Source organism: Lygodium microphyllum, chromosome 28 (genome assembly GCF_053477565.2).
Source record: "Lygodium microphyllum isolate KBCC chromosome 28, Lygodium_microphyllum_v1.1.10, whole genome shotgun sequence".
Classification (NCBI taxonomy): domain Eukaryota; kingdom Viridiplantae; phylum Streptophyta; class Polypodiopsida; order Schizaeales; family Lygodiaceae; genus Lygodium; species Lygodium microphyllum.
Genome location: NC_141162.1, coordinates 29,102,366 through 29,246,544, shown reverse-complemented (window position 1 = coordinate 29,246,544; position 144,179 = coordinate 29,102,366). Strand labels below are relative to the sequence as shown.

At 42.5% G+C, this 144,179-nt stretch overlaps 2 protein-coding genes across 5 annotated transcripts; one reads left to right on the top strand and one right to left on the bottom strand.

Moving 5' to 3' along the window:
• Positions 1–19,985: 19,985 nt before the first annotated feature.
• Positions 19,986–40,710, bottom strand: LOC148011288 (Tetratricopeptide repeat (TPR)-like superfamily protein). 3 transcript variants are annotated; one of them, XM_087670815.1, is made up of 4 exons: positions 40,356–40,710; positions 21,844–21,929; positions 20,386–20,737; positions 19,986–20,295 (listed from the first exon to the last, which is right to left on the bottom strand). In XM_087670815.1, exons 1-4 carry the CDS (start codon positions 40,614–40,616, stop codon positions 20,182–20,184), a joined length of 813 nt encoding a protein of 270 aa, XP_087526941.1. In that variant the 5' UTR covers positions 40,617–40,710; the 3' UTR covers positions 19,986–20,181. The 3 variants fall into 3 exon arrangements, with proteins under 3 accessions (XP_087526941.1, XP_087526943.1, XP_087526942.1); XM_087670817.1 differs by lacking the exon at positions 40,356–40,710 and adding an exon at positions 22,017–22,049; XM_087670816.1 differs by lacking the exon at positions 21,844–21,929 and having other exon boundaries at positions 40,351–40,705.
• Positions 40,711–72,597: 31,887 nt separating this feature from the next.
• Positions 72,598–143,974, top strand: LOC148011287 (cyclin-C1-1-like). Of its 2 annotated transcripts, XR_015689365.1 has the most exons (11): positions 72,598–72,789; positions 99,109–99,215; positions 115,020–115,059; positions 115,178–115,222; positions 131,010–131,128; positions 131,306–131,426; positions 131,616–131,660; positions 131,762–131,909; positions 142,854–143,006; positions 143,260–143,439; positions 143,519–143,974. XR_015689365.1 is itself a non-coding variant. In XM_087670663.1 (10 exons), exons 1-9 carry the CDS (start codon positions 72,758–72,760, stop codon positions 142,956–142,958), a joined length of 762 nt encoding a protein of 253 aa, XP_087526789.1. In that variant the 5' UTR covers positions 72,598–72,757; the 3' UTR covers positions 142,959–143,006; positions 143,260–143,971. The 2 variants fall into 2 exon arrangements, 1 of the variants encoding a protein (XP_087526789.1); XM_087670663.1 differs by having other exon boundaries at positions 143,260–143,971.
• Positions 143,975–144,179: the final 205 nt, after the last annotated feature.

Below are 144,179 nucleotides of genomic sequence, written 5' to 3'. Positions count from 1 at the left end.
GATTTGGGCCGATAGACTTGGTCAGTCTTCATAGGCATAATCAGTTGTGAGTCTATGGGCTTGATGTCTCGAGGCTTATGCAGCTTTAGACCTTGACACGTGGTATGGATGGGTATGGTTAAGCATGAGGGTGGCATTTGATCAGTTCCTTTGGCTGTTTTAGCCTTAGGGATCCCTATCTAGGCATTACCCTCATAATAGCCTTGCGCTTGCAATAGGGTCTTAGAAACCCATCGCAGCTTGATCGTACGTCACTATCTATAGCTTTGTCTTTGCCTCCAAGGTTTTCAGGTTGCGTTCTTAGCCTTGCAAAGGCATGGCTGATTGCTCCTCGATGGCAGGCTCTAATGCTGCTTGGGTACCCATCTGAACTAGGATTCATGGGCATTGGCTTTGGCATTAGCGGATTGCTGGCATAGAGGTGTGGCGGGTTGTAACAAGTCACAACCCCCCTCCTTAGACTTGGATGTAGATGTTTCCACCAGTGGCGTTGCGAATCTCATAGGAGTCGCGGAGCCCTTGCTAAAAGTTATTACTATGCGAACATTACCAATGGCTAGGTGAATACACTGCGACTCATAATCAACATTGCAATGAGCTTTCTTTTTAAAGGTTCGACCTAGCAGTGACTCTGTGCCGACATCTTTAGTGTTTGGTAATGCATAAAAGATCATTGGTATGCTCTCAGACTCGATAGAAACTGCAGCCCTGCACTTCCCTAGGAGTGAGTATGATTGGCCCCCATATGGGCTTAGTTTGGCGATAGTGGACTATAATTGTGGTTTATCAATGTGGGTCCAATGATCGTGGGTTAAGACATTGAAGTCTGCTCCCTCATCGATCAAGGCATTGAAAGTGCATATCTGCTTGGCAGTGACTATGATGCAGAGGTAGGCGAGTTCTATGGCTTCCTCATTTTCATCATGAATCTCCGTGATTGTGGCTACTCGTACCTTGACAAAGGATTCTAACATTGGTGGTTCATACAGGGGATGCGTGGGAGGGTAGTACTTCTTGATTCGACTGCCATTGAAGAAGCCTATGCCCTCACCTTCCAGAGTCTCAAGTTCAACATTACCAATTCGGCTGATGGCACGAACCTTGAAAGGCCCTAGACCTTTAAACTTCATTTTCTGTTTATGCCCCTTAATGGAGTACAAGAGCACATGCTTGTCAAACTAGCTTTTGCATTGTGCTTTCTCACATATGAGCGCATGGGTAGCTAGAAGTTGAGTTTCTAAGACGCATTTGAGTTCAACTAGACATTCCGTCCATGCCTCCTTTCCTTCCCATCATTCATGAAGTGCAATCCTCATGCTAGGAATGAAGAACTGTACAGGTAGAATTTCTTTAGTTCCATAGGTCAACCTAAAAGGCGTCTGGCCTACAGTCATTTTATAGGCTTTGCGGTAAGCCCACAAGGCTACCATCAACTTGTTATCCCAGTCACTGCACGAAGTAGAGACTACATTGGTCAGGATGTTTACTAGAATTTTATTTGTGGATTTGGCCTGGTCATTTTTCTGAGGATAATATGGCAAGGATTTCCGATGGATAATTAGAAAGGTGGATAGAAGATGCGCAATCACTTCATTAATGAAGTGTGTGCCCTGGTCGCTAACCAGTTCGATGGGGTAGCCGAATCGTGAGATTATCTTCTCCCATAGGAACTTGGCAGTCGTTCTAGCATCATTCTTTCTCATAGCTCTTGCTTCTACCCATTTCCTTAGATAGTCAGTGGCTACAATGATGTACTTGGATTTTGCGAGAATTGTGCCGTAGGACTAATGGGTCCTATGAAGTTAATTTCCCATTTTTTGAAGGGTTTTCGTGCAATTATTGGGGTTGGCTCCATCTAATCCTTGCGAATCGGGACCTTTGTCCGCTTTGACACTTTGCGGGCTATCATATCTCTATTAAAGTATCCTCCAGCAATTCCAATGTGCGCCTCTGAGAGCGCATCGTGCATCTCATGCTCGCATACGCATCTATGCAACAATCCGTCTTGCCCTAGCCTATATAGCTGGCATACTATCAACTGATAGGATTGGATCTTGAGGATAAGTTTCCTAAGTCCAGCTTTCTCCATCCGTCATTCAGGTAGTCCATGCTCAAGCACATGGATTGTGTCGTCTGCCCAACATGGCGTCAAGTCGGCTCGAAATAAATCTCTCTTTGCTAGATAGGCTAAACAAGTGCGCGTCTGGCAACTCATCGGCGATGCATTGTCCAGCGGCCTCTCTTGGGAGGATGCATGACATGTGGTTGGCCATGTAGTGCTGGTTTCCTTTTCGTACAACCATGGAGAAGTCGAATTCTAAAAGCAGAAGAAGCCATCGAGCTATGTGTCCTATAGCACAAGGTTTGTTTACTAAATACTGCAAGGCTTGATGGTCCACAAAGAAAGTGAAAGGTGTGGCTAATAAATAATGCCAAATTTTCTTCACAAAAAATACCATAGCCAGACCTCTTTCTATCATTGAGTAGTTCATCTCGGTCTCAATGAGTTGTCTGCTAGCAAAGCTCACTGGATAGTCAAGATTGTGTTTGCCAGGTTGGCACAACACTTCCCCCACAGTGAATTTTGAAGCATCAATATGCACGTGGAAGGTAATGGTCCAATCTAGGGCTCATAGAATCGGTGCTGTGGTCAAAGCCTTTTTCAATTCCTCATATGCGCATTGGCAATGTTCAGTCTATTCGAATATAATCAACATTTTATACAAAGGTCTAGCAATCAATGCATAATTCAGCACAAACTGCCAATAATACCCCGTATGACCTAAGAAGCATTGAACTCCCTTATAGTTGGTTGGGAGTGGAAGATCAACAATGACCCTAACTTTCAAAAATTCCGTGGCAATGTCGTTCTTTGACACCACATGCCCTAGGATGCATCCGCGCTTTACCCAAAACTGGCACTTTAAGGGATTCAGAGAGAGATATAGGTGACACCATTCAAAGACTGCTCGGAGTTTGTCTAAGTGTTCTCTCTAGGTCAAGTGAACACGCAAGTCATCTACAAATACTTTTAACTCTTTCCTAAGCATGTCTGTAAATATAGTGCACATAAGGCGTTGAAAGGTGGCTAGAGCGTTAGTCTACCCGAAGGGCAAGCATGACTTTGTAGGCAAAGGCATCCCACTCAAGTGGCAAATGTAGTCTTATGCCTATCGTCAAGATGCACACGCACCTAATTGTATCCAAAGAAGCCGTCTCAAAAATTGTAGGTCTCTTTGCCCGCCACTCTCTCCAGCATGTCCTTGGTGTACGACGGCAATGGGTAGTTGTCCCTCTTAGTGGTGGCATTCACCTGGGTACGGTCGTTGCTTGATCGTGCATTGCATCTGGCATCGTTGGTATGTTATGAGTCACTACACTCGGATCGACCCCCTTAAGCTCTTCCAAGAACCAAGTGAATACATCTATATACTCTCGCAAGAGAACAACGAGACTTGTCTCCTCTTCCTCCGTCAAGTTATCGGCAATAAAGAAAGGTCGAGGTGTCTCTCCTTCCTGGTCTAGGTTCACCTCCTTGACTTTGGAAGGTCCTTCGATGGGTTCACTTGCTTGCTCTTGACGTTTGGCACCCAGCAAGATCACTACCTTGTCACCCTTCTTGAACTTTGTAAATCTCTTAGGGAGGTCTTGTGGTTTTCATTGTTCTTTGCTCGTGTGTCCTAAGGCTATTTTCCCCTTTATTTCTTTAACCGTCTACGCCTCAGGTGGACGGGTAGGTCCCCCTTGGTACGTCTAGTCTAAGAAGGCCTAGGTATTTCTGGGTCACTCTCTAAACTCACTTCCAACTCAAAATCGAACTCCCTGTCTTCACCAAAAAAGATAGTCTCTCCCGATGGTCACAACTCTCAGAGGGAGACTCTGTTCTAAGCACTAGCATGGCACCTAGTTGGGTTAAGCTTACTTGTTCAAAGTCTATGGCTCCTATATGTTCCAACCAAGCGCGGTCACAATCCATGTGCACGACCCCTTACTCTATCCTGAAGGTGTTCTTTCTCTGTGGCTTGGAGTTTGCTCGTACCTATTCTATCTCTCGTCCTTTAGTATCATATTCTAGGGTATCTATCTCACCCTCACTCTCATCAAAAGGAGCGGTAGTCTTCGTATTCGTCATCGCAAGCATCTTCATCTAACTGCTCGTCGTCTCCTAGGTCTTGGTATGTCTCATATCTTTGATCGAGGACTAGGGCCCAATTGTACATGAGGTTTAGGTCATGCACCCTGATCCATTGCCACCTTGGTTCATCTAAGAGATCTTGGAGTGGCTTGAAATTTGATGTTGGATTTCCAACTAGCTTGCTGGTCAAATACTCTAAAATCTCTTGGAGTTCCCTCTTGTTGCTTGGCACCTGGAAAGTGACAGGGTTGGGCCTTTTGTGAGCACTGCTTGTTTCAATACACTAACTCCCACCCCTATGTCTACAATTCCTTTTCTCATTGTGTCCCCTAGGGCTAAAACTGGTAAGATTGCATGCATCTCGGTGCCTTCCCAAAAAGTATTAATGTGCAAGGATTTAGGCATGGAGTGCAACATCAAACTTGGTATCTGCATCTCTGCATCATGTTCTTGTAGGTCTACAGCAGCTTGCTCTCGTGATCCTTCAACCCACTGCTTCAAGTCTTGCCATAGGGTTGGATGCTGCCTAAGCAGATCTCCCTGGCTTAGCGTCACAAGGGTGGTCACTAGAGTAGTAAGGAGGTCATTGGCTGCTCATTTTTCTCCTATTCCGGATTGTCCTGGCCAATGGCCATGAGTGATTTGCTGGCCCGTAGCATTAAGGCTTTGCCTAAGCGGTACTGCTTGTGGCAGAGTCGCATCTCTCAATTTTGGTCGAGGGGGTGAGACTGGCGTGCTTATGTTGGAGAGATTCTCGATCTCATCCTCTAAGATAGGTTCAGCATCTTTCAGGTATTCTTGGGCCTCCTTTACCCACTCCTTTACCTTCTTTGTGGCCCCCTACTTGGCTCTTCGGGTTGGGGTACTCCCTGACCTTAGCACTTCCCTTTTTAGCCATCTTTGGGAGGGCTAATGTCTCTGCCTTAGTGTCAGTGACTTTCTTCCTAGTAGGTAGCGTTGTTGCACTCTCAATTTTGAGTGTGATTTTAGCTTCAGGTCTCTTCTTCCTTCGCCTACAACTCTTCTTTCCTATTGAGGCTGCGTCAAGATTGCTTGCTAGAACCTGGCAGTGATATGCCAACCTGCTTCATTTGTACATGGGTCATGACATGCAATGGGATAGGTGTAGCCTCCCCGTCAAGATTCTTGACACTGAATAGCCCCAATGGGACGAATGGTACGTGAGCCAAACTTGAGGATGGTTTTCGCTTTGGACAGTCAACGAAGAGATGAGTGATTCTGCACTCAAGGCACCTTAGGTTAGCCTTGTCTCTATTTTGTTGCTCCCTTTCAGGACAGCGTGATGAGACATATCATGGGTGACCGCAAGTCTTGGGTCTACCCTCCTAGACCTCTACCTCGTCCTCTACCTAAGCCATCACCTGTAGTGGTCAATAGTCCATACTAACTGCATTGGCCTCATCGTCGTGCGAGACGTAAGGATATACATAAGTCTCTTCCTCATTTGGCTCTTCCACATAGTGGACTGGAGCGTCACTCAGTGAATGGGTCACATAGGGACCAGGCGGTCTAGGTATTCCAATAGGATTTATGTCCATTCTAGTGACAGCCAGCTTAACATCATTTGGTGCGGGAAGGGCCAATGGGGCTCCCCTTCCGAAGAATTGTTGCGGCCTATTTGCTAGGTAAGGTTGACCATATAGTTGTCCATACGGAAGTCTTCTAGGCAATCTACAATGCACAACGTTGTGACCAAACCTACCGCAATTAGCACAATGTCGTGACCTGGGGTCTTGACACTCGGCTAGTAAATGGTTTCTGCCACAATACACACATTGGACGTGTGGGTGGGTCACATAGTCACGAATGTCCTCTTTTTCTTTCTGCTTGACATTCATAAGTCATACTAGCAGGTTGTCAGAGTATTCAGGCTCAAAAAATCTCTTAATGAAGAGGTTTTTGAGGCCATTGAAGTTTACTCACTCTGAGATTGGTGTACCAAGTTCGACCCTTGTCACCTAAGCAAAGCCCGAATGCTTGAGAGTGTTAAGTCAAGTCGGTGAGACTGTTGGCCTCGCAAACCTACTCGAACTGCTCTATGAAGCTGTATGGATTGTCGTGGGGCTAGTACTTATCGAGCTGCTTAGCAACAACTGTTATCCTAGGCTGGCTCTTGGAGCACCAAGCGTGCTAGTAGTGACGTCGCTAATGCTGCAACACTACTCTACTCTGTTGTGTTGTCTAGAAATCACTTCATGAGAAGCTCACTTAGTGTCAAGTCTCCTTCTAGCACTCTCTTATGGTCAGTTCGATTCCTGTTGCCTGCTAGGTTCAGCACTCATTGTACCTCTCGCATCTCTGTGTTCTGCCTCGAGCTCCTAGTATGCTAGTCTCGGTTGTATTCCACTATGCCTTCGAGTGCTTTGTGGGCTAGCTTACTTTCCTCCTCTAGGTCAGCTAAGATGGCTTATGTCGTTCTACCACGGTGCTCATATCGAGGGTGAGAATCATGGCTGTTCACCAATTGTTGGATCACTTCTAGGAAAACTCTCAAGTAGAGTTCCTCATTCTGCCCCTGTGGTCTGTTGAGCTTTCTTCTGACATGGTTGCATTCTCGTGCTCCACCAAGCTGTCGATAAGGTTGAGCAGGTTGGGTAGATCCACCTATCTATCGTTGTTCACTTGGTCCTACGTCGGGCTCCGATTGCCCGTCTATGTCTTGGGATCTTCTCCTATTGGTGGGTTCCTTCAAGTTCTTTTATCTGAGTGAGTTCCTTAATCATTGCATACAATCCTCTATTTACCTCCACTTAGCGTGTGTGTGTGTGTGTGTGTGTTCTTTTCCGTGTACTTGTGCTCAATCAGGCTTTCAGCTATTCTTAGGCATACTTCAAGTGCTGAAAATCAAAGTGAGTGCAAAGAACAAGTGTCTAAGCGGCTTACGCACTCTCGTTTTTTCTTAGGCCTTGTAGGCTTGTTTGATCAATTTCTGGCCATCTTGATAGGTTTTAGGGTTTCTTACTGCGTCATCTTACCCGTTTTAGGTTCGTTTTGGGGTCTATGACTCCACCGATTGTCGTTAAGGCGCTGACTCTCTCAACAACCTACTCAAGCTACTAAGCAGTTGCATCTTGCGAATTCACCTATTCATTGCGCTAGAATCGAGTTTTGGCGTCGAGATGGCTCACAAAGGTTTGTGCGGTTGAAATTTGGCTAGGTCTGGTGCAATTTTCCAAAGAATGTGCAAAAATCTGACTCAGCCCAACTCATCCAAATTGCAGGGGGGCCGAGTGGTGGATTTGGATGGTTCGAACGGGAACAGTGGCCGAATTTGCGACTCAGACGACCGAATGGACATGGCTGAGGGCTGAATCAGGTTAGTGGGCTGAGTCGATTGTTCAAACATGGGTCGAGTCAAAAAGGGCCGAGTGGAAATGGCCAAGTTGATTTGGTCAGAATCAAGTTGGTTGAGTTGTTTGTTCAGACGTGCCAAATTGGCCAAGTGCAAGAGGGCCGAGGGTCGATTATGGGACTCGGCCCAAAACCAAGCCACTTGGGCGCGGGCCAAGGGCCGATTATGGGACTCAGCCCAAAACCAAGCCACTCAGACATGGGCCGAGTTGCGCTCTTGACGATGGACGTGCCAAGGATGATTTCGTCAAATCCAATGATCCAAGAAACCACAAGGCACACAAACTTCCAGATCACAACAAGGATATAGGAGGAAGGGTTTGATATACTTGACGTATGCGAAGAACTCCCCGATGGCAAGATCGAATCGAATCACCAATTGAAGCTCTCTCTCTCTCTCTCTCTCTCTCTCTCTCTCTCTCTCTCTCTCTCTCTCTCTCTCTCTCTCTCTCTCTCTCTCTCTCTCTCTCTCTCTCTCTCTCTCTCTCTCTCTCTCTCTCTCTCTCTCTCTCTCTCTCTCTCTCTCTCTCTCTCTCTCTCTCTCTCTCTCTCTCTCTCTCTCTCTCTCTCTCTCTCTCTCTCTCTCTCAATGCTAGGTTGAAAAATGAGCTCTTCTATGGTCTCCTAGCCCTTAAACCCCTTCTTGAGCAAGGTCTTGCTATCCCCAATCACTCACTTGCTGACATTAATCATTTCACCTGCTCTTTTTCCCCATTTACCACAATTTGTGTTCTGTTTTACAATAGTAAACCCTACACTTTTCCAATCCGATTTCTTAATCCTGACCTACGCTAAATGCAACAAGAATCGAAAGCAAATAATGGAAATGATTTCCCCTTCTTTTCCAATCATCAAACAACCAAAATACTTACTTGTATCAAAGATTTAAAAAAACACAACCTTCCTATCTATCTGAAGCTCCATTTTGGGGATAAATCCCTTACTTCGATGCTCGATATGAGGCCCGCAAGTGCTCAAGCTTGAATCCATTGGTCCCGGAAATGGAACCAAAATGTAGAGGGAGCTCACACTTAACCACAAGACCCACGGACCGCTTATTGTTTCAAGCGTTTCAAGCAAGCTCTAATGGCTATCTCTCACCTAGTCGACACACCTTCAAACCTACGAGTGTAGTGAGCTTACCTCAATGCCGAAATGAGTTGCCTCCTCCCTCGCACACACCGGTAGCTCCACGATCCTAGATGCTAGCTCAAGCATCCTCAAGCCTCCTCCATCGAGCTCCATCCACCATAGTTGTTGCGCGCATGAGAAAAGAAAAGAGAAGAGAAGAAGAGAGGAGGACATGGTGAAGAGCTTCACCCTCTTGATCCCTCACTCCCACACACTCACTCCCTCACACTCCCTCTCTCAAGAGCACACACACAAGCAAGGTGAAGAGAAGGAGAAGAAGAGAGGACTCTTGTTAGCCACACACCAAAGAATGAGTTTCCATTCACTTTTTGAACTATTTATACAAGCCCTAAAATCCCATGGACACCTATCCTTTTATACACAACCGGTCGTTGTGGCAAGGTCCTTTTGCCTATTTCCTTCTTCTTGTCTCATGCCTTAAGCCTACACCCGTCTATTCCTTTACAAATGGCACAAGAGGGAGCCTGGTGCTCTTTTACAAGAGTTTTTAGAGTTTTTTGAGGCACCTTCCATTTAAAATTGCACTTTTTGCCTCAGCTTAGCTTTAGGGGCTGCCTCTGCGCCTTTGCTCTTTTTCTGTCCTTTTTCCGCTCTTTGCTTCATATTTTCACCATCTCGCATTGAGGTTAACAATGATGCATCCATCTTGGTAATAACTATGCATGTAGCATTGTTGATATTGGGGATAAATATTTGTCACCATCTAATGGATCTTATTTCTTTTGCACAATGTATAGCATGTTCCAAACGACTAAAACTTTGATTAGTATAGGATAGCTTGATGACTATAGTTACAAGGTGATATTTGGGGATCGTGTTTGGAAATTTTCCAAGAGGTCTCTTATTGTTTTTTCGAAGGACCTAAATCAGGTACTTTGTATCCTTTGTATTTTTTTGGGATTAAAGGCCATGTTATAGCTATCACTAAATAGCCATGACTTTCTTTGTGGCATCATTCTTTGGGCACATGTTAGCTAGTGGAATGAAAACAATAATAAAAAGTTAGAACCATTGGAATCGGTGCATTGATTTATGTGGACCTATACTTAATGCATCATACTTTGTCATTTTTGTCCAAGATACCACTAGGACAGTTTGGGCCTATGTTCTTCATAAGAAGAGTGAAATACTTGATGCTTCTCAAATTTTCTATACATATGTTGAGAATCTATCAAGTAGAAACCTAAAGTGCTTGAGGACTAATGATGGTTGTGAATACACCTCTCATGCATTCAATAGCCATTTTGATAGCTATGGTATAAATAGAGAGCTGACAACTCCAGAGGATCCTACTCAAAATGGTGTAGTTAAGAATATGAATAGGACCATGCAAGAATAGAAATGGCTAGGGCCTCTTCTCTCAATAGACATAGAAGATTAAGGCAATCTCTTCTCATAGATTATGGAAGCTCAAGAGATGAAATAAAGAAGCTAGAAGAGTAGGGAGATAAGACATAATTCAAGTTGCAAAATCCTTAGAATGTTTCCTTTGATTTTTTCCCATTTAGGCTTTTTTACATAAGAGCAAAGCCGTTTATTCTTGGGCACCATGATTGGACACTTTCTTGCATAGAACATTAGGGTAATTGGCCCATCAAGTGCATCTAGATTTAATCCAATGTGCCGCACATACATGGTGCCTTGACATGCATGCAAATTGAATTTGCAACTTACATTGGAATCAATCTATCATTCTCTCACTCTAGAATAAAATTATAAGGAATGGTTGTTTGTCATGGATATTAAAAATTGAACCCCCCAAGTTATTATTGAGCATCTCACACTTTTGACTTGTTTTTCCTTTGATGTGGTTAATATTTTAGTGTGCCCTGACTTTTTCTTTTTGGTATAGCTTTTCTATGTTCAATGCTTTGGCACTAGCATATTGAATGGGTTAGAGGGAAAAGGGATCATGCAAGTGACTCAGTGAGATAGGTTAGTCAATTTGAGATATTGTTGAAGCAATTATAGCTCCTCTTGTAGAAGGTGGTTATTAGTGAGGTATAAGTTCAAATTTCTCTACTTGAAGAGGATAGGGTATGACTAGTGGATGGCTCTTATATTCCTTCTTGAGTTATTGAGGAAGTAAACTAGAACTTGCCCCCTCTTAACCTTCTTTGTGTGTTGAAGTAATCAAGATTGCCTCCTCATGTTTGTCTTCTCGTTATCAACTTTGGATTTGTGCAACTTTACTTGCTCTTGATCTACACACTTGATAAAATCATAAGAGTAAGCATGAAATCAAAAAAGAAAGATAGTTTGAAGTCCTCATCTAATTCCTCTTTGTGTTTCTTGTTTTATGCAACAGTTTTTTAGTTTTTTTTGTAATTATTTTTGTATAATAAAGCATGGGTTATATATATATATATATATAGTTATAGGAACATGACTTAAGGACAAAGCCATTGGTAGTTGAAATCCTTCCACTCAAATGAATCTCTAAGCTCATACCATGTTTTTAAGAATAGGGATGGGGCATTTTTTGCCTTCTAATCTAGCTCCTAGATCTTTTCCTTACCAATCAAATTGATGCATTGTCTAAATGAGGTGAAAAGTCTTGCAACTTTAGCCGCTCCTAGGGTGTCTTTATGTCTATATATTATTGTTTATTGCTACCTAAATATATGCTTATACTCCTCTGAACTATTGGGCATAGCCTTAACTGCATTAGCATTCTCTTCGTCTAGGTCGCCAACATCGAATAGAGCATTTTGTTGTGTTAGAAATTCAAACAAGCTATCTAGGGATTGGAAGCATTTGATTATATCTAAGCCCGACTTGTCTAACACTATCTCTACTAGTTCAAGTGCAAATCTTTATCTATAGCTTGGTTTCAAACTAGCAAGAGGTTGAGGTTTTGACCAACTTTACATGATGAGTGTTGTCATCAAATACCTCATCAATGGATGCACTCATTTTTTACTGAGATTTTTCCATCATGTTCCCTTACTTCAAAATATATGTGCCTTCTTAGCCCTTTCTAGCTCAATAAGCCTTTGCTTTTCACCTACAAGGTTTAATCTTTCTCGTCACTCTTGTCCTAAGTTGCTTATAGGTGTCTTATTTACTTCTTAAGAGCAATTAATGGAGCCTTGAGTGTTGCTTTGCATGTTTGATTTCGTTGCACTCTTGAATCGTGCCACCTGGACATTTAGCGTCATACCCTCTCTATCAAATCCTCATTATCAATTAATGTTAGCTATATTTGATTTATCAAGCACTATCTCACCTCTCATTGTCTTGTCCTTTTATAAACACGAAGAAGCTCATTCTCATAATCTCTTTGTGATATTTTTTTCTTATTATAGATAAAACAAAGTGGCAAGGAAGTTGTTACTATAATAAAGTCATAGTTTTTGAGTTCTTACATGATCCAATAATGTGAACAATGCCTATTTTCATGCACCTTGAAATTGGATAATAGTTTTGAGTTTAGTAAAACAATGTTTTTCCTCAAGATGAACTATTATAAGTAAAATCGAGTGCACCCTTCTTTCTATTCAACCTATGGATATTCCCTTTGATGGTGTTGCATTTTTATCTACTCTATTACTATATTTGTATCAAACCCCAACCAAAACCAAGGCCATAGATGGAAAAGGCAAAAAATATGCCCAACCTTAGTGGCATTCTTACAACCATAGAATTAAGAGGTGGTTTATACAAAGGAACAATACAAAAGGTGATCATGTACAATTAAAAGCCATATTTTAGTGTTTGCCCACACTTAATGGCCAAACAATGAGTACTTTAATATTCTTATATTGTAGGAGTAGCAAATTTGAACAATACTTGTCATGGCCAATTAGTCATAACATGATGCCTAAAAGAGTTCACAATCCATATTTCTCACACTTACTAGTTTGTGGTAGATTCATGAAGTATAAGACTTACATGATTTGACGTAGATTCTCCTATAGTAATGTGCATTTTATTGGCTACACTCTATTAAAGTATATTTAAGAAAGAGATCTGAAATTTATGACATATACTGGAGCATGGTTATAATCTAATGCTCATGAAAAGCATAGGGAATAACATATGCAACATGGAAACGGTGAGGACAATGATGTTACACAAAAGATTGGAGAAACATATTGATGAACTATAAGCTCCCTCTACTACAGGTCTAACGAAAAGCCAAGATAGATAAAATTGAGATAGCATGAATATAGTCTTGAAAGTTCATCAACTCACATGTTTGCTCTAGGAGAAAGTAGATCTTATGAATTCTCTATTGGTTAACCATCTATAACAATGGCTTGGATTGACCCTTATAATGAGACTTCTAAAATTTCCTACAACTTTAATTCAAGGCTATTTAAGGAAAATTTTGCAAAATTTTGGACATGCCATTCCATGTAAGTACACAATGCCTAACTTGCTTTGGATGAAAATAGAACCCATTACTTTAAGTATATGATGAAATCTACAAAAACATACCACTCATTTTGATGAGATACTTAACTTTAAGCAATAGGATAATCTAACTTAAAATTTTGTTGGGATGTTTGTTAAGTGCCACATGCAAATTAGTGCCCTTTCATGAAGTGTTAGAAATAATGGCAAGAGGGCAAAGCAAATAGAAAGCAAAAACGGAAACAAAAACAAATCTTCTCAAAAAGAATCGTATGTTTGCTACATAAAAATGTCATATTTTTACTACATCAACTAAATGCTCAAGTAGTAATACAATATCCCAAGTGTGATTGAATATTATAACCTAGTAAGCAATAAATTATCCATGTATAAACTAACAAGGATCCACCTTTGTGTCATTAGATAGTGTGTTCTCAATAGAACTATTGCACAAATCAAAAATAAACAAGTTTGTATTCATCTCCTCATACCAATATCAATGTGCCTAATTAAGGCCATAAAGCACCTTATTAAATTTACATACCTATCACTCATAACCCTTAAAATATAAAAACTAGGAGGTTGGAAAAATATACTTCATCATGTAAGTTTCCATTAATGAGTCCCAATTTCAATTTGACATACATTCCAACTATAATGTGAAGCTACTACAACAAGACACTGAATAGAGGTCTTATGTGAGGTAGCTACAAATATCTCATCATGATAAGTTTCATTTTTATGCTAAGGATAAACATTTGCAAACATACGAATTTGCCCTGTGATCAATGCAACCATTTTCTTTCTTCTTCAACTTGTAGACAACCAATGGCCTCTTTGTCTTTGGGCAACTTTATGAAATCCCATGCGCTATTCTCATGCTCATTTTCCATCCCATGCATTCTGTAAACACTCTCTTTTGTTTCTTTATCACTAGCAAGCAATTCCTCTCCATCAAAAATAGTAAGAAACAAGAACATAGTCATTTAAAATTGAAGCTAAGAATAGTTTAAAATTGAAGCTAAGAAGTTTAGCATATGTCTTGGACAAAGATGCAACCAATTGGTTATGCTTAATAGTCTTGCAAATCCATTGGAGTAACCATTTTGACTCATCAATACTTGATCTATTTTCAAATCAAAAACAATAGTTTCCATGAATAAGTCCAATGCCAAACAAAGGGAAGGAGAGTTCCCAACATATCTTGAGTAGATACATTTAGTTGCCTCTTACATGAGAGAGGGTTTAATTGTGATCTTAGCGAAGATTAAATTGCTACTAATGGTCACTTTCTTTGTGTGAAGATTATATAGTCTATGTCATGAAGAGAATAATACTCAAAATGAATAGAAATGTGAGCAATGTATAGCAAACAATGAAGAATGCCCTGCCATGAAATATGTATATCTTCAAACCAATGACTTATTTGGTTGAGGATCAAATGTGTGATAATCCTTTGATTGGAAAGAGTAGATGTCTTACAAAATTCAATTACTGAGTGATATTGTTTTTAATAGTTTGTCAGGAATCTTTTATTCATTAAGCTCTTCACATGAAACCATGACCGTTTCGTCGATGTCGGAATTGTATCTTATTTGAGAAAATTGTGTGAGCCCATGTTCCAAGTAGCACTACTCAAATTGTCGTGAATAATGGTCACTCCATTACTTATTTGTTTGGGTAATTTGTAGATGGGATATTTGTGGATAGTGAGTGGATAGTATTACTCCAACTAAAAGAATAACATGGTAGTTAGCTTATCTTTCTACATGTTGTAGGCAACATTACTCTTTTGCTAGTTAATTAATTCATTGTACTTTATTGTTACATTTGTTGTATAACTTGATGTCTCAGTTGTTTGAGTGTGAATGATAACTTTGTTACATTTGTTGTACTTTATTATTACATTTGTTGTATGACTTGATGTCTCAGTTGTTTGAGTGTGAATGATGACTTTGAACTAAGTGCAGGGATCAAATATCAAAGCATATTCATTACAAAATTTATTGTTACTTTATGGAAAATGTTATTCAAATTATTCTTTATTATCAACATGCATTTCTCCCTTACACTCTTACATGCCATCGCATTATATATTAAGGTTTAATATTCATTTTGGGCCTATACTAAGGCTATTATTGTTCAAAATTAATTTATGAAAAATATAAGGTAAAGATAATTATTTTTTGTATAAGAAAAGGATACTAACATAATAAATAGAAATATAGGGAAGAGAGGTCACTTATGCCTACTATAGGGCTGATTGTACTCAATCTTATGTCATGTGCTCTCCCTTTTTGCTACGTTTTTAAGTCTTCACAAGAAATTGATACTTAAAAGTGAATTGGTAAATTTCAAAAAAAAAAATTGGAAAGTTCTAAAGACAAGGTTTTGAAATTTTGAAACTTTTGGTAATGCTACCAATTATACAACCTAAAAACTTGTAAAATCTAAGAAAATAGTTACTAAGGTGAAAGTTTACATATGGATTACTAAAAATGTTTTCTATGACCATTGTTTGTGATATTTCATTTCATTGTTTCTTATACAAGTCCTTAAGTTGTTTACAATAGTGGTTTCTAAAGCATAATCCCAATCTCGATTCCTAGTCATGCTAGAAGAGTTTGCACTGTTTAATGGTTTTTATGATGAAGAGAATATCTTATACCAAGGCAAGTTGTGAAGCTATGATGTTAGTTTATAAAACTATTTGCTTTCGTGCCCCACAAAAAAAAATCTTGGGTTTGTTATCCAACTTTATTTGTTGATTTTTAGGCATGAAAACAAAAATCAAAACATCCAAAAAGATATAAATCATAATATATTTCAATCAAAGGCTTTCTACCATGCCAAGTGTTATAATGTGTCACTCCTTCCAAAGCCTTAATCAGACACTAATTTAATATGTGTAATAGTGTTCAACCAAAAACTATTCACTTTGTGCTTAGCACACGTAATAGCTTCCAATGAAAATACTATGAGGGAAAGTCTACATCTTTGACATGCATCATCCCATGTCCACAAGTCTTATTTTTCCTCTAAGCCACTCCATTTTTCAACAAAGTCTAGGGCACTATATATCAATGCTTTATAGCTTTTACAGCCATCAATACGTAGCTCTTTTTAGATATGTGCCCACTCTCCCCCCCCCCCCCCCCCCCCCCTCTCTTTTGCCAAAAAGGTTTTGTACATAATGTACCAAGTTTCGATCTACAACTAAAAAATACTTAGATGCCTAATCCAACTTCAAACTTAGGGAAAACCATGCAAATCTAATGTATGGATGTTAGTGAATTTTGTAAAATATAAACATCCACCAATTGAAGGTGTCCTCAAAAGACCACAAATATCACTATCTACAAGCTATAATGTCTTAAGTTTCCCCAAGTGAACCATCCTTAGGGAATATAACATACAGATTTTACAAGGAATAAAGCCCTTACATATATATTTTACAAGAGCTTACAAATGTGGTAAATCAAGCATCATTTCTCACCTATAAATGTGTGCAATAAGAATTTGTAATCCAAATGTCCAGAATAGGTATGCCACAACTTAGCAACATTTGTGAAACCAGAAATGGTAACTAATGTAACATACACAACCTTCTCAAAAATATTCATCTTATAAAATCCTCAAAGCCATAATAATGTCACCATCATTATGATCATGAACTGCCTATCTACCATTGCAAAAACGTATTCCAAACATATAACTATAAAACCAACTTTGTTAATATTAAAAGATAATGATAATCATATGGTAGTTTTTGATTCTTCTATTTGGTATTTTGGAAGTGGCTCTAGCAAGTGTATTACTCCTTATAAGGATTTGAAAGTTCCTTGGAAATGCATTCACATGAAGGACTTGTTCAATTTGCCAGTACCACCTCACATGCTATTCAAGGTGTTGGCAAAGTGTAGCTTAGAGCAACAAATGGTAGTACACTTACTCTTTCATTATTCCTTATGTACTTGGTATAAACATTGCATAGAAGGGTCAAAATTGCATAGTCTTCCTAAACTCAATGTGCAAATTCCTTTTTCTCAAAACCAGAATCCCATACACCAAAAACTTCCAAACCTTGCTCTTTTTCATCCCTCCCTCTTCAATCTACAACTTCTACTGGTCCTTTTGATAGTGTAACCTTCATATGTATAATGTTGATAGAGTTCATTTTTTTATCACCTTGCTCACCATTACCAGTAACTCTATCTAGAATCTCTTTTTATGACTTGCAGCAAATGTGTAGTCATTTGTGCATTTGATACAAAAATTATATTTGGATTGTTCTTATTACAATGTATTGAAGACAACTCATTAGATGTAATGGAGTTCAAACTACCATTTATGATGAGTGATGTGTAAATGCAAAACCTTGATAAGTGTCTAGTAAGGTATTCATAACATTGGTTCCTATAGTACCATCTAGAATGATTTCAGCAATTGTAGTAAGCTACTCCTTTGATATCCCTAATTTCTATGAGAATGCATCCATAAATTCACCCTCATTCATATGCTCACTACTCAATCATTTGTGCAAGTAGGTAGCTCATATCTCCTTACACACTTCATAAAGATTAGCAAGTGCATAACTAGCCTCTTTACGTGAGTGAGCATGAGGTGTGATCACTCTTTGTGTATAATCAATATGCACAAACATGTGTATCCTCTGTATCCCATCTAGATTGATATTAGGTGGGTTGCACATCTAGCATGCTACTATTAGGACATGTCTTATCCTCCAATGTGCCTTCAAGACTTAGGCCACTTCTCAATATCTATAATAACATTATATTCCTTTAGCAAAAAAGGCAATGCTAGATCGTACAAAACCAAAGTTGAGCTTGATCATCAAGCTTTTCATTAACTAATAAGATAATGAATATAATTGCTCCCACACATTTTGATATCTCAGATGCACACTAAAATTTCTCAAGATACGACTACAAGGGAATTCATATTGTATCTCTTGGATTTACATTGCAAAATAGAACATGGTGTAAATTCAAGGAGATTGTACCAAGAGCAATGAGAGTGATTCTTACAAAGGAAGTTGTAAACATGACTTAGTCTAGGAATCAATTTCTAAAATGTAGCAAATGACCCAAAGAAGACAAGTACCCATCATTCTTACAATTGTGGAAAAAGCCCAAAATATGAATGAAAAACATGAAATGTGCCTTTAAAATGGGCATAAAAAACTTTGCATATTCATGCCTATACATTTGGCATCACCTATCCTCGACGAAGACCCGGTCCATAGCAAATAATGCAAAAATCTAATGTTTGCACTTGTGTGGAAGAGGTTTGTTGAATAGAATAGAGGTGTTGATACTCATTTTAAAAACATTGACAAGAGGGCAAAACAAGAGTACAAGAAGGCATGACTATGTAGAAGTGCATAATTGGCAATTCAATTTGTTTGACCATTCCTACACTTTACATATACTTGAGCTATGTTATTGGTTTTGCAAGCATCACATTTTGGATATTTATACATAGTTACATATATTTAGATATCATGAATAGCTCTCCATAGTCTTAGTATATAACTTTTCTCTCATTTCAAGTTGTGCTTATGAGTCAACAATTTACCATTGTCATATTTAAGTACAAAGGTGAACTATAAGGTTTGTACAATGTAAGGTGCCTTGGTTACAAAATCTAAAACATATAGAGATGAGTGTATCATAGAGGTGCTTGCCATTCACTATTATGATAACATGAGCATTTCTTTACTAGCACAAAGTACATTGATGCACTTCTTCACAAAGGTTGAGTTCAAAAATCTATACACAATGCAAGGATTAAGAGACTTCTAAAGTGAGTCTCAAAGAAGTATCAACGCTAGTTCAATTTCATATTTGGACATAATTGTATGTTTTCAAGAATAGAAATATTCATACTTCTTCAACTATGACCTATCTACCACATTTCTCCTCCAATGTTGTTCTACATAGTGGTCTATTACCACATTCCTCCTCCAATGTTCTACATAAACTATACAATGAAAACAAGTAATAACCTAAACACACGTGCTTGACCGTAGAAAGGTATCAAGATAACAATATGACAGATATCAACACACTCATCACCAACCCCTCAAACTCTCCACTATGTTTGATATCTACTAGTCTACATTAGAAAACCATAATCACCCTAGTCATCATAATGGTTAAAGACACTAATGCTAATCGTAATCATTGTGGTCATTATAATTGACCAAAAGATGCTTATGATAGTCGAACTCATTTGTGATCATAATTAATTAAGATTCTGAGCTTAGATGAAGCCTATGTAAAGCTTTGGCCATCTCCAACAGTACTAATTTTTGCTACTAATGTTACGTTATTTGACACATGAGGATACATACACTGAATGCCAATTTACCCATCAACCCAAGGCTCTTCATGAAGTCATAAGGTCTAAGAACTTATAAAAGCAACATGCAATATGGAATCTGGCTTGTATCAATCATTTTGAAAAAATTAGGTCCTATCATATCCTTAACTATACAAGCTTCTTCTAAGGTTCCCAGAGAATGCATAACAACAAATAAAACTTCTCAACTCAACCATTGAGCTATTTTCCACTCCTTAAGAATTCTGAAAGTGAGTTTACAGTAAAGTTTGATTGCACATTGCATTTACAGAATGTCCAAATTACTTTGATATTTTAGGACCTACTATTATCTAGATGGCATCATAACGTTAAATATCTAGCTCAACAAGTTTGATGGATGCTGATGACCTGCAAAGTGATTGCTTAGCACAGACAGCACATGAAGTGCGGTTGGGTTGAGATTATGTTAGTAACGTACCATGTATCAGGATTTACTTTTATCCTTGAAATTTGAGGCATAGTTATAGCATCCACTTGGATGCGCTACAGAGACTCCTTATATTCTATTTAGAAGAGGAGAAAATGAGAGGAAAAGATGTCTCTTAACAGCTAAGGATCTTGCTGAATATTGAAGAGTTGGCTGTGATTTCACATCACCACCAGGCCCATCTAAATTAGTCTTGAACCAACAAATACATGACCAGCTTATATCACCCTATCATTTACAACATAATTACATAAGAGTATAGATGGAGAAGGCACTTTTTCACCAGCTCCACAGCAACGAGGGTCTACCCCATATCAGGAAACTGGATGACTTAGCAAGCCATGTGACTCTTATTTTCATTGCTTTGTAACTCATGCAACTCGTTTTCGAGCTTGTAAGGGAAAACCTGGCGCCCAAATGGAACTATTAAGTTGTAATGGAACACCTGTTCAGTCAGATCAAACTCATCTGAGAGAGGAGACATCAAAGTTACACTCAAAGGAGAGGAAGACATGAGAACAAAAAAAAAACCAACCTTTTTGTTTATGTCTCTGAGTTCCTGTTCCAAAATCCGGAAATCAGCTTTCCAAAGAGCTTCACTACGTGCAGGGTCCCGGAGAAATGTGCTGGTTTTCCTAGTCCATGAATACCTGAGAGCCCTTCGCCACCTCTCCATGTGAAATCTTATCTCCTTGTTGAGCTCAACCCACTCGGGTGCAAATCCGTTTTGTGCAAGTATTCGATACAAGAGGTCCTCAGCAGGGTCCACATGTGGATTACCTTGCATCTGCAATGGTTTTCCTCTCCCAGGCAGCTTTTCAAAATCCCCCTCCAGCATAGCATGGATTATGCGTTGTTCTGCAACATTTGTAGCGTCCGATTCTGACCTGGATGCAGAGTCCAAAAACACATCAACCAGCAGTATTTCTGTATGATACCATTTCAGGCGTCTTTAACTCACAATATGTGCCTAATTATCAACTTTCCATCTCCAAATTGATAAAACCCACCATTTTCGAACTGTTGCAAAATAGGCTTACCATCTGATCCTTTGGTGTAAAATATTACTAACATACAGGCAACACTACTGTCACGTGTAGACTGGAATTTAACGAGCGCACACTAGAAAAGCCAGAGTTATAAATACATGAAAAATCACTGAGTCCATGACTAACGGCATAAATATATGGAACTGGCTGACTTGATCCACAACTAACTGCTGGTCAGCAGACCAGTGGCCTGTATGAAAAGTACTCAGGATTTTAGAACTAATCTACACTGGAAACAAATACAAACTGAGACTGCAGATCCTCCTGAAGTGCAATACTCCTAAACAACTAACGTTGGAACCATTGCAAGGTTGCAAAAATGTATGCTGCTGTGTTTGGAGATGACTATAGATTGCAGCTTCTGAAGAGCACAGGTGGTCTATGATACTCCCACAAGCATGCTCCCCCCACTTAAGCAGAAAACAGGGTGGTGGAGATGGCTCCCTCAGTGGAGAAGGATCTAATTCAGCACTACAGTATGAGAATGATGCCTAGCGAATGGAGAACATTTGCACGGTCTATATTTCTGGCTGCAATCAGGTGGCTATCATCCTCACTGACTCCATCTGCATTTAAGACCTAAATATTGGCAGCACAGAATACCTCAACTGATACAGTTCCCCATGCAAGTCATGCAAGTAAAGCAATCAGTTTAGGTATTAGACTGTCCATCTTGGACAGCTTAGGGAATTAGCATGTGAATTCTGTTGAGCTAAAAGTGCATTAGCTTCTCTAAAACAGCCCCAAAACATGCTTAATTAATGAATTAAGCCTCTTTATTAAAAGGAAAAACACAAGTGTCCCATAAGCACAGAACCTATTTGGGAGGACCCAAACTTTCTATAAATAGGCCCTCTCACTACTATCCACACCCCGTTCATGGAGGATATCTCAACTAGAGCTATCCGCCATTGCTGTCCATCATGAGGCACTTGCTCTCCAACCTTCTGCTGTTGTTCAGGACTGTTTTCCAGCCGTCCAGCTTGTCCAGCCAAGCGATTGCAGTCTGCACCTTCCTCAGCTGCATTTGCTGCATTGTACAACGAGTCAAATCTGCATTTTACTAGATGCCTAACCGAGTCATTTGCACTACTAAGAAATGCATGGGCAAATGCACCTTGTTTTCCCTTTCCATGCAGCAAATGCACCTTGCTTGCTACAAATGCACCTTGTTTGCTGCAAAGGGAAATCAAAAAGATACAAAAGTCATTTGACAAGCTTATCCCAAAGCCTCAAGGCCACTTTCATGAGGCTTGTCAAGGAAATTTGTGATAGACATGGCCTAAGAGTTAGGTGGTAGAGTTCTGCTCTAGCATGTCTTCAAAACTCTGCTGAAGACTACTTGATTGATTTCCTACACAATAGCTATGTTTCATGTACATAGAATCACAATGATGGATAAGGACATGCACATTGCCAAGTTGATGAGGTACACACTCGAGAGAAGGAATTGTTAGCAATCATCAATGCACTTAAAATTTGGCATCATTATTTGTATGGCACTCAATTCATTGTTTGAATTAACCTCCATTCATTAAAAATACCTCTACAATCAGCCCAATCACCCTAGAGGCAAGGCAAGATGTGCAAAGCTTATGTAGAAATTATGCCCTTAGATGAATCCCAAAAGTCAATGCCTTGTCTTTACCAAAATTTCAACTTATTTCTATTCCCTCTCTCAAGGGCATTGCTAAAACAATCCTCACTTTGGTAGGATATGGCAATCAGTCCAAGATGGACCTAGTACCTCCAGAAGCTTTGGCAATTTGGATGTCCAAAAGTTGGCTACTAAGAGAAAGATGGTGGAAAAGTATTACATTTGTAACGGAATACCATTTTAAAATGGCAAAGTGTGTGCGCACGATGATATGAATATTCACAAAAAGATTTCATACAAGTGTCATGACACACCAAGCACAGGACACCATGCCATATACTAGACTTTGGCCTCGATCACTCACTACTTTTATTGGCCGCACATGGAGACTTTGCTGAGTCTTACATACATGAATGCCTGCAATGTCAGCTTAATAAGTTGAATGGCACAAGCAAGCGGGGCTGTTACACCTTTTACACATTCCCAATAAGAAATGGAGTAGTATTTCTATGAATTTACAGTACGATTATCCTATACAAATTGAGGCCATGATGCGATCTATATCATGGTCAACTGATTTACAAAAGTGGCTTGATTCATTGCGACAAAGATAACTGTTAAAAGCCACGAGTTGGCCGGTCTCATTGTGGAGCATTTATATAGACTTTATGGTTTACGCAATAAAATAGATAGTAACCGAGATCCTAAGCTCACTGACCATTTCTGGCAAACATTCTTCTAGAAACTGGCAATAGAAATACCCATGTCATCCTTGGAGCATCCTGAGACCAATGGGCAATCTGAGGATAAATAAATCCATGGAGAATATACTACTATGTATGTCTCCAATAGACAATCTATTTGGAAGTGTTATCTTTCTCATACTAAGTTTGCTTATAGCAGTGCTAAGCATTCGACTACTAGGCATAGCTTGTTTATACTCATGTGCAATTATGAGTTGAAACCACCGATTGTCATCAAGCTCAAGGGGAAAAAATGTTGACCATTGTGAGAAAAAACATTAAAATAAACCAGATCATGCTACATTTTATGCTAATCAAAATCATTCTCCTTGAGAGCTCTAGGAGAGCATGTATGTTTACCTTCAAGTCCCAATGGACTCTAATTCAATAACTACCAGCAAGTGCTATAAGTTATCTTCAAGGTATTGAGGTCCTTTCAAGATTACCAAGCAATAACATGTCCTACAAGCTTGATTTAGCTCTAGAAATTTGAGTTTAACCGATGTTCCACATGAGTTGAATGACTAGGGCAAGATGAACTGATTGTCTCAATTGACGAAGTCCAGCGGCTCAAAGAACTACTTGTTATGTTCCACTCAAATCCGAATTGGTTCTTGACCATGGACTAAACGATCTTATCGGACTGCTTATCTTGAGTATCTGATTAACTAGAAAACTGCAACATGGGTGTCAGTATATTCATTGTAAGAGTCGTTTTCCTCACTTTGTTCTTAAGAATATTGTTGAGGACAACAGTCATTCACTAGGGTGGAGTGTTACATCCTTGGACATCTAGATGGGCACTAATAGCATTGGTCATAGTGGTCATAAAGTGACTTCACGTAAATGTAGTAAGGACATTTCAGGGTTAGGCTAGCACATCATTGTGTGCTCACCACCCTTGGACTCTTGGCTTGTAAGCCAATGTGTCCATACGCAAGGATGGTGTGGATTGCTGGTATCAGACACCAGCCTTTGGGATGCACTCATGATCCAATGTGCTGCAGCTTGCTACCTCCTAGGCTCAAGGATGAGCCCGTTTGGCTCTGTGGCTGCAGATGAATCTGATGTCCATTACCAATACGTTCATGTATATAGCTCTTATTGTGTCTCATATGCATGTTGGATCCTAGACATCTTGATGGGCGCTATTAGCATTGGTCACAATGAACATGAAGTGACACAATGCAAATGCACTAAGAGCACTTCAAGGTTTGCATAGCCGAGTCTTATTTATAGGACTCAAGTCCCTATTATGCACATCATTGTGTGACCACTACTCATTGACTCTTGGCCTATAAGCCAACACATCCATACCAGAAGGGTTGAGTTTGTGATATGGGACACTAGCTCCTGGAACATCATTGTGACCCAATGTGCTACAAGCGCCCGCACTCAAGGTGAGCCTATTTGGCTCTATGGTTGGAAGATAAGTCAAGTTAGATCCTAGGTGGATATTTCAATAGCAAAAAGTTAGCACATAGGCAACGTATTGTTGCATCCCATTGTGAACCTTTGACTTATTGGGGTCTAGTTCATGGTCACCAAGCACCACAAAAAGTCATTGTCAATCAATACTATCTTGCCGGTCTCCAAATCCTTGAGCTTGATTCTTATTTGCTACCATGCTTACATTTGTGGAAATAGAGTTTGGTCCAACATGACCACTCCTTCCTATGAAGAATTTCTGGCTCCAATTATGAGCGCACAAGTAGAAGCTGAATGCAATGTGAGAGAGAGAGAGAGAGAGAGAGAGAGAGAGAGAGTGTGTGTGTGTGTGTGTGTGTGTGTGTGTGTGTGCAAAGAAAAGAAGAATCACAACATGAATAGAATGTTGAAAAGCAAGCAGCATGAGAGAAAAATACTGAGAACAAAGAGTGAGGAAGTTGATAACAAATAGAATGAACAAATGGCAAATGAAGAATCCAACACCTAAATAGAGAAAACTATCAAATCCGATCAATCTGATTTAATGTGAGTTAAACATGCCCAAAAATGGCTGACTATATGCTAAGAATGCTTAGAGGGCTCCCAAAAACCATCAAACATGCTAGAAAAATGTGGGTGACATGGGTCTCGATGGTAAGAAAGAACTGAAATTGTTGGCCATTCCATGCACTACTCATTTGTATTGAGTATGCTCTAGTGTCATGTTTCTCTTTCTTCCCACACTTGCTCACACACCTAGGCCAACAGTGGTATCAAAGTCAACTTTGCCATAGTCATTGCTCTTTCACTTTCATTGTCCTTGCTTCTGCCGCCATCTGAGCGTCTGTCACTAAATTGATTGCTTATTACGCATTCTCTATCTAGTAAATTTATGTCAATAAACTAATGAATCACTTTTCTCTAAGTGTTGATGATGATCTAGCATGGCCATGAGACTATTTAGAGACCAGTATTCCTAGTGCATCACTTAATGGAGTGATCAGAGCACTGTGACGGGGATATCTAGTACAAGCAGTACAAGTTATGAAGGGGAAAGGAAGTGTCTGCCAAGTGTAAGAGTGTACATAAGAATCAAGGAGTTACACATAAATGAAGATGGATTGAGTTCTAAGAAGAGGAAGTGCATGAACATTGTGTATATGTATTTATGTGTGCATCCCGGGACGCATGGGAACGTTTACTTGTGTGTAATGAGCATCGCATTCATTTAGGGTCATCCTCTCCCTTATAAGTCAAGGTTTAAGGTATTTTCTCTTTTAATGAATTAAGAAGAGAAGTAATTCTTTCACTAAGAAAAAACGAGAGAGGTAATTCTCTCACTAAGAAAGACAAAAGATGTGATCCTCTAGAAGTGAGGAGAGAAGGATTTTTTCTTTCTAAGGTCTAAGATGACACAAGCTTTTGTGGAAAGTCAATCTTAAGATTGAGGCCCAAGGCAATCTAATGAACTCTCCTTATCTATGGCTCAAGGTGGTTGTATGGACCATAAGTTAAGAGTAGAGTTTAAAAAGCTGCTTTTCTTAAAATAGACATGGTGAATCCATTTTTAAAATATCTCATGATAGAAAGCCAATCTCTAAAAATGGCCTGCATAGATTATCGAAAACGGCAAGATCTACGACTAATCCGAACAACGCACAGAGAGATATTTCGAAATTGGTGCTGCAGAGTAGGTCCTGAAACAGCCACATCTTCTATGAAGATCAACCTTTCCAATCTTGGCACTCAAGTCTCTCTCCAAGAAAAGAAGCTCTTGAAGCCTATAAAAGAGAAGGCTATCCTTGGGTTGGGTGTGGGAGAGGTGAAAGGAAGCATCACTTTGCATGCGTCTAAGAAGAGAAGAGAAGGTGCAAGTGCTGCGGAAGCTCTGCTGAAATCAAGTTCCAAGAGGAGAAGAGAAGGTACAAGTGTTGTGGAAGATTTGCTGAAATCAAGCTCCAAGAGAAGATCCCTACACATATTGTGTAGGAGAGAAGGTGCAAGTGCTACAGAAGCTCTACTGAAATCAAGCTCCAAGAGGAGAGCCCTACACATATTGTGTGTAGGAGAGAATGAGAGACTCAAGAATGATCAAAAGGTGCCAACTTCCAAGTTGTGCAACTATTAGCCGGTTGTATACCGTGCAAGGAACCATGATCTTATTCCCAAGATCTACAAGTTAAAAACTGGTTTATGTGTAACGGAGGAGCTTGCTCCTTGTCAATAATATAACTCCACAAGGGAGGGACTGGCCCATCTTCCAGTCCCTAGTGTGTTGTCAATCTCTCTCTCTCTCTCTCTCTCTCTCTCTCTCTCTCTCTCTCTCTTTTCTCTCATCCGTTCTCTCTGTGCCAACATAATATTCACCATATAAGTATATAAGAAAGTCGAGCGTGTATCTCGGGTCTTATAATAGTGGTATCAGATTATGTCTCTTTGCTTTTCTCAAAGTAAAGGTGATCCTTGCAAGAAGGAGGTAAAGATGACAATTGATGAAGTGCCTACAAGTGAGCAATTACAGGCTAAATTGACAGAGTATCGTAGCTTGTTGGAAATTCCCGAAGTACGTCAATTGATTGACAGCTTAAGGACAAGGGAAAAGGTTACTTATGAAGGACCGAATCCTCCAAAAGATGGTGATACTGGAGGAAACACCACTGCATCAATTGATGGTGAAGGTGCAAAGCATCCAATTGCTGAGAAGCTTCCTAGAAGGAAGAAGAACTCTCGGGTCAAGTTGCGAGCCACCAATGCCTTAGGCATGTGTTCTCTACGATGCACTATTTGTGTTGGGGTAAGGTCCTCATCCAAATAAATCTTCTCACCCTTGAGGGCTCTCCTCTTGGAGAGGAAGGCCTTTTTTTTTCTCTGTCTCCAAAGCGAAGAATTAGAGCCTTGGACGTCCTCTTTCCCCACTCTCCAAGCACTGACAATAGGTACGTCTAAAGCCCCAATTTTGTCAACAAGTGTCTTAGCATCTTCCTCTCGACTGCTCTTCTCCTCCCATCCTACTACCCGTACATGTAAAACCCTAGCCTCTTCTTCCAAGGTAGCATTCATTACTTCAGTTTTGTTCACTGATGTTCCCTTATTCTTTCTTGCTACCTCAATCTTGTTAGAGATAGAGTCATCCCCTGGACAGGCTGTGTTAGGGTTTCTGCATAGTACAACAATATACAGCATACGGTAGAGGACACGTCAGCAACAGGATGCCACGTTAGCACAGTACAGACGCCACATCAGCAGCTGCAGTCGAACTGTTTGCAGTCGGACTGTTTTTTATTGTTTTTTACTGCAGTTGGCTGTATTTAATGCAGCCGACCTGGTGCTGGTATTTTCTATTTTCTGGCTATAAATAGCCAGTTGGTGGCACACTTAGTCATTCATTCATTTTCAGATTCTAGTCTTGAGATTTGTTGGCTGAGACAGACTGTGCTCGGGCTGAGACAGACTGTGCTCGAGGCCATCAAGTCGGAGACACACGCAGATATTTCCTCTACCCCCGTGTATATTTCTGCACTCTTATACAGCATATTACACTGCAGATTTTCTGTGTTTACACTCATTTTCTCTCTCTCTTCTCTCTGTGTTCACTCTCTCTCAGTCTATGTCCTACGCTTCGGCATTGCTGCACTCTGACATGGTATCAAAGCCGTGAAGATGGACTGACTGAGAGCTGAAGCTATCTTAAGAGGAGATTTCAACGCGACACAAGGCTGCGTTTCCAGGATTCGAGGGCGAGCGGGAGGGCTACGTATCGGATCAAGGCTGAAGCAAGCGTGGGCGTGCGGGAAAGGAGTCCAATCGGTGAATTTACTGCAGGTTATTGCTGTTTGAAGGGGAGGAAGGCTGTGTTTGAGGCCTTCCGTTGCAGATTTTACCTTTTCATCGCCTCCAACGGGTGAAGAAGGTTTGGGCAGTGGAGGAACCAGCCCTAGAATGCTGTGTTTTAACAGCCAGAAGGGGGCTGATTTTGCGTTTGTGCAGGTATTGCAGGTTAACATGTCTACAGAGACTGATTTGGAGTTCCAGGCCATCATGGACAGGAAGGTGCCTATCCTACCGGCTCTTCCATCGGATCAAAAGCTTGATGGTGACAATTACCGCATCTGGCGGGTGATGATGTTGGCCATTTTGGAGTCTTATGATTTGGCGGAACTGGTGAGAGAGGAGATTAACAGGCCCTCGGTGAGGGATGATTCCAAACTCTCTTCCAATGCCCGTGCGGAGTTGACCAAGGCCCAGTCTCATTAGGACAAACTGATCCAAGATTCGATCTTTTCTGTTTCTGTCTTACACTACAGCCGTGATAGCTCACATCGAGCACTTGATGGTGGCTCAAAAGATATGGCTGGAGCTTGATCAGATATACAATCAGATGACCCTGATGAAGAGGGTTTCTTTGGAGGTGCAAATGCGGACCTTGTCCGTGAATAAGTCTTCTTCACTTCGGGAACACATCAACAAGCTTTGGCAGCTTCAGATGCAGGTTCAAAATGCAGGAAAGCCTATTTCCTCCAAAGACATAGCGATCACTTTACTGTCCCAATTGCCACCACGATTCGATACCTTTTATTCCACTCTTATTGCATCAGGACAGGAGTCGACTCTTCGGTGGGAAAAGTTGGTTCCTATGGTCTTGGACTAGGAGGAACAGTTAAAGGGACAAAATGCTTCCAAATCGGAGGCTTTGGTTGATCAAGCCTCTCAAAAGAAGATAAAGAACCAAAAGAAAAAGGAGGACAACAAATCCAAGAAGGACAAGGAGAAGGAATCGACTTGCCATATTTGTGGAAAGACCGGTCATTGGAAGGATTGTCCCGACAAAGGCAAGAAGGACACCAAGAAGAAGGACACGAAGGATTCTGGAGCGGTGGCTGCACCCTCATCAACTGCTTTTCTACACTTAGCAGTCATTGAGGACTCTACACCAAAGACTTCTAATGCTGCAATGGCAGCTCCCCAAGCTCGTGAGTGGATCATGGACAATGGTGCCTCCCGGCACATGACTCCTTCTCCCGTTGGTATTGCCCATTTGCGACCTTCGCGTGGGCAGATTCTCATTGGAGACGGCTCTTCTGCGTCTATTGCTGCACGGGGTGAGACGCAGCCTATTCCAGATGGACGTGGTGGTACCCACACTTCTGAGGTGTTGCATGTGCCAGGTTTGGGGTATCATTTCCTTTCAGTCCATAAGATTTGTGCTCTTGGCCTCTTAGTGGAGTTTGACAGTGATACTATTCGAGCCCTTGATCGTGGATCGAGGAAGGTTCTCTCTGCAGGGTATGAGGAGAATGACGTCTACAAATTGAAGTCTTCTTCAGCTCTTACTTCTCTTCTTCTTACTTCTCAGACACAGTCCGAGCTATGGCATACTCGGTTTGGCCACCTGAACTACGAGTACCTTCGGAAGGCGTCGCGAGGGTCGTTTGTCCGAGGATTGCTGGACATAGTGGTGAGTCATCAGCCATGTGTCTCCTACATTCGTGGAAAACTGCATCAGGATGCGATTCCCAACAAAGCTTCCAGATGGTCTACTTTACCCATGGAGCTTGTATCTACGGATCTTTGTGGCCCGAAGAGGACCGAGTCCCTGAAGGGGAGCTTGTACTTCATGTTGATCGTAGATGACTATAGCAGGATGACTTGGGCCTATTTCTTGACTTTGAAGTCAGAGGCTTTCTCTCATTTCAAGGATTGGCTTCTCTTTGAAGAGAACTGTTCTGGCCGGCGACTGAAGACCTTGCGTTCAGACAAGGGAGGTGAATTTATGTCTAATGAGTTTGCTCGTTTTTGTGCTGATAGGAGCATTCACCAGGAGTTTGCTAATACCAACACTCCCCAAGAGAGTGGCATTTTGGAGCGGAAGAACCAAAGTGTGATCGAGATGGTGCGCACCATGATGGAGCACCGACAGACACCACAGTTTCTGTGGGCCGAGGCAATGGCTACCGCAGTTTACATCCTCAATCGATCTCCCACTTCGATCGTTGACAGGATGACACCTTTGAGGCTTACTTTGGGACTAAGCCTGATGTGGCTACCGCAGTTTACATCCTCAATCGATCTCCCACTTCGATCGTTGACAGGATAACACCTTTGAGGCTTACTTTGGGACTAAGCCTGATGTCTCTTATTTCAAGGTCTTTGGGTGTGACGCTTACGTGCACATCCTGAAGACACAGCGTGACAAGTTCGAGGCGGCTTCCTGACGACAAGTTTTTGTTGGCTATAGCTCCTAGTCCCAAGGTTATCATCTGTTTGATCTCGTCAAGCGGGATGTCTATACAAGCCACGAGGTTATCATCTGTTTGATCTCGTCAAGCGGGATTGGCTTCTCTTTGAAGAGAACTGTTCTGGCCGGCGACTGAAGACCTTGCGTTTAGACAAGGGAGGTGAATTTATGTCTAATGAGTTTGCTCGTTTTTGTGCTGATAGGAGCATTCACCAGGAGTTTGCTAATACCAACACTCCCCAAGAGAGTGGCATTTTGGAGCGGAAGAACCAAAGTGTGATCGAGATGGCGCGCACCATGATGGAGCACCGACAGACACCACAGTTTCTGTGGGCCGAGGCAATGGCTACCGCAGTTTACATCCTCAATCGATCTCCCACTTCGATCGTTGACAGGATGACACCTTTGAGGCTTACTTTGGGACTAAGCCTGATGTGGCTACCGCAGTTTACATCCTCAATCGATCTCCCACTTCGATCGTTGACAGGATGACACCTTTGAGGCTTACTTTGGGACTAAGCCTGATGTCTCTTATTTCAGGGTCTTTGGGTGTGACGCTTACGTGCACATCCTGAAGACACAGCGTGACAAGTTCGAGGCAGCTTCCTGACGACAAGTTTTTGTTGGCTATAGCTCCTAGTCCCAAGGTTATCATCTGTTTGATCTCGTCAAGCGGGATGTCTATACAAGCCACGATGTGCGGTTCGTGGAAGTTCCGGCCACAAAAGGGGGTGAGAAGCATCCCGTTCTTGGAGATCCAGAGTTGGGCTCCCGAGACAGTTCCTTTGGAGCCAAAGTCTTTTGATGGAGATTCTTCTTCTGATTCCGAGTCTTCACTTCCACCGGCCACCCCTGAGGAGATTCTGCTGGTGGATATTCTTGAGTCTTCAATAGATGGAGAGCACCGGAGAGAGGTTCGTCCTCCTCCTCGTTGGGCCTGTGACACACTCCGAGATTCAAGGATCGAGGAGGTCCCTGAGGAGTGGGAACCGCAAGATGGATCGCAACGGTCACAGAGGAACCAGGCACATTCTTCGAAGCTTGTTTGCTCCAACTATTGTTTGCTAACCCGTGTTATGCAGGATCGAGAGCCCACTTTAGTGAAGTAGGCTTTGCAGTCTGATCATTGGCGAAAGGCCATGCAAGCCGAGTTGGAGGCTATTGAGAGGAATGGAACTTAGTCTCTTGTGCCTCGTCCCTCTCACAAGAAGGTGATCGGTGTCAAGTAAGTCTTTAAGACCAAGTACCTTAGCTATGGTTCTTTGGACAAGCACAAGGCTCGCCTTGTTGCTAAAGGTTTTGCTCAGCGTCCAGGCATTGATTTCCATGATACTTTTGTTAGCCTGCTCTTTATCATTCTCAGTCTGTCATCTCCTGGTTGTGAGCTCCTGTCAGAGTCTGACAGGAGACAGAGGAGCTCTGTCAGTTCGTTTAGCCTCAATGCCCTCATTGGAGTTAATGATCGTGGAGCCATGTGAGGGAGAAGGTAAAATATGTAGCTCTCATGGAGTCACAAGTGGGCAATAGTCTCTGTCTCTTGGTGGAACAGAGAGCGAAGCCAAAGGAGTTGAACAGCCATCATCTCTCAATGGAGCAGACTATTGAAAAAGCTATCCAATAGGCTTTGTCTCTATGGAGTGAACTGTAGAGCCATGGGCCATGGAATCCATTAGACTTGAAAATAGGTGGGAGAAACCTCGGTAGCACGTTGCAGTGGTCTCTAGGAGGGCTTATTTGCCTTGCAAGGTCTTAGAACCTCCTTTTGCTTACAAGGGCTTACACTAGAGAAGTGGCGTTTAATGGTACTTAATGCCAATCTAATGGTCAGAGATGGCACAGAGACACTCGGGAATGGAAGTTGCCTAGCCAATTTAATTATTGGCCAGTCGGATAATTTTTCAAGGCACCGAAATAATTATTAGATTAATTTTCAGTATTTAAAGACTGAAAATTAATATTTAATTACGGATGATTTTGGAAAACCATTTGGAAAGGCTACCACTTGTCAAAAATGCCCATACAAGACTAAAAAACGTCTTTAGAGACTGGAGAGAGGCATTTTTAGTGTATTCAGCCTACAAGAAAGAGGGAGGAGATGCTGCTAGTCTGATTGCAACCATTGGAGATCTTCTGAGACAGCCAAGGGCAGGAGAAGGCCGATCAACAAGAAGTGACAGCATCTACAGGCTGTTGAGATAGGGCAGTATTAATAAATGACTGATTTTCTTCAGTTTTTTGCATCTACAAGCTGTTGAGACAGGGCAGCAATAGTAAATGACAGATTTTCTTCAGTTCTTCGAGAAGAAAGTCTGAATTTTCTTTCTCCTCGGCATTCTCTCTCATCTCCCAGCCTTTCTATAGCCTTGCTCCAAAGATTGCAGCATTGAGATCACCAAAGGCTGAGAAATTTCAGATTTCTCTGCTATAAACTCTAATTTGCAAGCAGAAATTAGGGTTTAGCAGGAGCCTCAAGAAGCGTGCCAGAAATTGAAAGTTCCAAGACTTGGATTCAACAAGGCTGAAGCTGTTTTTAGCGTATTCAATTGGAGGGACCAACAAATAATTGAATTTGGGACATTTTCCATCTCCATGAAAGCGGGTGAAGGCGGATTGATTGCCCGAATCAAGGGGCGAATCAGATTAAAGACTTGCTGGTCATTTTGAACAGCAAGGGGAGTTGGAATACCGAAAGGAATTGGAAAAATCCCATTGTACATCAACTTCTTCTTCAATTAAGTTAAATAAATACCGAAAGGGGCACCAGTTTTGGGGCCAACAGGGTGTCCAATGTCCAAGATTATATGGTAAAGTGTACTTTTCAGTTTTGTAAATTTATTAATTGCTATAAATAGTACTTAATCAGGTTATTTACCACCACATCCGAGGAGAAAGGCTGGTTCCATGGTTCCATTGCCGGGATGCCACTCAATCTCTTGATTTGGTGGGCCTGAGGAACCTAATTGCAAGCCAAAGCTTTGTGTCAACGCTGATTTTTACTCTCAGCTCAGAAATTACAGCAATATGTCTTTATACAGTGAGATGGACTCAAGCAATGATGATGCCTCTTAGTATGAACGTTCACATGGGAATGAAGGAAATGCAATGCCTGACCTTGGACAAGGCTCAGACCATGGACAGTAAGCTGAAAATGTTGTTGTTGGACAAGATGCATGGCCTTCAGGGCATAAGAAGGCTGATGACCAACAAAGTGAAGAGGAATTTAATGACCCGTTCAAGAATCGAATGAGGATAGCAGCAAATCTCTTTGCTGAATTGACAAAGAATCCTCAATATACTTGATTTTTGAATGCTCCAAAGAAGGACGGCAAAGGCAAGAAGAAGAAGGCGTCTTCTACACCTTCAGGACAGCAAGATGCACCGAAGATAATGCCAAATCCTTCATTTGAAGCTCCTAAAGATGCTAGTGAAATAAAATAGTTGATACCTACGAGGCAAGGAATGCAAATGCAAGGCCATCACGAAAGTGCCAATCCAATGGATTTTGGACAACTGGGCATGCATGCTATGATGGGGCAGCCAGGATATTTTGGTGAAAGAATAATTTTTCATGATGGGGCAGCCAGGATTTATGCACAAATCCCTATGGTATGCAGCAACCAATGCATGGTGTGCAAGGCCCAATGTATTTGGGTATGGCAGGAAATATGCAAAACCCTATGTATGGCAACATTGGCTTGATCCCTGGGGCACAAAGTAGCATGTTTGGTACTGCATCTGCACCCCCGAATGCTTATGGGGCTCAAGGAATGAATGTTGGTCATGCAAATGCTCCGTTTGGCGTTGGTTTTGATGTAAATTTAGCAAATGCACCCTTTTTGTAGCAACCAATGTATGACAACTCGACATCCAAAGGGGCAGCGAAAGACTATGATGAGGGTGCAAAAGCAGTGAAGTTTGAGTCCTTCAGCGATGTACAAGATAGGCTAAAAGCTTTGACTTTCATTTAGCAGTTTGATGCAACCTATTCACGGGGAAACTTCATGGAGTCCTCAAAGATTCGAAAGGCAACCACTTTCTTGAAAGGGAATGCATTACAGCGGTAGTCCACTCTTTTGATGCAAGGCAGAGCACCATCAACGTGGGTACAATTCAAGCAAATGTTTGCATCGAATTGGTTGACAAGTACCTTTGAGGTGGACATCATGATAGCTTGGAATAAGCTGGATGGTAAGAAATGTGCATGAGATTCGCAGCTTCTTAGGTTTATGTTCTTACTATAGGAAGTATATACACGGGTTCACTGAAATTGCATCTCCATTGCATGCCTTGCAAAAGAAGCATGTGCCATTTAGATGGACAACAATGGAAATTTCAGCATTTGAAAAGTTGAAGGAAAAGATGACTTCAGATCCTGTGCTTGTGTTGCCTGATCTAAGGAAGGCATTCATAGTTCAATGTGATGCATGTGGTAACAGCATTGAGGCTGTTCTTATGCAAGACGAGCGAGTTGCAGCTTATGAGAGCCAAATTCTCCACGGTGCAAAAAAGAATTTGCAGATCTATGAGAAAGAGCTCTTGCCTGTAATTCATGCACTATCTACGTGGAAAAATTATTTGTTGGGGGCTGATTTTACGATGTAGACAAACCATCAAACTTTGAGGTACTTTCTGACGCAAACAATGTCCTCACAGAAACATATAAGATGGGCATATGATATCAAAGTCAATGAATTCATTGTATTCCATTAAATCCTATTTTGGTTTCCATTTACAAACCCAAAAAGGCTTTATTTTATCTAGTGTCTAGGCGCCATACTAGACAATTTAGTAACGCATGTGCCTATAAATAGGGCATGGGCATTCATCACTCACACAGTTCACTCTCGTTCTTCGGATTGTCTCCCTCTTCACCAACTACTGATCACCTTCAGCTCTTCAACGCCTAGTGGATGCTTCATGTGGGAGTGGCCTATGTGCTACCTTTTGGGTCTGATTTGCTCCCGCCTTGATTCATAGATTACAGACTACTACCTTGTCAAAGGCGCTACCCAACTTGCATTTTCAGCCTAGAGACTATTCATCATCATTTCCACTGCCATGTTTGCTGGTTTCACTTCTCCCTGGATTGGTACAGCAAATCATCTTCATCTTCATCATTATTGTGTGTTTTAAGCTCCTACTACCATCTCAGCACCCAACAACAATTTCCAACTATCAGCCACTTTACGAAGGCTGCGTTTGAACCTGATTCAGCCCATCTACAGCACTTTACACCCTCTTTATCAGACCTACATCAAATACCTGCGTTTTTGTGTTTTCTTCACCCTTAAAGGGCTGCCCAATAGTCATCTTAACAACAGCCATCATCTTGGAGTGATTTGAACATATCCTTCATCTCCGACACCTCTTCATCTCCCAATGTTTGCTCTTAATATTCTGCTACCCAAAGGACTGCATACGCTCCCTCCACAAAGCAGCTCTTTTCCTTGTCAACAATACCTTTGCCCGAAGGACTATATTTCACTCCCTTCATAGTGTAGATTTCTTCCATGTGCTACCACTTGATCAATCAGGATAGTGCAATCATCTCCAAGCTCTACTCCATAGAAACAACACAATTCATTTAGCATGATCTAATGTTCATCATTGTTCATTCATCTTCTTCTTTAGTGTTTCTGAGTTTTTTTGTCTTAGTGTTTGCCATACTCTGTGTGTCTCTCCCCACAAACCCTACCGTTTCTCGACATGGTATCAATGCATACCATTCTATCTTGCAACACCTTGTGTGCCTTTGAACCCGAAAATTCTTAGCAGCAGTAAGTTATCACTATTGCAATTGGCCACACTCATGCTTCAAGTTGATTATTTTCTCTCATCATCTATTGGCTGCCATTATCTGCTGGCCAACAATAATAATGACTTATTTAGCATGTTTGGGGCCAATGACAAGCTCGAAAGTAACAACTATCCTATGTAGACTTACATGATGAGTCATTTCCTCTTGGAAAAGAACTTGACGAATATTCTTTCCAGCATTGAGGTGAGGTCCATTCTCCCACACTTACCCCACAAACTACTTCCAACTCTACGTCAAAGGTGGTACTCATAACACCAAATCATCTACTTCTACTTCAACTCCTCTTACTCAAGATAGAAGCCCATTGGGATGATGATGATGCCAAAGCACATGCACTAATTGCTTTATCAATGAAAAGAGTAGCCATTCCTCATATCAAGTCATGCAAGCTTGGAATCAGCTTGCTTCACTATACCAGCTACATAATGAGGTATGTGTTTCTTATCTCCATATGCAACTTGAAGACCTTCACATGGAAGGAGGTAATAAGATTGATGCTTAGCTCACAAGCATTGAGGATCTCACTCAATATTGATGAGGTTGTTCCTAATATAATCAACTTGTATCCTCCACTTTTAATGGTTTGCTTGAACCTTATCAAGGTTTTGCTACCACATTAAGGTTAGTGACAATGGGAAACCAAGTTCACTATATCTTCAACCAACTTGTTTCTCTCTTATTGCAAAGAGAGCAAAGTGAACTACTATACCAAGTTGACTACAAGGCAAGCCTTTTCCACACAACACAAAGGAAAGAGAAACTCCCAAGCCAAATCTAAATATATTGGTCCAAAACCAGCACCTACACGTCACATGGTGCTCATCACTTCACATCCTCCATGATGCTCAAGTTGGTTAACATTAGTGACAATCACAAACCAAGTTCACTATATATTCAACCAACTTGTTTCTCTCTTATTGCAAAGAGAGCAAAGCTATATGAATTGCTATGCCAAGATGACTTCAAGGCCCCTTCTTCCGAGTTGCTGGCTTAGATGAAAACTCCCCAAGCTGCTTCAAACACTACTTCTAGAACTTGAGATAGGACCATTGACCTCCTCGGAAGATCAACTCACGCCAATGTTTGTCAACCTCCTCTGCCGTTGTTACACCCAGTAGATATTCTCATGAACCTATTTTAACAACTGATCCATATCCACAATCACCTAATCTGCCACATACTTCCCAATAGAGGTCTCCAAAGCAAAGATGATGGTATTGCTAATCAATCATCCATAAACCATCTCAAGTGGGGTCCACTAGGTAGAGGCGTGGACCCTATCATTAATCACATGCTCAACCAATGGTAGATACCATGCAACCAAATGATCCTCACAATAGCAACAACACATAGTAATTGTGATACAATTTGAATTCTCTATCTACCCATTACTTTGTGGATGAAAAGCGGTAGAGAACACTAACCTTATGCCAAAGCCATGAGAGAAAGCCTTCCAAAACCCACTAATGAGCTTACAACCTAGATCAAAAACAATCCTCTTTGGTAAGCCATGCTCTTGAAAAATCTCTTTGATAAAGATGTTGATAAACCCTTCACCCGCAGTTTGCGTTTTTGCATTTCTGCGTTTTGCATTTAGGGTTTGCAGCCCCAAAAAGGGGCGCCATCCTAGACTGACTATGCCTATTTATAGGCCACTCTCTCATTCATTCCTCACGGCTAATTCATTCAGTCCATCACCTCTTCTCTCCAGCCTCTCCACTACCCTCACACCCCTTCAGGAGAACATTGCGGTTCGTGGTTCGTGGCTGTCTTCATCATCTTCCTTGTGCTACGGCACCCTTGTTCCCTTGTATCACATTCACTCCATGATTCAGGTCTTCATCATTCCATTCATCAGAGTTTCTTCTCTCTTCTCTTCTCTTCTCCATGTTTGCCGAGTTCACTCTGTGTTTCTCCCCGCAAAACCTACTATCTCGCTGGTACGTCATCTTTTCACAAAAGAGCCATACAATCTCTATCACATCCGCATTAGATTTGCATGCAATCAACCTCACTTGCTAGTTAAACATGTCCACAACTGTAAAGATGGCATCTTATCTATTGTACTTGAGTATTTTTGTACATTCCTTCTTGCCCAACTCCTCCTTGCTCATTCAGTAGGATGCCTTCGAGAAGGTGTCAATCTTAGAACTAATTCAATCCAAAATCCTCACCATCATAGCATGGCAACCCTTACGAACTATCTACTTCATGATGTGAAATAATTGTCACTTGCTAAGCTCAAGCCGTTGAGAATGCAAGGGCGTTCACCAAGCCCATGTGGTCATAGAGCCATGACTCTCTAAAATTCCATCGACGTTGAGGAAAGGAACCACCTTCAAAGTATCTCAAACCTTGAAATCTTTTATTTGGATAGATACATCCTCCACCCACTCCCTTAAGTGGTATATCTCAACTTTGGTCTTCCTCTTAGACTAAAAAGCCAGCTCCAAGGGTTATGCCCATACTAATGAGTACCCTGTGTAGATGATATTTCTCAACAAATCTGTCTTGGATCAAATTCTCAAATGCTCCACCACCCACCAAGCAAAGTGCCAAATGGCTTACATTCATCACTTGCACAAGCATAAGATCGTGTCACTCCAAGAAAGAAGAGTCCATATCTCACAATAGTGCTATCTTTAGTGTTGAAGCCATGATAGACAAAGGTGTGGCCACCTCCACAAACTTGACTCCCACCTTGCAAGTTTAATTGTTCAAGTCAAGCTTCTTGGGTCAATTCTTGGCAATATGCCCCGTCTACTTGCACATGAAATACTTGTTCTCCCAAGCACCTACCTTCTAGGAAGTATCTCCCCCACTACTCATGGACTTGCCCTTCTCTTTAACTGTAGTTGCAATGAATTAGTTAGATTGACTCGCCGCCTTGCAGTTGTCCTACTTCTCATAGGTAGTAGCCAACTCAATGGCCCGCTCCAAAGAATCTGGTCATTGTGCCTCCATATCAGCCAAAATAGTGGTGTGCAAGCTCTACACAAACTTGGAAACGATCTCATCTAGTAAAGGGATATATCAATTAGAAGATGGTGAAGCAAGTGAAGAAAGTATCCACATCCTTCTCTTGTTTCTAGACTGAAGCACTCCCACTGCTTCCAAAGCTGCAATTTGTAATCCATCGCAGCAAAGTGTTGGAGAATGGCCAGATGCATCTTGGCCCAAGAGCTCACTGCATGTGATTTTAGGGACAACTCCCACCATGGAGCTGGCTCCATTCTAAACCTAAAGAATCTTAAATCCCTCCGTTTGCCTACCTCATTGGCCTGAGCATCAAATCCATTGTTGATTGATGTTACTACCATGCCCGTAGTCACTCTTCATTGCCTAGGTGACATGGCTATTATGTCAGTACCCATTCAATGTGAATTGGAATTGAAGGTCTACTGAGACTCTTATTTTTCTTGTTCCTAAGACTTCTCAAGCATAGGTGCTGGATCAAACAGAAAGTGTGTTGTTAAGTTCTCTGAAGCTTTATGCCGATTACGAACCTCAACATAAAAGAAATGATAACAATGCCTACTTAGGAAACGAGAAACCGTTCAATTTTCTCTCTTTTGATTCTGTAAGCGTGTGTGTGTGTGTGTAAGAGAGAGAGAGGGAGAAAGAGCATGCCTTACAGCATTTGAGGACGCTACACGGGCCTCAGGCGGAAGCTGTTTGGCTCGGACGCGCTCGAAGGCGGCTTGGATGCGGTGGGCCAAGCGCATGAAAGTGTTTTTAGGGCGGGCGGCAGGGCGGGATGGGCCAGCGGCGATGTGCTGGTGGTGCTGAGCGGGGTCTGCATCGTGGTGGCAGAATCGAGCGAGGACGAGACGATGGCAGCAGGGCCCGCGGCCCAGGTGCTGCTGCGTCTGCTGTCGCAGCACCGCCACCGCCATTGGAGGCTGCTGCGCCGGTCTGCGTCAGTGTCTTCCCAATCAGGGAGCCCCGGTGGCCTTTCCCAGAAACTCTGAGGCTGCGATACTGCCCTTTTGACGTGGCATAAGGCTGACAAACTTCGTGTCTATGTCTTTGGAAATTAGGACAAACAATCAAGAATAAAGATTGCTTTGGAAAACAATAAGAGTAAAAATATCATTTTCACTTGTTTTAATTGATTAGCTGATAGTCAATTAGGGAATTAGGGAATTGTAATCGAATTACCCCCTCAGAGTCAACTAAAGAATTACAATTCCCTAATCGTCACCTTCGGGATTGTAACCAAATTATCAATGATAAGTAAAGGGGCTGGGCTAGGGCAAGGGGTAGGGGAAGGGGAAGGGCGGTGATGGTTGGGAACAAAATGTCCTAGGGATTTGTATTGCTTGCATTATCAAAGTTTTAAACACTAACAGTCTCGTTGCAACTATGTATGTCAAATAATCAAAATGGCGTGTAACATAGATGATTGCAACTAAGTGGTGCAAACTACAACTACTTACGACTCTTGAATACCGAGATTGCTTAGGACAGTGAACACATTGTCTATCTACAAGCTATTATATGCATAATGCAATGGTGTGCTAACTTGGACTCCAATCTCTAGAATAAGTAAGTGTACTCAATGCTCTTTTGCTAAGCTTATTCAAATCCATGACTCCTTGTATAATGCAATGGTGTGGCAAGAACATGGTATGAGCTTGCTTACTATGGTAACTAATGTAAAGGTAAAATCTCGAGACTCAAATGGACTACTTACACATGGGGCTCAACTTGAGCATGACCTACAAATTCCAAAAATGGCAAGATGATTATAATCATTACTACATTATCACTATTCAAAGTTGGGTGAGAGGGACGATGATAGGCAGAGAGAGTTGTAACTTGTAAATCAATGCTAGGACGATGCCAACATAATGTCAACCTCAGTTCAAAGATAAAGATGGTGCACTAAATTAGAACATCAAGTGCTAACTCATGAGTGAGAATTAGTATAGTCTACACAATGCACAATTCCTTTTGCAAAATGGCCATTATTCCAAGATCCATACGATTGAAAGTTAGAGTGGCATTAGTTTTTTCTTTACACCATATTATACATTGCTGAGTGCATTTCTTTTAAAAATTGATGATTATGGTCTAGTAGTTTGATGTGGATATGCAAGTTGTCAAGTGTGTAGTGTAGTTCCTTATTGTAAGGCACGTATTTTATGCATCGATCAAAGTAATAGGTTATAGCCATTTGAAACATTAAATTTAATGTTGTGAGGATACGTTTGCCATGGTGGCTAATGGAGTATTTTTCTTTACAAAAGTGAGCAATAAGTATAAACAACTCGAGATTATCATATTGAGCTTGGAGTGTTGTCTACGACTGATCAAGGCACTCCTTTTTTGTATGCCTTCTTCTATTGTTTGGTCCAATAAGACTCTAGAGTCAATAGGGTTCATGATTCTTGTATCCCAATGATACATGTATTCTCAATAGATGAATGAGAGCAAGCTAATCACCATAATAATCTTTTTTGTATCCATAGAATTTTTAAGCTTAAAAAAGAAAAAGCTTTAAGAGTAAGGATTGAAGAAGGAGTGCTACAAACTTATCAAGTCACAAAAGCCCTAAAAAACTATTTGAGTTATTTTTCTTTCTTTATGCATTTGCATTTTGCATTTTGTGTGCATGTTTTGGGGTCTTTGGTCAGCAAATAAGATATATGTGTTTTTCCAAGTTATAGGTCCTAATTGTCCAAAGAATGCTCTACATTTGAGTATTTCTAATGCATTCTATCAAAAGAGAAATAGAGAAAAAAAAATGTTGAATCATCATCAAATCCAATTACTTTTGGTGATGGTCAAAATGAGATGAGATGATAGAATTGTCATGAAGTCTTATGTCTCCTCATCCTCCTTGTGCTATAAGTATGCATAGTGAATTTTGGAACAATAATGTTGGTACTTTAGAAGTGGCAATATGTATTCATACATGAAATACAAATGCATGTAGTTCAACGGATGCTATGCATGGTGAATGGGATTATGTTATAGAAACAAATATGCACTTGGAAATTATGAGCAATGCTACATGTGAGGTTGCTTTTAATCACACTTCGAGAACAATCATGTATGTCATGCTTCCCCTTTGCAAAAGGCTAGCAATGATCATATGACATGTAAAGATGGATGCTTTTTATGCTAATATGCAAGCAAGTTTGAATATGGATATACAATTGAAAAGTGTGACTCATCCTAGTGGTGATAAATTACCACCAAGTCACATGATGTCAATATCTTCTTTGAGAATATACTAAAATATCTCCATGAGATCCAAGTGCAATATACTACCCATGGGCAAAGGACTAATGAGAAGCCTCTAAAAGAGCAAAAGGGTCTTAGAACTTATAAGGAGCATTGAAAAGTGTATCATGACTAGATCTATTCATCATACAATGCCAAGGGTCAACAAAGGTATATTGTCCTTAGTGTACACACGTCAAAATGCAAAATCCATTTGACCTATAGGTTGTAAGAATGCACAAAGAGTGGGCTTTGGAACCATCAACGATCCAAATAACATTAATGGGCTAAGCAAATGTGGTACAAAAAGTAGAAAATGACAACATTGCCACTTGAAAAGCACATGTAACTTGGTGTGACAGTGAAGAAGAATAAATGTAGCTCATGCCAAATTCTTTCTTCAAAAGATGCATGTAATTACTTTAAGAGAAAGCCTATTTCCAACTTTGAGCCTCACCCACAATGCTGAGTTGGTGGGGTAGACACATATTGATAGCTCTCCCTCACTTGTGAGCCCTCATTTCAAGTCATCCCTCTTTGCAAGGCTTCTGCCTTTGTACCTTTCAATGGTAATAAAGATTAGGCACTAAGAAGGGCCATTGCTCACTTGTGCCTTCATATCACTTTTGTGTTATATTATGCTTTCGTGTAGGTTATTTTGCTATGTTGTGACTCCTTCAAGGAGACTCTACTACTATGACTTTGAGACCCCAATGAACCGTGCTAGGAGGAGTGGGCCTAGCCTCTAAAGGCTAGTCCCTTTAGGGTCACCTTGAAACGGGGATCAAGGGATAGTTCATCACACTCAATATCAATAAAAGTTAAAAAATCAGTGTTTTATAATGTGCCAAATGCAACTGGAGTGAACTCTTATAGTGCATACACAAGCAAATAAACTTTTTCTTAAAACTTATCATAAGGTGTATTATAAAGATCACTGTTGAAATCAAGGAAATCCCATGGTCTTCGGTAATAGTCAATGAAAGCCTAGATAGTTCATTTGATCATAAGATTATTATATGAAATATATTTCTCAGTGAATAAGGTAAGAGCTGATTTTTTTGGATTTAGGATTGTAAGAATGCAAGTACACAACTTGGAGAAGAAGAAGCTTGAAAGAGCACAACTCAAAGTGTATTGAAAGGTATCAATAGAGAAGATTTACAAGATTAAGTATGCCCTAAAAGTGAATAGACATATATACATGCTAGGTAGAAAAAGACCTTCTAAAGAGGAAAAAAAGTTCCTCGATAGTTCGAAGTGTGTTCACACACATCATTATTAAAATATGGTAATAAATCCCCTAGGAGTAATATTGTAAGCAAGAGTTGGCACTCATATATACCTAAGTACCATGCCCGATGGGATTAGATCAATCCACAAAGGAGAGTAATCCTCAAGATTTGTGGAAAGCTTTGAACTTCTCATGAGGCAAAGCCTTTGTGAAAATATTTGCAAGGTTATCATGTGTTAGTACATAGGCCAAGCTAATCTCTCCTATAGAGAGTCTCTCCCTAACATAATAATAGTGCACCTCAAAGTGCTTAGTACATTTATGGAATAGTAGATTTCGTGCAATTGCCAATGCACTCTGATTATCAATGAAGATGATGGTGGCAAATGACTGTCCAACACAAAAGTTAGCCGAGGCACCTAAGCCAAACACACTTAACTATAGTTGTGAAAGTGCCATGTACTCAACTTCATAACTAGAAGTGGCGGTAGTGGGCTCAACCACAATATGCATGAGCTAGCAAGCATGAAGCAAAAACTACTTGTGGATACACGAGTATCGTAACACCTAGCCAATCAAAATCCGCAAAAACATGTAAATGTGGCAGTAATGATCTCCCCTTGGAATGAAACTTCCCAAGTTATCAAGTACCACTCAAGTAGCAAGAGATCCACTTTCATTGTTTGCCAATGCTTAGTCCTTGGGATATGCGTAAATCTCCTCATCTATGAGACTACAAATCGAATGTTGGGCCTAATAATGCATACATAAATCAAGCATCCAATAGCTTGCTAATAAAGAAAGGCATTTAAGTAGTCTCTAGCATCATGAAGGCTCAACTTCAAACATAGAGGTAGCAATAGGCTTACAATCCTCAAGAATGTATCTCTACAATAATCTCTCAACATACTTTTTTTGATACAAAGAAATATCTCCATCACATTGCTTGAATTGAATGCCTAAATAATGATGCAATAGGCCCAAATCTGACATGTAAAAAGCTCAATTCAACATGGCCTTAAAATCAACAACATGTGCCTCATTAGGCCCAATGAGCAGAATGTCATCAACATAAATCAAAATTATCAAAAGTATATAGCCCTCATGTCTAGCATATAAGATGCTCTAATTGGTGAACTATTTTGAAAACCATGTGCAATCAAGTATGTGTATATTTTCTCATATCAAGCCAGGGGTGCTTGTTTTAGATTATACAATGCCTTTTTCAACCTACACACTTCATTTTCTTGCCCTTTCTATACAAAACCATGAGACTAAAAAACGTACACTTCCTCGTATAAATCACCATTCTCATCAATTTAGTTTTAATATCCAAGTGATATACATTCCAACCATTATGAGCTACTTCAAAAAAATCCTACAAATAGTTATCATGCAGTAAGTGAGAGCAAATGTCACATCAAAATCAATGTCCTTTTGCTAAGAGTAACCCTTTGCCACAAGTCTAGCTTTGTAGAGATCAACACTTACCACTTGGCTTGTGCTTTAACTTGTAAACCCACTTGGTGCTAATTTGCAAATAGTAGCTATCCAATTTTCCGAATTTCATGCCTCTTTAAAAGACATAGGCTCATCCTCATCACATGGAATATAAATAGCCAATGTATAACACTCAAATATATAAGAGGAAGTATGAGAGCTGGAACAAGTATGGCTAGCAAATAGTGCATCCAACTTATCATTACACAATGTTTGCACCAACTATTTTGGCATAGTCCTATACAAATCACTCTCTAATCTCTCATCAAGGAGTGTATCATTCACATCCACATCAGAAATAGGCTAATTTGTGTTATCGTGAGAAGCCCACGTTGATTAAAAACTTGTCTCATTTGGCATTGCATGCGACTATATACAATTGAAAAGAGGCAACAAAGTTTCATATATATCATGTGAGCATACATCTGTCTCTTTTGTACATGAAAGTGAGGACCAAACAACAAAGACAATATCACATCTAACTAAAATATGCTTCATTTGTGAATGATATAACTTATCACCTTTGCTTTCATTACTATACCCAACAAAAATGCATTTTATAGCATTGTCATCCAACTTATTGTGCTTTTACACTATTAGTAATGCTTAAGCCAAGCAACCAAAAACATGCAAGCTAACCACATATGTCTTTTTGTCATGCCAAGACTTATATGGAGTGGTAGCATGCAAAGCCTTAGTGGGACACCTATTAATTGCATAGGTTGCAGATAAAACTACCTAAAGCCTAAAGGTACTACCATTAGCAACAATCAACACAATTTTCCTAACTCTTCCAATAGTATAAGGCAAATTATTAGTCCGTGTCACAGTATTTCCCTTAAGGGCAAGCTAAGAGAAGTCAATAGATCACACAAGTAACATGCTTCATGATACCATTGTCAAATACCATACATTTGAATCCACAAAAGACATGCAAGAATCATGTAAAGAAGGGTCCTAACTGCGTCTATATACTAAATGCCCATTCTGTATTCCTACACAACATTTACAAATTTTAACCTAAAAGGAGAGGTATTTGCAACAATTGCCATACCAGCCTCTTTATTTTTAATCTCTTTTGCAATCAATTTTGGTCTAATGACATGATCTTTTGCCTTGCAATTCCTGAAAAACATTTGACTCGCTTTTTTCTTCTCATTCCTACTAACCTTCTCTGTCTGAACACCACTTGTAGACTTTTGCTTACTAGTTAAAAAGAAAGCTTTTCCTTTACTTTTCATATTAGTCATGAAAGCTTGGGCTGTAATATAGATGCAAAACTTTGACAAGAACCAAGTAGACCATTGAGAACGATTTGCATGAGTGAAATGTTTAGCAAAATCTCATCTATAGAGCAATCAAATTTTCCTTAAGATCTTTAATCTTTGTAAAAAAATTGTACATGGGGTCACCTTCATCCATATGTTCACCCTCTAATTACTTATGTAGGTGAGCAACATGGCCCTCATTTTTTCCTAGATACAAATGTGCAAAAGTATCCCATGCATCCTTACTTATCCTAATGAATGAATCTGTGGAATTCTAGTATGTTTAATAGAAAATGTAATTAAAGCATGAGCCTTTATATGTTTGGGATCCCAATGGATCTAGTCAAGAGGGTGGTGGTAATTTAGCATTAACTAGAGCAAAACCTATAGTATCCTCAACAACACTTGTTTCTATTGCTTCTATTACACTTGTAGCTTTTGAAGTACCACCAATACATCATTCAATTCCATGTACAATGTTCCCTTTGCAACCTTCACATGATGCATCATATAATCCCATAATGGATAGTGGGTTGCATCCAACTTGTCCTCAATAGGCAAGATAAGGAATACATCATTATTGCTAGCCATAACCATTGACTATACTTGATACAAAAGTTATCTATATAGAGAAAAATATAAAAAAAACTAACCTCTACTATGTAGCATAGAAAAGGATATTGTAAGGGTTCTTACTCACAAAGTTCTCAACATTTATTCACAAAAAGGACAAAATAGCCTCTACATTACTATTAATTGTACAAATGGAGGCAAAAAATGAACCTAGATAAAAAATTTGACGATACTAAGCCCTTACAACTTTCTTCTAGCAATTATGGACCTATGAATGATTGTCAAATCTTATACCAATCTTAAGAAATCAAGCAAAGGGTGTTGATGACTTTGTCCAAGATAGAAGCTCTTTCTAATACCAATTTTTGGATTTAGGATTGCAATAACACACAAGTACACAACTTGGAGAAGAAGAAGCTTGAGATAGCACAACTTAAAGTGTATCAAGAGGTATCAATACAAAAGAATTATGACACTAGGTATGCCCCAAAAGTGACTAGAGAGATATATAAGGTTGGGGAAAGAAATCCCTAAAGAGGGAAATGAAAGGTGAGAAGGATCGAAGCTTGCTTGAAAGAGCTATGGTGGGAGAGCAAGAGTAACAAAGAGAGAGAGACCAAATGGCTAAAACTCCAACAGTCGCAATGTGTGACCGAGCCTTCCTTTATTCAAACTGTTACTAAAAGAATAAAGAATAAAGTGACGATGAGACGGGCGTCCGCCACCTGTAGTGTGCAGTGGAAGGTGGTATCAATGTAGTAATACACAGGCGGCTAGGCAAAGGTGCCTTTACACCCAACAATCTCCCACTTAAAGGCGAATCTGCCCCAATGAATGTGCCCTAGTGAGAAGTGAAAAGAAAAAGAAAAGACATTCCAATGTACACATATACAATAGGATGAGGAAAACCATCATCTCATCCAATGCCCATCGATCTCCTGAGGAAGGCAAAGCGCTTAGTAGTGAGGCTTTTTGTGAGTAGATTTGCATGATTTTTGTCAGTGGAGATCTTGACAAGGTCAATAGACTTGTCCTCCACAACCCCACATATGAAATGATACCTCACCTCAATGTGTTTCATTTTTGCATGGAAGACTGGATTCTTGGCCAGCTGAATAGCACTCATCTGAATTCGAATGCAGTGTAGGTATAGAATCAATCCCAAGGTCATGAACTAAACGGCCCAACCATATGGCCTCCTTGCAAGCCTCAGTGGTAGAGAGAGCCATAAGCTTCTGAACCCTGGACATCCAAGAGACAGCACCTCCAGCATAGGTGAATACATAGCCGGAAGTGGACTTCCTACTATCTGCATGTCCTGCATAATCAAAGTCTGTGTATCCCACAACTCCTGTATCCTGGTTGCCATAGCAAATACACATATCTACTGTGCCCTTTAGGTATCTCATGATACCCTTCATGACATCCCAATGTTTCTTACTAGGTGTAGCCATATAGCGTGCTACAACACCGACTGCAAAGGCAATATCTGGACGAGTGGCTATCATGGCATACATCAAACTATCCACACCTGATGTTTAACTTGGCCATCTTGGTCCTCTGCTCATCTATCTGCGAACAATTGGCCTATGAAATCTTCACATAAGAAGGTAATGGACAGCCAATAGGCTTCACGTCCTGCATGCGAAAACGCTCAAGGATATTATGAATGTACTCCCTCTATGAGAGGTAGAGTAGTCCCTTATGCCTGTCGCGCTTAATGTGCATACCAAGAATGTGAGAGGCCAGTCCCAAATCCTTCATCTCAAAGCTCTTCTTCAGCTAGGATTTAAGTGCATCTAGCTCATCATGAGCTTTCCCTGCTATCAACATATCATCCACATAAAGTACCAAAATAATCAATGAGCCATCATGGGCTGTCTTCGTGGTGTAAAGACACAGATCCATAGCACTCCTGTTGTAGCCTTGTGATTGCATAAAGGCATCAAACTTATGATACCACTCCCTAGGTGCCTGCTTCAAGCCATAAAGACTTTTCTTCAACTTGAACACTAGGTGCTCTGTGTAAGGTTCTGCAAAGCCCTTAGGTTGCTCCATGTAGATCTCATCATGCAAGTCTCCATATAAGAAACCCATCTTAACATCCATCTGGTACAAGTCCAAGTCAAGTTGTGCAACCAAAGCTAACACTAAGCATAGGGTGGACATCTTAACTACAGGAGAGAAGACCTCATCAAAGTCAACACCATGCTCCTGCTTAAAACCCTTTGCTACCAATCTAGCCTTGTATGCCGGCTTTGGGTGTCCATGGATACTTTTTAGCTTGTACATCCACTTGCATGGCAGAGCCTTCTTGCCAACATGTAAGGAAATCAAATCCCAAGTCATATTCTTATGTAAGGAGTCTATCTCAGACTGCGTAGCCCTCTCCCAAGAGTGACTGTCACCCTTGCGCATAGTCTCATCATAGGTGAGAGGCTCTCCTACATCTGTAACCAAGACATAATTCATCCAGGGCTCAAATCTACCAGGTGGATGTCTATCTCTAGTAGACCGTCTCATTGCAGGCTCACTACCTATCTAACACCCTGGCCATGTGTACCAACTGCTGCTACAGGCTAACCAACTGGCTATGTAGGAGCACGTGGCTCCTCTTGAAATATAACCTTGTGTATTTCTACCACCTTCTCAGGCTGCCTATGCATCTTCTCTTCATGGAAGACTACATTATGGCTGCAGTTGATTTTCTGTGCCTATGGATCCTAGAGGTGGTAACCCATCTTGCTTGCATCTCTCCATAGCCAAGGAAAATGCATTTGACACTCTTACGATACAACTTAGTCCGCTTGTCTTTGGGCACATGGTAAAATGCCTCACATCTAAAGACACGTAGATGCACATAAGACGGAGGTTCCCCAGTCCATACCTCCTTTGCAACCTCGAAATCCAAACTACATTTGACACTCTAACGATCCAACTTAGTCCACTTGTCTTTGGGCACATGGTAGAATGCCTCACATCTAAAGACACGTAGATGCACATAAGACGGAGGTTCCCCAATCCATACCTCCTCTGCAATTTGAAAATCCAAATTGGTGAAAGGTGATCTATTGATGGCATGCATAGCTGTACTGATTGCCTCAACCCAAAAGCTCAGTGGTAGGCATGCATGGCTAAGCATACTGCATACAGGCTCCAGGATGGTTCTATTCATCCGCTCAGCCAAACCATTCAGGGGTTGGGTATAGAGGGTGGTCAATTGACACTTAATACCTCTCTCGTCACATAGTTGCTCAAAGGCACATGACATATGTTCTCCCCCATTTTCAGTCCTAAGGCATTTTAGCCTATGCCCAATCTGGTTCTCAACCACTGCAAGCCATCTCTAAAACATAGCCAAGACATCTGACTTAAGTCCCAATACACTGCCTCTCAGGTGGCCACTCTGTCTATGGAATATGTCTTCAAGTTGCATAGCTTACCACAAGTCATAGTACATGATCGAGATGCTAAGTTTATGAGCAACTTTTGGCAAACAATTTTCAGCTCCATGGGTACTAAGCTCGCCCCATCCACTATCGCATACCACCCTCAAACTGATGGCCAAACTGAAAAAGTGAACAAATGACTTGAGACATATTTAAGGCACTTTTGCCACCATGATATACAACACAATTGGTTTACGTGGCTCCACTTGGCTGAGTTTTCCTATAATAACTCCACCCACTCTAGTATTGGAGTTTCCCCTTTTGAGGCCTTATACAGGTATAAGGTTTCCCTCCCCATAGTCTTATTCAATGATAAGATAAACCCTCAGAATTAGGCTAAGTTGGATCACATACAAGCCCTACTTCAAAAACGCAAAGTGAATCTTCAAAAGGCATAAACACACATGAAACTCTATGTTGATGAGAAAAAAAGGCATTTAGAATTTTAGGAAGGGGAATTGGTTCTCTTGAAAGTGCCTAAGTCTCACTACTCCAATCTCAAAGAGGGTAGCAATAACAAGCTAGCCCACCGCTTCTATGGCCCTACCAGATCCTAAAGAGAGTTGGCGACTTGGCCTACTGATTAAAGCTTCCCCCTTCTAGCAAAATCCACAACGTGTTTCATGTCAGTCACCACTGAAGCCCTTCATGGGTGCCTCAGTGGACTATGTGGAAGAACTTCCCCCCATAGATGAAGAAGGCATCATTCAGTATATCCCCGAGGCAATCATTGGGCAATGAGATAAGCACTTAAGGTCTCAATCCATCAAGGAGTACCTCATCAAATGGCAAGTCCTACCCCTAGAAGAAGCCTCTTGGTGCCCAACCACCATTGTCAATGAATTTTCTCACCTCCTAGAGGCCCAATGGGCTGAAGGCTACCTGGTTATGCCCTCGTTTGTTGACCATCCTTTGCTTGTAGACTACACACTATTTTAGAATGGATTTGTACTTACCCAAATCTTAGGCATGTGTATCCTACCTAGGGTAAAAGTACTCGTCATAAGCTCCATTTCAACATGTGGCACGCCCCATTTGGATTAGCCTACCAAAAGTTATGACAATTTTACCTCAGCAGGGCTGGTCATGGACAACATGTTGTCCCTAGTCTTTACCCACCCATTTTTCATTGTAATGTGGCTCAGATTAGTACTCTGCACCCCTCCCTAAACCCACCCATCACTCCCCTCCAATTCTCTTTTTTATTAAGGGCAAAAACCTTCAAGGTGGGAATGAATTGTAACAAGTGGGATACATAGAAACTAGGGGTTAGACACCCAGTCACAGTGATCAGGGTATATAAGGTGTAAGAGTCCCAGATTAGGGCAACCATTTATTATCAAGAACATACTCTTCACATTCATCTTCAATTTTCATGGGTTCTTCATTATTTCTCTCCTCTTTTCAATCTTTCTCTCTCCTCTTCAAGTCTTCTCTTCCCTTCTTCTTGTTCTCTTTCTCTTTCTTCAGCTCTTCTCCTCTCTCCTCTCAGCTTCATTCATTACAATGTGACACCATTCAAATGACTATTGTTGTATGACTATTGCATTGTGAACTGTACAACGGCATGCTCCTATGGCCTAGACCAAGGCATACTTGGCAATAAGGCTACGAAGGCTTCATTGGTGCCATTGGCTACATGTGAGATGGAAGCGTTTACCACTATTGTCTACATTCAAGCATGCTTAACTGTTGCAAAACAACTAATGATCGAGTTAAGACTTGGAGTTGATCCAAATAAAAAAGTGAGTTTTTAAAAGCATGTTTTGGAAGAGATAAATAGCTTTTTAAGGACATATCAACTACCTCTTGGCATACAACACCTCTAGAGCTCTAACACATCGCTCTTATAGTTTTGTGAATTGTTTCATGGTGAATACATTAAGGGTAAGTGGTAATTTTGCTCTCTTAGTTTCAAGCATTGCATCATGTCCTCACCTTGACATTCACAACATGATGAGCATGTAAATATGTATGAGGATGAAACCATGAATGATTTAGATGATTTGGATGCATGTGAACTAATGGACAAGGGAGAATTCGGTGCTTTAGTGACTCGTACAATGACACTAGATAAATACTTTGTTGCTCTCAATGAAAATGTTGCACGGATCTTAGAGATTTTAAAGCAATTGGTACGACAGCAAGCTGAAGGTGTCTCAGTTATGCCTCTTGAAGATGGGGTTTCTCTTGGAGCTACTTCGTTAACAAGGCTACCTTAAGGCACTTAGGATTCTCGCTTTCTCAATACACATGAGATCAATAATATATTAAGGAATATGAAGCCACCTATGTTTTGAGGAGAGGAATGAGATCATAACAAGGATGTAGTCAATACTTTTTTACAAAACTAGAGTAATTTGCATAAGTTACGTTGCATACTAGATTGTGTTAGAGCATTCATGCAAGCCTCACACATGAGGGCAAGGCTTACAAGTGGTGATGAGTCTCGATGCCACTACTAATCCTTTGACATGGGCCAAGTTTGAGAAAATGTTACGAAAGTAATTTCTTATTGAGAATGAAAAGAATCAAAATTGGACTGCCTAGGATAAGTGTCCAATGACTGGTGTAACATTAACATAATACATCTCCAAATGTAGAGAAATAGTTCTCAAATTTGATGGCTTGGATGATTTTCAAAAGGTTTGAGGAATCATTTGAGGCTGGGACAACAATGAGTACAAGGCCAAGGTGAAAGCTCAATATCCTAACATTAGAAGAAGTGATTAAGAATACACAATTTTTTTATGATATGTTAGATAGGAAAACATCAATATATGCATCTCTCCATCTTCATCAACATTAGTAGGGAAGAGAAAGTTTAATATTGCATTCAAAGGGGAGAACACTAAGAAGCCCAAAGGGGCTCAAGAGCCACTCTCAAGCAAAAATCTTACAAGAGCGCATAAGAAGTTATGCTTCAATTGCTTGGGCCCTTATGAAAAAAAGGATTGTCCAAAACTCAAAGGAAATGAGCCTAATAAGAACAAGAGCAAAGGAAAAGGAGGAGATATGGTGCAAATGGTCCCTTTGGAAGCTTATTCTAAATATTCGATTGTATAAGTTAGCCATCAAATTGATGAGCATGAGTGTTTCTTAACTACTGCACCATGGCAACCCACATTTGGCCCCATGGCTTGGTCCATATATATGGTATGATCAATGGACAATGAGTTTGCATTCTCATGGACGATGGACCGACTCATGAATTCATTAATTATATATTGGTTAAGAAGCTATGGTTGCCCTAAGTGCCTAGTAGTCATACTTATGTCATCTCTCTCATGAATGGGAGTGACAAGGATGTGTGGGATACAAAAGTCCATGATGTTTCATTAGAGGTACAAGGGCATGCTATGAAAATAAATTTTCAAGTTATGAATGTTAATAGGGTGGATACACTTTACCCTTGAACATAATGTAGCGCATAGTATTGATATTTTACCAAGAAGTAAACCCATTAGCCAACCATCTTATCAAAGTTAGTACTACTGAAGCTAATGAAGTGGAGAAGCAACTGATCCATTATCTCCAACAAGGATTTAATCAACCTAGCTCTTCTCCATGGGCTTCTCGAATATTGTTGGTGAAGAAAAAGGATGGGTCCATCCACATGTGAAGAGATACCATGGTCTAAATGCGATCTCAATAAAAAATAAGTATCCATTTCCTCGTATGGATAAGTTACTTGATCAACTTACAGGAGCACAATGCTTTACAAAGATTGACTAGTGGTTGGGGTACTATCAAGTGTGAATAAGCATGAAGGATGTATCTAAAACTGCCTTTTGAATGCGTTTAAGCTATTATGAGTTTTTTAATGCCCTTTGGCCTAACTAATACTCATGCCACATTCATAAAACTTATGGATAGTGTTTAACATCTATATCTCAAAAAATTTGTTGTTTTCCTTGATGATATCCTTATTTATAGTCATTTTAAAGAAGAACATTGGGAACATATTCATTTAGTCTTTGAGTTGCTCTGGAAACACAAACTTTATGCTAAGAAAAGTAAATGTGAACTTTTAAAGATAAAAGTTTACTACCTTTGGCCATATCATATTTGAAGAACGTATTAGAATGAATCTAGAAAAGGTCTAAACTATCTTATAATGGCCTCATCCTACAAATCTAGAGGACTTACAAATATTCCTTAGTTTGGCAGGATTTTGTCATAAGTTTATCAAATATTATGTTGAGGTAGTTGTTCCTATGACAAATCAATTGAAAACTCAAGATCGTACTCTCCTTGGGTGAGGAACAACAGTACAATTTTGATTAATTTCAAGTAGCGATTACTATTGCTCCAATCCTAGTTATCGTGGATTCACACAAATTGCTTATGGTAGAAATTGATGGAAGTGTCATAGCCATTGGAGCCATGCTACTTCAAGGGGATAGGCCTATGACTTTTGAAAGTAAAAAGCTAGATAATGCTCAACAAAATTATTTTGCTTATAAACGTGAGCTCTACGCAATTTTCTATGTTTTGAAAAAGTGGTGCCATTATTTGTATGGTGCTACATTTGAGGTAGTATTTGATCAAGACAATGTCAAATGGTTTACTACCTAAAAGTATGTGAAAGAAAGAAAGACTCGATGGACTAAATTTCATTAAGGGTTTGACTATTATATGCTACAATATCGAAAGGGTCTAAGAAAGACCTATACACATGTATGTAGACACTTTTATTGGTCTCTGGAATGCATAAGGATATAGAGCAATATGTTATTCAATGCCAAAAGTTTGAAGCAAACGAGGTTGAGCACCCGAAGATAGATGGGCTTTTATATCCTTCAAAGATTCCTAATGGCAACTAGGAAAGTCTCTCTATGGATTTTATTATTGGACTTTCTACTACCAATTGTGGTCATGATGCCATTTGGGTAGTAGTGGATAGAGTCACTAAGATGTGTAGATTCATTCAAAGACAATTGTTAAGACTCCTAAATTAGCACAAATATTTGTGGAGAATATTTATGGTCTTTATAGATTGCCAACCAATATCATAAGTGATTGTGATCAAAAGTTATAGCCATTTTTGGAGAGTTGTATGTATCCAACCTCATGAATCAAAATGGATCTTGGATTTCCATGAGCATCATACCACCATCATATTCAAAAACATGTTTTGTTCAAGTGGAACTTGAAAGATAGACCTAAAGAAGGTTCTACTTGGGACAACATTACTATGCTCAAGAAGAACTTTCCCACTTTTATTTTTAAGGAAAACTCTTCCAAAAGAGGGGGGGGGGGGGGGGGGGGGGGGGGGGAGTAATGTCAAGACAAGGGACTTGAGTGGACAGTGTCTGTAGGTGATTGACCATACTACTAATAGTAGGTAATGGACCATTATGTTAAGGTATTGCTAGGGTTAAGAGCTTAAGAGATAGTCTACACTAGGGCACAATGATATATGGACCAAAGTAAAAAAGGATAGGCAATCAGTGTGAATGGAATTATCTAAAAATAGTCCATGGTTTTGCCTAAAGATACTATCTTGAGTGGTGAATTAAGCTTTTTCTAACTTGTGTGTTCGTTGAAGGTAAGGCACCCACATGTGCATGACATGTTCGGCTTTATAGATTGCCAACCAATATCATAAGTGATTGTGATCAAAAGTTATAGCCATTTTTGGAGAGCTGTATGTATCCAACCTCATGAATCAAAATGGATCTTGGATTTCCATGAGCATCATACCACCATCATATTCAAAAACATGTTTTGTTCAAGTGGAACTTGAAAGATAGACCTAAAGAAGGTTCTACTTGGGACAACATTACTATGCTCAAGAAGAACTTTCCCACTTTTATTTTTAAGGAAGAAAACTCTTCCAAAAGGGAGGGAGTAAGGTCAAGACAAGGGACTTGAGTGGACACAGTCTATAAGTGATTGACCTTACTGCTAATAGTAGGTAATGGACCATTATGTTAAGGTACTGACAGGGTTAAGAGGTTAAGAGACAGTCTAGATTAGGGCACAAGGATATATGGACCAAAGGAAAAAAGGATAGGTGATTAGTGTGAATGGAATTATCTAAAAATAGTCCATGGATTTGCCTAAAGATACTATCTTGAGTGGTGAATTAAGTTTTTTCTAACTTGTGTGTTCGTTGAAGGTAAGGCACCAACATGTGCATGACATGTTCGCAAGGGGAGAGCTCATAATTTATTTTTATGGATGAAGGAGGTATCTTGCCAAGTGCACTTGATAACCATCCTAGCACTCTAGTATATTGCAATAGCGCACATGTAGCTACACCACCCTTGCACAACATCCTAGTGAACCACAAACACTTGCACTAGTGTGCCTTGCATACCTTGCATCCACATTACTTACTATAACTGAATTGATGTGTTCATCGATCGTGTGACTGGTGAGAGCTGGCCTAAGCACTTTGTAGGTCAAAACTCCTAAAATAATAGGAGTGTGGCCATCAATCCCAACATTGAGCTCATGTAGCACAACATTTTAGTTTCATTGCCGAGGCAAAGGACACAATGATTGCATAGTCGCTTGCATACTTGTGGAATTGGACATGTGGATGTGTACCAACTTTGAAATGCATGCAAATAGTTAGAAATCGTCTTTTTTGCTTGAGTAGAATGCATGTAGTTTATTTTTTGTTTGGTGAAATGAGCAAGTCATAGATAAGAATAGCTTATACTTTTTCCTTTACATTTTACACTGTCCTACTTACTACTCAAGGTTCATAGACATTGGTGAATGACATATGATGCCATCATGCATCGATGCTTCTCTCATTTCTACACACAATGCAAGGCCATCTTCCCATATGTTTCAATTACCTTATAAATGAAGTAGGTTTACTTACCCTGGTTTCTTCCCCTTTATTACTTTATCTACACTAATTTATTCCTATTCTATGAACCAACATGCTCTATGGATCTTATTTTCAAACTTATTATTTGGGCTTAAAGCTGTGTATAATCTAAATATAATTCCAATCACCCTAACTACTAGATTTACATTTGTAAATATTGTTTTGCTTGCTAGCTTTGTTGAGATAACTTTAGTGACTATTCCATCCTCTTTGACTCCATAAATGTTAATAAATTGTTGAATTATCTCTAATGCTTTGAACCTTTCTCTAAGGTGACATAATATGGATTTGCTAGTGTAAAAACAACCCTACTAGGGTTTCTTAGGTTATAACTTAACCTACTTCTCTTCCCTTTCCCCTCCTTTCATGGTTGCTCATCTCCTTTCCTACCCCACATGTCATGGCCGCCTTCTCCCCTAGTTTCTCACCTTCGCTTATTGCCTCTCTCCTAGTTTTTGATAACCTAGCTCGTTGCCTAATCCTAGTCATTTTCCTCTGCCTACAGTAGCGTGGTATGAAGGCCTAATCTACATGGTTGTTGTCACTACATGTGGCTTGTTCAACATGGTATGATTGCATTATAATTTTTGGATCCTTCTTCCTTTTCATTTGACATGCATAATGTATCTTTCTTGGGTGCTTTCTTTGCAATTGATATATTGATGAGATTGATTGTAACTAGGTCATTTTTGGACTCCGACTTGTTCTCTACAGCTTTAAGCCCTCATAGGTTGGACTTAATGTAGTTGAAACTAGTCACACTACTATTGAACATACAATCTCCTTGAGATCTTCATCAAAAAGTCCTGAGCATGGCTTTAATCTACATGTTTTGTTGAATTATGCAGGTTGTTCTTTATGGTTATTGGTTTATTTAGATTGCCACCTTGATGACATGTCATTACTGGGTACACCAGATTTCACAAACTCTAGCCTATTTTGTGCAGCTTTACACCCTCATAGGTTGGACATAATGTAGTTGGGTTTAGTCTTGCTACTACTAAAAATATGGTTTCTTGAAATCCCCATGTATGGCTTTAATCTACAATTTTTGTTAAATGATAGGGACTATTCTTTATAGTTTAATTATGATAATTGCATACACATCTTCATGCAATCTCTTTGTAGCATAACCTTTTGGTTATTCTTTAGTTTATTCATCTTGTTTAACCTTTTAATATGTGGGCCTGCAACCATTCTTTGGCTGATTAAGTTGCTATCTTTAAGATTGTAGATGTATATATCTTTCATGTAATATTTTTCTGATATATAGCATTTAATTTCAATGTAATGGCCATGATTTATTTTTTTTTGCCGGGGGGCTTATGGCCAGCCATTGATTATCTGATTAAATTGCATGACTTCAACTCTCTAACCATTATTTTCATAAACATATTGGCCCTATCAAAATGCATCTCGTATATGTACCACTCTTTGATTGGTCACTAGTTTATTAAAAGTATAAAATACATATGGCAATGAGGGGACACACTTGGCAATCCGCTTTGCCATTTCTTGCATCCCAAGCCAAGTAATGATCATGACTTTTTTCTTCTCAATGGTCTAGTATTTCTACAATGGAAATTCTTTTACACTAAAATGTAATGTTTTATCTTGCATTATTCATAACCCATGGAGTACTCTTTCATATTGTTTGAAATCAAATTTGTCTATTCATCTAGTTCATTTATATGCTCTTGGTACTTTAACTACTTACTTTTAACTAATGCGAACCTTCTTGTTCATACTTAGTATGGTTTACAATTAGTTCTCTTAAAACTTCTTAATCAAAATTTTGTCCTAAATTTTGCTTATGTACCTTTATGACTTACCCCTAAGCAATGAAGGCCTAAGTTAGCTAAAAATACCTAAGCCTAGTTCCATAATAATACCATTTGACCTTTGTACTCAAAGGTACTCTATCTATATCTTTAACCTTCTGCTTAAATCATTGACATGCTTTGTTTGTTTTTATCATAACCTAAGGTAATGTAACTACAACCAATGGATTGGTGACCCCTTGGTCAAAGTGATCGAAAATACAAAAAAAGGGGGTCTTAGTCTCTGATTGCCTTGTTGTGCTTGGGACTATATATACTTCCCCAAGTCCTTCACCTTGAGTCCACAAGGGACATAGAACTATCTTGCAAGATTGGGGGCCTACACCTCATGGAGTTTCATGAACATGAGCGAGGTAACCTTGTTCATTTTGGATGACCTGGATAGCAATTGGGCATGTTAATAACACCTATAGCATAGGATAGAATTCTTAGTCATTATTAATGTTCTCCCTATTTGATTTTGCAAGTAACAATCAATGCCCTTCCCTTATGAACTCATTCTCTTCATCTATGTTCTATGCTACTCGCTTATATGTTGGACTGCTTTGCCTATTGGCTTCGTGTAATTCAACATTCTTCTTATCATTACATTTAACTTGACTAATCATTGTTGCAACTTGCTTTTGATATAGCAATTGCTTGCTTTGTTATTTAAAAAAAACACACACACACACATGGAGACATGATTGTTAAGAGAGAAAGGAACAAGAAACTTTATTAGCCATGAATTGCATTTATACAATGCACATGAGGTGCCCAATGTACTACAAGTAGAACTGCTCATGAAAGGGGAAGGGAAAAGAATGTGGACTACCACCACAAGTTGAAGGAAATTGAAAGGGTTCACTAACTCTATTCTTGGTTATTAATGTCATGAGACTTCATGTGCATACGCCCATATAGGAGGAAAAGTGGGTGGGAGAGATCACACACACACACACACACACACACACACACACACACACACACACACACACACACGCGCGCGCGCGCGCGCGCGCATGCACACACGCACGCACATGCACACACGCACGCACATGCACACACACACGCACACGCACATGCACATGCAAAGAGAGAGAGAGAGAGAGAGAGAGAGAGAGAGAGAGAGAGAGAGAGAGAGAGAGAGAGAGAGAGAGAGAGAGAGAGAGAGAGAGAGAGAGAGAGAGAGAGAGAGAGAGAGAGAAAGAAAGTTATATTAACGTCTTCTAAAGACCAAAACTGGCCTATGAGACAAACTGTGATACAACTGATGAGGTCCAGCTATCCAAAATAAAAAGTGCTGAATGAAAAGCTAAAAACTGGAAACTGAAAATACGGTGCTGTGAGTGTGATAAGTGTCGTATATGTGTATGTGCGTATGTAGCTCTGGTACTCCAGATAATGGCTACAAAAGGGGAACAAATGTCGGTTGTGATAGGGGAACAACTGTCGGCTGTGATAAAGTGGTGCGATGTGTATATGTAACAGATGCAGGGAGATATACTATCCTGGGATGTAGTAGCAGTCGTCGAAGTCGCTAATAGCAGGTGATCCCTCCTGGATGCAGGGTGTGGTACATCAGCGGTGGAGAAAGAGCAAACTGGAGATCTGAGATCCAATGTGTCGAGTGTCGTCGGATCTCAGTCTGCTGTCGATGTAGATCAAGAATCCTCCGGATCTCCTGTCGGTGTGGCTGTGGGGTTCGAAACCCCCGGATCCTCGTGCGGTGTCGGGTACGCTGGTCCTCAGTCTGTTGTAGTGTGAGCCCGGAGGTTTGGCTGGAGGCTGATATAGTAGCTCTCACTCTGTCTGTCTGAAAGAACTGTGTAATAGTCGTCTGGGTGGGCCCCTCTCTGACTGGGACCCGCTGTGTGCTCTGCTCTCTGATGTGCCATGCCTCTCCCAAAAAACGGCCAAATGATCTGTGATCCATATCAGTCATACATCCCTGAAGTGAGCTGCTCAATGTGTATCTAGATCTCAACTTTGAGTATGCAGGGCATCTGAGAACAAAATGCTCCTCACTCTCCACCTCTGATCTGCAAAGGGGGCATATCCTCTCCTCCCATGGGATGCCACTGGCTCTGCCACTCTCAATCATAAGCTGATGTGATGATACCCTGAGCTGTCCAATAAGAACTCTCAATCGATGTGGCATATAGATCTGCATATATCTCGGAATCTCTATGAATCCCTGCTCTGATATGCTCAAGAACTGTGTATAATAATGTGCCATCTTCGATGGCAGTGGCTGTGCAGGGCTGACCCATGTCCTCTGTATATAAATATGCCATATCTCCTGTCTAATGACTCTGTTCCTCTCAGAGAGAGAGAGGGTGTAAGTGGGAGCCTGAGTATCATATAGAAGAGGTGGGAGTCTATCAATGTCCAGCCCATGTCTGTCAAACCAAGCTCTAGTCTGTGCATACCATGATGTGGTATCCCCCGCTCGAGCCATCTCCTGAGATGCCATATATGCTCTATATGCAATGCGATCTCTGTCCATATCCTGAAATCTGTGTAGGAAGCAGACTGTCTGAAATAATGCCTCAACTAGCATGGGCGGTGTGGCAAGCTCTGCTCGCACAATGTCACGTGGGACTGAGGCCTTGCTACGAATCAATCTAGATATCATGATCACTTGAGGTCTCTCCATCAATGTCCATACATAATCGGCAAGGCCTGGCCCCCATATAGCTGCTCCATACATCAGTGCTGGAGTGACTAGAGTATCAAAGAGCCACCCCTTGGTGCGGGGCTCCTGGAAATGTGCCTGATAACACTGTCGCTCCATAAGAGCCAATGCTGAGTATCCTCTAGTGAGGCGGTCACGAGCTGCCTGTGTCATCGAGAAAGTCCCTGAAGCTGCTGTAAAGGTGACTCCCAAATATACATATGATCCAATGACCTCAATACTCCCTCCTGCTGCCATGAAAATACTCTGTCTGCGTATCTGAGCTGATGTATGGAATATAAGAACCTTGGTTTAGAGAGAGAGAGAGAGAGAGAGAGAGAGAGAGAGAGAGAGAGAAGGAAACACACCCGTGCAAAAACCACACATGAACAAGGGTTAACGCTTATTCTTCCAAAAACAACAAGGAGGGGGGGGGGGTTTGAACATTTTGTTTTACCGAAAAAGAAGAGAAGGGAAGAAAAGGGGTTGTGGGTATTTCCAAAGAGGGGGAAACCCTATTGCATTAGGTCCCGCCCCCCTTCTCTTCCTTCTCCTTCACAATCGATTCCATCAACTCCCTCTCTCCAACCTTATAACCTTCTCTACCCCACTTATTGCTACTTACTACTCTTGGTGGCCCACACCTAGCCCTAGAAGTTCACACTACTGCTCTTGGTGGTTTACACTAATTGTCCACACTATTGCCCTAGTGCACATGCTATTGCCTTTAGGGACAAGTTGTTGCATAGTCCCTACAACTTCCACTTGAGCATTGCCGCCTTGCCTAGTCACTACACTTGATGGGTTAAATCTACCACCTAGCTGCTTGAGGTAGCCACCTACAGTTCAAACCCATTGCATGCTTGAGAGGATCCACCTTCAGTACCAAGCATCCAATGCCCCTCAGCCTACCACACAATCGACACACCTCTTGTCTCATGGATATGGCAATACTGTTATAGGCTTGAAGAGAAGTTAAGGCAACTACATGCTATTCAATGCTACCACCTTCGGTTGTTGTCCTTATTTCAACTATGGGAAGCCTTGTAATTGGTTTTACAGGAATAAGATGTATAACTTTTGTTAGCATATCAATGACTACCATTATGGAATTATATCCTCCTTACACTGGGGGTAATCTAACTATGAAGTCCATGCTGATATATTCCCACTTCATTTGAGGGATGTCAAATGGCTGGAGCTTTCTTGGCAACTTGATACGCTTGGCCTTAATTTGTTGACAATTTAAGCATTCAATGACATACTTGAGTACATCACCCTTGAGTCTTTCCTAGTAGAAGCTTCTTCTAACATTATTAAGAGTCTTAACATAATCAGGATGACCCAAAAATGGGGAATCATGAGCGTGATTATTGTTTGTCATTCAAAGCTACCAACCCTAATGATCGTGTTGGCAGCTCTAGTGATCACACTGGTGCTCTTGGTGCTGCATTACTACTTGACTGCGTAGGGGTTGGAGAAACACCACCTTGGGGGGACTTGAACCACCACCCTAGCCACAAGTTTATGTCCATCCATCACCTCTTCCCTGCATACCAACTCCACCCCAAACTCCTCCACCACCATAGTATCACGAATAACCACTGCCTCTCCACCACCCCTACAATGCCTTCTCAAGCCGAGCTACGATAAGAATAAGCTGAGGAGGTGGTAGAGGGGGTGCAACAAGTGTTGGATTAATCAATAAGGTGAAATTAAAGCCATGCGTATGCTAATCATGTGCCACATTGTGTTAATCATGAAAGAGCGCATGAGAGATATCATCAATGCTTAATAAGAAAAATGGTAATGTATTAAAGAGGAAGAGAGTGAAGGGGAAGGGTTGGCTGGCCAACTCACATTTGATTTGATTTGTTTTCTAACTATAATTAATGTAAAATATTCATTGGTTATTTAAGGTGCATTTAATTTGTTGGCTATTTGTGATCACCTCTTTGTACACTTGCACTAGTGTGCACTTTGTGTGCATTGGCACTAGAATATGCAGTGTGTGCACTTGTGTGTATGTGCACTTAAACCTTGCACACCCCACATCACACACCAATGTGCATTATTACAATCATGAATGTTCACAACATACTTGGGTTCTCGTTGGTTTCATCTTTTCCTTTTCTCTCTTTGGCTAGGTACCCACCTTGTTTGCAAGGCAAGGTTGATGGCTAAGAGGAGGAAGGAAAAAGGCACCTTGTAGTGCCCTGTCTACCATCCCACAATTAATGGTAGATCCTATGCTTGACTTTGCACACATATCCTTGCACATACAATGACTCTTGGACTATTACACACCCTTGTGCACTTGTGTGCACTCTAGTCCATGGGCATTTGCACTAACACCTAGTGTTCTTGTGATTACATCCTACAATATGCACAAACCCTATCCTCTTGCACATGCACCTTGTACCTTAGTGCACACCCAAAACCACCTCTTGTAGTTGCACATTAGCCACTACACAGTGTGTGACTTGATGGCCAAAAGATTTTGTTTCTATCAAAATGCACATCAATCAGCAAGGTTGTTAGATGTGGCTTTTCCTCAATAAAGGTAGTAATGATGGTAGCTTTCTAGCTAATGTTTAAATAATCGAGGCATTTGAATGAATTTACATTTAGTTCAACAAACATACATATTTACCATCAACATATATTCTTCATATGCATTCCATGACTTTCATTACTTGATTGCGAGTGGTAAATGACTTGTATGCCATAAGTAGAGGTTCAAGACTCTCCAAAGAAGGCCATGCAAAGAGTTTCCAATACCAATTTGCGATACAATTTTTGCATCATGCATGTTATCTCTTCACTCAATATAGTAGACAAGCCAATTGGATACCCCAAATGACTTACTATTTGATTGAGTGGGATGGTCTACCTTGACTCCAATCATACAAATATATATCTTCTTCTTGTAATGTTGTATAATATTATGGCAATCCTTGTATGGGGTCATTGAGTATAAAGATAAAAAATATAGTAAATTGTACAAATCTAGAGGTTAAAAATATATAATGGAAAAATACAAAACTTGCTTCGCTTAAAAGAGTAAGAAAGTACACACTTTGTTGGTGGGGCACAAGTAATTGCACCATTGTATAACATCAAGCAATGATCAAATGGAATTCCCTAAAGTTTGAATGGATGCAAACACTTTTCTAGTAGTACATATTAGTACATGAGAAACCCCAAAGTGGTTGCTCCAATACTTCATTTTACTATGTGAGAAATCCTGAAGAGAAACACACATACCATACAAACATAATCAATTGTGCACTTGCTCTAGTAGGTAATAAATCATTTGTCAAAAAAAGGTGCATGTAATTACTCTAAGAATTTAAATAGTAGCTATGTTATGCAACCTACGATCAACCTTTATTTGCGAAATGAGGCACTTGGAGTTTTGTTTGATGTGCCTCCTAGACATATAAAAATGAATCAAGCTATGCTTTGTGATCAAACGTTTTCTAACACGTCAAGATAACTTTTTAATACCCAAAATTGATTGATTCCTACTTTCCATGTGGTTACAAATGTGGTCACCGCATATGTGCATAATTTGGTAAGGGCTAGTCTTAGCTAGTTGAGTATCGAAAGACTACCAATGGTTGATGAGCTTGTAGGACCAAATCCAAGAGGTTGAACAAATTGAAAAAGCTATCATTTTTGTTGGATCATCTTGATAAAGCAAGTCATCTATTATTGCCTTTGCCCTTGCTAACTAGTCTAGTGTTTTCTATATTAGAAATTCGATCGTTTCACACATTAGAAGCAATAGGCTTCTCTTCATTAATGTTGCTTTACATTACAATTTCTAAGATGTCTCTTTTTTGCATATCTTTGCAAATTTTGTTTGCCTATGCTACAAAATAAGATATATCTACACAGTTACTTGAATAGAGCCTAGATCACTTCACAAGTCACGTAAACTCGAATTGCATATATTTCTTATAAAATTTGAGCTTATATTATGGGCACTCATAATGTACATGAACAAATTCAAAGTAAGAGAATACTAGAGGTCATGCAATTCTTTCAATTGAATAAAAATCACCTTCAACAGTTTGAGTCAAGCTTAGGAGACTTTAGATAAAGGCATAATAAAGCTACATTATCAATAGTCCTTGCAAGAGTACTTTTCATATTTGAAAATATGGATGCCCTTGGTGCCTATGGCCACAACTTTTTGCTTGTATATTCTAATTATCAATGATATAACTTGGTGGATGTCATTCCAAACATGTATGATCTTTACAAATCTTATAGTTTCCCCTTCAAGTTAGGTGTAGAAAATAACCATTCTTCCATTTTGCACATAGAGCATACCCTTCTCCATCTTGTCAACAAGTATCACCCTTTAGTGAAAGAATTTAAACTATTCAATGTATAATGGAATGCATGAAAACTTTTACTTCCTTTCACTAGAAAAAGACATTTGATAGCCCTTTGGCCATATAAGAACTTAGAAAGGATTGCTTTCATTCATAGAAAGGAGTAAAGTATATGTTGGTGCACTTTGGCATATATTATAGGAGTCAATTAAATAAGTAAAACATGGATCCATCTTGAATGCTTGTACCAGATAGAAGATTGCACCAATTTGATTTAATGAGGTGAAGTAATTCTATCGCTATCCAAGAAGGATAGGCATATTTGCCTGATTACACCAAGTTTCACAGGAGGGCACTTAGGACCATTTGGCATAGTTGAAGCCAATAGGTTTTTTTGTTGATCTTGCTCATACATAAAAATGTCTCAGTGGATGTGATGTGCACATGTGGTACACTCTAGTTCTCCATGCATTCTTATTTGGATATGTACTTGTCAATAAAAGGCTCTTAAGGTTTGTTCGCCATCTATTGAATAAGTTCTTAGGTTGTGAAGGCTTTATTCACCCTCCAATAAGGTCGGGATTCTGATAGAGATGGCTGATAGTTCATGACTGCCGTCTTCCATGCAACTAACAATGGATATGTGGCAACGTTTGTTTAGACACCGTGACAAGGAAGACATCATTAATCATTCTCTAATGTTTATAAGACTTTCTAGCATTTCAAATACACCCCAAATTTTAACATTTTATATAGCACTATAAAAGAAAAAATTTCATTTGTTATCACATATTTTTTCTTACTTCCCCTGAAGTTGGCTTTAGAGTTTGTAAAGCTCAACAACAACCACTTGAAGGTAAGTGTGCAACCACATGTAGGTGCAACGCATGACACGAAAGTGCATTTATTATCTCAAGCCCACACATCAAATCACATACATACATGTTCCTCTATCTCTTTGCTAATTGATACCTCTTTTTACACCAATTTAGTTCCCAAGTTGATGAATGAAGAGAATTTTCTGTCTCAAATCATATTCTCTTCGTCTACTTACTATCCCTTCTCAACCTCTCCTTTCTCCATGTCCCCACATGGATTCATTGCCATGTTAACATTCCCCTCACCTGCCTCCCTCCAAACTTGGCTCGTAAACCATAAAGCCCTTCTCCTCGAGCACCTCCATCTACTTCACAAACCATGGAGAATGGTCCTATCACGAACCATACAGCTTCTCAAATCTCCAAAACCCATGCCAAACCTTCAAAGAAGAAGGCCATATAGCTCAACAATGAAGTGTCTTAGTGTGCTTCATCAAAGAAGCAACATACCACAAAGAAGAAAGGTATAGTGGGCCTCATTGATGATGATGACGATGACAACAAAGGGATAGCCAAGTGGAAAGAGTTTTGGGTGGACTAGCTCATTCACGTTCAGGGTAACATGAACGAGGAATTTAGAAACTCCCAAAAAGAAGAGATAAACCTTTGGGCAAAGTAGTAGACAAATCATCATTTACTTACTATGATTTTGATAAAGACGTTGAAGCATGTCGAAAAAAGTGGGTTGTAGTATTAGGCCAATATATGATTGATATGGCTTACAATTTAGTGTATGGAAATGATAATCGTTGCACTTGCAAGTGGTATGATGTGGTGGATGAGTACTACAATAATAGGGCATTTGTTAATTGTGCCTCCCATGTGGCATCTACTACCTTTAACCATAATGTGGGTGTTGCAAGGTGGGGGAAGACAACTATTGAGGGAGACTCCCAAGCAAACCAAGGTAAAGATCACAATCTTTATCTTCATCTCATAAATACCACTCCCAAGCAAACCAAAGCAAAGATCACAATCTTTATCTTCATCCCATAAATACCACTCCCAAGTGTGATGACTCCTTGGTTGGCCAACATGGTCGAAGTAGGTTGAGCACTTCTTGATCATCTCAAGGAGACCTCACTTTGACATGAGGCTATAGAGAGTAGGCACCCAGATATCCTTGCACAATTCCAAGCTACCATGGCTAGATTTCTTGGTCAAGCTAAATGAGTTAAATAGCTTGTAATTATTGAATCTTTATTAGAGTGTGCTATCAAAAGTAATTTATGTTTTTAATGTGTGTTATCAATAATAACTCGTGCTATTGAAGTCTTCTACCAAAAATAATTTGTACTATCAAAGTGCATTTGATGAAGTAAATTTTTTACTTATTACATATTTCACAATATTGAAAAGCTAACATGAGGGAATAATTATTCTCACTAATAGAGATGCGTGTGTGCAAGTTATAATGGCAATCTCCAAAAGGATGGCTGTGTTTTGTGCATGGTTGTGCTTCTTGGCCATCAAGAGCTTCTTGCACCAAGCCACATGCACATTGATGAGACCACACTACAAATCTACTTGCATCTAATTTAGTGTATGGGTTGTTAATGAAATGTTACAAAGACAATTAACTGTATGAGGGGTCATGAGCATAGAAAAGCTTGGGAGGCTTATGCATGTCCACAACATTTCCTTGAACATCAGATGTTTAAGTGGTGTCATCATATTAGAAGATGGACTTTTAATTACTTGTGTGGCAAGCTTGCTCCACATATGGAAAAGGGAATTACTAATATGCAAGCCACTATAAGTATTAGTATACATGTTTGTCTTGGTCTTCATAGGCTGGTCCCTAGCATAGCATTGGAGGTCTTAGCAGATTTGTATGGGTGTACAAAGAGCACCACTTGTGGCATTGCCATAGACTTTTGCAAGGCCATTCTGACATCGGGCTTAAGGGATGCATATATTAAGTGGTTTTCTTAAGCTCAATTTGAGAAGTTAGCTAGGGATGGCTCACATTTTCTTATCATTGCTCCAAAGGAAAACCATAGGAATTATTTTAATCGTAAAAAGTCCCATTCAATTCTATTGCAACAATTAACACAATTGCAACAAACTATCCTATATGGAACTACGATGTAGGATGGGTTGGGTCAATCCATGACTCCTTGAACTTCACAAGAAGTGAGCTAGGTCAAAGGTGTGCTAGGGGTGAGTTGGGTAGCTATTGTTTGGTGGAAGATTGTGCTTACCCCTCATGATTATCCATGTTAATGCCCTTCAAAGGATGTAAAGAAGGCTTACCACACATGGAGTATCATTGGAATTTTATACAATCTAGCATAAGAAAGCCAGTGGAGCATTCTTTTGTTATGTTGAAGGTAAGGTTTCACACATTATTGAAGAGATGTGATATGAATCTACATCATGTGCAAGATCTCATAGCTATTTTTCTTGTGTTACATAGTATTTGCATATGCCATGGTGACTCTTTTGACATGCAATGGGTATGTGAAGCTAAGGCAAGTTGGCAACTATGTAGCTCGATGGAAGAGGATCAAAGAACAACAAATAACTCAATGGTTGAGATACAAGCACTGCATCTCATCATAGTAGAAGATGCAATTAAGCAAGTGCAAAGAGGCAATGAAGGTGGTGGTGGAGCTATACCAAATGACTTCAGTTGTTCTACGATTGATTGGTGCAACAATATTGCAAGATCAATGTATAAAGAATACTCAAAGAAGAAAGTACATCATTAGCTTTGGTGATAACATATAAAAAATGGAGACATCATCATCTTGTAACAATACTGCAATATCAATGTATAAAGAATATTCAAAGAAGAAAGCACATCATGTCTTTGGTGATAATATATTGAAAATGGAGACGTCATCATCTTCCACATAAAAGAAAATGCAATGCTTCGTGCATTTTTCCACTATGGTCTTTGATAGTTGATGCACCCTCTCTTTCTAAATTAATCTTACGATTAATCTTGTTTTTCAACTATTTGTATTATTTGGAACTTATAATGCAACTTTATTCTGCATTTCAATTGTTCACAAATTGTGCACATTCATCAAATGAAAAATCTCATTTGTTAAATCTTTTGTTGCCATAATGTGAACATAAGGATGAAAAAACATTAAAAAAGGTCTCTTTCACCTATGTTGTGTGAACTTAAGGCTAGGGTGCGGTAAGGATACTTTTGGATCATAGCTACTTGGAAATGCATTCCTCAACCATCAACTTCAAGGGTAGAGACATTGGTTTAAAAAAGGGTGGCAATTGGGTGACACTTACATGTCCATAAAGAGAGAGATCTCTTGAATCTTCTTTCCTAAAGACCTGTCCCACTTTTGTTCCTCCTCCTTATCTTTAACGAGGAACCCTTGTCTTGCTTCTTGAGGTGCACCTACACCTATCAAAGCTTTGTTTGCACAAGAATAAAACAACAACCTATCAATCCCCATCCATTTGCTTCCCTCATAATAGTAAATACTATAATAAAAGCATACTTTTTCAAACACCATATTTCAGCATGTAATCCTCATCTCCCACCAATGAGTGAAGTCTTTGTGGATTCATTTTTGAGTGAATAGGGTGGATCATCATGTTTGAGCCTATAACCCTATTTTCCACAAATCAAGGAAGTCCTCTTAGATTCATTTTGAGTGAACATGGCAGATTCAAATGTGCCTTGAGTTGATCCACTATTTAAGCCAACAAATGTCTTATTTTTCGTGTTATCATCTATGATTGCTATCATTAGCTTCTTCCTTTAACTGCCCAACTATCTTGTGTATTACGATTAACTTCTCCCTTTAGCTTTGTGATTGTCGAGTATTTTGTTCATCTTAGGTAGCATTATCCACCTACGTCTACTATTATCAACTTCTTCCTTTAGCTGCCCAACCATCTTGTGTGTTATCTCCCTTTAGCTTTGTAAATCAGGAGTATTCTCTTCATGTTGGGCAGTATCATCTCTCCTAATGCCTCCCATGAAACCAGCATGTGAGTGTAAAATTTGTCTAGTTGAGAGATATCTAATTGTTGCCAGCTTATTTTGCACCAACAATCTTATTAACAAGGGTGGATGTTAGGAACAAGGATGGATTTTGGGTTTGCCATTGCGGATGCATCCATGTGAAGCCCTCTTGTTTGTATCAATAAACAATCACAACCTGAAGGCATTGCTTGAGACTTAGGCTAGTTACACATCGCGTGGATAGCCATTTCCGAAAAAAGAGAGCGTTTGCTGATGACGTGTTGCATTATAACAGGCCGCGAAATTGACGCGGACGCTAGACACTTTTGAGCGGGGGATCTCCCTCGTCCTAGAACTCATCCATGCCCAACACACTAGGTGACAAATTCTATACATTAAAAAAGTATAGTACGCCTGACAGCAATTGAACCTCCGCCAAAGGGTGTTGGTCAAAGGCATTATTAAAAGAACGGATTGCATGCTACCCCAGCCGTCCAGGGTAGTGTGTACCCGCCCTTACAGCTCCAATGTGGGATGTTGGAGTGTACATCATTGGTATTGATTGTGCAACCCATGGGACTTTTTTGCGAAGAAGATCGTTCTCACATGGAGTTTGACTCCACTTGATATGTGTCTTGATGGAAGGTCTTTTTCATCTCAAAAGTGCTTTTAAAAACTTTGGAAAAATTCAAAAAATATGTCCATTAGTAGCCTTACACCTTATTGGACCCTTTGAGACTCGCAAGTCACCTGAAAAGCACATTTACCGATGGTAGATAAGCACAAGATGTGAGCTGTTATTCTACTTGCTCCTCTACCTGACCAGGATCGTGGGAAGCCAGCCGAAAGAAGTCCTTGAAGCTTGCCAACCACACTTCATATTCATAACAATTACGAAGAGGCAGACGATGGGTGTACATGATTGTATGGTGCACACGTGCCTACCACCGGCATAGATTGGGAGGAGGGGAGAGGAGAGGACTTGTGGTTTGTCCTGATGTGTAGCGGACAAAAGAAGCAATCCTCTCTCTCTCTCTCTCTCTCTCTCTCTCTCTCCCTCCCTCCCTCCCTCCCTCTCTCATCTGGCCGGGTCTATCGATATTACTCCCTTTGTGTCAGGATTGGATTTGTACTCCCACGCATAATAAAGAGACGTTACGATTGCCAATCCATCGGTTAGGATCAAGCAATCTCGTATTTGTTCATGAAGTTCGGGCTTTGAGTAGCAGCAGCAAGCAGGGGTTCTTCTTCCGGTTCGAGCTGCAAACATGGCTGCCAGCTTCTGGAATTCCTCTCATTGGTAACCCTCTTTATCTCGCCGCCATCCTTGCATGCAATTTGCTTATTGCTTAAAGATCAGTATCTTGAAGTCACTCGTTACCATTCTTCATATATCTTGTAGGCTTGTAATCTGATCAATCATCATGGTCTTACCGTCTTACTATCTCCGGCATTATTTTTCCTATATGTTTTAGGTCTCTAACCTGATGATCAATCATCATGGTCTTCGTATGTTATGTGTATGCTGAATAGTACTGACTTCATATGTGCATGCTTAAAAGAAAACATTGCTTAGGTTCCGGTGTTATATTATTATGCTGCGGTCTTGTAATTCGTGGAACGATCATTATGATTGGTGATTATGTTATATTATTATGCTGTGGCCTTGTAATCTGTGGAACGATCATTATGATTGGTCATTATGATTGTCCTGTGCCTACCTCTAAAGACCAATATTTCCTTGAAAGGTTTGTCAGAATGGATGGGCCTCTATTGGGTGCAGCTGATATTAGTTCTAGAGCATGTGTTGGTGGTGGTCAAACACTAAAGGTTCATCTATCATACTTGGGAAGATTGATGAAAGTTGAAGTTTGTGGATCTTCAAAAGATAAGAGTTTCAATCACATTGGACAGGGAGTACCATAACTCAATATAGCAAACCAAATCCCTCGTGTAAAAGGCAATGACAACAGCCTCATATTTGAGGCACACACGCATCTGCACATGTACCTCATATTTGAGGCACACACGCATCTGCACATGTACCTCTATCTCCACCATATGACATCCTTTACATGTTTTATCCTCTTGTATCTCTTCAGCTTATCTGCCTCTCAACTGTAAACTGGTGTGAGGAGGTCCATATCTAGGCTATAGCATATATCATCCGAGATGATACAAACACATCCATGTATTTTGGTTTTGATGCTGCCCTTCTCAAGAAGCTAGAGAAGATGCTTTGTAACAAAGGCTACCTTCACACCAAGTGGTGCTTCTAGTTAAACTCATGTCCTCTTTGGATGTGCGCTATCACTTGGAAGAGGTCCTCAACTACCATGGGGGTAGTAGTTATCTTTGCTCTCATGATTGTAGTCTCAATAGTCATAACTAGTAGGCTCTTCATTCTCTGCCTTCCTATATGCAGATCAAGTGATAAATATTAAACTTTGTTGAAGCCCCAAAAGCATCACTTTATCTTAGATTCTAGAGGGAATCTCTACATGATGCAACATTTTTAGATGGTGGAATTGAGCTCTAATATTGAAAGCCTCATTCAAACTACAAAGAAATCATAGGTTATTCGATGTCATGCTTTTTCTTCTCAAATTGACAGGCTTAATAAGTGGTTTGAGAGCAGAGCAGTAGAGAGTTGGCTGAGAGTTGGCATGTGATGTCCACCAGAGATGGATCCTGACTGATTTAACCATCAATCGGAGATGAGAGAGTGCTGAATAATGAAGGGCAGTAGGCTCATCACCAAAACACAGCAGTTGGAGGTTGAAATTTGGTAAACATAGTAGTGTACCACCAAAGAAGGTTGGAAATTGATCACCTAACATAGGTATCGCAACAATCGCCTAGTGGGAGAGATGGTAACAATGTGTTGCTTGGCACTAGATGCTGAAAACGTAGATTGATTGGGTGTTATGATGATGTAGCAAATGGATATCTCCAAATAGCAAGGCGATGGCTGGAAACAGGCCGCCTAGGGCTGGAATAGTGATGAGCTCCAATTGGTGATGGTTAAATAGTAGATGGTAGGTGGTTGATGGTTGATGGTTGAAATCTGCACAGCAGAGTGAATAACTTGCACAAAAGGATAAAGACTAAATGGGGGCAGCTGGTCTAGTTATAGATGTGGATGGACTCTCCTAAATTAAGGTTTCACTGAAACTTCTCGAACTACATATTGTTTTTATGTTTTTCATTAAATAAGCATGTTTTGGGGCTGTTTAAGAGGCTAATCAGCATGTAATGCATTTCTTAGCTTAACACTCTCTCTCAAGCCCAAAATAGTGTTAGAAAGGAAGGCCAATGCCCAAGGCGTCCCACCACAAAGTAGCTAGAGTATTGGACGAAGGGTGTACAGTGGCTACCCAGCGGTCTACCAAGACTATAGTGGTGATGGTTATCTTATATCAAGGGAGTTTAAGTAGTCACCCTAGAGAGGACATTGACAAAGGGTGTTTGTGTCAGAGTGTAGCAATGCGGAAGCGTAGGACAAAGACTGAGAGAGAGTGAACACAGAGAGAAGAGAGAGAGAGAAAAGGAGACAGTGTAAACGCAAAAAATATGCGGTGTAGTATGCTGTATAACAGTGCAGAAATACACAAGGGGGCAGAGGAAATATCTGCGTATGTCTCCGACTTGATGACCTCAATCTCCGTCAGTCCGAGCACAGTCTGTCTTAGCCAAGAGATCTCAAGATCAGAATCTGAAATCACTGAATAATGTACCAACAATGTGCTGGAGGACTGCTATATAAAGCAGAAATAAAAGGCATAAAATAAACAGGTCGGCTGCATTAAATGAAGCCGACTGCAATAAAATAATGCCTAAAAAACTGTCCGACTGCATTGAGGCTGCCACGTGGCACCCTTGCAGTCTGCTGACGTGGCTGACTGCTGACGTGGCACTGTACTCTGTCTGCTGTCCGACTACTGACGTGTCCTTTGTAATCTGTCTGCTGGACCAAACCCTAACTGTGCAGAAACCCTAACACAGCCTGCCCAGGGGATGACTCAAATGCTAACACCCCCTCTCAGATCCTGGACGAGGCATCAGACTGAGGGATCTAGAATGGTGCCGAAGAAGAGCTTGCGGAAGCGCCTTCATAAACAAATTTGCAAGATTATCCTCCGTCTTGCAATACTCCACATCCATGGTCCCATCCAGAAGCTTCTTCCAAATGAAGTGATACTGGATCTCAATGTGCTTCGTTTGGGCATGGAATACTGGATTCCGTACCAAGGCAAATCAACTCTCATTGTCGCCCTGCAGAAGAGTAGGACGAGTCTGGGGGCAGCCAAGCTCCTCCAACAATCGCCGAAGCCACACAACCTCACATGTGGTGGAAGACGCAGCCCGATACTCCATCTCAGTAGAAGAAAGGGCTACCGTGGATTGCTTGTTGCTACTCCAAGAGATAACACCTGTACCCAAGATAAAACAGTAGCCTGTAGTGGACCGTCGGTGATCCACATCGTGAGCCTAACCCGAGTCACTTCAACCTGCAAGAACCAGATTTGAAGCATCTGTACCTGTGGGATAAGAAATCCCTAAGTCAGAGGTCCCCCTCAAATACCGAAGAATCCTTAGGGCAGCATGCCAATGCACGTGTTTGGGTTCCGTCATGAACCTGGCCAAAAGACCCACAGCAAAACAAAGATCAATATGAGTGTTGAGAAGCCAAATCAAGGATCCAATCAACTGACAATAGCGTGAAGCATCCATCACGGGAGAATCTGAGTGTGAAGTGGCCTTCCAATTCGGATCCATGGGAGTAGTAATGGGCCGATAAGTCTCCGTCTCAAAAGTCACGAAGAGCTCTTGAATGTATCTTTGCTGAGAGATGAAAATCCCCCTTTGAGACTGATAAATATCGTGACCCAAGAAGAAATGAAGAAGCCTCATATCTGTAATCTCGAATGCCTAATGTAAGGTTGTCTTGGTCTCGCGGACCTTCTGTGCATGATTCCCTGTCAAAATCAAATCATCAACATACGACACATGACCAACCTTGGAAGTGTATACATAAAGTTGCGGATCGGCCTTGGAGCGCCGAGATCCCAACTTCGACTGAAGAAATGAGTCAATCTTCTCGCTCTATGCACGTGGAGCCTGCTTGAGGCCATACAAGGCCTTCTTCAACCTGTAAAATTTCCCATCGGAGGATCCAAAGCTAAGAGGCTACTCAACATAGATCTCCTCCTGCAAGTCACCTTTCAAAAAGGCCGACTTCACATCCAACTGATAAACAAGCCATCTTCTATGGCCAGCCAAGGCAAGAACAACTCGAATAGTCGCCATACGAGCAGTGGGGGCAAAAGTAAATCAATGCTTGGGCGCTGAGCAAAACCTTTAGCAACAAGGCAAGCCTTGTGCTTGTCCAAAGAACCATTGCTAAGGTACTTGGTCTTGAAGACCCACTTGACATTAATCACCTTCTTGTGAGAGGGACGAGACACAAGAGACCAAGTGCCATTCCTCTCAATAGCCTCAAACTCGGCTTCCATGGCCTTCCGCCAATGATCACACTGCAAAGCCTCCTTCACTGAAGTGGGCTCTCGATCTTGCATAACACGGGTCAACAAACAATAGCTGGAGCAGACAAGCTTCGAAGAATGTGCCTGATTCCTTCGTGACCTTTGCGGTCCATCTTGCGGTTCCCACTCCTTAGGGACCCCCTTGATCCCTGAATCTCGGAGTGTGTCACGGGTCCAACGAGGAGGAGGACAAACCTCTCCCCGTCGCTCTCCATCTGCTGAAGACTCTGGAACATCCACTGGCAGAAGCTCCTCATGGATGGCCAGTGAAAGAGAAGACTCTGAATCCGAAGAAGAATCTCGATCAAGAGGCTCTGGCTCCAAAGAAACTGTCTCAGGAGCCCAAATCTCCCTTGGATTAGCAAGGACGGGTTGCTCCTCACCCTCCTCTGTGGCCAGTACTTCCACGAACCACACATCTCGGCTCGTGTAGACATCCCGCTTAACGGGATCAAACAAACGATAACCTTGGGATTGGGAGCTATAGCCAATAAAAACCTGTCGTCGGGAAGCCACCTCGAACTTATCATGCTGCGTCTTCGGAATGTGCACATAAGTGTCACACCCAAAGATCTTGAAATAAGAGACATCAGGCTTAGTCCCGAAGTAAGCCTCAAAAGGTGTCATCCTGTCAACGGCCGAATTGGGAGATCGATTGAGGATGTGAACTGTGGTAGCCACAGCCTCGGCCCACAGAAACTGAGGTGTTTGTCGGTGCTCCATCATGGTGTGTGCCGTCTAGATTACACTTCGGTTCTTCCGTTCCAAAATGCCATTCTCTTGGGGAGTGTTGGTATTAGCAAACTCTTGGTGAATGCCCCTATCTGCACAAAAATGAGCTGACTCATTAGATATAAATTCACCTCCCTTGTCTGAATGCAAGGTCTTCAGTCGCCGGCCAGAATAGTTTTTCTCAAAGAGAAGCCAATCCTTGAAATGAGAGAAAGTCTTCGATTTCAAAGTCAAGAAATAGGCCCAAGTCATCCTGCTGTAGTTATCGATGATCAACATGAAGTACAAGCTCCCCTTTAGGGACTCGGTCCTCATCGGGCCACAAAGATCTGTAGATACAAGCTCCATGGGTGAAGTAGACCTCCTAGAAGCTTTGTTGGGAATCGCATCTCAATGTAGTTTCCCACGAATGCAGGAGACACATGGCTGATGGCTCACCACTATGTTCGGCAAGCCTTGGACAAACGACCCTCGCGGCACCTTTCGAAGGTACTCGTAGTTCAGGTGGCCAAACCGAGCATGCCATAGCTCGGACTGTGTGTGAGAAGTAAGAAGAAGAGAAGTAAGAGCTGAAGAAGACTTCAATTTGTAGACGCAATTCTTCTCATACCCTATAGAGAGAACCTTCCTCGATCCACGATCAAGGACTTGAACAGTATCACTGTCAAACTCCACCAAGAGGCCAAGAGCACAAATCTTATGAACCGAAAGTAAATGATACCCCAAACCTGGCACATGCAACACCTCAGAGTTGTGGGTACCAGCACGTCCATCTGGAATAAGCTGCATCTCACTGTACACAGCAATAAACACAGAAGAGCTTCTCCAATGAAAATCTGCCCATGCGAAGGTCGCAAATGGGCAATACTAACGGAAGAAGGAGTCATGTGCCGTGAGGCACCACTGTCCACAATCCACTCTCGAGTCTGGGGAGTTGTCATCACAGCATTAGAAGTTGTCGGTGTAGAGTCCTCAATGATTGCTAAGCCGCTCCAGAGTCCTTCGTGTCTTTCTTCTTGGTATCCTTCTTGTCTTTGTTGGGGCAATCCTTCTTCCAGTGACCGGTCTTTCCACAAATATGGCAAGTCGATTCCTTCTCCTTGTCCTTCTTGGATTTGTTGTCGTCCTCCTCCTTCTTTTGGTCCTTCCCTTTCTTTTGAGAGGCTTGACCAACCAATGCCTCCGATTTGGAAGCATTCTGTCCCTTCAATTGTTGCTCCTGGTCCAAGACCATAGGAATCAACTCTTCCCACCAAAGAGTCGACTCCCGCTCTGAAGCAATAAGAGCGGAATAAAAAGTACCGAATCGTGGCGGCAACTGGGATAGTAAAGTAATCGCCATGTCTTCGAAGGAAATAGGCTTCCCCGCATTTTGAACTTGCATCTGAAGTTGCCGAAGCTTGTTGATGCGTTCCCGAAGCGAAGAAGACTTATTCAGGGACACAGTCCGCATCTGCACCTCCAAAGAAACCCTCTTCATCAGGATCATCCGGTTGTACATCTGATCGAGCTCCAGCTATATCTCACGAGCCATCGTTAAGTGCTTGATGTGAGCTATCACGGCTGTGGTGCAAGACAGAAACAGAAAAGATTGAATCTTGGCATTCAGTTTGTCCCAATGAGACTAGGCCTTGGTTAACTCCGCACGAGCATTGGAAGAGAGTTTGGATTCATCCCTCACCGAGGGCTTGTTAATCTCCTCCATCACCAGTTCTGCCAAATCATAAGACTCTAAAATGGCCAACATCATTACCCGCTAGATGCGGTAATTGTCACCATCAAGCTTTTGATCCGTTGGAAGAGCCGGTAGGACAGGCACCTTCCTGTCCATGATCGCCTGGAACTCCAAATCAGTCTCTGTAGACATGTTAACCTGCAATACCTGCACAAATGCAGGCTTCTAGGGTTGATTCCTCTGCTGCCCAAACCTTCTTCACCCGCCGGAGGCGATGAAAAAATAAAATCTGCAATAGAAGGCCTAAAATGCAGCCTTCCTTTCCTTCGAACAGCAATAACCTGCAGGAAATTCACCGATTAGACTCCTTTCCCGCACGCCCATGCTCGCTTCAGTCTTGATCCAATGCGCAGCCCTCCCGCTTGCCCTCGAATCCTGGAAACACAACCTTGTGTCGCGCTGAAATCTCCTCTTCAGATAGGTTCAGCCCTCAGTGAGTCCATCTTCACCGCTCTGATACCATGTCAGAGTGTAGCGATGCAGAAGCATAGGACAAAGACTGAGAGAGAGTGAACACAGAGAGAAGAGAGAGAGAGAGAAAAGGAGAGTGTAAACGCAGAAAATCTGCGGTGTAGTATGCTGTATAAGAGTGCAGAAATACACAAGGGGGCAGAGGAAATATCTGTGTATGTCTCCAACTTGATGACCTCGATCTCCGTTAGCCTGAGCACAGTCTATCTTAGCCAATAGATCTCAAGATCAGAATCTGAAATCACTGAATAATGTACCAACAATGTGCTAGAGGACTGCTACATAAAACAGAAATAAAAGGGATAAAATAAATAGGTCAGCTGCATTGCATTAAATGTAGCTGACTGCAATAAAATAATGCCTAAAAAAGTGTCAGACTGCATTGCAGGCTGCCACGTGGCACCTGCGCAGTCTGATGATGTGGTTGGCTGTCGACGTGGCACTGTACTTTGTTTGCTGTCCGACTGCTGACGTGTTCTCTGTAATTTGTATGCTGGACCAAACCCTAACTGTGCAGAAACCCTAACACAACTTGTCCAGGGGATGACTCAAATGCTAACAGTTTGTCGGTTGCTCGAGGGCCTATCAAGTCTTGCAAAGGCGGATGGAACCACAATGAACTTTGTGTGTGTGCGTGGTTTTTTTTTGGGCGATTTAAAAAAAAAGGTGTTTGGAGAGAGGGTTTGTGGTAGATTAAGTAACTGTACCATATGGGGGAAGGAGAAGGGATGGTTAGATCCAAACCATCACAAAATAGACAAGCTATCCATCCACTTGGGAGTGTCAATGACAAGGGAAGGGTGATGAAGCAATGGTGGCGTGGTGTACAAATTTCCGGTGGAAACAACTTAGGATCCGTCTAGTGGTGCTTTGCACAATGAGTATGCTACATGTTATGAAATGCTCATGCAACATGTGCCACTTGGATAGTGTTCCTTGTGGAAAAATTGTTCACTTGCCCAAGAGCCCTTTATAAAGATGATCAAATCATGCAATTCAAAAGGAGGAGGTACAAAAGGGTGGGGGGGGGGGGAGGGAAAGGTTGATGTCGGCGAAGACAAGTGCCAAAACTTGTAGAATACCAAGAAGGGTAGCAATGCCCTCTCAACCTTGAATGTCGATGCTGAAGGGGAAGAGGAGTCGGATGTCGGTCTTCGTATGGTGCCAAGAACTATGATATGAGGAAACATTCCAATTGCAAGAACAAGATAGAAGTCATTGTTGTGATAGTAGGATACTGCACGATCCGTATTGAGAGGGGTAGTGTATATGCTGGTAGAAGAGCAAAACTCCTAGGATGATGAAACTATGAATGCAACGACATGCATCCCAAGTCTCCAGCCTAGGTAGGATTGGTGTAAACCTGCATGTTAGCCTACATAGAAAACAAAACCGAGCAAAGAAGATGAAAATCTACAAGCATAGAGGTTAGAAGTGAGATGCTCCAAAAACCAAAACAAAAATGGAATGAAAAGCTAATTGAATGAACAATGCAATGATATAGATGTGTATCCAAGAATGAAAAGTGGAAGACTTAAGAATGAAAATCTAAGGACAGTTCTATGGGGCTCGACTTAATAGCCTAAAGATCTAAGAGTGCAAAGATGGAGCTAATCTAAGGATGTGGCCACCATCACGTACGTCGACTAGCAAGGCTCTGCCAATGAAACGCCTAAAGAGGGGGTGAGATAGTCCTAGATGGAGGTAAATGTAAAGTGGATGTGTAGAGTGCAATGGGATCAAAACTCACAGACCAATTAGTAAACCCCTCAAGAGTAGAGAAGGGTGGCGGTTGAGGTTGTCCATGTGCCATATGTCCAACAGTAGTTGCTAGGATCGAAGAAGCAGATGAGGTAGTAGCAAGAGGCGTAGCACTATTGGACTGGCTAGCCGAAGTGGAGGCAATGACAGTGGTGTGCTATGGTTGATTTTCTAGATGAAAGACCCTGTACCTTGGTACAACACTTTTTGTCCACATGGTGCAATCTCTGGCAGTGTGTGCAAAACCTTTTTTTCTTAGGGAGTTATTGCCAAATGGGTTTTCTTTCTTTGGTTGTGTCTGAAGAAGGAGAGTTTCATCTTGCGAGTTCTTGCCACTACTGGTTTTACCTTGCGAAAAAGATGCAACTAGCCCCCTCTTTGAATAAGTATGTGTGGAGGATTTCTTGTGGACTTAGTCACGCAACCTTGTGTAACGTACGAACTAGTGCTCAAACTTGTAGGTTATTGGCAATCTAGGGAGTGAGATAATGTGCTGGATAAAATGGAAGTATTTTTTGGGCAACTTGTTTAAGAAGAACGTGACGTGATTGTTGTTTGACTTCGGGGAGCTAGTATTTTTTTGGGCAACTTGTTCAAGAAGAAAATGCTATAACTGAGAGTGGAACTCAGGAAGCAACCCTTGCATTAACTTAACGTTGGTTGTGGCATTGCGGGCTCTCCATTGACAGACGTGACTAGGGTGAGTTAATCAAGGATTCGGCATAGGCTCTAGACCAATGACAAGGACACAAAGTCTTGAAGATTCAAGCACTTGTTGCATGAAATTTGACTGCTAAAATGTCAGATCTAGAGCATGGCAGGAGCTATGGTGGATGGAAGATAAAAGCTAGATTCATGTTGACACAGACAATGAGTAGACAATTGTTACACAAGTGAATTAGGTTCCAAGATGGAAGCTTGAACTCATAAACATAATCTTGTGTATGGGACTGACAATGACAATGACACTAACTGAGAGAGGAAAGCATCATGATACTGTATTACTCATTGTGAAAGTGATAGTCAAGTACAATGCTTTATAGAAGCTCCATAGGTAGCATTTTGCACGACTGTGCTTATGGGATTCAGGACCTCTTCCTAGACTGCTAGTAATTTCCTTGCCCACTGCTCCATACAAGAGACTGTCACATGGGTGTGATTGCATATATCTCAACATTGACCAAATAGTAAAATTTGACTCGTTAAAATGAGTCTTATTTGTGAAGGCTATCTTGGCCGTTGCAATAGGAGTGGTAGTGCTAGGAGTGGACAAGGTGTGAAATGAGGGTGGGGTCATGGGTGGATAGGGTGCGGGAGGGGAGTACACTTGGGACTGGGTCCTAGAGTTTCCACCATGCATGCGAGGAGTGTACACAGTGGATCTGAAGGTTGGCATGGGCTGCTAGGCATGTGCATGATAACTACATGAGAAGCCCATGGTGGAGGAATAGAGACATGTGGAGTAGAGGATGTAAATCCCTATGCGGGAGTGACCTATGGAAAGTGTGATGATGCACCATAAGCAAGGATGGAAATCCTTGCGGCTAAGAGGTCAGAGGAGGTGTGTGAGTAGGGGTAGTGAGGGGATACTAACTAAATGCATTAGCTTTACTTAAACAGCCCCAAAACGTACTTAATTAATGACTCGAACTTGTTCTTTAAACAGAAATGCGTTTCTAGAGAGTGCTTGTGTTCCATAAGCACAATCCCACTTGGGAGGACCCAAACTTTCTATAAATAGGTATGTTGTCCTCCATTCAGTCTATCTCGTTTTTGCAGATTGCAGCCATAAGTCAACTCACACGTGGTAGCCTCTCTAGCCTTGCAGAGCCTTGGTGCCTTCTTCCAGTTGTCGCTCACTATCTGGCATCTCCTTCCAAGCTGCGTTTGGCCTCCAATTGCCATCTCCAGCCTCTCCATCATCATCTAGTACTTGCGTTTGATCTTCGTCAGCTAGATGTCAGTCTCCACACTCTCCAGCTACCTGCGTTTGGGCCTCCATCAGCCTAGTGACAATGTAGCTATTGCTCCTCCATTTAGCGACATCTTCTTGCTTGCGTTTGCACTCATTAGGAGCCGCCTGACATCACCACATCCTTCTGTCGCTGTCGCTTCTGTCCCCACTAGCCTTTGGTGTCAGCGTTTTGCAGATTCCTCTCTCTTCATAGTTCGATTGGTGGTCACAAACTTTGGATCCATTGCCAGTGGACGTCACTCTCCGACACACTGCTCTACCCTTGAGTATTTGTACACTCTTACATTCATTTGCAATTTTCATTCACTTCAGAATTGTGTTCTTCTCTCCCTTCTTCTGTTTGTGTTTGAGTTTCCGTGTTTGAGTTTTGGGTTTTGCATTTAGGGTTTGAGTTTTGCTTTCTATGTCTGTGTCTGTCTCTTTGTGTTTCTGTCATGGTCGTCTAGTGTGTTTCCTTAGTGCAAACCCTAGCAGTTTTCTTCACATGGTATCAGAGCGAGTGCTCTTGTAAGAGTATCCTACGGATATTGTGGAGAGTTAGTCTTTGTGCGAGGCACACAATATGACTCATGACCGAATCTCAATGTCCCAGACACCTTTTGCTCCAATTCCTATGATGCCCTATCAGGCATCTCCATCATTGGAGGCCTTGAGACGGCATTATGGACTCGGTGAGGAGGATGACACTCCACTTTCACCTTCACCTTCTTTTTCTACTCCTAGATTTCACTAACATGACAGAGGAGGACTTTGAGGAGTACTATTGCAACAAGTACGGTAATGTTTACACCCCTCCTACAAGCTTTGATACCACATTTGGACCGGTTGGTGAGGCTGGCCACCTCTCCGATTATGGAGGACATATGGCATTTGGAGCGTCTGGCGATCCATCTTCATCATTTCAGCCAGGTCTAGTGTCAGGTTTGTACAACACTTTTGGTTGAATGAATCAAAACCCTCGTATGTTTCTTCTTTTGAGGTGCAAGATCCAGATGGCTTTGTGTATGTGAACTTTAATAGAGGGGGCTCACGAAGCATATGGAATTTAGGTACATCTATAGCTTCTATTTCATTTGAGCATGTAACCCACACTTCTCACTTCCCTCACATCCCACCCTCTTCTACCGCCACCCTTGATCATCTCTCTTTATCCTTTTAAAATCTCGGATTACACTCCACATCCGCTTCATACACACTAGGGGTTGGATCTTCCATCTCCGCTCCTAGCATCTTCTCCTTCTCTATCCCATTCTCTACCTCTTTGCACCATGGTACTTCATTAGGGGGAATGCCACCCTTTAACACAGTGCCTCTCACCTTTCTGCAAATGAGCACACCCATAGCACCTGGGACGGCTACGATGGACACCCCCCTCACTACCCCCGGATTCGCCTCTCACATGACCACTCAGACGACGCAGGGGATTCCATCCTCAGCTTATGGTGTGTCATCCCACTTACCTTGGGTTACACCTATGTAGGGATTTTCATCTTTTGCTCCACGTGTTCCCATCCCACCTCCACCATGGACTACTCATTCGGCTACCATGCCCATGCCTAGTCAGCCCATCCCTACTTATGGATTCACCTTGCACACTATCCGTATACTTGGTGGGCACTCTGGGGCCCATTCCCAAGTGCACTCCACTCCCCCATCTTACCCCCATTACACTTTTTCACACTACCCATCTTCGAGCACTACCGCTCCTGTTGCAATGGCCAAGAATGCCTTATGGATGAGACTCATTTTAACGGGTCGAATTTCACCATTTGGCCGAATTTCATGCAATAAGTGCTTGAGTCTCAGTGTCTTTGGGACCTCGTCATTGGTCTAGAGCCTATGCCAGACCCTCTACTAGCTCACCCTGACTACATCTGTCAATGGAGAGTCCGCAATGCCACAACCAATGTTGAGTTGATGCAGGGATTGCTTTTTGAGTTCCACTCTCAGTTACAGCACTTCTTGCTCGCAGTAGAGTGTTGGAGTCACCTTCTCGACCGCTATGCGGCCCGAGATCGTACTCGGCACATAAATTTGGACTTTGAGCTCAAGAGTTCTCTATTAAGGAAGGGGATGATCTAAAAGTCAAGCTGGCTGAATATAGGCGGTTACTTGCTGAGTTTGCCACTATTAGCTCTCCAAAGTCAGACGACGATTAGGTTACGTTCTTCTTGAATAAGTTGCTCGAAAAATACTTCAATTTCATTCAGCACATCATCTCACAGCTTCGATTGACGTTTGCGATTTCGAGAGGGAGGTATGTCACAAGACTGTGACAACTATTACCTTTTTGTTGATTTCTTTATTACATATTTTATTCGGTTTTTCTTTTTGGAAGAATCCCTCTTGAAATCTAAATGCTTGAGTTGCATGGCCAGTATGTGAAACAGACAGGAATGTCTAGTGAGTTAAGACTGGACAGTTAAGGTCCAGTATAAGTCTGGAAGAGACTGATGGCACTGTAGATTGACAAGCCTGGAAGAGACTTGTGAAAGTGTATATGGACAAGTGTGTTGAAGAACTAGCCTGGAAGAGACTAGTTCAAAGTGAAGATGGACAAATCTTCAAGAGATTAGTCCATGTGGGGTCATCAGTGGAAATTCACTTTCAGTTGAGCTACATTACAAATTTGGATGTAGCCATAGTCTGCACAGATGGTCAGAAGACTAGTGGGGATGCAATGGAAGCAACTCCTAAAATTTAGGGAGTTACTATTTTTGGACCCTAGAATCTGTTCGCGTCATTATCTTCGTTTTTGTATGAGGATTAATCCTCTGGTTTGTGCCGAGGTCAAATTTTGAACCGAGAATGGAGAATTTTAGACCGAAAGGTTTAAACAGGAAAATTGTTACATGTATGCCATGTGTCACAATTTGGGCATAAATTCCCAAAAGAGAGAGAGAGGGCAGCACAAAAACGAGTTTCAATGCATGGGGGGCTCATTTTTGTGAAAGGGAGATGGATTGCTGCAGATGGAGAGCTCTTGAGGGCTGGTCTACCCTGTTTATGATGCACAGAGGGCTGAGCTTGCTTCCTACTCTCTCTCTCTCTCCCTGACAGTATGGTTATGCTGCAGAATCAAGGGCCTTTCTTCTGATTCAGGTACAGCTGTGTGGAATATGCTGTTTTTGCATGAGGCAAGAGCCTCCTTTCTTCAGGAACAGGAGCAGTTGTTTGCAGTTCCCAGTAGGGACAGGTGAGGGTGTTAACCTCACCAAGCAAGTGCCTGAAACAACACTAAACCAGAACTGAATCTGGACTGTACAGAGGGTATTTCGGAGCCCAATTGATGTCAGAATCAAGGGGCATTTGGCCCAGATGATGCAGGACAGTGCATGGAACAATATGAGCTGAAAACAGGTTTCAGAACAGGTCTGAACCAGTAATTACAGTGGGCTGAACAGTACAGGGAACAGTATGAGTTGTAAACAGGTCTCAGAACAGGTCTGAACCAGTAATTACAGCAGACTGAAATGGTCAATTCTGCACTCCAACTAGAAGTTTCAGACTTGGGTAGAGTTTCCCCTCCTGGTCAACTTGAATTGGGTCAGCAATTGTACTGTTATGTTGTCAAATTTCACCCAAAATAGTTGAAAGACAGCCCATTGTACTTTCTCTTTTTAAAAATAAAGAAATACCGCAAGGGGCGCCTAACTTAGGGGCCAACAGGGTGTCTGTGTGGCAACAGGAGCATTTTAGCTTCCTGTTTTTCTTCTTGCTTCTGTGTCTTTAAGTTCAGGTAAAGTGGATGATTGTAAATTGGGTGAAAGCATTTATGTATTTTGGTTGTACACTACCGCCCTTTCCAGTGAACAGGCCGGTTTCATTTCCTCCTGCAAATTCTACCTATGCTACACGAGATGGATCACCCTTTGATGTACTTTATGAGGATATCATGAGATATGCTAGCATTGGGGACATATTATTAGTAGGAGATTTCAATGCACGCATCGGAGATAGACAGAGTGAGCTTTATATGCATGATAATGCCATGTTCAAAGAGATCGACATAGATGAAATAGGCCTACGCAGGAGAGCCCAGGATAAAGAAGCGAGTACCTATGGAACACACCTATTGACTTTGGGAAGTGCACATAGACTAGCCATCTTTAATGGTCTGCCACAATGGCCAGGATCTGACAATTTGACATGTTGGAATCACAAAGGAGGGGCAAGTACTGTGGACTACTTGATAGGCCCACCTGCATTGATTGAAGTGCTAACATTTGGGTCATTTTCCACATTTTCAGCATGCTGTCCATGCTAAGAACCATGCCCAACATCAGTCATTGTATTTCCCCCTTCACCACGTGATTGACCAAGGAGTGATGCATCCTCTCTGCTTGATCCCGTATCACCATGTGAAGACATGCTTGCTGTAATTCATTGCTGAGAAGAATTTCAGCAATAATGCAAGAGTTCCATGTTGCAATCAAGTACCATGGGCCCACCAATTCAAAAGATTTGATGGTATCCCGGCAATGAAACCATGCAACCAGCCTTCCTTTCATGGATGGGTGGTAAATCCCTGATTACAACTTAATTACAGCAGCAAACAATAAATGCAAATATGAAAATACAATTTTACCTACTGATCTTGGACAATGCACACTTGATTGGCCCCAAAATTGGTGTCCCTTTCAGTATTTCTTTAGCTTTATTGAAGAAAAAGTTGATTTACAATGGGATTCTCGCGATCCCCTTCGCAATCCAAACTCCCCTTGTTGTCCAAAGTGACCAACAAGTCTTCAATCTGATTTGCCCCTTGATTCGAGCACTTAATTGGTCTTCACCCACTTCATAGACGATGGAAATGCCCCAAATTCAATGGTTGGCTAGTCCTCCACTTGAATTTAGCTGAAATTCACCTTCAGCCATAAAAAATCCAAGTCTTGGAGCTTCCAATTTTTGGCACGCTTCTTGAGGTTGCTGCAAAACCCTAATTTCTGCTGTAAATTAGGGTTTACAGCAGAGAAATCTGCAATTTCTCAGCCTCCAGGGGTTGAAATGTTGAGATCTTCGGAGCAAGGCTGTGAAATGGCTGGGAGATGAGAGAGAGAGCTGTAGAGAGAAAATTCATAGTTTTGTCGTGAAGAATGACTGAAAAACAGTCAAATGCAGCTACTGCCCTGCCACAACAGCTTGTAGATGCAAAGAACCGAAGAAAATCAGTCATTTATTATCGTTGCCCTGTCTCAATAGTCTGTAGACGCTGTCACCTGTTGTTGATTTGTCTTCTCTTGCCCTTAGTTGCCTCAGAAGGTCCTCCAATGGCTGTAGCAGCATCTCCTTCCTCTCTCTTGTAGGCTGATTCCACTAAAAATGCGTCTCTCCAGCCTCAAAAAGACATTTTTTAGTCTTCCATGGGCATTTTTGATAAGTGGCAACCTTTCCACATGGTTTTTCTAGCATTATCCATAATTAAATATTGATTTTCAGTCTTTAAATACTGAAAATTAATTTAATAATTATTTCGGTGCCCTGAAAAATAATCTGATTGGCTAATAATTAAATTGGCTAGACATCTTTCACTTCCGAGTATCTCTGCGCCATCTTTGACCATTAGATTGGCATTAGGTACCATTAAACACCACTTGCCTAGTGTCACCAACAACTGACGCTAATGGCCAAATGAATGACGTAGGTCAACAATTGGCACAAGGTACTACCAAGTATCTGTGCGGCATAACTTATAGCAACTTTTGCCTTTGATATCACGTGATTTCCTCGGGTCTCGGGCTCGTAAATTTACTCTAATCCCAGTTACACCTCACATGGGCAACATTTACTTAACCATGTGATTAAAAATTAATCTACATGTTAAGTGAGGTTTCAAAAATACATGTGCTCATGACAACATTCTTTACTGCAGATTCTTTGCTTTTCATTGTCTCTCTCTATTCTCTCTCTATTCACTTTTTGTCTTGGTCATTGGCTTTCGCATTGCTTCACTCTAAGATAGGTTTGTACCTAAATTTTCAAAAAAAGCTCGACAAAAGAGACTAGTGGTTCGTGGATCTCTATCACCCCGATGGATTATGGTAAGCCATGATAATTGAAGATTTGTTGAATAAATATTCTAGCCATATGTTGAGCCTTGATAGTCTTTTTGACTGGAATGAAATGAGTTTATTTGCTAAACTTGTCAATAATAGTACATATGCCATCATTGATGTTGGCTAATTTTGGCAAGGCAAAAATAAAATCCATAGCAATGCTTTCCCAAGGTTGGCTCGGAATTGGTAATGTTTGCAAAATGCTTGTAAGCTTTTGGCGAACAAACCTGTCAATAATAGTCCATATGCCATCATTGATGTTGGCTAATTTTGGCAAGGTAAAAATAAAATCCATAGCAATGCTTTTCCAAGGTTGGCTCGGAATTGGTAATGGTTGCAAAATCCTTGCAAGCTTTTGCCGAACAAACTTAATCTTTTGGCACACAACACGTTCTTGGATAAATTGTTCAATGTCTCTTTGAAGACTTGGTAAAAAGAAATACATTTCAAATGCCTTGGTTGTGGCTAAGATACCATGATGAGTCATGTAAGGAGTCGCATGACATTCTTTTATTACTTGATGCTTGAAATATTCAGTAACACATAACTTTTTCTCTATCAAAAGAAATCCATCTTTGATAACATACAAGTTTACCCTTTTACCAAGTTGTAAACTTTTTAGATGATTTTAAAATCTTCATTTGAAGTGTACAAGTTCCTCATAATAGTGAAATTGGTATGATGAGTCATGGACATTGGATGAATCTGAGATCTTTTTGATATGTCATCAGCTATCTTGTTTTGCTTTCTAGGAATATGCAGTATTTGAAAGTTAAAATAAGCTAATTAATTGGCCCATTGAATATGCTTTTCAGAAATCTTTGGTTGGTTGAGAAAATGTCTCAAACTGTCATACTCCTGTGAGAGTGCGCAACGGAAGAAGAACACGAATACAGAGGAGAGGAGAGAGAAAGCAGAGAATGAAGGAAGAAAGTCTGCACTGACTGAGATGAATGCTGAATACACTGAAATGGACAGAGCAGTCCCTGCACGCAGCCCGAAGCGTCAGTGAGGGAACCAGGACAGACTGGAAGCAGCGGCAGCACCAATGCCGGAGACGGAGACGACAGAGGCAGTGCTGTACCTGCAGAGCATAATGCAGGAATGACTGAGGGGGCTGCTATAAATAGCCCCCAGGCCAGAAAACTGGCCGACCAGCCAAAACTGGCCGACCTGGCCAGATTTGGCCGACCAGCCAGATCTGGCCGACTTTGGCCAGATCTGGCCGACTGCCCAGAAAATGGGCAGTCTGGACAAAAAACAGCCCAGTTTGGGCTGTATGACACCCAAGGCTGCTGGCTAACCAGGGCAGCCACAAAATGAACTGACAGAGCTCCTCTGTCTCCTGTCAGACTCTGACAGGAGCTAATAACCAGGAGATGACAGACTGAGAATGATAAAGAGCAGGCTAACACCCCCTCTCAACTCCTGGGAGAGTCTGAAGACCCAAGAACCGCATGTGATGAAGCAAAGAAGCCTGAGGCAAAGGCTTCGTAAAGAGATCAGCTGCATTGGCCGCCGTAGGACAATAGACCACCACCAGCTCCGAAGCCACGATCCGCTCTCGAACATAGTGATACTGAACCTCAATGTGCTTCGTGCGAGCATGAAACACCGGGTTCTTGGCCAGAGCAAGAGCACTCTGGTTATCCACGCGCAGCTCCGTAGGTCCGGTCTGGGAAGAACCAATCTCCGCGAGTAAGCGACGGAGCCAAACGGCCTCCATAGCGGTCGAACATAGGGCCCGATACTCAGCCTCTGTAGAAGAAAGTGCCACAGTAGGCTGCTTCTTGCTGCTCCAAGAGACAGCACCAGATCCAAGGGTGAAAGCATAACCTGTAGTGGATCATCTCGAATCCACATCACCTGCCCAATCAGAATCACTCCATCCAGAAAGGGTAATCCCATCTCCATACATGATCCCGAAGGATCGAGTCCCCTGTAAATAGCGAAGAACCCGCAAGGCCGCCTGCCAGTGATCTTGGGTAGGAGTCTGCATAAAAGAAGACAATAAAGCCACCACAAAAGAGATATCCGGCCGAGTGTGAAGCAGCCAGATTAGAGAGCCGACAAGGCACCTGTAACGGGTGGGATCGGTAAGAGGAACTCCAGCTGTCAAAAGCTTGGACTCAGGGTCCATGGGGCATGAGATAGGCCGACACTCAGCCATATCAAACTCCGAAAGAAGCTCGGAGATATTCCTGTGCTGCGAGATAAAAATGCCCTGTGTCATCTGATAGATCTCCAGACCTAGAAAGAAGTGAAGGATCCCTAGATCCGTCATGTCAAACTCCTGCTGAAGAATGGACCGTGTATGCTCCACCTGCTGAGTGTCGCTCCCTGTAATGATAAGATCATCCACATACAAGATAAGGAACACCGAAAGAGAATCCACAACCCGTAAGTAGAGGTTGGGATCATAAGCGGAGCGCGCAAAGCCACTCTGTAGAAAGAAGCGGTCAATCCGCTGGTACCAAGCACGAGGAGCCTGCTTTAGGCCATAAAGAGCCTTCCGCAGCCTGTAGACATGATCCTCCTTCCCCTGCACAAGAAAACCAGGAGGCTGTGAAACATAAATCTCCTCCTCAAGAACGCCATTCAGAAAAGCAGACTTGACGTCCATCTGGTAGACAGGCCAACGGTGGTGAGCAGCAAGAGCCAAAAGAACTCGGATGGTGGACATCCTGGCTGTAGGAGCAAAAGTCTCAAAGTAGTCCAACCCGGCACGTTGTGCAAAACCCTTGGCAACAAGCCTAGCCTTATGCTTGTCCAAGGAGCCATCTGCGAGATACTTGGTCTTAAAGACCCATTTCACACCAATCACCTTCCGTTTCGCGGGACGCGGAACAAGCTTCCACGTATGGTTTCGCTCGATGGAATCGAGCTCGGCCTGCATAGCCTGTCTCCAAATATCCTGTGCAAGAGCCTCCTCCACAGTGGAAGGCTCGGAATCCTGAAGAATCTGTGACATATGAGCATAGTTCACACATAGTGAACTGTCCCGCTGGGCCTGTAAACGTGCTGATCGACGTGGATCTGTAGAAGAAGTAGGAAAGTGAGTAACACCTGAATCCTGCATGAGCCGGCGATACCATAAAGGAATCCTGAGAGACTCCTGCTGCTGTGAGGGAGACCGGGGGGTCTCCGGAACCTGTAAAGCACCCAAATCGGAGAGGGACTCCCCCTCACCGAGTGAAGGTAGATCCTCCGCATCTGAAGAAGGCTGTATATCCCGTGAGGATCCCGAAGTGGCGGTAGAAGAGCTCGTAGTAGATGGAGGCACATCCACCAAAGGGGAAAGGGAAGCCGAAGGAGGAGGAATAGGGGGGGTGCTAAGGGGCATCCTGGAAGGAAGTGAAGGGAGAGAAGGTGGGGGGGGGGGGGGGTCCGTCGATGATGAAGAAACATCTGTAATGGAACCATCAATTGGATCCTCAGAGGCCGAAGCCTCATCAAAGATCACATCCCTGCTCACCTCAACCGTCCGCGTCGTCGGGTCATAGAGCCGATATCCCTTCGTGGTCGTACTATAACCAACGAAGATAAGCTTTCGCAACTTAGAGTCGAACTTCGTCTTCCTCTTCTTCTTGTCCACATGGACAAAAGCATCGCACCCAAAGATGCGAAAATGGGACACGGAAGGCTTCTTCCCAAAGAAAACCTCATACGGAGTCATGTTCTGTAATGCCGAAGTCGGAGAGCGGTTGCGAATATGCACCGCTGTAGCCACCGCCTCACCCCAAAGGAAATGAGGAAGACTCCTATGCTCCAGCATAGATCGGGCCATCTCAATCATGGTCCGATTTGCACGCTCCACTACACCATTCTCTGATGGTGTGTTCGGATGGGAATACTCCACCCGAATACCATGATCCCTGCAAAACTGAGAGAAAAGGTGAGAAGTGAACTCGCCACCGTGATCAGCTCGAACGCCACGAACCTTGGAAGTTGTTTGGGTCTCCACAAACACCTGCCACTCACAGAAACGGGAGTATGCCTCGCTCTTGTACTCCAAGAAATAAGGCCCCACATAACGACTAAAGTCGTCCACAATCAGCATCAAATACTTGGCCTTCCCAAGGGAGGCAGTGCCCATAGGTCCGCAAAGGTCGGTATGAACCAACTCAAGCGGAGAAGTAACCCGCCTAGAAGCAACCTGCGGGTGAGGCTGCCGATGCTGCTTGCCCCTCAAGTAGCTAGGGCACAAAGTGTGAAGAGGAGGGAAATCAGGAAGTCCCTCCACCATCTTCCTCCTAGAAGCCCGGCGAAGAGAATTGAGGTTCAAATGACCATACCGAGCATGCCAAAGCAGCCCAAGCTCATGGGAAGTCCGCGCAGCCAAGGCTGTGAGCGTATAGAGCCCACCCTCCTGTGTACCTGTCCAAAGAGCATCACCTGTAGAAGCATCCTCCACTGTGACTGCATCCTGTGTAAAAATGACTCGGGTACCTAACTGAGTAAGGCCATGCACAGATAATAGGTTGAAACCCAAATCAGGGACATAGAGAACTTTGGCGGAGGAAGACCGCCTGTCAGAAAACATAGGTAAAGTCCCCACGCCTCGAACAGGAACTGTAGAATTGTCACCAATGGTGACTGTACCCCCTCTGGAACGAAGATCCTGAAGCCAATCCTGACGGAAGGTCATATGTGAAGATGCTCCACTGTCGACGAGCCAAGGCTTCTCCTGTGTGGTAGAAGCTAGGGCAGTGTCCTCCTCAACAAAAACATGCACAAACGCAGATTCTGTTGTGGCTGGGGCCGCCTTCGAGTCCTTCTCCTTAGGCTTCAAATGGGGATACTTCTGCCAACACTTCTCCTCGGGATGAGTGCCCTTGCCACAATGGGGACACTTGGGCTTCTTCTCCTTCGCATCCTTCTTGTCCTCCTCCTTCTTGTCCTTGGCCTTCTCCTTCTTTTGTTTCTTCTTCTTGCCGCCACCTGCGCCGGCCGTAAATGCCTTGGTGGAGCCACTGGCTCCCACCTCTTTGAGTCGCTCGTCATGCTCCAAGACAAGCGGGGAAAGCTCCTCCCATAGGAGTGTCTCACGGGTCCTCGAAGTGATGAGGCTGGTGTAGAAGACGTCATAACGGGGTGATGGCACAGCTGAGTCAAGAGGATCATCGCCATATCCTCAGACGATATCAAACGACCAAGAGAGGCTAGCTCGCCTCGCATATCCGCCATCTTCGTGATGTGCTCCTTCATGGAAGAAGAACCATCAAGATTGAGCATCCGCAACTTCTTCTCCAGGGAAATCTTGTGGGCAAATGTCTTGTGCTGATACAAAGACGCAAGCTTCGTCCACACTTCCGCCGCGGTCTTTAACCTGTGAACATGTACAAGAACAGAATCATGGAGACTCATAAAAAGAAAGGAACGGGCTCAAGAGTTGAGCCTATCCCATAAGGCTGCACGGTCCATAGAGGTGCCATCGGACGAATCCACGGGGGGTCGGTCGATGGGCGAAGAAACAAGCTCCCAAAGGTCAAAGGTATCGAGAATACAGGCCACCTTGCATGACCATAGGGAGTAGTTGGAACCATCCAACTTATCTTCCTTCGGAAAGGAAGGGAGAATCGGCACCTGAATAGAGGGAATCAAAGAAGGCATCCGCACATCTGAAGCAGTCTTCACTGAAGAAACCTTCGCGGTAGATGGAACCCTCTGAGATGCATGGACTGAAGAAGGACGAGTGCGAGGAGGTTCTTCCCGATGTCGAACTTCACGATAATCCCGCCTCCGCTCAGAGGAATGATGAGAGAGAAGCTCATCCTCTGAGTCTTCAAAGCCTGAAAACTGGTAAGACATCTTCCAATCTGCAAAATACCAAAGAAAGTTGTGCCGCTGTCGAAATAGGACCAGCAATGTGGTCACCAACCACCAAGACGCAGGCAGAGAGTGCCTACAAACACCTGGATCTGCAAAACGCAAAGATAACTGATGTCGAGCACCAGAGAAGAGACCACCAGCACCAGGAAACAGCCCGGACAGAGGTCGCCAGCAGGAAAAGTGCCGCCTGGGGTGGAAGCGACCTGCAGAACAGCAAAACGCAGCCTGTAGGGAGGTCGCCCAGCAGCAGGAGGGACAGCCTGGTGGAAAACGCAGGGTTGCTGCGTCGCTGGATGACGTGGCAGCCTCTGCAGTCAGCGTGGGCAGCAAAACGCAGGCTGAAAAGCCTCCTGTAGCAATCGCCTGGCAGTTGTTGATCTGTTGGCAGCAGCAGTAGGGTATCTCACTCCTGAGGGTATGTCCTCCGTGCTCTCAATCAGGCGATGATACCATGTGAGAGTGCGCAACGGAAGAAGAACACGAACACAGAGGAGAGGAGAGAGAAAGCAGAGAATGAAGGAAGAAAGTCTGCACTGACTGAGATGAATGCTGAATACACTGAAATGGACAGAGCAGTCCCTGCACGCAGCCTGAAGCGTCAGTGAGGGAACCAGGACAGACTGGAAGCAGTGGCAGCACCAATGCCGGAGACGGAGACGACAGAGGCAGTGCTGTACCTGCAGAGCATAATGCAGGAATGACTGAGGGGGCTGCTATAAATAGCCCCCAGGCCAGAAAACTGGCCGACCAGCCAAAACTGGCCGACCTGGCCAGATTTGGCCGACCAGCCAGATCTGGCCGACTTTGGCCAGATCTGGCCGACTGCCCAGAAAATGGGCAGTCTGGACAAAAAACAGCCCAGTTTGGGCTGTATGACACCCAAGGCTGCTGGCTAACCAGGGCAGCCACAAAATGAATTGACAGAGCTCCTCTGTCTCCTGTCAGACTCTGACAGGAGCTAACAACCAGGAGATGACAGACTGAGAATGATAAAGAGCAGGCTAACAACTCCATCTTGATGAAAAGTTCTTTACCTAAAAGATAGTGTCTCCAATCTTTTAAAGCTTGAATGATAGCCATTCTCTCTTTTTCGTAGGTAGTAACATTATTTTCTGCATTCTACAATCTTTTGCTTGCATAAGCAACTGTATGCCGTTCCTGGTTTGAGATTGCACCAATGCAGTCTCCTAAAGTATCACATTCTTATTAGACCCTTCTCTAAGAGCTCATTCACTTCATAATCTCATCTTGTTGTGTTGGACTCACACGATAGGGTGGCCTATTTGGAGGTCTCTCTCTTCATTTGGAATAAGCTCTCATGCTGAAATTTCAGCCATATGCTTTGTACTCTCTTATGTATCTCTTATCCAAGATGTACTTCCTACTTAGTTTGATCTAATCCAATCACTAAAGAAAAAAATCAGCTCATTGCTCGGAGTTTACAAAAATTAGGGTTTCAAAACTCTAATTTGCAGAATTGTAACAAATCAGCTCTTTTGTATATGGTGCCTATGGTTTGTTTCAATAAATTCCTGTAAAGGGGAGGGGCCGGTTCGCCTCTCAACGTGGTGTTGACTCTTCTCTCTGTCTCTGACTCTCTCTCTCTCTCTCTCTCTCTCTCTCTCTCTCCTAATTTTCATGGCAATATTTGATTGAGTTGGTTAAGTTCAAAGTATTGTCATTCTCATGTTTTTCCGAACGCTTACATTGGTATCAGAGTAAGGATTTCTTCTTTGCAAGAACTTTTCTGGGTGATAAGATCTTTGGGTCCAACTTTCTTACCATGTTAAGAGGTGAAGAGGATGATTTTGATGAACAATCAAAAGGCTCCAGACACTCTGTATCTGTATGCTTCTTTGTTTATGAGAGGATACAGAGATACAAGGAGTTGGAAGTTGATCCAAAAATTCAAGCTTTGATGGAGAGAAGGGCTTAAGTGAAGGTCTTAAAACCCTCCAATATATAGGTGTGGGGGCTTGGGTGCTCAAAAGTGAAAAGTAGAGGCTACAAATGATAAGTGTTTGTTGAAAATGATAAGAGTAGGGACAAGTGTGTAGGGATACTTGTCTCTTCAAAATGACACATCTTCTCTTCTAGATGCCACATGTTACTTTTCTAGAGAAAGAAGCTTTCAAACCTTCTACTCTAAAAATCTCTCAAATGGTTAAGAATTTTTAGATAGTTGTTTAAGACAAAATGGTTCCTTGCGAAATTTTAGAGCCTTTGACGTGAAAAAAAATTCCATTTGGGCAATTTCCAAAAATAGTAACCTCCTAAATTTTAGAAGTCACCAAATTTAGCTTCTGGAGAGCTTCATTGTATAGGTCCAGTGGTTCATGGTTTGTTTATTCGATCATGAGTATTTGGTTTGTTACACCACGACGGACCGAAGTGAAATTCTCATGTAGTTTCCAATCTATCTGCTAAGTATCACAAACCCAAAATCCATAGGATTTGTGCCAATTAATAAGAGCTCCTGAAGCTCTACAGAAGACCTCCATCGCAACTAGAGAGGCCCTAAAATTCTCCTCATCCCCATCCAAGTAAACAGATGTATCTGATGCCTCAAATACCTGTATTTCTATCCCTCAAGAAGGAGCTTATAGCCTCTGGAACAAATAAGAAAAGAAGAGGTGCAAGGGGTTATCCTTGTCTCATTGGCCTCTGAATATTGAATTTGGTATCTCTGGTCCCACCAATGAGGACGTGGTTGTGAGCTGATGAATATAGAGCTGATACACCTTTGATCCATTGATCTGGGAAACCATCCTCAACATGATGCCCTCTAGAAACTCCCAATCAACTCCATCATAGGCCCTCTTGAAATGGAGAAGCAAAACAATGAGGATTTCTTCCTTGCATCGTGCAAAAGCTGTGGATTCCCAAAAGGTGAAAATATTGTCAAGGATGTTGCGCTTCTGGCAAAACCAGTCTGGGTAGGGAATGGGGTTTGGTATCAAGAGAGATTAAATATCATAACCTTGGTCTTCCCAAGGTTCACTATAATGTCTTGGCAAAAGATATGCAATGCATGTAGTTGAGTGGCTGACTCATATAAACACTGACACACCTAGCTGTATCTTAGTGGGGACCCCAAGCTCTTATAGTTATTGGATCAGTCTGTCTCGAAGAAATCCACAAAACAACAGCAGATTTGCCTCCGATGTGCTCTGCCCTCCTCAATGATAGCTCAGAGTGTGAGAATGTGGTTGAGAGTAGAATACTCTCTCTGAACCATGCTTATAAGGTAGATGTTTGTATGTGTGTACCTCTTTGCTCGGCTGATATTCTGGTATGGATCCATATCCTTTTTAGACATTGAGAGACTAATGCTGCACAGGTAGAATGGTGTGCACTTCTTCAAGAGAAGAAAGTTGTGTGTGCATGATGTGTACACAGGTTAATCAAGCTGATACAGTTTTGTTGGTCTTTTGGAGATGGATGAGGCAGTGAGCTTTTGCTCAAAATGAATATCTCTGGGCTGATTTTATCTTCTTCTTTGTTCATGCAGCAAGAAACTTCTTGACCCAGATGAGGTTGGGCTTGTATTTCCTGCTGATCAAGAAAATGGAATGACTCCTGAGGATGCAAAGATCATAAAGATACACATGTCCTCACGTGAGTTCACTCTCTTAAATGTAACGTAGTCTTGAGGTTTGCATGTCTTAATACTTTATGTTAGGTTACAGCATGAACTTTATCACTGATTAAACCTATCAACTTTCCAAAAGCTTCAGGGTGGTGTTCATATGACCTTCTAGAGGAAGTGCACAGATTCCCTCACGTACAGGTTTCTTTATTTATTCTCTTAAGAGAGTTTGTGGGTTGTACAAAGCTGCTAAAAAACTGTGAAGTAATTAATGAGTGTTAAAGTAGAGAGAACATATTTATGGCCTGTTTATCATGTGCTAATCATCCTGAGATGTCCCTTGCACATGTTTGTACCCTTTTTAGCACATGCTAATTGTTTTGAGGTGATGTTTTTAACATAGGGGTTGGCATGACAAAGTTCTAAAGATAATTAATCAAGACTTAGGCAATTTATTTATCAACGAAACTGGCATGACAAAGTGTTAATGCCAAATAGAGTGCTCAAGGCAACAAATATTAAGATCGAACCCAGTGCACAAGTGCTCAATACAAGATGTTGATTTGCACATGCAGTATAGATTTCTTGGTGGAAGATGTGCAACTGATCATTGCTTGAGTAGCAAGTAGCAAAAAGGAATGGGCTGAGAGGGCAGCCTTGTCAGACCGAGTGTGCAAGGGAAAAGGTTTCAATGACTCCATCATTTAGCATAACACAAGAAGTAGCACCCATACTGATTGTGTAGATAAACTTGCACCTTCAAAAACGATTTCTTCCACTAGGAAGCATCCATGAACACCATTCTTAGAAAGCATCGGCTGGAATCTCTCGTGTATAACCATGAGGACACCCAAAAGCCTCTCAACCGGCATAAAAAAGACAAGATCCATGACAATACAAAATACGGCCAACATCATTATGACTTTTGTGCTCACAACACACAAAACATCCCAATTGTTCTATGCAAAATATGCCATATGTCATGTTATTTACATGTGTGCAATCAACGAAATCATGGACGACGTTGCTCACACCTCGCTTGAACTTTCTCCATCAAAGCCTCCAAAATTCCATCATCTAGAAAATCTGCTAAAACCACAAAAGCATTCTTCCTTGTGTGAGTAGATTTCGTAGAGGAAGGGTTACTTCCATCTGTCGTGGTCGAATGAGGGTATTTGCAATCCCATGGAGTGATCACCTTGCCTTCCTGTGCAAACTCAAGCTATGCTTGATGAGATGGGTCACCATTTGATGCACTATATCAGGATATCTTGAGATATGCTTGCTTGATAAATGTATTATTGACAAGAGATTTTAGTGCACGATTGGGGCCGGACAGAGTGACTTTTATATATAGAAGGATGCCTTGTTCAAAGAGATCAATGTTGATAAGGTGGGTCTACATAGGATGGCTTGGGACAAAGAAGTAAGCACCTATGAGACATGCGAGATTTGGCACGTGCACACAGATTAGCCATTTTCAATGGTCTCTCATGCTGGCCAAGATTAGATACCTTGAAATGTTGGAACCAGAAGCCGGGGGCAAGCACAATGAACTGCTTGATAGGATTACCACCACTAATACTAGACATCAAGAACTTTGAGATCTCGAGAAGAGTGGTTAGGATAGTAGTAGATTATGCTATCTTGACCTTTACAATCTCTTGAGGGCATATGAGAGACACAATACCATATCTTTTTAGACGCCCGAGTTATCACTTTGTAGAGGAGACTTTGCACATATAAAATGGCTCTATATGTGGCATATTACATATGCTAGATTTGACATATTACATATGCTAAATTTGAGCAGGTCCTTAGAAAATGCACAAGAGATTTCAGAGAGACCTTACATATTTCAGCTACATATGCAATCCCATACACCTTGCTGCCATGCAAACCGTGTGCTCAAGGATTCCCCAAAATGGTTGATACGATGATGAGTGTAGGGACACTTGTACATGCCTAAAGAGAGAGATTACTTTGGGCACTTGGACACATTGCCAAGCAAGGACACTCTTCAAATGCCTTGTGCAAAAGAAGAAATGAGACTATTTGTACATTGCTCGATGCTTGGCATCATTATGGGAAAGAGAGTTGTGTGATGTACCAAGATGGATATCCATATTGCCTTTGCAGGGCTACAGGCCAACAGAGTGGTCTTTCTTTACTAGTAAGATGGTCAAAGAGGCAATCTATAGGCTACAGAATTGGAGGACATAGTATGAGGATGGTCTAGTGGCAAAGCACTTCTCACATGCATGTGACACATTGGCACCTATAGTTCAAAATAGCAATTTGTGAGGGATTCCTTGAAGCATGGTCAAACCGTACTATAGTCTTACTCTTTAAGAGTGGTGACCTTTTGGTCCCTAGCAACTATAGGACCATCATGATCAGCCTCACATTGGCTAAGATATATGGATTGATATTGAAACATGATACATGTGCTGAGATGCAAGGTAGGAGAGCATGGGGGCACGTTGCTTGAATACACCACCTGGAACCATATCCTCACACTTAGGGCGATCATTGAGGAGGGTCGAGCTCGAAACAAGAGGATCTACTATTGCTTTGTGGATTTCCCTAAGGCATTTGATAGAATTTCTCAAGCTTGTTTTATGCAGAGATTGGACTACTAGAGGGCTGCAATGGGACATTCATACATTGTCCAAGAGAGTGACAGGCCATATGGACATGGAAGGGAATGTTTGAGAGGATTGACAACACCATAGGAGTAAAACAAGAACGTTTTCTTTCATTGACACTATTTGGACTATACATAGATGAGGTATCCCCCTACATTGATAGGGGAGATGGAGCTAGAGCTAGCCTTGCTGGAGTGTTAATACTGATACTATTATTTGCTGATAATATTGAATTCATTTTAGATTCACTAGAGGGCTGCAATGTCATTTAGATGCACTATATATCTCACAGTGAATATTGAAAAAACCAAAGTCGTAGTATTCAAGATTTCAGCAGCATGGGTGACCTGTTCTATGTATTAATTCGCATTTGGGGTACATGCAGTGGAGCATGTGAGAGAATGTCTATACTTCGGAGTCACTTTTTCTGGCCCAAGATTTTCATTAAGAGAGGTTGCTAAGCCCCGACTAGCATGAGGCTATGCAGCACTATGGGCCATGGAGAGCCAATGTGCATAGTTTCAAGAATCTCGCATCAAGCTATGTTTGTTTGACACTCCATCTCACCTACCCTTCTGTATGGAGCTGAAGTTTGGGGTTGTAGTCTATGCCACAGATGATTGAGCCTGCTTGCTGACTAGACTAGCCCAGAGAGAGACCATTTTGATGGTGGCTGGAACCGCATAGAGGGACCTTCGATGATGATGTCACACATGATCAAGAGTAAGCCCTTCACCCCACACTCTCATCAGAGTAGTGAGGGCCAACACCTATGGTTGTGGAGGCACTCTTTAGGGTAGTGACTTTCTACACAGGATATGGGAGCTCCTTCACCACTGATATCTCAGACTAGCATTGAGCACCTCTAGATAGCTAGCAAATGCAGGTGAGGGAATGTTGGTACTCATTGATGACAACTTGGATGAGCTTGCATGGGTTGGAGCCGGCAGCTCTCATCCTTCAACTATAGCTTGGACTGTCCTACACTTCCCTTAGTCTATTTGAGCTGAATTTAGTCATTAGGGCTGATGTCTTGTGAGTTAAGATAGGGAGGACTTAACCAGCTGCCTCTCCCTCTGGGACCAAAGATGGAGTTTTACTGGAGCCACTTCGTACATCTCTCTCAGGATAGATTTATTGTCGGACCACAGAGTATGGGTGCACCCCTCTCCCATAGTATGCGGGTTGCTATTGGACAGCGGCACAACACTACTAGATAGGAGACCAGCTCACCTAGAGAGACCTAGGAGTCTCCCCCCTCGACACATAGCGATCTTGGACCACATCATAGCTAGGATCATGTACTGACCTTGAGAATTAGAGAGGAGCCACTATAGCTATATATCTTGTTTCTAGACTTAGAGATCTTTAGATGTTTAGATGTTAGCCTTAAAGTAGGACACATTTTTCTTTCACTTCATGAGGAGATGGCATTGGACATAGATATACTTAGGTCTTGTCTCATAGGCCACATTGGCCTTTTGTAGATGTTAAGTTTCAAGTAATTTCTTCATTTCTTGAAGCTCAAACATAAGCTCTATTTTATGTATGTGCCTTCACACATCGTATTTGATTCTCTTGTCCAGTATTTCCCATTTTTACATGGTCAATATTAAGTGAAATCTCTAGTTGTGCATACTTGAAAACTTTTTTTTTTTTTTTTTGGCAAATAAAATGTGGCTGATTATATTACTCAAAAAAATTGGTTACAACGGAGTATTCATGCTCTTCAGACAAGCTGGAGCTGGTGAGGTCACAAATACATCATGTGTAGAAGCCTCTTAAGGTGGTTTGGGGGGAATGCGGGCAAGAAGCCATGAAGGGGGGTGTATTGCCATTTGGGGCTGCCTGCCTGCATCACGAAAAACAGGTGCTGACCGCCCCAAGTGCGCATGAAATGACATCGGAGCTCTTGACTCACCCTGCAGTTGATCCCATCGGCCACGGAGGGAGTGGATGATGGAGGTCCAGAGCTTTGCTAAGGTTGCCTGTACTGAGAGTCTCTCTCCGCTGAAGGCCTCCTGACACCGTGCCTTCCAGATATACCACCTCGTAAGACTCCCTATGATTTTCCATACCTCAGAGCGGTCTGCTGTGAACTCAGTACCTGGCGGATGGGTAAAGCCTCCAAACCGACCACTACACACGACCCTACCCCGATCATGAATATCATGTCCTGTATCCCGCCCTCATATAGAAGGTGATAGCCCTGGCTGACCGCCTGCCAATAGAAGGCTCCCCATGAGATACATCCAAGGGCTCTCCTGCGGTGCAAGGCTGGTGCACCTGGAAGAACTCCCTGCACATCGTGTCTCCCTTCCGTGCCCAGAAGGTTGCTGAGTTGCGGAAAGAGAACTCCGAATGCCTGTCCTCAAGGCCAGCAATGGCTGCTCGCGTTCGCACCTCCTATGCGTGGAGGGTGGGATCCCCTGGTGCCTTCTGTAATAGTCTCTGCGTGGCTGCAAGGTCCCATCGGAGTGCTCTCTCCTCCTCCCAGCTTTGCTACCTGGCCTGTATGGCTGCCTCTTGGTAGATTCTGCTCGATTCGGCTAGGACCTCTGCAATCTCCTCTGCTATCCGGTCCCTCCTGTCCCACTCTCTGGTCCAAATCTGCTCTATCTCTCTTGTCACCTCCTCCCTCCTATAGATCGAGTCAGGGATCCGACAGGATCACGTATCTAGGGCGGATGCTGGGGAATCAAGTGTCAGGAGAACCGGGCAATGATCGGACAACGTGGTGCTAGCCAGCTGCTCAATTTGGCCTCCATGAGAGCCTCCCCACTCCCACATAAAACCGGTCCAACCGCTCCAGTAGGACTCCACCTAGCCGTCTGTATCCGCAAGAGAAGTCCAATGACCTCTCCCTCCTTTTGAAGGCAGGGTCTTTCCAGGCATCGCGTGCTCCTATTGTTAGCAGAAAGACCTCCCATGCCTCCTGCTCCTCCCTAGCCATGCCCTGGTAGTTTCTGCCTCTGCCCTGCTGTTCCTCCAAAGCCTCCAGATTGTTGAAGTCTCCTCCAATGATTCAGGACTCCACCTCTGGGAGTCCATCTGCGATCTCCACCCAGAACTTGCTACGTGCCTAACCTCCGTAGAGGCATAGACATTGAGGACTCCAATGCACGAGTCCGCAATATCCAATTTGATCCATAGAACCCTCCTTGCCACTATCGACCCGTGGTCTCGCACACAGGCGGTGAGGCTTGGGCCAGTGCTTGCATACGCCTCCGCTCCTGCCGTGGTTACCTATGGCATGCTCCCACTAGGTGTGTGAGCTACTCGGAAGTACCTTCCCTATCCGCTGGGCCTGGGTGGGGGTGAGCTTGTGCTCCTGTAGCAATAAGATGTCGATCCGTCCGGCAAGGGTAGGCTGCAACTCCTGCCGAACAATCAACTTTCTAGAACCACGTGCCCCACTGTAGTGGAGACTATTCACATTCCAAGATGCAAGGTGTAGGCTCATGGGGAAACCTATGACTGACCGAATAGACATCTGTTCGGTGTGGAGGCTACTGATGAGGAGGAAAAACTATGAGGCATGCAAGTACGCTTTGCTGCCGGTCTAGACTGCGAGCTCCAGTTCCCCACGGTGGCCCTCGGCTGGACCATAGGGGTGATAGATGCTCTAGGTGGTACTATCAATGCATCTATCAGCCATGCTGAGAGTTGTGCCAAGGGCCACTCGATCATATTCCTCGGAGCTCTCCACTGTGTGTTGGGGTAAAGGCGCCTCCGCCGTGCCGCCCCGTGTATTACTACACTGACAGTACCCGCCACTGCACACTGCAGGTGGCGGGCGCCCGTCACGTCACTTTATTCTTTATATTTATTTTTTAGTGACTAGTAAATAAAGGAAGGCCCGGTCACACATTGTGACTGTTGGAGTTCCCATTTCTTGTCTCTCTCTTTCTTGCTCTTGCTCTCCCGCCATAGCTCGTGTGCAAGCTTCGATCCTTCTCACCTTTCAACTGGTATCAGAGCTTGGCTTCCTCTTGCTCGAGCTCGACTCGGTGCTTTTCTACCTTCGCATCGACTCCCTTCACGCATTGGATCTCCATCCCGGCAGCCATATCCGATCTCCCCGAGCTCCCGTCACTCCCCGGCTTCCCGAGCACCTTTCCGGCCTATTGAGGCACCTTCAAGGCATTGATACTGAGGTATTTGATCATTCTTTCAGGGTTTTATTTCAGTCTACAGGTTGCAAACAGCAAGGGCAGCCATGGCTTCAAACCCTTGAAGCTTATTCTCCTCATATTGTGCCTTACACCTATCAAGGCTCAAAGAGGCTTGTTGTAGGCCTTTGATAGGCCCTTCTTGAGCCCCCCATTACCCCCTTTTCAGCCCATGTGGAGCAGCAGCAAGTTCAGCATCAACAGGACAGATTGCACCATTTTTTTCCAGGCTGTTAGCACTCGTCTACTTCAGCTCCACACTTGGCCATTGCTTCTTGCTCTCTACCTTGATCAAGAGGGCTATAGACTTCATGTTTGATGTAATTCAAGCTTTGGGCATTGGTCTTGATCATTCGGGGCTGATTTCTTCAGATTTGGGACTGTCATAAACTGTCATAACAGGCTGAAAACAGGGCAGCACCATTGGCATTAGCATTTGTTGCTTATACTCCATTCCGGTTGTGCTATTTGATGCCCGTACGCGGTCTACATGATGCCTAGTGCCTTGGGAATACATACACATGATTATGCCATGATTTTGGCCTGAAATATTGGCTGATTTGGGACTGTTATTTACTGTTATACAGTGCTGGAAACAGGGCAGCCACACTTGGCATTGGCATTTGATGCTTATACTCTACTCTGGTTACCTTGTTTGATGCCCGTATGCGGTCTACATGATGCCTAATGTCTTGGGAATGTATGCATTCGATTTGCCCATGATTTGGCATTGTTTTTGGGCTGGAAATTGACAGTTTTGGACTGTTTAGAGCTGCTGTACATGAGCGGGCTGAAGCTCATTTGTCACATGTATTGCTTCTCTATCGATACCGGATGTATGCTATGGGTTATGTCATGATGTATTACACTTTGGGGATTGACTTCGAACTCATGATCGTGATTCCGGAATGCTTTTGAGCATCGCATTTGCTCCGTTGCTATTGGTTTGTCATTGGCAGTTTGGTCGACTTGACTGGCATTTGGGCCGCTTATGCCTATTGTCTGTACTTGACGGATAAGCTCTATGCATTACATGCTTTGGTCTGTGGTTGATGCCTCTTAGTTCGTCCATGCTTGACAGATATTTTGGAGCTCCGATTTGGATGTTTTGAGCACTTCAGACTCACAGGGATATTGACTTTGGCTTGCTACTGGATGTATTGACTTGACAGAGATCTTGCCATTGGGATTATGTCTTGCTTAGTGGTTGCTACATCAGTTGCTTCATGTATGTCATGCTCTTGGGAAGCGTATGACGCATTGACTTGGTCACTTGTCACTGGTACTTTGTCTTGGGTTGCTTGAGCCCTTAACTCGATTGTACGCCTTTTGTGCCAGTGGGAGCATCTTGCATGCTTACTTGACCTTGAGCAGGGATTACATGCTATTGGAGCAGTCTATGTCATTGAGCAGTTATGGATGTATTGAGACTTTGGGATTATACTCCGACAATTGGATGTTGCATTGAGTATATGTCTTGGTTCACAGGATGCTTATGAGCTGAGTCTCAATTCTGGGGTGTGCCTCTTACTGGCAGATGCTATTTGACATCTCTCGGTGTTATGCTCATGTATTTTCACTGTCATTTGGCTTTGCTTTGTCCTCTTTATGCCGGCTTTGGACCTAGCATTGTTTAGTTGACATTAGATCCAGTTTTGGGACAGTTTGCTCTCATTATTGCAATTCTGAAATTTATTACAGCAAGTATTTATTGGTGGACTGAGCAGTATTTTTTATGCTGAAATATCCTGATTTGGTGTACCGCACCTAGTACTAAGTGGGCAGTATCTTTTGGCACACTTTTCTTGCCATTTGGAGCTCATTTCAGTGGATTTTGGGCATTTTCTGCAGTAAAACAGCCAGCAGTTTTACATTGTCTGTGCATTTCCAGCCTGCATTATGGCATCCTCTTCGACTGATAATGCCATATTTAACATCACAAAGTTGGATGGTACCAACTACTCTTATTGGAAGAGTCAAATTTGGCAGGTCTTGGTGTAGAAATCTCAGATTAAGCCACTTCAGTTGAGTGGGGAGCAGCCTGAAACTATGGACAATGACGACTGGCTTGAACTTGATGAGCTATGCAAGTCCACGATTGTATTGTCTCTCACTGAACATGTACATTATAATGTATTTGAGGAAGCACAGAGTGCATGGGATCTATGGAATAAGATCAAGAATCTTTATGATAAGAAAAGTCCGGCGAGTTAGATGTACTGGTTGAAGTAGCTTATGGATCTGCGCATGAAGGATAATGCGACTATGTCTGCTCACTTGAGCCAGTTCCATGCTATACTGAAGAACCTGACTTCGCAGGATATCACCTTTGGAGAGGAAGTAACTCCTCTTTTCTTGCTTGGAACTCTGAATGAGTCATGGGATGTATTCCGCACTGCCCTATGTGCCTCTAGTGCTACTCTGAAACTGAATGATGTTGAGAGTGCTCTTCTGCAGGAAGAGGTTAATCGCAAAAACTTGGATGCCTCTCATGTTTCACATGCTTTGACAGTTAGAGGCAGGAATGACAGGAATGATCGTGGTAATAACCGTGGCCGTGACTCGCAGAAGGGTCGGTCTAAATCTCGTGGAAAGTCGCGTAGTAAGTCGCGTGGGCGCAACGCTAATGTCACTTGTCATCATTGTGGGAAAAAGGGCCATATCAGACCACAGTGTCATGAGTTGCGCAATGAAAAGCGCAAGGATAAGGGCAAAGAGAAAGTGCAGGAGAAGTCCTCTGATCGCAGCATAGTACCTGCGAAGTCTAGCGTCAAGATTGAAGAAATTAATGTCATGCAGACCGAGGATTCCGATGGTAGTGATGAGTTCATACTTGCAGCTAGTTCTTCTGATGCTTCACACTTGACTAAGACACCTAGTATGTATGCACAGTGTTGGTTATTGGATTCAGGTGCGTCCTTCCATGTGACGCCTTACCGTGAGTGGTTTCACTCTTACCGTACTGTATCTGGATCAGTCAGACTTGGAGATGACAGGTCTCTTGATATTGTGGGCTGTGGAGATATTCAGTTGCAGTTTTCCACTGGCAGTTCCTTTTTGCTCAGGGATGTACGTCATGTACCTGCGCTTACACGCAGTCTTATGTCTGCAGGACAGTTGGATGATGCAGGGTTTCATGTCTGTTTTGGGGATTCTACCTGGAAGATTACCAAAGGCAGACTTGTGCTTGCTAGAGGTGCCAAGGCTGGCAGCCTCTATCCTCTTGTTGTATCTGGGTCTTCTGTAGACCATGTTTTGGCAGTGGGCTCTATCCCACATGTATCACTTTGGCATGCCCGTTTGGGGCATATGTCTTTGAAGGGAATGAAAATGTTATCTGGTTTGCAGTATCTTCCGCCTTTGGACTATGCACGTTTTGACTCGTGTGATCATTGTCTTTATGGTAAGCAGAATAGGTCTACACATAAGAAATCGGGTAGGCCATGCATGAATGAGCCCTTGGCTTTGGTACATTCAGATTTTTGTGGGCCCATGCCGTGTATGTCTATGGGTGGCGCGAAGTACTTTGTTACCTTCATTGATGATTTTTCTAGGAAAGTGTGGGCTTATCCCATAAAGCAAAAGTCCGATGTCTTGGCAGTCTTTCAGCGTTGGCTTGCTCTTGTTGAGAACCAGACTGGGTATAGGCTGAAATACCTTAGGACTGACAATGGGGGAGAATATGTCTCACGTGCTTTTGAGCAGTTTTGTGATGACAGGGGTATTAAGCGTCAGTTGACCGCCCCTTACACCCCCGCCCAGAATGGTTTGGCTGAGCGCATGAACAGGACTATTCAGGAGCGTGTCCGCTCTATGCTTAGCCATGCAGGCCTACCACAGAGCTTTTGGGCTGAGGCAGTTAGTATGGCAGTGCATGTCATAAACCGATCGCCTTCTAGTGGATTGGATTTCCAGGTTACAGAGGAAGTTTGGGCTGGTAACCCACCCTCTTATGCGCATCTCCGTGTCTTTGGATGTGAGGCATTCTGCCATGTGCCCAAGGACAAGAGGAGTAAGTTGGATCCAAAGAGCATTAAATGCATCTTTCTTGGTTATGGTGATTCAGGAGAGATGGGCTATCGTCTATGGGATCCGCAGGCGCGGAAAATAGTACGCAGCCATGATGTAGTCTTCCATGAAGACAAGATGCACAGGCAGCTTGAGAAAGTGGTTGAGATCCGCAGAGTGATCTTTCAGGAGGAGCCTAGAGCTCCTGCACAACCAGTTGGACAGCCTACAGCTGCAGCAGATGCTCATGGTCAGGGTGTTGGACAGGCAGCTGGGCAGGCAGCAGAGCCTGCAGTGAGAGCCTTTCACTTCGCGTAGGGGTGACAGTCACTCCTGGGAGAGGGCTATGCAGTCTGAGATCGACTCCTTGCATAAGAATGAGACTTGGGATTTGGTTGCCTTGCCTAAGGGCAAGAAGGCTTTGCCATGCAAGTGGGTGTACAAGTTGAAAAGTACCCCTGGACACCCCAAGCCGGCATACAAGGCTAGATTGGTAGCAAAGGGTTTTAAGCAGGAGCATGGTGTAGACTTTGATGAGGTCTTTTCTCCTGTGGCTAAGATGACCACCCTGCGCTTGGTCTTGGCTTTGGTTGCTCAGCTTGACTTAGATCTATATCAGATGGATGTCAAGACGGCTTTCTTACATGGGGACTTGCATGATGAGATCTATATGGAGTAGCCTAAGGGCTTTGCAGAACCTGGCAGGGAGCACCTAGTGTGCAAGTTGAAGAAAAGTCTTTATGGCTTGAAGCAGGAACCTAGGGAATGGTATCATAAGTTTGATGCCTTTATGCAGTCACAGGGCTACAGCAGGAGTGCTATGGATCCGTGTCTTTACACGAAGAAAGCCTGTGATGGTTCATTGCTTATTTTGGTACTCTATGTGGATGATATGCTGATAGCAGGGAAAGCTCATGATGAGCTAGATGCTCTTAAATCTCAGCTGAAGAAGAGCTTTGAGATGAAGGATTTGGGATAGGCCTCTCACATACTTGGTATGCGCATTAGACGTGACAGGTATCAGGGACTCCTCTACTTGTCACAGAGGGAGTATATTTATAAAGTCCTTGAGCGCTTCCGCATGCAGGACGTAAAGCCTATTGGCTGTCCATTGCCTTCTTATGTGAAGGTATCACAGGCCGATTGTCCGCAGACAGATGAGCAGAGGGCCGAGATGGCCCAGATCCCTTATGCTTCAGCCGTGGGCAGTTTGATGTATGCCATGATAGCCACTCGTTCAGATATTGCCTTTGCAGTTGGTGTTGTGGCACTCTATATGGCTACACCTGGTAGGAAATATTGGGATGCCGTGAAGGGTATCATGAGGTATCTGAAGGGCACAACAAATATGTGTATTTGCTATGGCAGCCAGGATACAGGGGTCATGGGGTACACAGACTCCGATTATGCAGGACATGCAGATAGTAGGAAGTCCACTTCTGGCTATGTATTTGCCTATGCTGGATGTTCAGGGTTCAGAAGTGTACGGCTTTGTCTACCACTGAGGCCGAGTATGTTGCAGCCACTGAGGCTTGCAAGGAGGCCATATGGCTAGGCCATCTAGTTGCTGACCTTGGGATTGATGCTATACCTACACTGCATTCGGATTCTATGAGTGCCATTCAGTTGGTTAAGAATCCGGTCTTCCATGCGAAGACAAAACACATTGAGGTGAGGTATCACTTCATACGTGGTGTCGTGGAGGACAAGTCTGTTGACCTTGTCAAGATCTCCACTGACGAGAATCCTGCAGATCTGCTCACGAAAAGCCTCACTACTGAGCGCTTTGCCTTCCTCAGGAGATTGATGGGTGTTGGATGAGATGTTGCCTTTCCTCATCCCTTGTACTTATGTACAGTTGTACTGTCTTTTTCTTTTCTTTCTCTCTCACTGGGGCAGATTCGCCTTTAAGTGGGAGGTTGTTGGGGTAAAGGCGCCTCCGCCGTGCCGCCCCGTGTATTACTACACTGACAGTACCCGCCATTGCACACTGCAGGTGGCGGGCGCCTGTCACGTCACTTTATTCTTTACATTTATTTTTTAGTGACTAGTAAATAAAGGAAGGCCCGGTCACACATTGTGACTGTTGGAGTTCCCATTTCTTGTCTCTCTCTTTCTTGCTCTCGCTCTCCCGCCATAGCTCGTGTGCAAGCTTCGATCCTTCTCACCTTTCACTGTGGAGGGGCTCGAAAGATGATACTCAAGTGTGGGACCTCGGCACCAGCCCACCAGTTAATGTCCATCATGCAGCCAGGCCATTGCTGTGCAAACAGTGCTAGTCCTTTTTCTCCCATCCACTGGGAGATGTGGTCCGCCACCTGACTCTTCAACTCCTCCTCTATCGGTGTAGTTATCCACTCCTTTGAGTGAGAGGACTGAAGAAAAAAGACGTAGTTTGGTCCATCTGTGGTGCTAGTAGATGGACCTTGCCCCTCCTTGACTTACGAACCACGAAGATCCCCACCTCTAGCAGTAGTGGAAACTCTCCGCGCTCCGCAACTCTCAGGTAGGACCATGGGCCACTGTAGAAGAACTCTTGTGGCAACAGCTGTGCGTGTCTCGGGAAAGTGTGATGGGCGGTAAGGGCGGATGAGCTGGTGGCTGTGTGGGAGAGGGGGGACTGCTGGTGCGAAGAGGATGTAGGCGTGTGTGGCTCCTCACCTCCTGTGGGAGGGGGGGAGGTGGGTCTGGGGGGGATCACCTGAATCGGGTGCGGATTAGGGGGGGTGCTCGGTAGGGGAGGCGGTGGGGGGGAAGAAGATTGAGGGATGGTGGGATGGACAAAGGTGCATGACGGGTGTTGGGGGGGAGGGGGGGACCTGGAGGCCCTGGCAAGGGGGGGCTTTGGGCTAGGGTCAGTTGGGGGGGGGGGGGGGGGATGGGTGTGGGGACTATGGGATTTTAGCTGGGGTAGTCCGTGGCGTGAGTGGTGGATGTGGGGGGACTGCGGTCCTGCTGGGTGGGATGGGCGGGGGGGGGGGCGGCTATGGAGTGCTTTGCCGAGGGGGCGTCGCTCGCCCCCCCACTCCCTGCTGACGAGGCTGGGTCTGAGGGCTGGCTGCGCCCCCCCTTGCTGTCTCCCTCTTTGTCGTCTCTGGACTCGTGTAAAGCCGTCGGCGTCCACCTGCGGGCCTGTCGGCAGAGCCTTCTTGGCTCCGAAATGCGTGCACACTGCTGCCTAATGCCCAAAGTCGTGGCAGCGCAGGCACTGCCCTGGTTGCCCAGTCACACTGACCTATTGCCTAAATGAGTGCTCGCCCACCTCAATCTCTAGGAGCTATGGGATATTCTTGAGCTCTTTCACTGCCACCCGTACCTTTGGGACTCCTGTTGTTGTCACTACATCCATGAAAGACACGGGAAGGACAGTGCCGAAGAGCCGACCAAAATCTTCCACCAACTGGCGATACTCTATCGCCAGGCGGAAAAGAAGGGTGACCGGGTGCCGCAGAAACCTGTTGTGGAGTGCAAATGCCTCCATAGTAAAGCCACTGTACTAAGGGATCATGTATATGATCCCCTTCGTGGACGCATATGGTGAGCTGGCAAGTAACTCGCGAGTTGCGTCTGCCAAACTAAGCCGGACCATGAAGATTCCTTGGCCCATTAGGACTGCCTCCACGATCTACGTTGTGCTGATACGCAACGTGGAGTGAAGCCAGTCGCGAAGCTGGGCCCTGGCTCGGGAATGTCCTACTACCTAACCATAAATCGTTGGTTCTTGTAGCTCCAGCTCCTTAGCTCGGATGGCTAAGAGCTGCTCCTGAGAGAGGACAATGCGCAAGGTGTTTGACTGGGGGGCACTCGCTGAGTGTACCGGCGTCTGACCAAAGGTTTCCATTGCGCGTCCCTTCTAAGAGAACTACTATCACGTCGCGGTGCTACCTGAAGGGGGGGGGGGGGGGGGGGAGTTGCTGTAGATAGAGGGAACAACTGGAGGGTGGTGGGAACAATGGCGAGGGGGGGGGGGGGTGTTGTATAACGCGGATGGATCTGAGCTTACAAACGGATGCAGCGCGCCCGAGGGGGAGGGGGGCGGGGGGACAAGGCGGCTGAAACTGTTGGGGCGGGAAAGACAGGGCCGAATCCTTTGATCGGGACAGGGTGAGATGTCAGGGCGTGACAGGACGAAATGACGGAGCAGGGCAGGGCGAAATGTCGGGGCGGACAGGGTGAAATGTCAGGGCGGAGGGGAAAGACAGCAGGGCAGGTCGAAATGTCGGGGCGGAGGCGAAATGTCGGGGCGGAGGGGCACAATTGCGAACCATCGGGGCCGGGGGGGAACCAGCGTTTTTGGGGGGGGGCGAGTTGGCGAACCGGGTGCTGACGATGGCGAGGTTGAGCTATGACGGGCGCGATGAGGCGGAACGGGGGGGGGGGGGGGGGGGGGCAGACTATCTATGCATGTGGTTTACTGTCGGCTTGAGTACCTCTATATATCCCATTTTTACTTGGTCAATAATATGTGAAATCTCCAATTGTGCATACTTGAAAACTATGAGCGTTGACCACAGAAAATGTGAAAACCCTCTCTGTGTAGGACTTTAGAGTGTCTCCATTATTGGAGACTATCTATGTATGTGGTTTACTGTTGGCTTGAGTACCTCTATGGGAAGGAATCTAAAGGCCTTGATCCTTGAAATAGCTCTTATGGGAATGATGCTCCCAACAGACTTAGTGTATAAGGATTAGTTTTGGCTCTCAGATGACTATGATGGAGTGTTCCTGACCTGTATCACACAATTGGATATTTGATATACAGAGTCGCATGACTTGATTGGGTTGCTGAGCTCCAGCTTCAGGAAGAAGTCACTAGTTTGTTTTGGTGCTGAGATCCAGCTACATTAATTCATCAGTAGGATTGAATATATCACTCCCTAATTTTATAATTGTCGTTGAGGTTGATGGCCAAACTTGTTGCATCATTTTGTTAATAAGTGTGGTGAGGATCATGCTCTGGTACTTCTCATTTTAAAGTCTCTTTTGTGGTCGTGTGCTCAACCAGATATTCAAAGCCTTGCTCAACAAGCGAAGGTGCGGCAACGGTGAGATAGCTTACACCATTTAAGTTTACATGTGTAGCAATGACTCTTCAAGCATTGTATGTGTGTCTCAGGAACTTCTACTTAAGTTCATTTACCTAATCATTCGCGGTTTTGGCAGGGTTGTCGCCACAGCCATTGCTTACTTCAGGAGGGTTTACACCAGGCATGTTGTTGGAAGTTGGTTTCTTGTAAAATAACTGGGCACTGTCTTTAGGGCAAGGTCTTTTAGAAGAATGTATAAGGGTGCTTTTAGATGTTCCATAGAACAAACTTATATCTTTCCATGCTAAGTTTGCAGATAACCAACATTCTCCAAGGTTTACAGTCCCTTTATAGATGTCTTTTGATATGAACAAATCCATTGTTTCTCTTATGTAATGCTCTTTCAGCAACAGCAGAGCATTTAGGATCTGAAATCACCATTTTATCTACCTTTGATAATTTTCATATATCCTGCTTCTGCAATTTGCAATGTACAAGGATAATAAAAAGTTGGCTCTCTGTGCTGAACATCAGAAAGAAGAATAAGTTTGGATATAGCACATGTCAAGCTACAGGTGCATATGGTTATTTTTTATGCTTAGCTTCATTTTAGGCATGAAGACCATCATGATTCACAACAGTCCCTAGTGAGCCTTGTCTTGGGATATGTAATGGGTAGATGGAAGAGCTGGCCCTTGTGAGATATGTCTTGGGATGGGTAGGGGGTAGATAGGTGAGATTGCTCATAAGATATGCCAAAGACACTGAAGTAGTTAAGGCTGCTCCAAAACCATGATTACATGGTAGGTATGTGCCTTCAATTGGGCAGCCTGGAAAAGTGCCATGTCTTACAGTAACACTTGGGCTGCTGCTATTACATTACAGGAAGATTGCTGTCGGTACTGTTTAGGGTGCAGTTGGCAACTCTCAATATGCATTCTTTAGATCAATAACTAGCAAACCCTTACAGATTTAATGAATTGCTATCCCTATGAGTATCATGGATCAATCTACTGTCGGATTACTAAAGTACTACTGGCACTATCGATGCTAAGAAATTGAAATTATGTATTGTTGGGTTACTAAGTCATTTGTGTAGGGATATCCTCCTCAGCTCATTAACTATCCATGTTAATGGGCACTACTAAAATGGCTCTCTTTATTCATGTTATCTTTAATTTTGGTTTGTTTTTTGCACCGAAACATCTCTATGGTACGGAGATTCTAATCTCTTTTACAAGGTTTTGTATTTCAGTCCAGGATTAACATGCAAATCTTACACTGGTTCTTCTTGGGCTAGAGACATGGGAAGCTCACGGCTCCTTTGTGGTTCTATCTTCCTTGGCGATTTGCTCTTATACTTGTATGGAGGCTTCCTCTCCCATGGTAGATCTTCAAGCATCTCTCAATGCCACCACGACAGGTGCTTCTCCCTAGCTCCTCCAGCTGGGGTCCCTCATCGTCACCCTTCATTGTTCTTTGCACCACAAGAAGACCAATATCTGGTTCCTTTTTCTCCTTTGGCATCAACATCCATGGTTGATAGGGGGTTCTTGCCCTTTGCTTGATATCTACATGTCTCTATATTTGTCTTAGATAGCAGCCCCCCTTCCTTATGTACTCACCCTTTGGATTGCTTCATCATCATCATCATCATCATCTTTGTAAAAGGGTGCTTGGGCAAGTGAACAAATTTCTCCACGAGGGATGCTGTCCAGGTGGTATCTTGCTGCATGTGCATTCTCGTCATGTAGCATTCATCTATGTATCTCATTTTGTAGAGCAGCTCCACCAGCAGTTCTATTACCACTTCACTTTCATATTTGTTTACCCCTTTACTTTGTCATTGAGACCTTGGATAGGTGGTTGGGATAGTCTTCTGTTTTGTGATGTTGGATTTCACCATTCCTTTATTTCCCCCCTTGGGCATGGTTGCGTTATTTTTCAAAAAAAAAGGTTCAAAGTGGTTTCATTGCCTTCGTAAGTCCTAGGCCATTGGGCAGCCAACAAGCATTCATTTTTTGTCCAACACATTGGCCTCTCTAGGGTGACCATTTGGGCTCTTGAGGTAAGATGGCCATTGCCTCTGAATTCTTGGCAGGTTTTTGGCAACGTGCAGCCTTGGCCCAATGGCCTGGCTACTTTCAGGTGGGATGCCTTTGGGTAATTATAGGCTACACTGTTCTTCTAGTTCCACTTTGGTTTCTCGTTTTGGGTGTGAGAGGGGGGTGTTAAAAGCCAAAAAAGGTGCATTATACATCAAATGTTCATTAGCACTTCATTACAGCCCCAAAACTCATTGATTACCAAGGTTTTTGTGTCCCATAAGCTAAAACTGTAATTTTGGGAGGATCCACATTTGTAAATAGGTGGCAGTCCAACCACTCTATTCATCCCATTTTTTCAAGTTCACTCATCTGTCTACTTCTGCCTTGTCTTCTACAGCTGCTGGTGATGTACATCTTGCTGCCACCAAAACATCTGGCACCTCTTTACTGCTGCATTTGCAGCTGAAGCAGACTGCGCTGCTGTCCAGCCCTTCTGGGACCTGTTTCCAGCCTACGTTTGGCGTTGGAGCAGGCCATCTTGCACCAAGTTTGTCTCCCCCAATTGTCGCTCATCTGCGTACTGCTGTATGTGATCAGATGCACACACTTTTAGGTGGTATATTGCTACATTTACCAATTCCAGCCCTCTAGACTGCTACATTTTGGTTTCCAGCTTGCTTCCCTTCCATTTTTAGCATCATCACAGCTTTGATTGGTGGTTATAGCCCTCAGTATCCATCTCTAGTGGACGTCACTCTCCGACTACTTCCTCAACCCACTCAAGAGCCATCAACTGTTTGACAACTCTCCCTTTGAGCATCTCGTATATTCTTCATTTATAGCACTCATTCATTCACCTCAGGGTTGTCTTTCTTCTTTGTTTATGTTTTTCTGTTTTGTGTTTTGCATTTTTGTTCGAGTTGTTGTGTTTTAGTCATGTTGGTACATTCTATGTTTTCACCATGCAAACCATTGCATATCTTCACACTTGGATACCCCTTGCAATATGTAGATGACATTGTGTCAATTAGTGACTCTCCATGGGGGAACTGTGGAGACACTTTTACGAATGCTAATCCTCAATGTATAAGAGACCTTGAGATGCAATTGCCAAATGATATTGTTCATAATTAAACTAACCAAGATTTTCTTTTATTGCGGGCAAAAACCCATGAAACTCCAAGGAAGTTATCCTCAAGTATGAAATTCTTGCTTAAGTTCAGTCCAAACTAATCCCTAAGGAAGAGGAAGTCTAGGAAGACTATTGGAAGGTTTTGCCACTTATGTTGATTTGTCTTGATGAAGTTACTTTGCCACTTATGCTAATTTGTCTCGATATCATTATTTTTGGAAAAAAAGATTTGTCTTGGAAATAAACTTGTTTATATATAATGCATTCGAAATAAGATGTTTGTGATCGTAAGCTAGTAGGTACTAATATTTCCTAAAATCATGAGGCTAAAATATAGATGACTGAGTACAGATTGCCAACTGAGGCAGCATTCTGGTGAACATAGAATGCCGATTGAGGCAGTGTTCTTGATGACGCTAGACCTCCCCAAGGCTAGTGTGAATAAAACCTACACTCCTACACATAAGAGAATGAGCTTTCAATGAACCTTGTTAAAACTAAGGTTATGGTGTTTAACACTAGATCACAGTGGGTCAGGAGATCAGAACTTGTTTTTACATATGGATAGTAGGAGATGGAGGTGCATATTCTTATGCATATCTAGGAGACTTATTTACAGGTCATTCATACATAGCGTGTGAGATTTACCCACAGAGAGAGATGCATGATTAGTTGTAGTCCTATTACAACTTGTCAATGGGGGAGATACTGGACATACTATGACCCTTTTAGTATTCCCTTGATGCACCTTTTCTCACTTTGAATCGCTTCAAGACTGGTAGGATCATTAGAAAAGATCATATTCAACTAGATTCTACGAGGATGTGCTTGACACTAGTGCACGATTAGTAATGAAGATGGAATTTTATTGAGAGTATCTTCTACACCATAGTTGTGTTTCAAGGTTTCGTTTCGCTAGCTACCTTGAGGTTTTGGAAAATATTATTTATAATAATTAAAACTATTATACATTAATAATATTAGAGGGAGACAAATAGATCCATATATACTATTATTAGAGGAAGAAAATATATCCATAAAATGAAAATGTTAATTTCACCTAGATCCTAGATTCAAAGTCTAAAGTCTAAAGCCAAAACATCCATTTCACCTATTGATTTAGAAATTAGCATTCATGACTCACAAATAACAAATCAAAATGTCTAAGCTACGACATACATTTAATACATAATGTAAAGTGAAAGTAGAAATTAATGTTCATAAGTGAAAATCTTGTGAGGAGGAATTCCAGCTTGAGGTGAGGGGTCCAAGATAGAGGGGAAGGTAGAGCAATGTGTAGAAGAGGTGAGGACAAAGAGGAGGAAGAGATGAGGTGGAGATATAGGAGGATGAGGTGGAGTAAGAAAAACTTATTCGTTTCGTGACCTTGTTTTGCAAAATGAAACAAAGTATGAAAAGATGGAGAAGGCGATTGGGCACACAAGGAGGGTGGATAACACGCTAATTGTAAAACAACCCCTATGTTCATTTTAGTAAATGAAAGCAGTTTTAAAAAAAATTTCATTTCGCATATATTTTTTGTTTTGTGACTTTGTTTTGCAAAACAAAATGAAAGGTTTTGCGTGTTTTGAGGTTTTGTGTTTCGCCAAGTTGAAACTCGTTTTTTGGTTACTATGTGCTACACATTGTAGATGATGGCTTTATTGGTCATCCAAGTATATGGATGCCCACACACTTCATGTGGCTATTTGATACACTGGTCACATCTATAGTATTGTATGGGGAACAGGTATAGGGGCCTCGTCTTAATCACCACAACTGATCAGGCTGCACATATGATGTATGGGGATTAATGGAGGGGCCCTTGATATCCATGATCTCTAGGGTGATCAAACATAAGGCCTCTGTCCAACATGAGATCATTCAACCTAAGATAGGGGCTACAGTGATTGTAGTAGAGGCCCTCCTTACTGGATTAGTTTCATTCATATACAACATGTGAGATTTACCCAGACATAAATACAAATATACATGACTAGATCTTAAGACTTCTCGACTCCTTGCCAAGGAGGGAGATATGTCATGTTGGTATGCACAAATTTCAGCCTTGTTTGAGCTACATGGCTTTAGCATGGATAGACTACCCCCCTTCAATACTCTCTCAATGCACCATCTCTCACTTTGAGCCTCTTAGAGATTAGCAGGAGTATTAGGATGGACCTAACTCAATTGGATTTCAAGAGGATATGGCTGGCATAGCGCATGAGCTAGGGCTGAAGATGGATTTCTATCAAGAGCATCTCCTCCATCCCATAGATGACGGCTTTATTGTTTGTTCAAGCTACATGAATACCCACCTGTTGCATGGATCAAACGTGCTATTGGCTAGTCACTCACCTCCCTACATTAGTTAGAGATTGAGAGTAGTAGCTATAGATCCCTGCCTCGAGAGGACCGTATATGTCAGATCTGTCGTCATCAGATATTAGTAGGAGTATTAGGATGGGCACAATCCGCATAGCCACAATCTGCATCTACGGGTGACCTTGATTGATGGAGCTGTCTAGATTAGCCATGCTAGACATCCTATATTCCAATTCATGCATTGAGATAACACATGCATAGGAGGAGAGAAGAATCGTGCTAGAGCAAGGCCCCATGTATCTCCATGATGATATTATTAGTCTTGTTCCGTGTATATGCATTTGCTAGGATTATTCTTTTATTGGCATTTCATTAAGATTTATTGTTTTCTTCTAGATAGTTGTACTACCATACAAATGATTGTAACTCTTGGTGTCACATGTCATTTTGACCCCTTTGTAGATATTAATAAATTGACTCTTTGTAGACATTAATAAATCATTTAATTTCATCTCATATCTCCTTTTTTTTGTTCGTAATAGGTAATTGTATTAATTATGAAAAAAGTATAAGATTGCATGATTACAAGAATTAGGATGGCTCTAGGCCATTGTGTATAAACTCGCTTTACAAAAGATTAGATAACTAATAGAGTACAAAAGTCATAGTAGTAGAGATTGCTATATGGCAAGGGACTAATTCCTCCTTGGAAAGGAGATAAGTGTGTTGAATAAGGCTAAGCTGCCAATGTAGAAGACCTTTCAACTTGGCGAGGTGAGTTTGCACCCTAGATGTGGGATAAAAAACAAAAACTTTCCAAGTTGTCCAATTGTGCCAGCAACCCCAGAAATGGAGGAACAAAAACAAAATCTTCATATGTGGTTGTGCCAGAGAAGGGTATTTGGCCCAAGAGCATGATTCTCACTCGAGATTACTCATAGGCACATTGGACTTGGGGACAGTGCCACAGATGGGAGTTGATTGTCAATATCATAGCGTGGAATATTTGGACTTGCGAGATGTAGCCACGTTATTGACCTTTAGATGTATCCATAGTGGCGACTCTATCAAGGATCTTAATAGAGATCATTTATACTCTGTGCGGTGGGAGATGGGAGAGAATGTAGGGCAGCTTTGAGAGAATGAGGTAGTGGAGAGAGACTTTTCTGCAGACATGGGATTTAGGCACTTTCTTCCGTGCTATCCCTTGTATGATTTGACATTGCAGTCTACTGGATTGGTTGTTCACAAAACCATTGTATTTGTGATGTACTTAGTTACTCTTCATAGAGTTCCTTGTACTTTGTATTTAACCTCAGGTTATTTGCCGAGGTGTTATTAATAGAAGTTTCTTTTTTTGAAAAAAGGAAGGGGTGTAGTGATGTGCCAATCACATCTTACCAAATAGCAGATAATAGGGACCAGATTTTCCATGCCAAAGGGCACAAAAGAAAACGGTGGTGAGAAGTTTCCAGAGTGATGAGGTAGAAAAAACAAGCACCATTCAAGATGCGGTGTTTTGCAAGTGCCGCGGCAAGAGGCATCACACCAACCATGACATGCCAAAGGAAGACTTTTTTACGGTGTCTTATTGAACCAACCCCCCATGATAGTCATTTTCCACCAATGTCGAGATTTATGCATGCCCTAGACAATATTGGCCTTAGCGACCAGCCAGTAGTGGTCCTTAATCATTAGATGCTATACTTGATCAGTTGAAGCCTTTTCTAGTTGGAGTTGACCTGCAAGGTCCCAATCTTGCCAAGATTGATCATGAACAAGGGCAAGGAAGGGCTCTTTAGGCATTGAAAGGTTGTCCCACAAGTCCTTGTAGCCTCGAGAGATGCAAAAAAGCCTCATGGCGGTGTGGAAAGATATCAACCCCTGGGAGTGTCAGAGTGGTATAAAAAAACTAAAGATAAGCCTAGTCGTGCCATGTGATTAAATTTAGGGCGCGCCTCTTACTTTCCATCCCACAAAATCATCTTGGACACTGCTAGCAATTCCATCTGAAAAGAGTTAGCGGCCAAACAATCCTTCACAAGGTGCCACTCAGCCTTTTGAAGAACCGATTTCCATGAGTAGATGAGCTAGGCAAGCAGGAAGGAAGGAAGGAAAAGGTGGCATCAACATTACGAACTTGCCACCACAAACCGCGAATGGTCATGTTACCATAAACCATGCCCTAGTCTTCCAAAATGAACCGAGCAACAAATACCTAGGGGTATTGATTAGTGCACATGGCACGAAAGAGACCATTGAAGAGAAACCATGTGGGTGCATGCATGCAAAATAGCTCCACCACCATACTTTTGGGAGTGCAAGCATGGCTGCAAGAGATCCATGAGATACTTGCATGTAAAGTGTCCTTTTTCCATAGCATAAAGCGAATGTGATCAATAGGTACCCTCAAGGTGGAGGTAGTCCAAGGCAAAAGTGGCAAAAAATATGTGAGCATAGGAACCATAATGGACTATGCCACTTTAAGGTGAACATGTAAAGGCTTGGTTTGGGATTTCCAATATAAAGACTTCGCCTCCAATTTCAGAGAAATCCATTGCATGCCCAAGGGGTATATTAAATGCTGCATGACATTTCCATGGGGGATCACCATCCCTTGCCATTGAAAAGACTGTGGATCCAGTTTTGTAGAGCTGATGAAGGAGGATTTGGTTGCATTAATACGAAGACGAGAGGCTTGGCCAAAAAGTTTCCATACATCCAATGCCTTGTGGAGGATCTCTTGTTCTTCTTTGAGAATCATGAATGTGTCAAACCAATCCCGTTCGCCAAAGGGAAGAGAGAGACCAGCCAGCTGTCTCACCAAGTGAGAAAGCATGGAAAGGACTGGATGGGTCGCCAGGGCAAAGAACAAGGGGCTCAAAGGGCAATGTTGTCTAACTGATGGCACAAAAGTGATTGGCTAAGTAACCCCACCATTCAACATGACCCACAAAGAGGCATCCGTGCTGACTATGTGTATTAGACGAGACATGCATGGACCGAAACCCATAACATGCATGAGCTCTGCCAAAAAAGACCAATCCAAGTAATCAAAAGTCTTTTTGAGATCCAATTGAATCAGCATGACTTTCTGCTTGGAGTGCTTTGCATAGTCAATGGCCAATTGAACATTCAATACATTGTGTAAGATATTTCAGCCCTTGATAAATACATATTGATTAGGGTGCACAAGGATAGGGAGGTGCTTGTGGAGACAATTAGCCATGACTTTAGTGCAAAATTTGTACATAGATTCTAGCAAAGAAATTGGCCGCCAATGTTTCAATATTGAGGGCGACAACACTTTAAGGAATAGCTTAATGACTCCCACCTTCCATGAGGCAAGCATAATTCTAGTCTCCCAGTTTTGTTGGCACATGGTTGCCAAAGGTTTAACCCCATTAGTCAAGCCATCCCACCTTGGACTTTTGTCCTTGGGTTGATGTAACAAAACATGCATGATCTCTCCCTTTGAGGTATCTCTGTCCAAATTATCATGCATATCTTGCTACACGATCCCTCACTAGGGCGTAGAAAGCTGAACAGGCGTGGGTGGTCTGCTCAGTAGGAGGAGACAGTATCAAGAAGATCAAGGAGATATTGTCTACACATACACACAATGGATTGTGGGTCCATAACCTTTGAGCCATGTGCATACTAGAGGTGCATCATATTTTCTCAAGCAGGAGAGGCATGCAAGCCTTGAAAATTTTATCAATTGACGCAAAGCATCTTGTAGATTCTTTCTCAAGCTTTGCAGCTTGGTTTGCTGATAAGATCTCAATTGGAATTGTTGAATGAGATTTGTTAGCCTTGTGGTCAGTTGTAGCAGGAATGGATCATTCGGGGAATCAATTACCAAGGAGTGGACCAATGCTAGCATTGGTTCAATAGCTTGCCAACGCTGCATGCAAAGAGAAGCATGACGAATATCATAATGCCTTGCAACCCTTTGCACATTATGGAGCAGTTGCTCAAAGAAATCACTGCTCCCTATGGAAAATCAAGTAGAAACCTGGCAACTAGCTGCTCCATATAACCATAAAAGAGCGGGTGCTTTAGATAACATGAATTAAAATGCAATGGGAACCTTCCCAAGAATTGTGCAAAAGGGGCGACTGGGTGGACAAGCATGTCGAATTGCAAAAGAAAATGATATAATAAAACATATTGTTGTAGCACCTAAATATCCAGAATCTCGGCAAGAAAGCATCATCATGCATAATGTACGTGCGGTGCAAGTGGGACCTTGTGGCAGAGTATTGTGCTGATTGGAAACTAAAACTTGAATCTGATGGGCAAAGCCAAGACCAGATATCCTGCTTCAAAATGACCATCTCAAAATCATGCCACGCACGGCTCTTAGGTGCATCCATTACCAAGTGCTCGGAGGTAGATTGCAAATGATGAATGCACATATTGAAATCTCCCATCAATATTCCCGGTCTCCCAAGAGACAAGCAAGCTGCCAGTTGATCCCATAGATCATGTCGAGACGAAGAGTCATTTGGTGCATAGAGGTCTACTAGCCATAGTACCTCCCCTTCAATTTCAACAACCAGAAAGCGGCCATGGATGTTGTTCTTGACAAGGACCAGCTGAAACGTCATTCATAACCATAAGCACACTTGAATAGCATTTGAGCCCCTTGCATAGAACAATTGGAATCCATGAATCCACAAATTTTCCGGCTTCACTATGATTATTATGCTCAACAACACACAACACATCCCATTAATTGTCATGCAGAATGTGCCACATATCATCTTGCTTGTTGTGTGAACAAATGTCACGTACATTCCAAGTGGCGAGCCTCATGTGTCATTACTAAAGGATTTTAGTGTCGTGGTTGACTTTGCCACAACTACACTTTTGCAACCAAAATATCAAGAGTGCCTTGTCTAGAAAGTCAGGCAATAGTGCAAATGAGTCTAAGTCCCTACACTCTACTTTGGAAGCGGAGGGATCATATTCTTGTTTTGGAGCGGCCCTTGGGTATTGATGATCCCAAGGGTGATCACTTTACCATGGGGATCAAAAGTAAGCTGTGCAAGAGGGTCCCGCAAATGGTCAATAGAGGGTTTTGGAGCAAATTTGTGACGCATATAAGTGCGTAGGGGGTCTTGTGAAGTGCTCGGCATAGCTGTTGCTGAGTGCACATCAGAGTTTTTCCCTCTTTTGGCATGAACATCAACCCAATCCTAGTCAGGGGAATCCAAAGGCTGCATAGGTAGTTTCCCTTTATCAAGAATAGGGCACATTGGGGTCTTGTTGTTTGAGGGCCATCAATCATAGGAGCATCATGGACTAGTGAAGCCAAATCCCCCTCCATAGTAGTGGTCTTTTGTGGACATTCGGCCATGCTATACCCTAGTTGTCCACATGAAAAAAAATGCCCTGCAAAGTTTTCCCACTTCAAACGTTAGCGGAACTAAGACATTCTAGGACAATTCAAGTGCAGCCAGCTGGGCCTTTTGTATGCTGTATCCCACACTATGCAGAGGCGGTTGCGATTGGCAGCCCACAAACTAGGGGGAACCAATACCGTGCCAATCGCTCCCATAGCATCCCTAAGCAAGGGCCGGTAGACTATGAGATGGCATTCAACTTCAACCCATACTAGGCATCCCTATTGTAATAGCCACTGGAAGGCCACCAACGGTCTCCAAGCCACTACATGCACTAGGCATTTGTCAAAGAACAATGGGACTTTGGCTAGAAGATCACATCCCAAGTGCTTGTCATTTTGAGAAATATCTCATAGAAGCCTCATGGGCCAACAGAAATTTCCTTTACATAGTTTCCTTGTAAAATTTAGTTTAACAGATCCAAGAGCACTAGAATCCAGCTGGTGAAAAGGAGGATAACCCCTCTTTCATAGAAGGCTGAAAAGAGGGCAGTTGGTATCCACTGTAGCATCCAAAACATCTCTTTATCCTGGGCTGGAAAGGATTCATGGTTGTGTTGAATATATTCACCCAATAGTGTATTAGCGACTTCCAAGAGATATTCCAAGTCCAAGTCCTAGGACTCCTCAACCATGTAAGTCACTTGCACGTAGGATTGAGCACCATGCTCGGATTGTGGAGGGGCTTGAGAATCAGCCATAACATCATCATCAAGGGTATGCAAGGTGTCCTTTTTCCATAGCATGAAGCGAATGTGTCTAGTAAGAGCATCAAGGTAGAGGCAGTCTAAGGCAAGAGTGGCAGAAAATAAGTGAGCCTAGGGAGCATGCTAGATTGTGCCACGTTTAGGCAGATGTAGAAAGGCTAGGCTTGCGATTTCTAGTAAAGAAACTTGGCCTCCAATTTTTGCGAGATCCGTTGCAACAATTGCTTGGGCTGAACATCAACCCCCAGGGTGTAACCCAAATGCCTTGCAACATTGCCGTGGGGAATCACCATACCTTGCCATTGCAAAGACTGTAGATCCAATTTAGTACAACTAATGAGGGAGGATTTGGCTGCATTGATATGAAGACCAAAGGCCTATCCAAAGAGATTCCATATGTCCAATGCTTATGGAGATTCTCTCCTGCTTTGAGAATCATGAAAGTGTATCTGCTAATGATTGGCCCACAAAGTGTCCACACCATAGGAAAGAGAAAGACTAGCCAATTGTCCCATGTCCATCAAATGGGATAGCATAGAGAGGATCGGATGGGTCACCAAGGCAAAGAACAGGGGGCTCAAAGGGAAGCCTTATCTGACCGAGCATGCAAGAGTGAATGGTGCCAATTTCCCTCGTAGCATCCTTAAGCAAAGGCCAATAGTTTGCAGGACAACATTCAACTTTGACCCACATTCCTGCTGGAGCAAATGTTGGAAGTCCACCAATGGTCTCAAGCTACAACATGAACTAGGCATCTATCAAAGAATAGTGGAACTTTGGCCATAAATACATCCTGAGCGCTTGTCAATTTGAGGAGTACCTTATAGAAGCCTTGTGGGCCAACAAAGATTTCGTCTACATAGTTCCCTTGCGAGATGGAATTCAAACATTGGCGGATCCAAGAGAGCACCAGAATCATGCGATTGTAGAAAAGGATGAGCCATTTTTTGTAGGAGGCTGAAAAAGAGCACAATAGAGTCTTGATATCCACAGTAGCATCCAAGACTTCCTCTTCCTAGTTGGGAAAGGATTCTTGATTGTGTTGAACATGTTCCCCCAACAATGTATTTGCAAATTCCAAAAGATGTTCCCAATCCAACTCTTGGGATTCCTCAGTGGCTGAGGTAACTTGCACATAAGAACGAGCACAATGCTTTAACTAAGGTGGGACTTGAAAATCTATCATCACATCATCAGGTGTGTGCTCGTCGCTGCATTTCATCATGGCATCGGAGACATGTTTGCTGTGTTTAAGGGGGTTCCATACAGGGAACCATTCCTGTTGTTCATTGGGTCATCTCACCTTGCCAGTAGCTACCACCCAAGCATGAAACAAAGATCAACAACATCACAAATAGATGGCGAGCGTGGATGCCAAACTAAACACACTAGAGAAAGCATTGAAAACGCTCATCAGCAATAACAAGAAGACCTTGGAAAAACAACATTAATCAAGTGCAGCGAGGCCTATTAGACAAAATCACAAAACTTTAAAGCAAAGTTGAAGAATGGAGGAATGAGAAGGCACCGGTCAAGGCGAGCATGAGGCTAGGGAGGTAGTACAAGTGCACAAGTTTCATCTTTCCCCCCCCAACCCCGCACAAAAAATCTCTCTCTCTCTCTCTCTCTCTCTCTCTCTCTCTCTCAAACAGTCCATGGATCGAGGCTAGTACATTGATTGAAGTAGTCAAAAAGAACAAGTGCCAATGAATAAAATGGAGGTGATGAATGCCACGTGGCAAGAGGAGACCAAGAGAAGAGCTAGGGTATTGCACATATCTATAAAGGATAGGACGAGAAAAGTAGCACTTCTGGCCAGCTAGAGAGTATTGCACATATCTATAAAGGATGGGGCTGAGGTCCCATAGTTGAGCATTATCTTTCGAGCCCCTCGGTAGTGGAGAGCGCTGATGGATGAGATCGAGTGGGCCCTGGAAAAGGCGGCCTGTTTCTACTAGTGTACGGAGTCTCGCCTCTCAACCTGGTTGATAGATGCCCTGGTGGTACCACCAGGTGCATCCATCACCCCCATGGTCCGCCCGAGGGCTACCGTTGGGGAATGGAGCTCACCATCCAAGCCGACAGTGAAGCGTATACGCATGCCTCATAGTTCCTCTTCTTTCTTAGCGGCTTCCACATCGAATAGATGCTTGTTTGGTCAGTTAGAGGTCTCCCTATGAGTTTACACCTCGCATCTTGGAATGTGAATAGCCTCCACTATAGTGGGGCATGTGGTTCCAAGAAGTTGATTGTTCGGTAGGAGCTGCAGTCTTTGCCCTTGCCAGACGCGGATCGACATCTTACTTCTATAGGAGCACAAGCTCACTCCTACCCAAGCCGAGCGGGTAGGGAAGGTACTCCCGGGCAGTTCACACACTTACTCAGAGCACGCCATCAGTGCCCACGGCAGGAGTGGAGGCGTATGCACCTCTATTGGCCCGAGTCTCACTACATGTGTTTGAGACCATGGGATGATAGTGGGAGGGAGGGTTCTATGGATTAGATTGGATATTGGGGACTCGTGCCTTGGAGCCCTCAATGCCTATGCCCCTACTGAGGTTAGGCATGCAGCAGGTTCTGGGTGGAGATCGCGGCAGGACTCCCAAAGGTGGACTCCTGGATTATTGGAGGAGACTTCAACAACTTGGAGACTTTAGGGGACCAGTAGGGCAGAGGCAGAAACTACCAGGGCATGGCTAGGGAGGAGCAAGAGGCATGGAAGGTCTTTTTACTGGCAGTAGGAGCACGTGATGCTTGGACAGGTCGCTGGACTTCTCTTGGGGATATAGGCGGCTAGGTGGAGTTTTGCTGGAGCGGTTGAAAAGGTTTTATGTGGGTGAGTGGGGATGCTCTCGTGGAGGCCAGGTTGAGCAGTTGGCGGGCACCACGTTGTCCGATCATTGCTTGGTTCTCCTGACACTTGATCCCCCAACATCTACCCTAGACACACGATCCTGTCGGATCCCTGACTCGATCTATAGGAGGGAGGAGGTGAAGAGATAAATTGAGCAGATTTGGACTAGGGAGTGGGGCAGGAGGGAGCGGATTGTAGAGTAGGTTGCAGAGGTCCTAGCCGAGTTGAGCACTACCTGCAAAGAGGCAACCCTATAGGCCAGGCAACAGAGCTGGGAGGAGAAGAGAGCACTCCGGCGGGACCTTGCAGCCATGTAGAGATTATTACAGGAGGCACCAAGGGATCCCACCCTCCACGCACAAGAGGTGCGCGCTGCGCGCGAGCAGCCATTGCCGGCCAAGAGAATAGGCGCTCGGAGTTCTCATTCTGCATCTCAGCAGCCTTTTGGGCGTGGAAGGGGGACACGATGTGCAAGGAGTTTTTTCAAGTGCACCAGCCCCTCACCTCAGGAGACTAGATACGCAGCCTTCAGGATCAGTATGGGAGGACACATTCTAATGATGTAGACAGTAGGTCTGGGATCACATCCCGTCCCTCGTCACAGAGGAGATGGGATGCTCCCTCCTAGCCCCCTTCACAGAGAAGGAACTAGAGGAGGCTTTCCATACACAGGACAAGCAGAAATGCCCGGGAGAGGATGGCCTTTCTAAGACTTTCTTCACTACCTACGGGGAGGTGGTGAAGGACCCCTTACTGATGGCCTTCCAGGAGATTTTCACTTCAGAATAGATACCAGGGACTCTTTTGGCATGCCTCATAGGTCTTCTCCCCAAAGGGGGAGACCGGTTGGAGCTTTCCCAGTGGAGACGGATCACCTTAATGTCAGTTCCCTATAAGGCATTGGCAAAGATGATTGGTAGGCGACTATGCCCTATGCTTCCAGACATCATCCATTACACACAGATAGGCTTTGTCTAGGATAGAAGCATCCTAGACAATGTATTCACCTTCTTTGAGGTGACAGAGTAGGCTCAGCATAGTGGGCAGGGACTGGCCATACTAATCCTGGACTTCGAGAGAGCCTATGATAGGGTGGACTGGGATTTCCTAGAGGGCACCATGGTGAGGTTGGGCTTCCCCCAGAGGGGTCTCCGCCATATCCATGCCAATTCATACTAGTTGTGTTTATGATTGTTCATCATATCGAGAGAAGTGGGTGTGTCCTCTTATGATGCGTTCCACTGAGCAATACTTACAAGAAGAAACAAGCTTCATTGAACCTTTACCAGGATCTACGCAGGTTCAATCTTGTATCGGCTTTAGTCTAATTGCACCAATCTTCTTACACAAAAAGTTTTGCCATCAACAAGGTCATCATTGAGCATTGTAGTTTCATCCTGTTTTTATCTTCTAACTGCTGCTGTTTCTATTCCATTTCAATTTTGATGGTGATGATAATTGCAAGGTTTCCTTGCTTTTGCAACATTTGCAGGAAAAGCTTTGTAGATTATGATCCTCGTCTTGTAGCACCAACATGCTTGTATTTGGCCTCAAAGGCAGAAGAAAGTACTGTTCCGGCAAAGATACTGGTTTTCTACATGAAAAAAACTCGTGAGTACTTCAAAACAGTTGAATTGCATTCTAGTTGTAGTCTTTTATAGAGCAAATTTTCTGCTTCCAGCCTTAGATAAGACCTTTTTTGGTGGTCTGTGTGTGTGCATTGTGTGTGCGCATGCTTGCAAGGATGAGCATATATGTCCTGACTTTTATCACATCTATGTCATGAAGGGATTTTTGGTGACGAGAAATACTATTTTGAAGTTCCTGATATATTGCATATGGAGATGAGGCTTCTCGAAGCACTTGACTATTATCTTATTATCTATCACCCTTATCGTCCAATGATTCAGTAAGTTCACACTTACAGATGCCTGTCCAGCATTTAGATGCAATTTGTGGGTTTTATCAGTCCTCTGCAGAAACACCTGCAGTGTAATAAAAACAATTCCAAAAGAACCGTACACCAGTTCTCAAAAGAATCTTAAAAAATATGATCTACCATGATGGTTTTGATTTTATTTTTTTCCCACTTCTGCAGATATTTGCAAGATGCAGGATTCACTGATCTAACAAAGCTAACTTGGTAAGAAGCTTCATAACTTTTAGCTGATGCAACATGTGACTCATTATTCCTTTGCAAGCTATCAGTTTTGTGGACGTTTTCATTCTTTTTATGATCTACAGGTCCTTGCTTAATGATTCATACAGGACGGATTTGATTTTGATTCATCCTCCGTTCATGATTGCATTGGCATGCATTTACATTGGATGTGTGCTCCAAGAGAAAGACACACTTGCATGGTTTGAAGATCTACGAGTCGATATGAATACGGTAGGGCCTTTTATTGCTCTTCATGTGGTTGTGTATATAAGAATGTGGTGGGTCTTGTTCATCACTTGATTGTGTGATGGAATAATCATGTTTGTTGGTGCGAGCAAAGGTGTTGTGTCTTGCATTATCTGTGCTGGGTTGGAAATACACTCTCGCATGTGATAAATTCGGCTTGTATACCTGGATAAATCTTCAAATTTTGTGTTTTTCTAAACATAATACAAACGTCTGCACACACTGTTGAATAGTAGTGCTACAGAATGTATACTTTCAATTCTGGAGAGCTAATGAGCTTATCTGGTTGACAATGTGAGATATACCTTGGCAAAGAAGGTTAAATATCATCAATATCTCTGAGTATCTTCAAGCAATTATTTGGCCAGGGGAAGCATTGGATCTTAGACTATTTGATGTCATTATAATGAGTAGCCATAGAGATTGGCTATGTTATTGTGGAAGAAAACTAAGAGTCGCATTCTTTTTGTGCAGATTACGGATATGCTTATATATTACATTTTCAGGGTGATGCTTTCTATGGTATTGTGGACAAGTATAAATTTTTTTCAGATGTTGAAAAGACCAAGTTCCGACGTTTGTAGATGCAGGCTATAAAAAGTCACTTTATAAAGACTAATAACCGTTGCCCAGCTTCTCTGAGAGGATAATGTTTCTGTCATGGCTCTATGAACAGAGCACTAGCAAGCAATCTGGTGAAGCAGTTCATGAGCAATGACAGAGCATCAGGATTCATAATCTTGCCTTCACTTCAGGCTATTGTCTCATTACATCTCTCAGTCCTGTGCAAGAGAGGGGCTTCAGATTTGGGTGATGCTACTCTTGTTGTATCTGTATGCAACATACGTTTTGTTTTTCTGGCTTTTCACCTGCTCATAGATCACAATAAATGGCTGGTAGTCTATTACATTTTGTAAGGACGTTATGCAAGCTTGACTTGGCTTGATTTATCCAGACATCATGAAGTTCTGAAGTGATGGGAGGCAATGAGGCATACTTATTGCAGAGACTTTTTTTACACCCACAATAAACCTCCTGGGCCCTGTGACAGTACAAATGAGTGTCACTGTGTCTTCTATGTTGCACCACATTCAGACCAGGCTGTTAGGCCTCTCTGCCAACTCCACGCTAGTTGATATGTGCCAATGACCATAATAATAACGCTCTTGGACCAGAAGCACTGAAAAATGAGGATGTTTGGAGCCCCTAAAAGGGATCTCGTCAAACCCCCCTCTCCCAAATCATGCTTGAGTCTCTAGAATAGTCTCCTCTGGTTGCCTAGAAGCTGCATTTCTTGAGTTGGTTGGAGTTAGCATACTACTTTCAATTGTTTGTGTTTAGCTGCTCTAATTTTCGATCTGCTGTCAAAACAACCACTCTCTCCCTGTGGTTATCACAGAAGGTAATACAACCCCTATCATGAAGAACCATTCCAAGTTTATGACATAGTCAAATCAGGTTTCACTTGGAAGGAGGATTCTAACAGTGAGCTTGGCCAACAAAAGCTTTGTTGTGGCAGACTACTACACACTGTCACCATTGGATTTATGCCTGCAGAGTTGATGTGTGGGCAAAGGCCAGTGATGCCCACATAGACTTGTACACTTGGAGTGCTTTGCCCTAGCAGGAGGATATGTCTAGGGAGGAGCTCTTATCTCTTCACATTCAGCTCGAAAGAAAACCGGAGGATATACAGAGAGGAGTGTAGAAACTTAAGGAAGCTAGGCTGTGGAATAAGGACAGGTTTGATAGCAGACACAAGTTACGATCCAGAGCAGTGGAAGAGGGTGATTGGGTATTGGTCTATGATAGTAGCCTAGAAAATCAGCATAAGACTATCTGAAAGATGGTGAAGAGATGGCTTGGGCCTTATGTGGTGAAGCATGTCTATGACAATGTTACTTATGTGCTTACAGAGCTTGATGGGATTGCCAAAGTCAATGTCACTAGCAATATGTTCTGGATTGCCGAGTGTGGTAGCTTGTACATATTTTCTTCGCCTATTTTACTTCCCATATGCTAGGAGAATAATGGAAGGAGATTGGGATCTCTCAACGCCATGGCAAGGAACATAAGCATCTCTATCTCCATGACGAGCTAAAGGTCCTCGTTAACAGTGCCTCCTTCCATAAGGTGCACTGTGCACGGAACGTTTATTACACCCAATGGAGATGTAGTGGCATATTTAGGGAGATTTGATAGAGGAGAGAAGTGGCATAACCCCAAAGATGTGGATGAGAAATTAATATCATGGGCTAGTGTGAAGGATACCTGCAAGGATGATGGCTTTTCAGTATATTTGGGAGGGCTAATTGCCTATACATTGGAGGCATCTTTTTTGGGTGGATTCTATATACTTTTGGGGGTGGCTTTTGGTCCTTTGTCGATTATCAATAAAGCAAGTGTGAACATATTACTAGAGAAGATAAAACAATTGGAAACCTTAGGAGTCAAACTTGGTAAAGTAACCTTTGTGATTGCATGCTCATACAAGGAGTATTCAGTCAAAATCCAACCTGCTTTGCTGGAGTAAAAATTGGAGCACAACAAGAGTGGTAATGGCTTATCGGCACAAGTGGACACTATTATGATAGGGGCCCAGCCCGCCGCCCACCGCCCACCAAGGGAGGTGGAAAAAAAAACATTCCATGTGGGGGGGAAAGAATAGAGAAAAGACTACAATGCTTTAGGAAAAAGCTAGCCAAGCTTGGGGAAAGGAGGTGGGATGCTTTGGGGGGCCTCCTAACTCTAGAAATATTGGTGCAAAAAGAAACACATCGCTGTCTGTTTTTTATATGTACCTTCAGATCTTGCTAGGAAGAGGAGAAAGGAAATTTGGGATATGTTGAGCTAAAACTCCATTAGCTTGACTTAAAATAGCCCCAAAACACACTTAATTAATGAAGAAACCTTCTTATTTTAAAAAGAAACACAATTCTAGAGAGTTATTATATTCCACATGCAAAACCCTAATTTGGGTGCCCCAAACTTTCTATGAATAGGCATGTAGTCCACCACTCTCCCTCAAGCTGTATCTTTGTTGCCAACACCCCGTTCGCAGAGAACATTGTGGTTAAAGCTTTCCCCAACCATTTGCTACCATCTGGCACTTGATTCTAGTCTTCACCACCTGCCTGGATCTGTTACCTACAATTTGTCTGTTGCATCTGATGTTGACATCAATAATTGGTGTTGTCGCCAGCAGTCTGAAGCTCTCCTCTTGATATTCTCTTCTCCACAACATAGGAGGGGGGAGTTTCGGAAACGGGGGAAACGGAAACATGAGAAATTGGAGTTTCGGAGTTTTGGCCAAAATTTTGAAAACAGGAAAATAACGTTTCACATTGTACACTAAAATAAATACATTATTATGTGGCTATGTACAACATGTACCCAAATTTCATACAAAACTTTGAGTCTTCATGTTATATGATTGAAATCATGATTCATTACACATGTTACGACTCAGGAGTGAAGATTCAGGAGTCAAGACTCAATGGTTGAAACTTAAGACAGCTTAGTACAATTAAGACTCAATTTTCAAAACTTAAGGCAACAATATGAATTATAATTTATGACTCAAGAATCAACTATGATCTAAAGAGAAGTGAAGACTGACATCAAGAACAGTGGAGATTGACATCAAGAACAATGGAACAAGAATCAAGATGTATAATAAGTGAAATCAAGATACAATGATACATATAACTATGTCATGTGAATAATATGTCAAAACTCTGAAGTCCAGTGAGCACTGAGCATTGTATACTAGTCTCTAGACTTCTTGACTCATCCTGACTCTGAGAATCTATGCACCATCTTCTTGTCTAACTCCGAGAACCCTGATCGAGAAGTTGATGAAGCAACCTTAGCCTTAGCCTCAAACTTTGACTCTGACTCTGCTTGTGATGCACGACCATGTGTGGCCCTCACTCCAGTGGCTCTAACTCTCCTCTGTGTACGAGTCTCATGCACTGGTGCCGATAGCTCCTCATAAAGCATGGAGTAGATATCCCGCTCCTCATGTGGTATCTCCGAGATGTCATGCATCTTCTCTATATCAATCTTGTCAACCTTCACTTTTAAAGGTGAACGACAAAAATATATATCATATGAGAGAAGATTCAACCTATTCATACATATCACAATTTACAATCCAACTTCCAAGCAATATCAAGTATCAAGGTTAAAAAGTTAATTAAAAGTCACCAATCACATATCAAAGTAGAGCAGAATTGCAGTATTTCTCCCACCAAGAGAGAGGCTGAAGTTGTATCTCAATGAAGAGAATGATTGCGGAATGCCAACAAATTATCATCTACTCTCCTCATCATATCTATATCATCCCTTGTGAGGTGCCTCGTGTACTCCATGAAGCCCTTATCTAACTCCTCGCTAGTAAACTGTTCCTTATTGCGCCAAAGGGGATGCAAGATATGTGCGATAGCATGGATTCAAAATATAAAAGTCACCAATCACATATCAAAGTAGGAGCACAATTGCCGTATTTCTCTCACCAAGAGAGAGCCTTAAGTTGTGTCTCTAGAAGCCTAGCTGTGGGTCGGCTAAAATGAAGAGAATAATTGCGGAATGCCAACAAATTATCGTCTACTCTCCTCATCATATCTATATCATCCCTTGTAAGATGCCTCGTGTACTCCATGAAACCCTTATCTAACTCCTCGCTAGTAAACCGTTCCTTGTTGCACCAAAGAGAATGCAAGATATGTGCGATAGCATGGATTGATTTATGGAACCAATCCCATCGTACATTCCACACTGCACAAATCTCATCAACCCTTCATAGTGAAAGGATGATGGATCATAGATAAAATAAGCTAAAAACTTAGAAGTTAAAATAATGATCAATCATCAAGAAGTTGTTAACACTAAATAATTACATGTGTAAAAGTTAAACAATAATTTATTTATCTTGGAGCAAAAAGCTGTTGTGAAGCAAGGCCTCGCCAATTTTATCCATATACTCATATAGAAGGCCCAAAGTACTCCCCTCCATATCAGTGATGCATAATACAGTGCAAATAGAAGTGAGACTTTTCACCAATGCCTCTGCCTCAACCCACTAACTCTCATTTAAAATATTGCGTCTAAAAGCAAGAGCCTTTGGAAAGTCTCTCTCACTTCATGTGAGTCATTCCTAGTATGCAATGGTCCGTATCAAATTTAGACGGACCCGTATCAACCTCTCCAATACAATAAACATATAAGCAAATCTAGTGACAAAGGGCTTTAATAGCTCAAGTGTGGTATTGGCTCGAAACATGCTTGTGACGGATAGCCTCTTCTTCACAAATCTTACTATGCTTGTTGATGTCTTGAAAATGTCATCCACCCAAGACATTTGCCCAATATCTTCAATAAGCAAGTCTAGGTAATGGGATGCACATGGAATCCATACTATGCTAGGAAACTCTTCCTCAAGCATATGTCCCATAGATACATAATTGCTTCCATTATCTGTCTCACCACCTACACCACATTTTGGACTCTTGCATCCATTGTATTGTGCATCCATATTTCATCCTTGTCTCCTTCATAGGCTCAAATTGAGCCTCTATTTAGTCTATGCTTTTTCATACAATTGGTTTTGTACTTTTTTGCATTTAGAGCATTTCTCCACATGGTATCAAAGCTAGGTACTCTTTGAGAAACCTTGGCCTTTGATTGGAAAGCTCGTTCATGAAAAAAAGGATCAGGAGTGGGCCTCTTAGCTTGCTACTATACCATTTGACATGAGTGGCGAACTATCGGACAACCATAGAGTCCACAGACCATATCAAATTTCTTCCGCCACTGAGTATGATCTCATCCTTATGCATAGTGCTCAACAAGAAGTTGAAGGTAAACTTGAGTTTTCTCCTTTAGATTTGGTGCATAGAACTAATGATCTTGTAGGACCTTCGGACTCTCTACTACGGACTGGCCAATCTGCAAGTGGAACTTGTCTCGGATTACACACCACTTTCACAATTCTTCGTTTCTCCAATGCCAAGTACGAATCCTATTATTGCAGATTCTATGCCAATTGATTTTGTATTTTCTATTGGATCAGGGGATTCTCGTCAAGAAGGGACTCTTCAAAACAAACTTTGATTTGAGAGTAATGAGGAAAACATGTATTCCTTTATGAACTTAAAACTAGGTAAGAAGCTAAAAGAACTTGTAAGTACTTTGTTTGTTTCTTTTCTTTTGATTTTATTTTTCATGGTCAATATGGAGTAGGTGCATCTTCATCTAATGCATTTAATGAACAAAAGGAACCAACCATGTTTCCCACAATAACATCTATCACAAATCCATTTAGGCCCATCCCTCCCTCATTTTCCGTTGCACCTTTCTTTCCACTTCCATTAAGTGCACCACATTATCCACCACACACTGCAGTGGGGGATTCTATATATTTAAACATAGCCTTTAGGACCTGTACATATCCGTTTTCTGGGTGGTGTATTTGTGAGACAGAGGCTTGACCTTCCATACACATACTTTCAAGTTATCCCTTTGGGAGTGCATCCCAAACATACTCGAGTGTGGATCGTTTGGTATCGCAATTTGCCTCTAGCATTACCTAGTGGACCATCTGATCATTATGTTGTGCCCCAACTAACATTCGGACAAGGCTCTTGTGTCCTAGTACCTCCACCTATACCTATGGTATCATACAGACCTATGTCTGTTTCAGTACCTCCGCAGCAATCGTCACTCATTGGAGATTAGCAGCCCATTTCTGCCTATCCATCATTACCCGCTCCTCCTCCTTATCTACCATCATTACTACCATCTTATCCCATCTATCCATCTTCTTAGACACCTCATGGTTCTAGCTCCTCATCCGCCAAGCACGCTTTTCATTAAAAGACTCACTTCAACGGGTCAAACTCTACTACTTGGTCAAATTTTATGAGGCATGTCTTAAGACTCTCAAAACCTATGGGGTTTAGTGCAGGGGTTGAAACCCCAACTTAATCCTATCCTTGTTCCATACAAGGTTGTCCAGTAATGGAAGACTCGTTATCGTGGAACTTATGCAAGGCTTATTACGTGAGTTTCACTTCAACATTTTGACTTCGCATCCGAGCGTTGGGCACATTTGATTGATTGTTGTGCGGCTCAAGATAGGGCCCATCACATCAATTTGGATCATGAGCTCCAAAACTTCTAAATCATTGAAAATGATGACTTGAAAGTCAAGTTGACTGAGAATCGTATCTCCTTGTCGAGTTCTCAACCATTGGGGCTTCTAAGTCCTCTGACTATCAGGCTAATCTGTTCCTCAACAAGCTGCCAAGAAAATATTTCCATTTTGTGCAGCAGGTGATTCACAGCCTCAGGTGCCCACATTTTATGAGTTTGATATTAGTTGTTGCGTTGCGCACAGTGGTCCAATCAATTTCATAGCACGTCCTCCATAGAGGGGGCTCTTGTTGCATCTTCTCATAGGGGACAACAGGTCAAGGGTAAACAAAGCTCAAATCAAAATCAAAATCAAAAGAGGGACTAGTGATTTCCAAGGAACCACTCAATCTACACTAAACTAAATGGAAAAATGTATCTAAAAAGAATAGGTATTATCAGTATTGTCAAAAGGTTGGCCATTATGACGATGAGTGTCGATCTAAGGTAAGAGGCACATAGCCAATATCCAAGAATAAGACCCTCGTACCCCAGTCGGGTAACCTCCAGCAGGGGAAGCAGCGTGGTGGCAATGCCTAGTAGGGGCAATGGCAAGGCCAAACCCACATTGCCACTAGTCAGTCATCACACTTGGTGGACTACTCAACTCCAAAGGGTTTTTTGGACTGGTCTGTAGAGGCCTACATTGTCTCCTTAGAGACATCTGATGGGAGTCTTATTTATATCTGCGAGTTGCTTCTCGATGAGGTGCTTGCAGAGGCCCACTCGTCACAGTTGAGCATGTCAACACCTATTTGGCTTGTGGACAATGGAGCTACTCATCACATGACTCCTAGAGCGGACATTTTCATTTTCTGAGTCTTTGTAGCTAGGAGTGTTCATATAGGAAACAGCTCCCGCGGTCAAGATTTAGGCCCAAGGTCGCGTGACTTGGGTCCAGATATTACTTCGCTGGATGATGTCTATCATGTCGCCCAACTTGGGGTGAACTTGTTGTCCGTTCAGTAGCTTGGTTGGTTGGGGTGAGCAGTTTTCTTCATCGTGATCACAGTCGAGGTCCTCGACTCTCAAACTGGTTTAGTGATTGCTCATGGCAAGGCACAACCTAATGGCCTTTAGCATATGACATACTTTCATACTGAGCCGATTGTCGATGATTCAGAGTTCCATTGCTTTTAGTCTTTGGGCACAACACGAGAGCTTGCGGACTCTGAGCGCCTTTGGCATTTTCACTTAGACCATCTTGGCTACGACTCTATGTATGAGCTATTGCGTCAAGGGATGGTTGAGGGCCTTCCATGCCTAAAACTATCTCGAGAGGTTTGTAGAGCATGTCAGCTAGGTAAACAGTATCGTACACCCTTTCCTCAGCAATCTGTCACTCGTGCTATGGAACCCTTTAGACTCATTCATGTAGATCTTTGTGGTCCCACATCCATTGCTACCTTTAATTGTGTGCTATACTTCTTTTTAATAGTAGATGATTTCTCTAGATACATATGGGTGTACTTTCTCAGGCACAAGTCCGATACTTTCACTTATTTCGGTGCTTGGGTGCTGTTGATCCATAACTGGACCAATCGCCGTGTGGATACTATGAGGAGTGATTCTAGTGGCGAGTTTTGCCTCCCATGAGTTCTCTGAGTTTCTATAGGAGTAGGGCAATTGCATGCCTGCTCACCTCTACCAACTCCTTTGCACAGAATGGGGTCGTAGAGCGTAGGAATCGGGCAGTCTTGAATATGGCACACTCTATGCTGTTTGCAACAGAGCTTCTTGAGCGCCTTTGGGTCGAGGCTGCTAACACTTTAGTGTACACCCTCGACTACAGTGATCCTTAAAAAGATTCTGTACGAGGCATTTTTTGGCTCTTGGCGTGTTATTTGTCACTTTAGAGTTTTCGGTAGTCATGTTTATATACACGCTCTTGATGACAAGATAGACAAGCTTACCCCTCCAGTAGATCTCTTGATCTTTGTGGGCTATTTTTTCAAAGTGAAAGCCTATCGTTTGTTCAATCCTTGGATGAATAAGGTGATTGTTAGGTGGGATGTCGTCTTTGATGAGAGGAATATAGTGTAGTCCTCTACAGTGGACTCTTTGTCCTCACCTTTACTCACATCATTTGAGATCGTGCCTACTTGGCCGGATCTACTACCTGTTCTTGACCTTCCAACAGATACTTCAGCACCTAGGCCTCCTCTACGAGACCCGTTATCTCTTTAGTACCAGCAAATCATGCAAGATTTGGGGTCCTTTCATCAATGTTCACTCCGGAGGGTCCTAAAAGGTTTGCTTGGCTCACCCCTCAGGCTTCATATGCATCACTATTTACAGGTAATTACATTGCACATTCTGAGTGAGATAGTTGGTAGGAGGCTCTCTAGGACCCTTTGTGGCATGAGGCCATGGAGAAGGAATTGGATAGTATTGATTGAAATGGTACTTGGACATTGGTGGATCGTCCTCGATCATCGGGACAAAGTGGATTTTTAGGACTAAGCTAAAGGATGATAGTACTTTAGACAAATACAAGGCTCGCCTTGTAGTACAAGGTTTTAGGCAAAAGCATGGCATTGATTATAAAGAAACCTTTGCACCTACCACTTGTTTGACATCATTTCATATGTTGATTACGCTCGTCGCTCACCATGGTTGGCTGATCTATTAGATAGACATTAAAAGTGCCTTTCTAAATGGTTGTTTGGAGGAGATAGTCAATGCGGAGCAGCCTCACGGCTTTTCTTCCACTGATCATATTGACAAGGTATTTCGCTCGTGAAAAGCTCTTTGCGAGCTAAAGCAAGCACCGAGGTCTTGGTACTATAGGATGGATGAGTTCTTAAGAACTCATGGATATTATTCTACCCCCTATGATCCAAACCGATACATGCGCACCACTAGCGTGGGGGTAAGCTATATCCTAATGTATGTTGATGATATCTTACTCATTGGCTCAGATTATTCTGTGGCTATGGTAGAAATTAAGGCATAGCTTTGATCTACATTCGAGATGATAGACTTAGGATTGTTGTCTTATTTCTTTGGGATGGAGATTGTTAGATCCGAGGAAAGTATCTTTTTCTCACAGCAGAAGTATGCCTACAATTGGTGAAACAGTATTGCACTAATCAGATACGGCCAGTGGCCACGCCTGTAGATCCCATTGTCCATCTACACAAGGATACCTCGAGTCAGGTTTTTGATGCTCACACCTATCATTCTATTGTAGCTTTTGAAGCCACCTACTAGACCTTGATCCCACTAGCAACCTTCTGTTCTAACATCCGCACAAAGCCACAGTTGAGTGACATCTCAAAACAGCTAGTATGATGACAAGTGCAACACCTACCACCAAAATCCTGAGAGAGATCAAGCTAATGGAGTGATCAATAGATGCCAAACACAAGCAGAGTGCAAAGCCAAATATGTGCATGTACTTTTTAATGTTATGCATTTGAGCATTTATGTTTCTTTTTGTTTCCATAGTGAAAATGACGAGACAAATGGGCAGTATGTGATATTCCAAACCTTTGGATAAAGGATGTGATGTATTCTTTTGCCATTTGTTTTGTCAACTAAATTTAGAATTTTGCTGGTTAAAGGTCTACAAGCAATGTGGATGATATACTTCTAGCTGAAATGTAGGGAAGTATCTCATTTGATTATTCATTGAAGTCAAGCTGCAAAATAAATTTCTCAATTCACAGCCTTCTTGATTTACATCAGAATACTAAAATGAAGTTTCTAACTAAGAATTTCTTTGATTCACAGATAAAAAACATCACGATGGAGATAATTGATTTTTATGAAAATTATAGTGTCATTTCTAGTGAGCGACTAAGTGCAGCATTGTGTAAGTTGCCACAAAGGTCTTAAGGTCTTGGGGGAGAGATTGGCATTGGCTGTCAATGTGACAAAATTCATGTAAGTTTTGATCAGAAGTTTTGCTGTTAAAGTCAAGGTTTTGTAAGGCATAGATTTTCATATCTGGCTGCAGAGTAAAAGACTGGTTTTTGAATCTGGTTTTCTTACATGATTTACGATGTACACACAATATCCTAGTATGTTTGGTGCATTTGGTTATTTTCATTGACAATGGATTTTTATGAAGTGAATGAGTAATATGGCATGTAAGCACATTAAATGCTTTTGAGTAATGTTTGCCTTTGTTATCCAGTTTTGCTTTTCACGAAGGATACAACATTAGTATCAAGGAAGGCAGGCAACCAGTCAGGCAGGTGTATCAGCTGAGGAAAGGCTGGTCCCACATCCGGTCCCAGTGCCTTCCAATGCAGTTCTGGTGTTGGAAATGGAGGAACAGGTTGTGCTCATAAACCAACAGCATTTAATTTTCAAGGTAAGTTAGAATAAGCTGAAGGTACTGGAATTTGCTGCAATCCCATCTATCATGTCATCACAGAGTGCTTCTCAATCAGGATTGTGGATCCAGTACCATTGTTATTTTTGAGGAAATGCATACAAATCAAGAATTCTTTTCTTGGTACAACTGTTGATATGGATTAAAGACGTCAAACTACTTGAAGGATGTTTCAATGGTGGTTAGAGGATATGCTATCAAGCATTTCCCACCCCAGCTAATAGGTGGCTCTCCACAAACCAGTTTTAAGCTTCGGGCCAGCTTGTTTTCTCACGTCCAGTGTCCTCTCTCTCTAATAGTTGCACCCTGCTTTTACTAAATCTTGTTTTGTGCATAGAACAATGCAAGCATTGATGAGTCCAAAAGCACACCCAACATCTTGACTTTGTTTATTTTTACTGGCCAAGGTTTATGACCTAGGTCAACATAACCCAAGCACATGCAGTAGCAAACTAAACCACATTAGGATAAGAAGGCTTACTTTAAAGTGCAATAATTTCATCAAATGCTTTCGAAAACAAAAAGTGCCATTGCAAATTGTTGCTCACAAATTTGTTTGCAAGAATTTGTCCTTCACAACACGAGGACAAAGCTTGTGTGGTATTGTGCATACAACCATTGAAACAGTGGTTAGCGTTAATGTCTTAGGACTTTATATATTGTTTTCCGCTACAAAGTGCACACTTTTAAGCATTGATCTACAAAGTGTGCCTTAAGTG

Excerpts from the sequence above, each read along its gene's own strand:
- LOC148011287 (XM_087670663.1), top strand. The coding sequence starts at position 72,758 with ATGGCTGCCAGCTTCTGGAATTCCTCTCATTG. Across the intron at positions 115,060-115,177 it reads CAAGCGAAGGTGCGGCAACG|GGTTGTCGCCACAGCCATTG; the intron begins GTGAGATAGCTT and ends CGGTTTTGGCAG. Across the intron at positions 115,223-131,009 it reads TTCAGGAGGGTTTACACCAG|GAAAAGCTTTGTAGATTATG; the intron begins GCATGTTGTTGG and ends CAACATTTGCAG.
- LOC148011288 (XM_087670815.1), bottom strand. The coding sequence starts at position 40,616 with ATGGCGGTGGCGGTGCTGCGACAGCAGACGCAGCAGCACCTGGGCCGC. Across the intron at positions 20,738-21,843 it reads GTCCTGAACAACAGCAGAAG|GTCAGAATCGGACGCTACAA; the intron begins GTTGGAGAGCAA and ends CTCTGCATCCAG. Across the intron at positions 20,296-20,385 it reads TCAGAGACATAAACAAAAAG|GTGTTCCATTACAACTTAAT; the intron begins GTTGGTTTTTTT and ends CTGACTGAACAG.